General features: G+C 41.3%; 9 protein-coding genes across 14 annotated transcripts; 5 read left to right on the plus strand and 4 right to left on the minus strand.

The window, feature by feature from the left end:
* The first annotated feature begins 3,279 nt into the window (after positions 1-3,279).
* atp6v0cb (ATPase H+ transporting V0 subunit cb) lies at positions 3,280-12,658 on the plus strand. The gene is made up of 3 exons (XM_039787650.1): positions 3,280-3,565; positions 10,443-10,626; positions 11,663-12,658. The coding sequence occupies exons 1-3, from the start codon at positions 3,493-3,495 to the stop codon at positions 11,865-11,867; spliced, it is 462 nt and encodes a 153-aa protein (XP_039643584.1). The 5' UTR covers positions 3,280-3,492; the 3' UTR covers positions 11,868-12,658.
* A 430-nt stretch (positions 12,659-13,088) lies between these two features.
* On the minus strand, positions 13,089-17,040 carry nubp2 (nucleotide binding protein 2 (MinD homolog, E. coli)). 2 transcript variants are annotated; one of them, XM_039787649.1, is made up of 7 exons: positions 16,919-17,040; positions 16,270-16,385; positions 15,505-15,703; positions 14,779-14,933; positions 14,383-14,493; positions 14,124-14,193; positions 13,089-13,692 (listed from the first exon to the last, which is right to left on the minus strand). In XM_039787649.1, exons 1-7 carry the CDS (start codon positions 16,932-16,934, stop codon positions 13,553-13,555), a joined length of 807 nt encoding a protein of 268 aa, XP_039643583.1. In that variant the 5' UTR covers positions 16,935-17,040; the 3' UTR covers positions 13,089-13,552. The 2 variants fall into 2 exon arrangements, with proteins under 2 accessions (XP_039643583.1, XP_039643582.1); XM_039787648.1 differs by lacking the exon at positions 16,919-17,040 and adding an exon at positions 16,503-16,751.
* Positions 17,041-17,172: 132 nt separating this feature from the next.
* spsb3b (splA/ryanodine receptor domain and SOCS box containing 3b) lies at positions 17,173-23,508 on the plus strand. Its single transcript, XM_039787646.1, has 7 exons — positions 17,173-17,516; positions 19,156-19,291; positions 20,541-20,721; positions 20,974-21,161; positions 21,289-21,391; positions 21,846-21,971; positions 22,339-23,508. The coding sequence occupies exons 1-7, from the start codon at positions 17,476-17,478 to the stop codon at positions 22,869-22,871; spliced, it is 1,308 nt and encodes a 435-aa protein (XP_039643580.1). The 5' UTR covers positions 17,173-17,475; the 3' UTR covers positions 22,872-23,508.
* On the minus strand, positions 23,507-27,806 carry LOC120550799 (probable crossover junction endonuclease EME2). Of its 3 annotated transcripts, none has more exons than XM_039787645.1 (8): positions 27,095-27,806; positions 26,420-26,541; positions 26,185-26,271; positions 25,894-26,015; positions 25,677-25,755; positions 25,361-25,458; positions 25,097-25,286; positions 23,507-24,010 (listed from the first exon to the last, which is right to left on the minus strand). In XM_039787645.1, exons 1-8 carry the CDS (start codon positions 27,552-27,554, stop codon positions 23,855-23,857), a joined length of 1,314 nt encoding a protein of 437 aa, XP_039643579.1. In that variant the 5' UTR covers positions 27,555-27,806; the 3' UTR covers positions 23,507-23,854. The 3 variants fall into 3 exon arrangements, with proteins under 3 accessions (XP_039643579.1, XP_039643577.1, XP_039643578.1); XM_039787643.1 differs by having other exon boundaries at positions 25,361-25,476; positions 27,095-27,709; XM_039787644.1 differs by having other exon boundaries at positions 25,361-25,476; positions 26,185-26,268; positions 27,095-27,701.
* Positions 27,807-28,587: 781 nt separating this feature from the next.
* On the plus strand, positions 28,588-35,813 carry mfsd1l (major facilitator superfamily domain containing 1-like). Its single transcript, XM_039787651.1, has 13 exons — positions 28,588-28,788; positions 31,237-31,337; positions 31,496-31,605; positions 31,750-31,805; positions 31,894-32,037; positions 32,129-32,287; positions 32,408-32,523; positions 32,825-32,925; positions 33,120-33,231; positions 33,342-33,479; positions 33,830-33,969; positions 34,074-34,185; positions 34,994-35,813. The coding sequence occupies exons 1-13, from the start codon at positions 28,767-28,769 to the stop codon at positions 35,132-35,134; spliced, it is 1,452 nt and encodes a 483-aa protein (XP_039643585.1). The 5' UTR covers positions 28,588-28,766; the 3' UTR covers positions 35,135-35,813.
* Positions 35,814-37,708: 1,895 nt separating this feature from the next.
* On the plus strand, positions 37,709-52,652 carry LOC120550805 (actin-binding LIM protein 1-like). Its single transcript, XM_039787652.1, has 20 exons — positions 37,709-38,074; positions 42,130-42,273; positions 44,391-44,574; positions 44,673-44,782; positions 45,285-45,411; positions 45,569-45,662; positions 45,829-45,976; positions 46,397-46,437; positions 46,926-47,003; positions 47,773-47,943; positions 48,564-48,593; positions 48,757-48,886; positions 49,043-49,132; positions 50,650-50,697; positions 50,966-51,030; positions 51,205-51,250; positions 51,360-51,367; positions 51,721-51,840; positions 52,018-52,050; positions 52,362-52,652. The coding sequence occupies exons 1-20, from the start codon at positions 37,825-37,827 to the stop codon at positions 52,473-52,475; spliced, it is 2,031 nt and encodes a 676-aa protein (XP_039643586.1). The 5' UTR covers positions 37,709-37,824; the 3' UTR covers positions 52,476-52,652.
* Positions 52,653-56,563: 3,911 nt separating this feature from the next.
* Positions 56,564-110,515, plus strand: si:ch73-103b11.2 (nuclear-pore anchor). Its single transcript, XM_039789139.1, has 27 exons — positions 56,564-57,458; positions 60,236-60,313; positions 61,954-62,019; positions 80,771-80,922; positions 82,665-82,749; positions 86,990-87,209; positions 87,462-88,011; positions 89,332-89,489; positions 90,565-90,697; positions 92,174-92,243; positions 92,720-92,776; positions 92,888-92,956; positions 93,076-93,165; positions 96,248-96,357; positions 96,505-96,543; positions 97,611-98,385; positions 98,484-98,600; positions 99,486-100,754; positions 100,847-103,264; positions 104,369-104,516; positions 104,609-104,714; positions 105,047-105,206; positions 105,289-105,396; positions 105,953-106,039; positions 106,159-106,321; positions 106,775-106,860; positions 109,102-110,515. Exons 1-27 carry the CDS (start codon positions 57,339-57,341, stop codon positions 109,171-109,173), a joined length of 7,506 nt encoding a protein of 2,501 aa, XP_039645073.1. The 5' UTR covers positions 56,564-57,338; the 3' UTR covers positions 109,174-110,515.
* Positions 110,516-111,990: 1,475 nt separating this feature from the next.
* On the minus strand, positions 111,991-117,253 carry LOC120550806 (toll-like receptor 13). Its single transcript, XM_039787653.1, has 7 exons — positions 117,158-117,253; positions 115,346-116,216; positions 114,702-115,264; positions 114,469-114,616; positions 114,011-114,381; positions 113,536-113,629; positions 111,991-113,428 (listed from the first exon to the last, which is right to left on the minus strand). Exons 2-7 carry the CDS (start codon positions 116,165-116,167, stop codon positions 112,679-112,681), a joined length of 2,748 nt encoding a protein of 915 aa, XP_039643587.1. The 5' UTR covers positions 116,168-116,216; positions 117,158-117,253; the 3' UTR covers positions 111,991-112,678.
* A 2,903-nt stretch (positions 117,254-120,156) lies between these two features.
* Positions 120,157-126,102, minus strand: prr35 (proline rich 35). 3 transcript variants are annotated; one of them, XM_039787242.1, is made up of 4 exons: positions 126,019-126,102; positions 125,331-125,363; positions 121,692-123,254; positions 120,157-121,486 (listed from the first exon to the last, which is right to left on the minus strand). In XM_039787242.1, exons 3-4 carry the CDS (start codon positions 123,098-123,100, stop codon positions 120,667-120,669), a joined length of 2,229 nt encoding a protein of 742 aa, XP_039643176.1. In that variant the 5' UTR covers positions 123,101-123,254; positions 125,331-125,363; positions 126,019-126,102; the 3' UTR covers positions 120,157-120,666. The 3 variants fall into 3 exon arrangements, with proteins under 3 accessions (XP_039643176.1, XP_039643177.1, XP_039643178.1); XM_039787243.1 differs by having other exon boundaries at positions 126,023-126,092; XM_039787244.1 differs by lacking the exon at positions 125,331-125,363 and having other exon boundaries at positions 126,019-126,096.
* Between the last annotated feature and the right edge of the window lie 16,114 nt (positions 126,103-142,216).

Raw genomic sequence — 142,216 nt, forward strand, 5'->3', positions numbered from 1 at the left:
TTGTTTGGATGTGTCTGCTTTGTGGAAGCTGACAGTGAGCTGCATGACTGGAAAATATTAAGCAGCCATGAATCAGATATACCTACAAATATATATGTAAAAGCCTTCTTCTTTTACAGTCTTCTGTATTGCAGAATTCAGTTCATTGAACTCATTGTTAAATTCCAATCAAACCCAATAGAGAAATAGGACCCAAAGAGTCACAGGCACTGTATTTGCTATACAGGGTACATATTTAGTGATTTACGGATATCATCCGATCTATGTCAATACTGTACATTAAAGATGTATTAAAATGTATGGCCAATTCATTTGCAGTGGGTGTGACCCAGCCTAATGCATTTGGAGAAATATAGTACATGGCAGAGTGGTGGCGTAATTCCTTTGTTAGAGTAAGTGGCATTGACTCTTGCCAAGGCTGTGCTATTCATTCAGGATTCACACTCTGCTAATCGCACATGCACTTCTATATTTAGCTGCTCCTTTGGGTGTTGGTCTGGCGCATCTCCTGAAAACCACGCTTTCCAGCATCAAGGAGTAAGGTGCTTAAGTATTTAACTCCACACTGAGATAGGTCTCTCCTTGACCAGCCTCCACCCCGCCCCTCAGAAAACAAGAAGCGTCACCAGGGGAGTAAGATGCCGATTTAGGAGGGCTTGACAAATATTGTTTTGATTCAGAGACTGAATATTGCAATGTGGTTATTGGGAGGGAGGTCTTTTCTTACACCCAGTCTTACTGATTACATGTTGCAAATCTGAGTGTACATCTGTCCTTCAATAATATTAATCATTTCAATTCTTTCTTTAAGGCTGTCATATAGGAAAGGAAAATTGTGTTTGTGTGCTAAAGGTGCCATGGCATGAAAATATCACTTTATGAGTTTTTTTTAACACTAATATGAGTTCCCCCAGCCTGCCTATGGTCCCCCAGTGGTTTGAAATGGCGATAGGTGTAAACCGAGCCCTGGGTATCCTGCTCTGCCTTTGAGAAAATGAAAGCTCAGATGGGCCGATCTGGATTCTTGCTCCATATGAGGTCACAAGATTACCTCCCCTTTCTCTGCTTTGCCCGCCCAGAGAATTTGGCCCACCCATGAGAGAGAGAGACATCATGGCTTTCAAACGAGCAAAGTGGCAGTTGGTCAAGGCCACACCCCCACCCTCCACCTTGCCCCCCCCTCTCTCCTCCTCAATAGCTACAGACCCAGAAATGGCACATACTAAGGAAAGCTCATTGTGGGACTGGCTCTAGTGGCTGTAATTCTGCACCAAGGCTGAATTTCAGGAAAGAGACTTCAGATACAGTATTAGGGGACCACTAAGGTCTATATAAAAGCATCCAAAGAGCACCATGCCATGGGACCTTTAATGCAGAATTAAAGTTTTTTTCCCACAGCATTAGCATTTTTAAATGATTGGGAAATGACTGAGTTCTTTATCCCAATGAGAATGAAAGACTGAGTTATGTTTCTGTTCACACACTGAAACCAGCCAATATGGGAAAAATGCCAAACCTGAGAGAAGCTTAGCTCAGTGACTTTCTTTATTTAGATCCTGGGCAAATCTAAGTTGGTCTCTCTGTAGAGTTATATCCTGGTCTGATCATATATTGAAATACCAGAACCACATAAAAAGGAGGATCTAGAATCACAGTATACTGTACAGTATATTAACAATTAGTACCGAATGCTTTATGATGCATCTTAAATTGTATCTTTATTGAATCATGCCCTCGTGAGAATTTCTCAGTTCCCTGTTTCCCTTCCTTAAAACAGCATCTATAAGACTCTCCATCAAAATATGCCATGTTCTTACACTCTCCTCTTACAACCTATTGACCAGTGCCACTGAAGGACAAGAGCATCCACCTTATATTTGTATCCATCCAACCAAAACAACACAACAATGTGTAGGTACATGGGCTATCATATTGCAGGATGTTGTCAAATGAGCTGGTTGCAAATGTCCACTGAGTATGTATCCCAGACAGGAACATCAAAATCCAACCTTAAACGAAAGGCTACATCCCGATCGACCTAAAAGAGTCAGTACTGGATCAATGAGTGTTCAGCCAGTCGGCAGAGAAAGAAAACCAAGTGAAAATCATCTCATTCATTGTGGTCTTTTTGTTATTAATGCATCACTGCACACACACATCACCCATGCCTCAAAATGATCTTTTCTTGTTGCATAACGCAACCTTGCATTTGGCAGATGGAATTAGATGCTGGCTGAGTAAAATATTTGAAAGGAAAAAAGGCCTGTGTGATGCCAGTGTAGAAATTGCATCATGAGTGAAGGAGCTTTGGTGCTGACTAGACAAGGCAATGCAGAGGGAGCAGGATGGAGGGACGGATGGAGGAAGAGGAGGAGGCATGGGGACTGAACAAGCGCTCTATGACTCACACACACACACACACACACACAAACACACACACACACACACACACACACACACACACACACACACACACACACACACACACACACACACACACACACACACACACACACACACACACACACACTTCATCACTCCCATGGTGTCCTAGCTCTCTCGGCTCGACCCCTCCTGTTTCTGGATCTCTGAGCCTGCTCTTGCAATGGCTCTTGCTGGGAGCTATACAGTGGGATGGGGATTCTCAATTCCCTCCCCCCACCACACACTCAACTGTACACACTCAGCCTCAAATTCTCTCACTCTCACGCTCCACGTTGCTGCATATAACAGCTGACTGTAAACCACCCTCTGCTGCATGGTAGAGTCCTGGTGCAAAATGCAGAAATGTGTTTGAACATTAGGAATTGTAGATTTGAAGGGATCCCTCTTGGAGCATGACATTCATATTATAGTCAGATTTATAACATAATGTAACAAGACATTTAAAATAAATGCTGTATTATTTCCTTGATAGCTAGGATAACATTAAAAAAAACCCTTTCTCTAGCAGTGTCTCCACACCCTCTTGCGTATCCCCATCATTTCATCCTCTTGCTTTTGAAGGGTGAATGCCTAGATATCAAAGGGGAAGTCTGCAGCGGAGCACACCAAAGTGATGCCTGATAGGGGTGACCTTTAATTTTTTTTTTTAAATCTAATATAATAAACACTTTATTTCTACGGAATACGTAATTTATCATTTTAAATCCACAGTTTTAGTTTCATAAATTGGTTGTGCCGCACAGTACATCATTAACAAACTTTGTTTTATTGCGCCCCCCACACCCAGTCGATGATAGGTTTTATCCGTATGGCCAAGTCAGGTGATATTTTCCGCTTCGCCATTTTGTACTGCTGCGCCGGGTATTTATCAGAAGAGTCGTGACTATCCCGTTTACACTGCTAGTTAGGTGTTGAGACGGTTCCTGCTATACTCGGTTTCTCATTTCAAGCCTGTGGCCTTCGTTAGGTTTCGCGAAGTGCAATTTTAAGAGTCGACATTCCTAATTAATTTTGTATATTTAGATTATTTTTATATTGTGAGAAAGAATGTCGGCCGAAGCTCCCGAATACTCTCCGTTCTTCGCAGTGATGGGTGCCTCTGCGGCTATGGTGTTTAGCGGTAATATCACACGACCACCTCTTATATTTAAGCTGTTTGTTAATTACACAATGTCGTTTTGTGCGTTTCCTGCTAACCCATTTTGCATTTATATCATTCCTAACAGGGTGCTTTGAATTGTCAACCATGGTGCGTTTCTTGAAGCTTTACTAAAAGCCACCCGCTAGTCTTGCTAACGTTAACGTCGCATTGCTAATCTTGAGCTGTCATTTATTTAGACTTAACTGCTAGCTGGGGCAGCCAGTGATTTTGGTTTATTAACCTGGCAGTATTTAGTTAGTATTAGCTAGTTAGTTAATGCAATTATCGCTGCTAGCCTCTCTGCTTCAAGACCAACTGTAGTCAAGGCTAGCTAGCTAGTTAACTTCGCGAGCTAGCTAGCTGATGACGACTACATTATGTTAGCTTTGACGTTAGCTAGCTTAGTTCGGTTTTGTACGTTAGATGATTTATCTGATTAAAACGGTGAATGTTGCCAACTGATAAGACAATATAACGTTAACGCTCTTATTAAAGATGTCAACATGTATTCCATTTATCCCTCATACAGTTGGCTGCTTGTTAGCTTTCTGCACTTAGCAGAAGGTTTATAGGTTAAGTTAAATCCCACCTTTCTGCCAGATGTCACACTAATGCATGCAGGGTTTAATGGTGTAGCTAACGTTAAATAGCAATAGGTGATGAGTTTTACACGAAAGTAGAGACCATAACCAATGACATTAAATAATCGCATTGACATCGTTCTGCGTAAACTGTGCTACTCGGCAACAATTTACCAGCTGTCAAGTCGGTAGTGTCACATCTAATTTAATGCAAGTTATTCTGAAAATTGCTAATAACCATTGGAAACCAGGATCAGCTGGTTTACTTCCTTATTGCTCGAAGGAATGACACAAGGTCACATGATAATCACATGATGAAACTTCTGACTTGGAATTGCCATCTGGCTACCGATCTTGTGAAATGTTACTATTAAGGCAAAAGTTAACAAGTTGGCGGTGAACCTGTTAAAAGAAAATATGGCTAATTTTGACAAACTATAAAGGGTCTGACACCACTGTTATCAGTGTTTTTGGATAGAAAGTGTGAAGTGACACAGAAAGGGAACTTTGAAACTGGCTTGTTTTAGTATTGGTCATACTTGTTTTTTATGAATCCTTTGCTAGTATTTATCTTCCCTTTAATCTAAGATGAGAGCTACATCATATGCCAGTGATGTATCACAGCAAAGTCCTACATTTTTGACCCAACTAGGGTGACTGGTGGGATGGGTGCAGCTCCAATGGGAAATCAACAAGCTGCTAATTGACCATGTTGCAGAGGGCTTGACCCGCTGTAGCTCGAGGCCTTTTGGCAAAACTGTCTCATTTATGGTACATTCACTGGGGGGGTCATCATTAGGGGACATTACCAGTGAACGGCTTTAGGGTAAGACCTTAAAATCTATTATGAAAGAGCTTTTTTTTTTTCTGCCGGAGTGTCATCTTGGATTCTGTTCCCACCTCTTTTGTCTTATCCCAGATTTATACATCCACATGCCTATTTAATAGTCAGTGAAAGGAATGTTTTAACACGTTGACTAATCACATTGGGCTGCATTGTAATGACAAATCTCAGAAGTCATTTAGCTTGAGTTTTAGAGTATTTCAGAAGTTTCTGAGAAAAATCTGACCTAGTAACTGCTGTTTGAAGCGTAAACTCCGGCCCTACCAGGAAATGAGAACCAGCAGGATGCCAAAGCAGCCCTGATCTCGTCGTAACTCTGTGTAGTGATAGGTAAGGGCAGCATGGTGGTGGTGGACCCTGAGGCTAGCAGTAGTATTAGTCTGCGGTGGTGAAGGACTGACAGCTGGGGAATTAGCTGGTAGGGAGGGGATCATGCCAGCACAAAGAAGGGATGTGGTATGGACAGGGAGACTTGATGATTCAGACTTTGGCATGAAGATCTTTCCATGTGTCGCTGATAGAAATCCATTGTAGCTTGTGCTTCTGTGATGTTGGTCACTTTAGTGTACACAAGCTGAAGGACTTTGGCTGCAATGTATGTCATATTTTGGTGGGTTGATCCATTATTCAGTTTGTAAAATATTGAGAATAATGCCAGATTCACATCACAATTTCTAGGCTCAAAGATTCGCACCCTAAAAGACACTTAATTTGCAGGAATAAGCCATTTTCTGAAACTGGCTGTAAGTTGCTGTGATCTTCTCGTGTGGTGTTGCATTGTTTTAGTAGTCTGGTGATGGTGTCCTGTCGTGATTCCTGCCTCAGAGCAGGTGACACTCACAAGGTGCCATCATACATCGTATAAATTGCAGTGGCTTCCTTTTCCAATTTCCTGTGCAGTTGTTAAAGCATGTACTGTATGTTCTAGGATAGCATCGTAACCCATAATTTCTCACAAAGGAATTTTCTTGCCCCTTTTAATTCATGTTCACATTATCTTTCTTTCTTTCTTTCTTTCTTTTAACTCACACTCTTCAATAAAGAGGTATAATTAGTGACCGTAGCATATATGCTCCACACATCCCTCAGCTTCTGATGCAAGAGATTGGTCTCATCATTTCTGCATGCAGCCTCGTGTTTTTATACAGTGTACGCTACAGCCAGCACTCAACATTTTAAGACAAAAAAAAGTTTTTACAATTTTGACCTTCCTGATTTTAAAATTCGCTCCCTACAACCAGTACTTCCCCATTCACCCACTATTCAGAGCAGACCAATCTGCTGTCTATTGTGTGGGCATATTGCATGCAAGATCATCCCTAGCTGGAGGCACCTCCTGCTATGACATCACAAGACGTCACAAGGGCATCCCATTCATCAAATATTCTGCAGAGAGGAAAAAAGAAAAAGGGAAGGGGGGGCTCTTTACCGAAGCTTCTGAAGGTATTAAGACCCAGAGGTTGTGCCACTACACCACTGCAGAAGCCGCCCTGCCACACATCAAACCTTTATTTGTCAGGACAGAATGGTAATGTTTAAGGGCTTTCCATCAACCCCTCACCTGTCTCACCTCAGTAGGGGTAGGAGGATAACATTACTGACAGTAACATATTTTGTAATATGTTTTGTAAATGGATTGCTGAATGGCTAAAAGTGTCTCCCGTTTAAAGCATGTTTTAGGCATTTCCAGAATATTGTTCTTAAGGAGATTTGCATGGCTAAATTGCAAGGTGTGTTTTGGAAAAAATACAATTGGATCTGCTATCTAGTTTTTATATTGAACTGCTGTTTGTTGGTGCTTGCGAAAAACCAGTGCCCAGTAATACTCAAACAAATCTAAGTTGATGGGCAGGAGTGATTTAACCTTGTATCGATACCATCTGTCTGGTGATAAATCAATATAAGTAGTTGGGGCCACGGCTGGCTGCCATGTGCACATTTGAAGATTGGCCCGTGTCATCTTCCTGTCTGCCTATAGATCCATTTGCCAGAAAGCCTCACAGCTAGTCTTTGAGTTGCCAGAACTATCTCCAGGCTAGCTCAACACAAGAAATGAGAGAACACAGGGCAGGGCACCTCAGGCTGTACGCACAAGGCTCTCTAAGATTATATCTTAAGAGACATTTCACATTTACTCATCAGTATGTTTGCTACGAAGAGGCAAAAAACAACTTTGTCAGGTCCATGTTTGTACACCAATCGTATGACGAGATCAGCACATTAATCAAAGGATGATGCATTTTTCCTAACTATTTTTTAAATTGCCTTGCGAAGCAGCATCTATAAATCTGTGAAAATAAGAAATGTCTTCATCTCTTTGAGAATACATTGCATGTAAATATGTGTTTTAATACTGCTGGATACTGTACATCTATTGTTTGTACATCCTAGAAGAGGGATCTCTCCTCTGTTACTCTTTCTAGGGTTTCTTCTATATATATATATATATATATATATATATAATAATAAATAAATAAATAAATAAATAAATAAATAAATAAATAAATAAATATAAAAATAAATAAATAAATAAATAAAATTAATTCTTTTTTTTGCCTTAGAACCAGTCAAATCTGCAAGCTCATGTTTCATTAGCTCTGGCAGAATCAGGCTGGCCAGTCACAGCCATTTATCTAATATGGGGCGTGTTTCAGACAATGACAACTTGTGGAGCCTTTACGCAAAATACCTAATGGTGTCATTTTTGGCTCGCTTGGAAAATGACCTGAACCTATAGATGGCTGTTAAAGTACAATTTTCAAATTCTGATGGCAAAAACAGCTACTCTGGTTTACAGACGTATTGACGCTACACCAGCACAGCTCATCTCTACGCCCTGTAGTCTTAACATTTGTCCGGTGCTCACATGTTTGGTTGCTCTGATTGGTTGTAGGTCAGAGGCATTTTGGTCTACCAGTGTTGAGAATGCCCCTTGGAAATCGAAAATTATCTTAAAGGGTTCCAGACTAACTGGCATTTGTGATTTGGTCACACAATGTAAGGCTTGTGTCTTTTATTTTTTTTTTATTTATTCAAATTGAGGGTCTAAGGATAGAGGGTTTCATATGCTCTACAGCTCAGAAAGCCCCTTGAGGCAGATTTATGAGATTGGGGTATATATATCTTATCTATCTATCGATCTATATTAAGACTCATCGGTTTGTTTTTGTAAACAAGTGTTTTTGTTTTTGTCTGAAAGTGGGTGTGTGCAATGTAGTTCAGTGATATTTTGGAAATTATTGCAAGGTCAAATTGTAATTTGAAGAAATGTTTTGTATTTAAGTTCGAATTTCGCTGTTGAAAAGCATCGATCGATTGTTTCCGAAGATTCGAATAGTCGCTGTTGGACAGGATCGATCGATGCTTTTCAACAGCGACTATTCGAAGCTTCGGGCATGTGACGTGACATCCTAGTAAAATCTCAAAGTCTCCTATATTTCGCAGTAGATTAATTTAGATTAATAACTGGTAAAAAGAATAATACATTTTGTTTCTATTTTATTTTCCACAATGTCAAAGCAACGCAGCTTAACCCAAAATACAAGCTCAGGCATGCACTTCGGTCCATGCAAACTGCGCTGTTCTGTGCTCTACCCAGAGAATACTCCCGTTGCGGGAACACTTTAGTAGTCCAAGAAGAAGCAAATATATTAAGTATAACGAGGTTGGGTTGTCCATCCTATTAAAATGGCTAGGCTTTATAAGAAAATTGTAAAAGAGTATTATATTTCCAACATTCAAGCGCGAATGAGAACCGTTTGGAGGGGGATGCCAGGTTGTGCAAAAAAGAAAATATTCGAATATCAAACTTTCAAATTAAATACCAACCCACCGAATGAATATTTGGGTCCAGCCAGCTCCTTTAGAACTCATTCTACTTTATTGAAACAATAATTAACCTCAGTCGTCAGCAATCAGCCTAACTGCATACATTCTGCATTCAGGCAGTTACTGTATGTTTCATAGACTATCGCACATTTACACAGGCCTATTAAGTTTACAGCTTTTTTTTTATTTATTTTTTGTCAAGTTTCACATAGGCTTACATTATGAAATAGACCTGGTGATGCAGATTCCAATCATCCTAGTAACTCGCTGTGCTTGCGTGCACAAGGCGAGAGAGAAGAGGGGCTCTGCTCACAGTGACATGTTGGACGATCAAAGCCTTTATATAATGACAATACTTCCAGCTGTTGAAAGTATTCCTCTCCCCGTCATCCTTCGTTTAACTTTTTTGCTAGTAGCCATGGTGACGTGACCTGCCCTGAATTGCCGCACACTAAATTACGACAAGCGTACGCCTCACGTCGTCATAAGAAAGCCTACCTGGGACAAAAACAAATCACGGGTAACTCAGTAAGGCAGCGTTACTGCGATTAGTAACTGTAATATAATTACGGTTTTGGAAATTGTAATTCCTTACACTACTCGTTACTATGGAAAGTAATATTACAGTAATATATTACTAAGTAATGCATTACTGCCCAACACTGCTCACCAGGATGCTATTCTACATTTATATTAGGGGTGTGCAAAAAAATCAATTCACATTCGTATCGCGATTCAAGCTCTTCCGATTTCATAGAATTCCAAAAATCGATTCATATTTTATGTCTACTGCAATCACATGGGAAAAGTAACTACATTTACATACTGTGAAACTTCTTTTTTTTTTTTAAATCAAGAATCATTTTTGAATCTTGAGCCTAAAAATCGATCGAATTGTGACATTTTCTGAATTGTGCCCCCCTATTATATATGGTTTTAGTTTTTCGAGCAGGCTGATTATTGATTTCCTCTTCTACTCTCCTCCTGCAGTCAGACTTGGCTGTGTGTGACGTAGGTTGCACTATGCTTTCTCCTGAGCGTCACAGGCGAGCAGAGCTAATATGCTGATGAAGCTTTTTGTTCTCCTCCTTCCCCGTCATATTACAGTGATGCTAGCCAGAGACTAGTGTGGACTGGAGATCGCACACAGCAGATGTAGCCCCCCCTCCCCCGCTTCTCTTATGATGTCAGCAGTTCCCTGTGTGCTTAAGCCTAATCAGTTCTTTTTCATTCAGAGAGTGGTTTACAACTCTGCAGTGGCCATTCTGAAATTACAAGGGCTGAAGCAGTTTGAGAAGATGAGATACAACATAAAGGTGATTGTTATTTTTTTGTCGCATAGTATCTGCGTCAGTAGAAAAGAGCGGGTCGGTTATTTCCCTTTTGTACACAAGGACAAATTCCCCAGATGGAACCATGTTGGATTTTTAAGGGGAACCGAAACTAACCTATTGTTCCGTGTCTTATTTCACTTCATTATTCAGCTGAGCCCTCTGCTTTCTGCCATCATGTCATGTCTACTAGCTAGTCTATTGTATTGCACTGTATGGTGTGTACACTACTTTATTTAACAAAGTTGTCTTCTCTCTCTCTTCCCTACCAGCCTTGGGAGCAGCCTATGGCACAGCCAAGAGCGGTACAGGGATAGCCGCCATGTCCGTGATGAGGCCGGAGCTCATCATGAAGTCAATCATCCCAGTGGTCATGGCGGGTATCATAGCCATCTACGGCCTGGTAGTAGCAGTGCTGATTGCCAACAACATCTCAGAGAAGGTCACCCTTTACAAGTGAGTTCAGTTGATCACATTTAGTGTTGTCTATATTTCTTTTTATTGCATTTTATTTATTCTGAGACAATCTTGAGTAGTAAAGGCTCATTTAGTCGGCTGTACGCCTGTAGCGATGTAGCCCTGTCACTTGTCAGTCTTCGGCATAAGCCATAACAAAAACCGCTAAACAATTGCGAAGACGCTGCTGTTCCTTTTTGTCATTTTATTATTTTAAAGCCCCCGAAAGGACCAAAACCAACAATGAATTTTATCCTACAAGCAAAATTCATCTGTGTAGCCCACCCCTCCCCCCATTGTACTTCCTGTGTATCCATTAATCATTAACTATTTAACACACAATTGTGACATATACCTTCATTACAATGAACACAGCCAGTGTACTTAAACTACTCTGACTGCAATTTCAATCTTGTCACATCACTGCATGTGCTCAGGACAACACCGGTCTGCAGTCAGTGCATTTTATGCATTTTTTTTTATAAAAAAAAAGATGTACAATAACACAAGCCGTGTTCTTTAAGTCTTAAGGCCGTTTTATAGTCGTGCGTAAAATTGATGGCGTACCCACGCAGACCCGTCTACGTCGGACCCTACGCCGTAGCCTGACATGCACCTCTCACGTACGTCGCTGGGTAGCGTTGCATTTCAACCCGACTCGTTTCCTGGTTCTCCTTCTCCATAAACAACATGAAGTCAAGGAGAGGGTTCACTTTTCCTGCTCCAGATTTCCCAACGTGGTCAGAAAACACAGGGGAGACACTTTGTTTCTCTCACTATGACCCTAGAGTCACCACTTGATCCGAAGACAATTGCTGTCACTCTCTCGCTTTCTTGAGAACACAACTTGCTCTATCACACCCCCCCACCCCCACCTTCACCATGTTGTATGACAAACCATTAGCTCTGTGCATGCCTCACAGTCGCATGAATATAAAAGCTGTTCTGACTTTGGCATGTTTAGTTAAAATGTTCTCAATTGCTTAAATTGTTAACCCCGATCCCTTGTGCTGACAACGTGTTTGTGTGTGTTTAGGAGTTTCCTCCATCTGGGAGCCGGGCTGAGCGTGGGCCTCAGTGGGCTGGCAGCAGGCTTCGCAATTGGCATTGTGGGCGACGCAGGCGTGAGGGGCACAGCTCAACAGCCAAGGCTTTTTGTGGGCATGATCCTCATCTTGATTTTCGCTGAGGTCTTGGGTCTCTACGGGCTTATTGTTGCCCTCATTCTCTCCACGAAATAAACACCCAAACATCTCCATGTCAAGATCTGTCCTTTTATGTTGCTGCTGGAGAAAAAAATGTCTGCCACTCAAGATGAAAGAAGTGAAGGCGGGGGAAAAAAATTATTAAAATGGCTCCATAAATATGGTCTTATCTCAACAATGTGTACAGTTGTCCCAATTTGATAGTCAACTTGTAAATGCGCAATGTAGTGATTTGTTTGTCTCGTGTGCGTGCGTGTGTTTCAAAATTGTATGATGAAGATTCCTTTTTTTTCCCTCCACTTATTTCAGGCCTTGAGGCCAGCTGAGGCAGCTTGGTCTCCGGTCTTAGAGAGCTGACCAAAGGGCCGCACAGCTTTTTCTCCTCCCATATCGACCTGGGAGTTGACACAATTTCTGCATTAATCTTGAGAATCTATTTGTAAAGAGATATGTATATGGACTTACGATTTTTTTTTTTCCACTGATTTTATTTATGAGAAATTGTTCATTGAACTGTTTAATGCAGCAAAAGTCTTTAATTCCCCAGGTTATATTATACATATATACAGACATACATATATATCTACATAGATTGATTTAATGCACTGTGGGTTAATTGTGATAAGTGGTTGGAATTCCTCTGGATGTAATTCTTGGTTTAAAAGTAAGATTGCCTTTAGTATGTTGCTGGTGAAGTGGGAGTTGTGTGTAGCTGTATTCTAATCATTACGCAAACATTCTCAAACTTCAGTGTTTTTCCTGTAGTACTGTTTGCATTAAAGGTGTGTGTGTGCCCCGTATTGGGTCTCACAAGTGTAATTTCCAAATTTCATCTCCATCTTATTCTCTTCCCTCCCCCCTCCCATCTGTGGCTGTACTTCCACATTCCAGTCATTAAGGTCCTGCATGGGTTTCAGTGTTTTGTTGCTGTTGGATATGAAGCTGAAGAGCTGGCTAGTTTCAGAAGACTTAAACCAGATCAAAATGTCAAGTATGTCCTCCAAAAGTTTAAAAGATGAGTTGATTGCTACTGCTTGTAGCATGCAGCAGGAATCCAGTGAGATTAGTGTTTGGCCTAGTTACAAGCAAGGACCGGTCCTATTTGATCTGGGGTTTGTTTTCTGAAAATGGAACTGCTGCTGACGCATTTACTAAAGCGCCAATCTACAATCCTGTATTACCACTGATACTGAAGTTATCCTGATGTGTTGACGTGTGTCACAATCGAATTAAAGAAGATTCCAACTTAGATTTGACTGGCTTTCAAACACAGTACAGTTTATTTTACTGTGACATGCAAGTCTTCTATAGACCGCATGACTTGGCATTTTTCTTTATTACAAAATTATGTCTAGCTGCAAAACAGATTAGTGGAGTTATTTTTTTTTTTACAGCATTCATGTCTTCTGTTTCACTCTGCGGCGAGAGCTGGTAATCTTCACACTGTGGTTAAACCTTCAATAATTAAACCTGCAGCACTGGAAGATAACTGCATACAAAGCCTGCATTGTACTTTTGGCAGATAGTATTATGTTTAAGGTATAAAAACGGTAAATCGGTTAATAGTTTTATATTCAACTGTACATGACAAAAACGCAACATAGAAATCATTACATCTGCACGATGACTAATATGTAGGCATTAAACATTACTTTTTACAGAGCTTATGTGCTAAGATAGTGTGTTAGCAAAATACAGACTTAGCAAATACATTTCATGGCTCAAGCTGTTTGGAGGCTGTCGAGCAGAGTCTGAGAAATGCTGCTGATGGCACTGAAGGTGGCGCTGTTGGGAAATGACTGCATGAAGTCTTTGCCCTCCTCTATACACGTGCTGAGCAGAGGATCCAAGGGCACGCAACCTGAAACAGAATAGACCTAGTTGATTACTGATCTTAACCAGTTAAGAGCACTGCTGTAGTTTCACAGCACTGCTAAAAATGGATTCACAGCTATGTGATGCCTGAAAGTAACATGCAAGTGGCAGCCTTATTAATGAAAATCTATATTGAGAATCAATCATTACTCAAGAGATTGATCTACCGGGGAAAACCATTAAATTATCTATTAATTTAATCAAGAATAAATCGATAAGTATGCATCATGCCTTCGCTGAAGTATTTTAAACCTGCTGCACTGAAATCTGGATCGACCATTTTAGCAGCATGGCAGTGATGCAAAATGCCTCCTAAATCATGAATGGTGAGTGAGGAGTAATGTGCAGTCACAGTGTGTTGTGACACCTTGTGGCTGGAAGCTACCGTTACACGTGATTCAATCCCGCTGATCTCACCTAGGAAAACTGATCCAGTCAGCTTGGCCAACTCTTCACCACCACCTTTTGAGAATATATTGCTGCACTCCTGAAAAGAAAGAATATGTGTTAATGGATATATATTGAACTTTGACAGCACTACAGCGATTGATTTGCAGTTTACCTTTATATTGTTCATAGTGTTCCATACTTGGATGCACATTACTGTAACAACACTTCCATTAGAAAAGTTTTTCACATCTAAATTGTATGAATAAAATTGTATCAGTTTACATACTGAGCAGTGTGGACAAACAAATCCACTCATGTTCTCGATGATGCCCAGGATCCGAACACCTGTCTTCTTACAGAAGGTGATCTCTCTCCTCACATCCCCCGTGGATACGGCCTGTTGACAATACAAGACCAGTAACAACAACTGTCACTGGATGTCATGCAACCGGTTAGGGTCCAGTCTACACTACAGTACATACAGTATTATCTATGGTACAGTAAAAAGGAGCTCACTGCGCTGGTCAATTTCCTTTTTCACCTTGCTTGAAAACACACATGCAGGACCATATACTTATATCGCTGATATGATAAGGTCAACAGCCAGAGCTACATTTGTTAGTGTAAGTTAGTCCTGCTGCTCCTTTTTTTGACAGTAAGGTCTCTCCAGACTAGTGGGTACCTGAGGTGTGGTAACCAAAATGGCTCCATCCACTTTGTGTTTTTTAAGGTTCTCCAGGACAGCCAAATGCTCGTCTGAAGTCCCTGGCGGTGTGTCCACCAGCAGCACATCCAGCTCTCCCCATGCTACATCCGACACAAACTGGGCAATCATAGCTGTGGGACAGGACAGTCAGAGACGGAGAAGATATTGGGCAGAAGAAAGGGAGTCCAAGTATTCACTGGTTTAAGTTGAGACATAGATGTTAAAGCAGACAATAGGGCTGTGCAATTAATCCATTTTTAATTATGATTACGATTTCTACTAACGATCCCAGTCATCGAGAAAAACGATTATTTTGCACATTACGTTTGCAAAGGGGAAATTTCACAGTTCAAGGTGTTTTCACTGTTGATTTGTTTAACTGTTTGACTGTTGTTGTTTTTTAAATTCAATAAACTACGTCTTTCCAAAAGTCAACGAGTAATGGTGTAAAATAATCGCGATTTCAAAATTGACCAAAATAATCGTGATTATGATTCTTTCCATAATGGAGCAGCCCTAGCAGACAACCAGAATATCATGATATTATCATATTTTACTGGTGTGTAATTCCTTCAAAAAAAAAAAAAAAAACAAACAATCATGTTAAAATATACTGGTACAGACCCTTAAAATAAGTTCTGTGCCCACATGATAGGTCTATTAAATAGTGTCACAGACAAGTACAGCTGCAGAGTAGCTTACCCGTTTTCTTTGGCCCCCTCCACACCACTGCTTCATCTGGGTCCTCCAGCAGGAAGCCGATGGACATAAGTGCGAGGCTCTTCTCCGCATCAGTGTAGACCGGCACCCATCCTGAGTCACACTGGTGCACGTCAGGCCGGCCCACACTCAGCATGCGGGGGATACTAGGCCCACACAGGTCAACGTCCAGGATGCCAACCTGATGAACACATCGTTTTATGAATTAGTCAGTTTACTTAATGTTGCTCATTTCTCAACACTTGTGAGAACACAAGTAAGGTATTGTGTACAGAAAGAAACATAACTGATAAATACTAAAAGTAAGAATGACAATGATTGAAATCGTTTAATGATAAGCAACATGTGGACTATTTCATTCATTATATGGACCTTTTTCACAGCAGACATGTTGACTTGTCATAGTAGGAAAAGCACAGCTGAAATTGATAACCTTAACGATGGCTCAATTCCATCAAGTGTCCCAGTAAGCTATTTCAGTGAGTCAGCATGCACAGTACCAGGGCCTCTCCTAAGTGGAATGCAGCCATCATTAATGGTTTTGAATACACCTCTGCTTTTCCTACTATGACATGTCAACATGTCTGTCGTAAAAAAGGTCTATTTAGTAATGTTTTTGTACATGTATCGCAACCACGTCTCTTTAATGGCTCCCCGTGTGTTTTAAATAGAATAATAGCATGTCAGCATATATACTGACACTCTTGTGTTCTGCTGCACATACAAACTGCTGGTCTTTGAACTCACCTTTTTGCCTGCGTGCCTGAGAGCCAGTGCTAACTCTGTGGTGATGGTGCTCTTGCCCACACCACCCTTCCCTGACAGGACCAACACAACATGCCGGACCTGGGCCAAGTTCCCGTCTCATATGAAAAGGAGAAAGAAAACTGTTAAGTTCAGCAGTTCATTTCTAGAGTTTCGTCAGTAACCGTTTATATGTCACGAAAGTAGGTCATCTGAGCTGTTAAAGTAATCCGAACCTACGGTCAGAGAGAAATGTCGCAGCAGGGAAGGCGGCCACGTTTGATCAGCCGAGGTCACACGTTTAACATAACTTGGTAGACCTAGTGCGTTTGGAACATTGTTAAACATTATTATCTATGTAATAGTAACGTTACATTACCCGAGGGTATAAAAACCTCAGCACTGATATTGAAAGCTTTAGCAATAAGTAACGTTAAAACTTGAGCTGATTTCCAATTAGCTTCCGCTAGCCAGCCAAGGCGCCAGTTAAGCTTTAAATTGAATACCTTTTAAAAAAACACGCAGCAGTTTCTGACAGGGGCCATATCTAAACAACGACGAAACAGTTCGTGTAACGTGACGGAGGGACGACCTAAAAATAGGAACGTAGCTTATTATATATTATTATTATATGACCGGTAACTGGACTTACCATTATTTTGTTCCATATTTTGAATCGACGCATGCACACAGCACAGAGCTCAATTACTTCCGTACATCGTCATGCGCCACCTAGCCAATCACACAGCGCATGCTACATTTAAGTCCCGCCTCTTTTCCAACGCCACCAATAATATGCCGCTGCGCACCAAATGACGCATTCAATCGCACAAATAAACCAGTCTATGGTCAAACGGGATTATTGTGTTTAGTGAACCGTTTTACTTGTCTTCGACTTTTAACTAAGATGACGACTTGTGATTTTAAGTACATGATGGGCTCGTTATTTTATCAAGTAAGCAGACCACACATTATTCTATAATTTGCACAAAGGCCACAGTGGTTATTATCCATAGATAGCCAACGACTCTGGGTAAAGGTAACTAAAAAAGAAAACTCCTCCCCCACTTGAGTCTCTTATCCAATCGGCACACGATAAGGGCGTGGAGAAGTAATGTTTACGTCTAGCTTGCTACGAAGTGGGACAGAGTGTAAACTGCACCTGTCACAAGGTCGGACATACAGTAGAAGCACACTGGCATTTTCCAAATGAGCCACTGCAAGACCGTGTATAGGACGACTACTGTAAGGTAAGAGCTTAACTGCTGTTAAAATTTAGATAATGTGGTTCACTGAGTTTACTAACTTAGTTAAGATAAAGATGCAGCAACACAGCAAAACGTCGGCTGTAGTTTAACTGAATATACATGCAGTATGTGCTGAGATTTAAACATGGAGCTGATGCTATTAGTCAACAGGTTTTCTGAAGTGGATCACTAAAGGAAGGGATGAGCTTCTGCTGTATTTTAATACAAAGTCTGGGCAGGACATGGACAGTGGTGCGCTTTTCAGTGAATATCTGAAACATGCAATCATTCACGTCACTGTCACTGTCCTACTGCCAGGCAGAACATTGGCTGACATAGGTAGGCTACTGTAGTTTGTATCGACTGGGTTGCCCAGATGATGCATTTACTGTATGTAGGGTAAGGCCCAATTAAAGTGAGACTATCTACAGTCTAACTAATCTAAATTATTGGCAGTTATCTCCTGCACCTGCTTGCAAAGCAACAGTCATCAGCTGCTGTGTTCAGCGTTGGCATAAACCAAGCAATGCTAACAGGTTTAGTAAATATGTTGTCTCTTGTTGAGGTTGGAAGTGTAAACTATGTTATCATGATATTAAACATCTCTATTAGACTTGTAAAAAACTAATAGTGTTGTACTCATACAAGTGATTAAATTCAAACTTGATGGTTTTGACGTGGAAAACAGTTCAACATAGATAAGATTTCTTTTTAAAGCAAACATATTAGTCAGTTCTGTTATTGGTCAATACATTTGGACCCATGAAGGGTGACGTTACTAAAAAATATCTAACTAAGAATTATGCTTGTGTCATTACATACTGCATGAATACAAACTGGATAGAGGCAGAATGCCAATAATGTTTGGGTCATTGAAATTGCATCAACTTATTTGATTGTTTTCCATGTTTTTTATTATTGTTATTTATACTTTAATTGTTCCCTTTGTGACACTGGATCAAACTTCGACCTAAATTTCCCCTAAAGGTTCCTCAAATGTGGTAGCTATCTCACACATTGTCATTTTTCTTAGAGAAAAGGTTAGTGAACACACTGTTAAACCTGTTTTATACAGTCTTTGTGTTGAACTGAGAAAAGCCCAAAGCAAATGTTTGCACTTTATAATTACCAATTGACCTCATTTCAGTTGTCCAACAAGTTTGTAAGACATTGGAGAAACAAGCTGAGTTGGAATACAAGAAAAAAACTCATTACACTCTGCAATTTATTATTCAAACCATAAGCTACCATCTTTCAATTTTGAAACAATGCAACCAACTTAAGATGATACACTCTCATCATTGGTTTATTTGGATATTTGCTCATTAATTTGAGACCTCATTTTGCAGTTAAACTCCTATTCAGCTGAATCGGTATGTTTTTAATTCCCAGAAAGCCCTCTTCTATCAGAAACAGGCAGTTATTACTGTCTCTCTTCCTGTTAGGTTTTGGAAATGTGTAAGTAGATATGTACGCGTATGTGTCCATTAAAAAAAAAAAAGATCTGACCTCAACAAACAAATAAACTGTGAACAAGGAGTTCAACACCGACCTTACTTGACATAATTAAATAAAAAAGTAGTACATGGCCCACTGTGCACATGGCAGCTGGTTGTACAAGTGTCGGGTCTGCTGTCCACAGAGCTGCCATGCTGAGAAGAGGCAGGAACGGCCGGGCTCGGCATTTGGCCTGGAGCGAAACACGGCAAGAGACAGATGTTATGGCAGTGATCCAGACGAGGGACAGGGAGGAATGGGAAGGCCAAACGACGACACAGGTGAGACTTTAAGGTTTGTGGGGTGGAACAAAAGAAAAGTGGAGCAAAGTGTAGAGTGCGGAAAATGTTGAATTTTAAAGGGAAATATTTAGATGAAGTGTATTTTTTGGATAAAGAGACTCTAACAAGCATCGCTGTTTGATGTTAGAGGATAAAAAAAGTTTTTGACATCAGAACAGGTATGGTGTGATAAGTGGTGTACTGCTATTTGTGTTAAGTACCAGTGTCGTGCTGAGTTTCGCATCCCTGCCAAGAATTGCATCCACTCGGGCAGCAACAATAATTTCATCGCTGCCAAATAAATTGCATCCATCTCACAGGCAGCAAGGAAATGCTACTACTACTGAGTCTAGTTAAACATTGATGACCCTTAATTGTTCTAAATTTTCACACTTCAGCTCATTTATCATCATTGATAAACATGACAGAGAAGTTTATTTAGTTTTTAAGCAGTACTTTGACTTAAAAACCATTATTTTGCCTTGTGAATGCAATTCTCGGCAGGGATGCAGAACTTGACACAACACCGGCAACTTTTAAGGTGAAATGTTTTCTTGCATGTTACTCAATGCAGGGGTTGACATCTATCAACACACCTCAAAAGTCAATACGGCAACTTTGACTTTTTTTATTGTCTCTCTTCATGACATAAGCTTTAGTAATAATTGGATCTTCAAGCACTTAAAAAAAAAGTGAATTTCAACCAATTATGCGAACTAAGAATATTCAATTTCCTCACTTGAACTGCACTACACCCCTGGGTGTGACCACATATGACAGATAATATTTCCTCCTCAAGTACCAGTAGTTTTCCACTGGCACTGTCCCCTGTCTGAAATGGCTGTGTGTAAGACATGGTCTCCAAAGGTAAGGCTAGGAGGCTTAGTATTTTTGGAAGGGGTCTAATTTTACTTACTAGCACACATGACTTCTGTAACCAATAGGTACCATGAACCGCTTTGAAGGAAAAAGACTTGTTGAGGCTTTGAATTATGACTCTCATTTGGCTCTTTGGATCGTCGAGTGCAAGATAGCAAAACTGTGACTTTCAAGTTGCTCTTTCTTACCGCTACCAAAAGGCTCGTCTTTACAAAAAGGGCATCAGGGCTTTCAGTGGAAATTAGAAAACATTGAATACAATTCTCAGGCTCTCTCCACTGGATCTAATACCTTTTCGCGGCTTTCAAGCCAACATCCCTGGACCATGGCCACGTCTACGAACTTACAAGATGCTGTTTGTGTCAAACAGATCAGCAGCGTGGAGTCTGAGGTGGATTACCTGGAGAGTTCTCAGGCCATATCTGAGGCGGTGGCCCTGCCCAGCACAGTACCGGTGATAGGGGAGTCTTTCTGCCAGTGTGACCGACAGAAAGAGCTCGGCCCGGGCTTCTGTGTCACCAGTGACTGCCTCTGTGGGGAGGAGGATGAGGGTGAGTAAAAAGCTGATGAATACAGTAATACACCATATAAACACAGCAGTGTACACTGTGTAAATTGTGTAAAAAAAAGTGTAGTGTTGAAGCTGGCCAGACTAATACAAGGCTTTCACAGAAATATGACAGTATATTACACATTCTATGATTGGCTTTTGTGAGCACATGACTTCATATTCCAATTCATCCAAGAGTTGTTCAGATATTTCAAAGTATGAAATCATAACGTTCATGTGTTTGTGTTCCCAGGTTTTGACTGGGAGTGGGACGAGCACTACAAGTCTTCCGGAGCCTTCCTCAGCTGCAACAAAAGGAAGGTGAGTTTTCACTCTGACTACAGCTGCGGCACAGCTGCCATCCGCGGCACCAAGGAGCTCTCAGACGGCCAACACTTCTGGGAAGTCAAGATGACCTCTCCTGTCTATGGAACCGATATGGTGGGTAGCAGCCTGAAGATGTTTCTAAATCTCTGTTTGGATGTTGAGAATCACTGCAAACTATCATCTAATGAAAAGCTAGAAGTACTTCACCTGTTTTGATCCTGTTTTTTTTACTGTTTTGTAGATGGTGGGAATTGGAACTGCAGAGTTGGACCTGGAGAAGTTCAAATTCAGCTTTGGCAGCCTGCTGGGACACGATGAGAACAGTTGGGGGCTCTCTTACACAGGTTAGAGGGTATACTGGGATTAATATATACCATGAATTATCAGAGTGATCCGTGAAACTGGATGGAGACTTTTGACTAGTTGTGAAAAGTTTTATTTTATTTATTTATTTTATAATAATAATAATAATAATAATTCATATACATTTATATAGCGCTTTATCATAGACACTCAAAGCACTTCGGGTGGGGGGTGGGGGGAGGGACTACTTTCTACCACCACCAATGTGTAGCACCCACCTGGGTGATGCACGGCAGCCTTACGGCGCTAGACGCTCCCCACACATCAGCTTGGTAGACTGGTATTTAAGTACTGAGCTTAAGTACAATTTTGAGTTGCTTGTCCAGGTGGGGGTCTTGTCACATTTCAGATGTTGTTGAAGCAGTTCTACCAAAGAGACATGTCCCCTCTTTAGTGGGGACCCCTAAACTGTTTTTTATCTATATATATTCAAAGGTTTCCTCCAGCACAAAGGGGACAATGTGAAGTTCTCCTCTCGGTTTGGCCAGGGCTCCATCATAGGAGTGCACCTGGACACCTGGCATGGTACCCTGACCTTCTACAAGAATCGACACTGTTTAGGTGCGTGTATATCTGTAATTCAAGCAGGTCTTCTTAGCTACATAAAACACGAGAAAACAGCATTTTAGTTATAACTGCCAAGTGGCTCTTAAGCCCAGTTCAGGCCAAAGATTTGCCACGAGACGAAACGGTTTTAGAACATTGCTGGGAAAAGTCGCAGCGGTCTGAACTGGCCCGTCTCGGAGAGGCAAGCAGCCTGCGACTCAGCTTGTCAAGTCGCCAGTGGAAGGTATCAGAACGTTGGAGACTGGCGCGTCGCAAGCAGTTGCAAGTTTCAACTCTTCTCATCGCGAATCTTTGGTCTGAACTGGGCTTTAATCCTAAATCCCTTCACCTCCGATTCTGTTTTTCTCTCCTGCTACAACAGGTGTTGCTGCCACTAGGCTGCAGAACAAGAAGTTCTTCCCCATGGTGTGCTCCACAGCAGCTAAAAGCAGTATGAAGATTATCCGTGCCTGCTATACACCCACCTCCCTGCAGTACCTTTGCTGTGCCCAGCTCCGCCAAATGTTGCCCTGCTGCCCCGATGTACTAAATGCTATAGAGCTGCCCCCAGGCCTGCGCACCCTCCTTCACTTACAGCTGGGCTGGGTCTTCACCCTCAGCAACAGCCCCGAAGCCTCGGAGCAGCACGAGGAATTGCTTGAGGATTTCTACGAGGAGATGAGCCTGCCTTCCAGCCCCATCCCGGGCCCAGCCTCCACCCTGAGTGCCTGCGCCTCCCCGAGCCCCTGCACCAGCCCGTTTCTCGACACAGTCCCATACCAGTGCCCCTGTCACATGTCACCTCAATCTCAACCCTGCACTTGCCACTGTCCTCCAACTCCTCCCAGCAGCGACTACGACAGCTGCTGCTCTGAGCCGGAGGATTACCGATGTAAAAGAAGCCGCTGGACATGACCTAGCAGTCAAAAGGTATTTGTAAGTGTTTGGCACACAGCTATTCTACCATTGCCATCAACATCTCCTGTTGGAAATCAAGAAGAGCAATCTCATCTTTTAGCCATTTTTTTTTCTTAATCTACATTTGGCGTGGATTGTTTCTTGTTTTTTTATTTAGCAAGTTTGTGACATTCAAACAACTTTGCCATTGAATGGGGAGAAGGGAGTGAGTGTGTAGCGTATGAGACATTTAATGAAGTTGAGATTGTAGAGTGACATCTGGGTCATTCATTTACATTTTAGCCAATTTCTATCATGGGGTTAATGATAACAATAACAATAATAATTATAATGATATGCCAGTCACTGTTTGGAAGGCCTAATGTTTGCCAGATTAGACTTTGACAAAAAAAACACACTGGAAATCTTGTGAAAGTGTACACTTGTTATTCTCAGGGACAGACTCCAGGGGGAAAGGAGTTGCTTTTTTGATACTGTGGAAAAGACTTTTTGTAAATGTGTTTTGTAATCAGCATTTGGCTTGAATATCAACGGTGGTGGTGTTCTTGCTCACAAGAGGATTTGTTTTTCTATTTACAGTTTGTTAACTTTCTTACTCAGGAAATTCTCTAAAATAAAATAAAAATGAAAAGTTCTGCTGCAGCTCATTTTTATAAACCATTTCACGCATAAACAAAAACAATATCACAGAGTTCACGGAGGTCCCTTCGACAATACAGCTTGCATTTACACATAAACAGAATAAAATAATACACATCAAATAATTCCTTATTTTACTAAATATATTCTATTCCTCGAATCTGTTGAAGTTCAGATGGTTATAAATAGTGCTTTACTGGAAGGTAAACATGATACCTAAGGCATAGTTTTAGGTTGTAAACATCATCATTAACACATTAGAAACCAAGTGGTGACAAAGTGTCATTAGAGACCAGATAATCCTCGCTGACGTCCGTCCATCTGGTCCTCAAGTGGACAGGTCAGTCCAGGACCAGCTGGGCGTTCTGGGCTGTGAAGCAGCGGTAAACTCTGGCTGATATCTCCGGTCCTATACGTCTCTCTTTACCTCCACTTTTCACCAAGAGAGCAGCCAGCAGACCCTTTCTGTCTTCCTCTGACCCTAAACTCTGGTACGCCTAAAATAAAAATAGAAAGATATTTTTGTTTTTGTGAATGTTCTTTCAGGACACAAAAATGTGGCAATGTTTTATGTCTTGAACACATTGTGTGTTTTATGTATTAACATATATTATTTGAATACCATTCTTTAACTTTTTGGGCTTAAAGCTCTAGTGTGACGTTTTTTGCCGCCCCCATGAGGAATTTGGCGCCACATGATACAAGCCTTCTGTGATCGCACACAGTCTCCTCTCCCTGAGAAATACTGAGAGAGTTGTGTGGAGCTGATAGTCTTAATTAGCTTTGTAGCAACTCATTTGACAATGGCTTGAATGTAACAGACGTTCATTAATATCAAAAAAGTTACACACTAAAGCTTTAAATCCTTTCAAAAACCCACCAGTTAAAGGTCCCATGTCATGCTCATTTGCAGGTTCATAATTGTATTTTGGGTTTCTACTAGAACATGTTTACATGCTTAAATGTTCCAAAAACACATTATTGTTCTCATAATGTCTGTCTGAATATAGCTGTATTCACCCTCTTTTTGAAACGCTCTGTTTAGCGCCTGTCTCTTTAAGCCCCCCTCCCAAAAAAGCCTAGTCTGCGCTGATTGGTCAGCGTTTTTGGGTCTTCCACATCTGCATCTCTGCAGCATCATTGCAGCCAGGAATGACTGTAATGTCACTGTAGCGGCACTTTCTACCTATTATGTAGTATTGTTGTGACATCACAACCGTACAGAAGTCCTGACAGCTTGTTTAAAAGAACCGTGTCTGAATACAGGCTGTGTGCATTTCTCAGTGGATTGAGTGTTTTCTATACTCACAATATTTATATAGCACCTCGACCTGCTTTATAATAGGAGAATACATTGAAATCTCACTTTTTATATGGGACCATTAATGTAAAATATACTGTATATTGTCAAGGTTGATTTGTATACCTCCTAAAAGTAATAAAAAGCAATGTAGTTCCTGTGATTTATCCAAAATGCCTCAGCTGCCTCACAGTGGGCATCCAGGCCACAACCCTGCTAGTGGTGGCACCATCGTCCATGCACTGAGCTCTACAAGACCATACTGAAGCGCACTCGGGTGTACCTGCAGCAGCAGCTGAGGAGACGGGTAGGCAGCAGTCACAGTGGAGGCCACAGCAGGGCTGACTCTGTTCAGCTGCTGAATCTGCCTGCTCCAGACCTGGATCAGCCCCAAGCCGTCCCTCTCCACGCGAACTCCGCTGGCCCATGAACCGTCCACACAGAAGGGCAGCTCTGCCTGCTCTGTCAGCAGTCTGGAAGGACATCTTATAAGTGACATACATTTTCCTTGTCTATTAATGTGACAATGACTGGAGTGGCTGCGTACTTAAAAGGGCGTTTTGATAAGGCCTTGGTGACGGCACACACGTGGTTAGTGACCTCCTGCCAGCCCTCCAGGAAGACCAGTGAGATATTCTTGCAGAGCTGCAGAAACACAAGAACCTGGAGAGAAATGGAGACCGTACCAAAGAAACCCCTCATCTTCTGTACTTGATTCAAAACTCATCGTGAACATGTACTGTATGTATGTCAAGTATGTACAGTTTTTAGCAGTTTTCTTCTGAAACATACAATTAAGTGGCAAAACATCTACAAAAAGAGCATGCAAGATAAACTAAGTATCAGATTCAAAGTAAACTGACCTCCTCCACATCCAAGTTCTCCATCCCCAATTTGGATTGCAGCGTCTCATCTAGTAAATGCACACCATAAGCATCGGTCCTGTTGGTAAGTAAACCCAAAGTAAGGTCAGAGTGTGTACATGAAAGCCAATGTGTCAGTGTCATCTCACCAAATCAATAGGAAAGTAACTGAGATATTTGTCTATCGGAAGACACATTTACGGACACATACACTAACCTGTTATCTGTCTGAGAGTCTGACACTAAGAGAGTGACCTTCTTGGCTTCCCGGTTGAGACACTCCAAAATTGGACTGAGGAAAGACCCCATCCTTGTCTCCTCTCCTTCACTGTCTAGCATCTGCAGTGGCAACAAAGTAACATAGAGGAGGGCACCAGGGTGCAGCATGGACACTGAAAACATGCAACAAAGCCTGAGGCCTACCTGAGGTCACAATCACAACAACAAAGAATTCATTGTGTAGACTGCCATCATAGTTAATTTATTACAACTTTAAAAGGTTGCTTACTTTCTTCCCAGAGATCACCATGTCCATGAAGTCCGTCAGACCCAGCACCAAAACCACTTGCTCCTCCTCCACCGAGTCAACTCCCTGCTAAAGACAAAACAGTAATGATCCCACTGGAGAAAGTAGAAAAAGTAAGACTATGTAAGTAAAAATACAGCAAATGAATGCAGCCAAAATATCACAATCAAGTCAAATGTTTATGTTTATTATGTTAGGAGAGGCGTGAGGTGCCTACCTGAATTAAGTCTCTGGTCCAGGTGATGCTGTGTGGGAGCTGCTGGCTCTCAATGCTAAACCTCCACTCAAATGTAGTCAGGGTGTCCAGCAAGATGTCTGAGCCATCCTGTTGCAGAAGAGCTGGAGAAAAGCACACAGTCTTCCAGATGTATGCATATGCAGCCTTTTAGCCTATTGTCCTCTTTATGGAAGTCATAACCTGGTTGACACAGACTTTAAAACTTGTGAATACAAATTGGCATGCATGCAATTGTCATTACCTAAAGTTTTAATTGATATATTAGCCAGTAGGTGTGTATATTTATTATTTAAATAAAAATATCACAGATGTCATCCAAAACTAAGACTCTAAACTAATATAAACTAAATGCACTTAATTGGGATACAAAAACAACACCAGAAACCCCAATAATAAAGCACATTTCCCCCAATACATTTATATACTAAAAACGGACTGCCTTCCAGCTAATTCTTTTTACTTTGTCAACGTTGTTAACATTAAATAATCAATGGAAAAATAATAGCATTTAATATTTCTTACATTAAAATATCTATATCAAAATATTATGATTTTAACTGCAATTAACTGCTATGTGTATTTGTAGCATATATTAAAAGCTGTAGGCGATGGGAAGAAAAGTTTCCGACAGCACCTGAAGGCAGCATGGTGTACCTGGATCTATGCAGACAGTCAGACACCTGAGGCAGTTCTCTGGCCGGAGACTCTTGAGGTTCTCCGCTGCCTCTCTCCTCCTCTGCTGCTCCTGTCTCCTGTCCTCTTTCTCCCGGGCTCTGGCTGCTCTCTGCCTGTCTCTCGCCTCCTTCCTCTCCCTGGCAGCCTGTCTGTCCGCCTCTATCTCCTCCTTGGTGCGGCGTTTTCTTGCAGGGCTTGGTGTGCCACATCCATCCGGTCGCGGGGGAGACAAAGCAGAAGTTTGACTGGATTCCGTTTTTGTGGGTGACGATGGGAGGGTTTTGGACTTGTGGTCTGAAGACTGATCATCTCTTACGTCTGTGCTGACTGTTACTAATATTTGACCGCTCTCATCGCGGTTTAAGTCGGGGATTGTCTCAGCGTCGCTTTCCTCAGATTCAGATATTTCCCATGTTTTTGCTCTACGCAACGCAGACATTTCATATGTTTAACGACTCCTTGAATGCATTATTTACACAACACATGAAACAGCAATGTTGTATCACCTCGATGGTGTCTGCTGAGGGACAAAAGATACAAAAAAAACGCGCTACATAGGCTATTACATTTATACAGTAGATGGCTATTAGCAATTATACCACCCTGGAAACAGAGGGGACTTTTTCTCGAATAAACCCGACCACAGGGTAGATTAGATGTCTTTCATTAGTAACTGCAGACGGCAGACAGACACCACAGTTTATGGCCGACACATATTGGTTTTATTGGATTAAATCTCAGGACTCGCTGATTAAACACTGCCTGAATGGGTGGGATGGATAGTAAAAATCCTAAAACTAAAGTTGTTGCTGTAGCCTACTTTGTGTCATTACACATTACGCAGTAGAATATATTAGAAACACATAAGGCGAGAGAGATATGAAAAAAAAGAAAATTTGAGTATGCAGATATTGAGGTAACAGGCCTGCAGATGGTGTTTAAACAGTTAGACTACAGTAGCCTATAATAGCCAATTTGATGACGATTAGCTGGGGGTGGGGGGATCAAAAGGTAAGCAAATGCTATATCACGGATGTTAATGTTGCATCCAAAATGAATTTGATAAAACATATGCTTACATACAAGCTTGCATTAATATAATTTGCACTTTGTAAATCTGATCTTATAATGTATTTTGACTATTTTGAAACAACTGATTTATTCTATTATACATGTTATGACTTCATTGGAAATTCACAAATATGTCGATGTATTGAAAGAACAATTATATTTACATTTTCCTTCCAGATTTTTTCTTTCTCTCTACAGTTACATTCTTGAAAATTATTATATAATTATTATAATAATATTTAGACATTTATTTTATTATTCAACTTTTACTTTTTCTTCAATGTTTACTAAAGAAAATAATCGAATATGTTTCTCAATAAAGTCTCCGGGATAAAAAAAAAAAAAAAAAAAAAAAAAGTCTGCAATGTCGCTGCGTGCGCAGATTTCAAAACAATCCGCTGCGTCCTATGGCTGCGTCCAGTGTATGAGAAGAGACCGATCCATGTAGCTTATAGAGCTGCGGACACCAGCAGGAGAGTTGTAGCGGACCTCAACGTAGCCTGCTAACGTGCCTGTTCATGTAACAGTGAAGAATGTGATTTGGAAGTTTTCTTTTATAGCAAGTGTCCTTTTGCTCACCATGACGCAGCCGGCGGAGAAAGGTACGACTGACTATAGTTTTAATTTTTCCTTAACGTCACCATAGACTGTTAATAATATACAGTTTATGAAAGTCACCAACCTTAGCATAGCCAAATTACCAAAACCTCTGTCTCGAAACCCTGCGAATACTTCCCTGAAAAAACTGGGCCACTGAAAGACCAACTCAGCAGTTTGCTTCAAGTGTCGTTAGAAGAGTTCATGGGACTAAATGGGAAGTTGTCAAAACCTTGACGTTAGCAGTAACGGGTTGCTAGTTTGTGAATGACATGAAAAAGCTTAGTTTAGCTAAGCTAATGCTACAAATCTTTTTTTATTACACAGTTTGTTTACCAATAAGGGGTAAACACGAAATTTCCCATTGGGCTGAGTTAAAGGAAATGTACAAAACCAGGGGTGAACATCAGCTGGCAGGTCCCCCTCCACTCAAAAATGTGCTTTTTTAAAATGATTACTTTATGAAGGTTTACTTTCACTGTGCAGAATGAGAAGATTTTAGCTACGGTGACTGCACTTTCTTTGGTGGAAAATCCATAACACTAATTATTATTCAGAGCATCATATTTAATATCTTAAAGCTTTATATTGGATTACATCTTTTCTAAAAGTACCACACACACACAGACACACGATTTTGCAGGTTTTCCCACTTACAAAGCACGTAGAAGTATGTCATTTTTATCATAGGTACTCTTCAACTGTGAGTGACAGAATCTAAAACAAAAATCCAGAAAATCACATTGTATGATTTTTAAGTAATTAATTTGCGTTTTATCGCATGACAAGTATTTGATACATCAGAAAAGCAGAACTTAATATTTGGTAAAGAAACCTTTTGTTTGCAATTACAGAGATCATATGTTTCCTGTAGTTCTTGACCAGGTTTGCACACGCTGCAGCAGGGATTTTGGCCCACTCCTCCATACAGACCTTCTCCAGATCCTTCAGGTTTCGGGGCTGTCACTGGGCAATATGGACTTTCAGCTCCCTCCAAAGATTTTCTATTGGGTTCAGGTCTGGAGACTGGCTAGGCCACTCCAGGACCTTGAGATGCTTCATACGGAGCCACTCCTTAGTTGCCCTGGCTCTGTGTTTCGGGTCGTTGTCATGCTGGAAGACCCAGTCACGACCCATCTTCAATGCTCTTACTGAGGGAAGGAGGTCGTTGACCAAGATCTCGCGATACTTGGCCCCATCCATCCTCCTCAATACGGTGCAGTCGTCCTGTCCCCTTTGCAGAAAAGCATCCCCAAAGAATGATGTTTCCACCTCCATGCTTCACGGTTGGGATGGTGTTCTTGGGGTTGTACTCATCCTTCTTCCTCCAAACACGGCGAGTGGAGTTTAGACCAAAAAGCTCTATTTTTGTCTCATCAGTACACATGACCTTCTTCCATTCCTCCTCTGGATCATCCACATGGTCATTGGCAAACTTCAGACGGGCCTGGACATGCGCTGGCTTGAGCAGGGGGACCTTGCGTGCGCTGCAGGATTTTAATCCATGACGGCGTAGTGTGTTACTAATGGTTTTCTTTGAGACTGTGGTCCCAGCTCTCTTCAGGTCATTGACCGGGTCCTGCCGTGTAGTTCTGGGCTGATCCCTCACCTTCCTCATGATCATTGATGCCCCACGAGGTGAGATCTTGCATGGAGCCCCAGACCGAGGGAGATTGACCGTTATCTTGAACTTCTTCCATTTTCTAATAAATGCGCCAACAGTTGTTGCCTTCTCACAAAGCTGCTTGCCTATTGTCCTGTAGCCCATCCCGGCCTTGTGCAGGTCTACAATTTGATCCCTGATGTCCTTACACAGCTCTCTGGTCTTGGCCATTGTGGAGAGGTTGGAGTCAGTTTGATTGAGTGTGTGGACAGGTGTCTTTTAGCAGATGCAGTTAATACAGGTAATGAGTGGAGAACAGGAGTGCTTCTTAAAGAAAAACTAACCGGTCTGTGAGAGCCGGGATTCTTACTAGTTGGTAGGTGATCAAATACTTATGTCATGCAATAAAATGCAAATTAATTATTTAAAAATTATACATTGTGATTTTCTGGATTTTTGTTTTAGATTCCATCTCTTACAGTTGAAGAGTACCTATGATAAAAATTACAGACTTCTACGTGCTTTGAAAGTAGGAAAACCTGCTAAATCGGCAGTGTATCAAATACTTGTTCTCCCCACTGTATTTTATTTTTTTGTCCATTTGCCTTGGACAATTCTTTTTTTAATGAAGTTATTTTGTCTTCTAATGGGTTTTATTTGCATGTAAAAAAAAAAAAGAAGAAAAAATATATATAAACCAACATGCTGTTGTTATTGTATGTGAAATACTGAAGTGTCCGGTGGTGTTGGTATCTCTTCCTGTCCATGTTTTAGACTGACTTTCATAGTGAAGTTAGACTCCAGAAGAAACCATTGATCCGGTCTTTATGTTATTTTATTTCTTTTACAGTCTATTACCGCTTTGTGGTGCTGTTCTTCAACTGCCTGCTCACATTTGGCTCTTATTTCTGCTTCGACATCCCCAGTGTTTTGCAGGATCAGTTCCAAGGGGTAAGTAAGCGGTAGCAGTGCAGGCCAATGGAAAGAAACCATCAGCATTGAATGATCTCTCCACATTAACTCAACAGCATCATTGTAGTTTGGTGTCCAAAGTCTGTCCTCAGTTTGTGGCTAGTTAGATGATAATTTAGCTTCCCCTCATCTGACAGAACCTGACATGTCCCAACGCAACAGTGATCAATGGGACAGTGGATTGTGTGGTGGGATTAGGGATGACCCCTCAGCAGTACAATCTTCTTTATGCAATCTATGCTTGGACGTAAGTACACACACACACACAGACACACACACACACACGCACACGCACACACACAGACACACACACACAGACTCTACTGTAATCTATTGAAACGTGGCTTATCAGAAAACAGCTACAGTTGGTGAACTTCTCTCCTATCAACAGGAATGCAGTAGTGGTGATCATGGCTGGGTTCCTGATTGATAAATTAGGAAACCGCTGTAAGTTTACAAATATCTTCTCTGCAAATCAAACAACTGATTTACAGTAACTCATGGTAAATGGATTCCCATTTCCTCCTCTCTGCAGTTGGAGTATTTCTGTTCTCATTTCTGTGTGTTTTGGGCTCGTCCCTGTTTGCACTGGGTTCCCACTTCAAAGGATCTCCCTATCTGCTGCCACTTATGCTCACAGGCCGACTACTGTTTGGATCAGGCAATGGATCTCTTACCAGTAAGGCCACCTTCCAAAAAAGTCCCACTCTTTGCGTTGTCCACTCAGAGGAATGTTCCTAAACCACTCTTCTCATTTACTTCCTTACCAGTTGTTCAGAACCGCATCACAGCGTTCTGGTTCAAAGGGAAGGAACTGGCCTTGGCTTTCGGTCTGACCCTGGCTTTCTCTCGCCTGGGTTCAGTCCTGAACTTCTTCCTCACGCAGAGGTTTGAAGAACAGTATGGCATACAGTGGACACTCTGGGGTGGTAGGTAATAAATGAAGGGGATAGAAACATCAAGGTTCATGGCATGATTGACTAATAGCAAAATGTTAAAAAAAAAAAAGAAGGTTTAAGTAAGAGTATTTTTCACATGATGCTTTCCAGGTACACTACTGTGTGTGCTGGGCTTTGTATCTGCCGTTGTAGTCAGTGCCCTGGACAAGATCGGAATGAGGCAGCTGGGTCTTGATGGCGCCATCCGAGAGGAGTCCCGCAAAGTGGTACCAAGATTATCTTTTTGAGAAAACCTGTTTCAAACATCATTATAAAGTGCAAGGATACTGCAGACGGAGCATCTGACCTCAGTTCTTTTGTTTAACGTTGATTGTAACAACTATGTTTGTTTCTCTGTGTGTGTGTGTGTGTGTGTGTGTGTGTGTGTGTGTGTGTGTGTGTGTGTGTGTGTGTGTGTGTGTGTGTGTGTGTGTGTGTGTGTGTGTGTGTGTGTGTGTGTGTGTGTGTGTGTGTGTGTGTGTGTGTGTGTGTGTGTGTGTGTGTGTGTGTGTGTGTGTGTGTGTGTAGAGGATTCAGGATGTGAAGCTCCTGTCGCTAAGATACTGGCTGCTTGTTCTCACCATCATGTTCTTCTACAATGGCATCTTCCCGTTCATCGCAGATGCCAGGTAGAGCAATCGACACACCACACGTTCATATTTCTCAGGGTTTTGAAGGCCAGTAAACAGTCTGACAGACTTTTAGGGAAAGAATTCATTCGGGATGTGTATATGTCATAAAACCACTGTATCGATATGAACCTAGTGCTGTCAAAAGAATAATTTAGTAGTTTTAACATACTGCTGTTTTTCCTCTTGTCCAGTAAGTTCATTCAGGATAAGTACAATGGCTACAGTCAGAAGGAGGCGGCCTATATCGCCGGGGCGGTTTATGACAGCTCACTGGTCCTCTCAGCCAGCGTGGGCATTCTCATAGTAAGTATCTATAACCTAAACCTGTTTCTCAACTGTTCAAAAATCTGGCGTATGAAGCAATATGAAATAAATAGGTGCGTTGGTGACATTCTCTTGTGTTTTTGTTCCAGGATTTTGTGGGTCTGCGGGGCGTTTTTGCATTGGCCTGTGCCATCCTCACGCTGCCTGTATTTGGGCTCCTGGCCTTCACCTTTGTCCCTCCTCTCGTCTCCACCATATGGCTGGGAGTCACCTACTCCTTCGCTGCTGTGAGTCAAAGTCAAAGCCATTGTTTTAACATTTTAATTTCTAACACCTACTTTTTCTCAGGCAGATCATTTTTTTTGTATTGGTTTTAGTCCTGAAGAAGTTATCAAGGACTCTAGGTGTATATATTGTTGTCACATTACGGTGACCCCCAGTTTATAAGGGTTTATGAGGACCCCCTTGAAAATGAGATGGTGCATCTCGAGGGCTTTATCCTCTAATTACAATTTTAAATAAATAAGTAATTGACATGTCTTATTCTTTCTCAGTTCTAATGCGTTGGGGTGGGGATTTTAATTGTGAAACGTGTGTGTGTTGTATCTTAATTTAAACTATCTGTGCTGTATTCCAGGCAAGCATGTGGCCGTCTATTCCCCTTGTGGTGCCTCAGGCGACTCTGGGAACAGCCATGGGTCTGGCTACCTCCATACAGATGGTTGGGATTGGGGTGTCCAATCTGGTTGTTGGGCAGATTTTGGGCACCAAGTCTAGGTAGGAAATACTTCAGATCAGGCTCTCATTGCAGTGCACTTTATGGTCCATGCTGCATGTTAGATCTTTACTTACCTTCCCTGTTTTCTCCATTTCCTGGCCAGTGAAACTAAAATTCCGTTGTGGCGTTGGCAGAGGATGATGATCTTTATGTTGGCCAACACCATCGCCTGCATCGTCACCTCGGTGCTGCTCAACATGGTCGACCACAGACAGGTCAGACATCTCACAGCCTGTATAGCATTATTTATATATATATATATATATATATATACACACACACACACACACACACACTAGAGATGCACCGATAGACCGGCCGGTGACCGGAATTGGCCGGTTTTCACGTGTTCGGCCATGACCGGCGACCAGCAGGTCAGTTTGACATATGCTGATTTCATGCCGGTCAATGCAACAATTAACTGGCAACATAAGTTATACGAACGCGACAGCACAGTCTCTTTTTCTTTTCTCTCAACTTTTCCGCCGTGTGTCGCGCGTACCCGCTCGCGGTGTGAAGCGTGTGTCCGCGCTGTTCTCTCACATGTAGGGAACCTCGTGAATTAACCTGCAAAATGTCAGCTGTTTGGAAATTCTTCAGAGTGTGTGCAGAAGATAACAAGTTTGCAATATGCAAGACCTGCAAGGAAAAAGTAGGGCGTGGAGGGACGACACCAAAAACCCAAATCACATTTTTTTTGTTGGATATTGGATGTGAAAAGAAGGAAATGGTTCTAACATTGCACTTTAGATGTGTGTGAATTTCCCACAAAAAATGTTCTATTAAAGAAAAGATGGAAAATGCATATTTGTGTGTGCTGTAAAGTGGTTAGAAAAAATGAAATCTGAATTGGCTAAAATCAGTATCGGCTGGCCTTACTCAAAGAAAATCTGAAATCGGAATCGGCCTAGAAAGTTGTAATCGGTGCATCTCAAATATATACTGTATGTGCTGCGTGTGTCTATTGTCAGCTGGCTTCAGCACAGGATGCAGCGTGTTCAGTTCATATTTGTTTCTCTGCAGGGCGGGATCCTGAACAAGACAACCAAGAGGTCGGGGCAGGCAGAGAGAGACTCCGACAGAGAGCCGCTCAACCCGGGAGAGGAAGAGCAAAATGAGGATGAGGAGGACGAGGCAGTCAGATCTCGTTCTCTAAACTCTTAAGTTTGGTTTATACTTTACTCAAGTTTGAACGTTTCTCTCTCTCTTTTTATTTAAAGAGAGAGAGATACATGTTATATATTGTTGTGTGTGTGTGTGTGTGTGTGTGTGTATGTATATATATATATATATATACTGTATTTGTTTTTATATTGTATATTTTCAAATTGAACTTGGTTTATTGCACACCTCACTGAAACCACCTTGCTTCTCCATACTGTATCTGCTGTTGCTATTACAACAGATAATTTAAACAACCGAATGGTATTGTTGTATTATATAACATGTGAACCAGGTATTGCAGATTTTTCAGTAATAAATAAAAAAATAAAAATACAATTACGCAAAAAACATCAAAACTATATCTTTAACTTTGAACTTTTTTTCCAGTTCATTTGAGATGAAACACATTCTATCAGTCATATCATCCAATATCAGCTGTACTGCCATAACTGACAGTGAGGTCACTAAATCATTTTAACATCACGTCAACATGCATGTCTCAAAAAAATTCAGTGTCTGTGTTTTTTACAATTTTCTAATGAAACTATTTGTACATCCTATCTGTTTGTTCGTGGTTAGAGATTTCACTATGTACTTAAAGAAGGGAATTTGATCTTTTTCACATTGCCAAAATGGCAAAAAATATGTGTCTGTGCTACATGGTTTTAAAAAAAAAAAAGCTTGATACCTACAAGCTTGCTTGGTACATGTTAGTCTATTTCCTTCATGTTCCACTTCCGGGATTGCTCCGGTGCCGCAGGAAATTCCGCCGGATGCGTTTATTTTCGCCGATTTCAGTTTCCTTCCACTCTCTTTTTTGTTGGAATTTTAAACTCCGGTGAATGTAGGAGGAGTATGGTTGACTGCTCCTCAGATCTCTGCAGGGTTAATCCAGACAGCTAGCTGGACTATCTGTCCAATCTGAGTTTTCTCTCACACAACTATTTAGCAGTGTCTCCGTCAGGTGCTTAGCGCCGCCCAAGACGATTGTGACCCTCCTCCAGGGCACTTTGGATGAGGGTCTGCCAAAGCGAGACTAGGTACAGGTTGACCAACATAACCAGTGAAATGTTTTTCGAAATACTCAGCACAGCATTTTTAGCACTAGGTGGAGCTCTTTACACATTTGTTTGAAGTGGATAGACTACAGCTCATGTAGTATTAGGGGGGTATTGTAAAGATTTGAGTGTTTGTCTCAATGGCCTTTACTTAAACTCTTCAGGTCCCATAGCCAAACTTCTATTTTAGTTACCTGAATTCTTAGTACCTGGTTAGTGTGGGGATTTTGGGGGAGCTAGTCGTGATAACAGCGCTTCATATCACATCCATCATGTTGTCAACAACTGCAAGAATGTAGGCTACATTTAAATAGCTACAGGGAAATATGGCAGCACCACAAGTAAGTGTAACATGTTTTCCTTGTTTACACTAATGTTCCTCCTATTCTTTTGAGCCTGTACACATTCCTTGCAGAATAATTTGTGCCAACTTATGTTGCTGTTTTAGTAGTTTTACCACTTTAGTTAGTCAAGGTTTTTTTTATGGTTTTTTATGTTTACCATTTGTATTTGAATTTGTTGTATTACATTTTATTGTGAAGCACTTTGTGATTTTTATCTGTGAAAGGTGCTATACAAATAAACTTTACTTACTTACCACTACCATTCATTTATAGCTATCGTTCATTATTTCTGAAAATGTAATATTTCAAGCTGAAGTAAAATGCAGGAGAACATCCTCATTCTCTAAAATCATACAGACAGGCACCATTTATTGTTAGTGAGTCTACTTAAAAAAAAAAAGGGTCACATCCTACAGGTGAAAATGTGTATTAATTAGCGCAAGAAAGGTGTATTTCAGTATTTTTACAGTAAAATGTTACCTGTTAAAGCTTGTGCTTTCAATCAACTTCCGTCTGTTTTCCCATGTAATCAACATACTGTTAAACATCGGAGCTGTTTTTAGCATTGGCGTTTGTTTAAATGCAGATTAGAGAGTGCCTAAACTGACCTAGACAGACTTGTCTTTCCTTGAATAATGCTGTAGTCCTCAAATACTTAAAGATCCAGCCAGGTTCAGGGTGACAAACCTCCTGACGCTAAATCTGTGCCAGGTTAAATGTGGAGAATTCTCCGCTCTAAAGCTAAGCGTTCAGAAGACTGCAGTCCGTGTCGAATGACAGATTACTGAGAGAGAGAAAAAAAGCAATCACATGTTCAATATTTGCAGTCAGAGGGTTATGAAAGGTTTTTTTTGTGTCCAGCTGGTTCTTGTATTTGGCCATAATCCAACCAAAGATCAGACAGACATTTACTGAAGATTTTTTTTTTTAACTGGATGATATAATACAGCTCATAATCCTCTCAAAAGCGTGCCCCAATCATCAGATTATTAGAATGATGCATCTCATGTGATGACCAGTCAAAGTCACTGGAATGGAGGGAAGACAGTTATGTCATTAGACACTTCCTTGAACTCAGATCTTCTGTTTACCATGAAGATAAACCCTAAAAATATACCTTACTTAATCTTCTTAAGGGGCGTGTGGTAGGAGTTAGTCATGGATTGCCTGATAGACAACACACTCACACGCTGAGTCAGTCACAAAGTCAGAGAGAGCAACAGAGGGCTTTAACATCTTGAAAGCTGCTTTATGCTTTCTCGTGGCCGAAAGCCTTGACAGCATAAGCATGTCCGGCCTCCTCACCCTCAGCAGCCTGGGCAGGATCTGCGGCTCCAGCCACAGCAATGAAATGGTAGTTTTGGACCGGGTCAAGAGGAAGAACTCGGTCAGGCGCATGTCAATTATTGAAGATGGTGAAATTGCCGAGGTTCTCTACCTTATTCCTAAACAGTCCATGATGGAGCAGCTGCCTTTCATCAACCCCAACGACTACCTCCTGTGTGAGAAGTTGGACGGTATTCCTGCAGAGATGTCTGGTAATGAATAGTTTCCTTACTTCCTTATGTGGTTGCCATGTGATAAGTTATTCTACTAATGACTTGTCATTACGATCTATAATTTAACCAGAAAAATGTTTTGTACATACACCATATTATATTGAAATACAAGCTTGTATTTGTTAGGAGACAGCTCATATATTTAGATTGCTACTTCCAAAAAAAGAGGAGTAACTAAATGCTCGAGAGTGAGTTTTTGAAAGCCATGAATATCAACAGCAGGTAATGTAATCACTGAATTAGCTGAACTGGTGGCTGGGTTGGCTCAGTGGGTAGAGCAGGCGCACACATACTGAGAGGTTTATGCCTCGACGCAGAGGTCCAGGGTTAGAATTTCTTGCATGTCTTCTCCCCCTCTCTCCCCTTTCTCACCTAGCTGTCCTATCAAATAAAGGTGGAAAAGCCCAAAATCCCAAAATAATCTTTAAAAAAACAACAACTGAACAACAGTCCCTTCATAGATACACAAATATTATGGCAATTCCCTGCAAATAAACAGAGAAAACATGTATCCAGTATAAAACATTTAAATTATTTCAAAACAATATGTCTGGGATTCAAATACTCTTTTGTTCAGCATGGTGGAGGTAATGGCTCTTTACACTTCTCCTGCTGTTCCCTTTGAGAACACACACACACACACACACACACACACACACTCCTGCCCTCTGCGTTTTGGACCACCCCCTTCCCCATGGGCCAGCAGTCCAGTTAGTTCCTCTCCTCACTCTGATCCGCTGCAGTGAGCAGACGTGTGGAAACCAACTGTCATGAAAGAGAAAGGTAGACATTTTTTTTTAGCGTGTGTGTGGTGTAGAGGATGAGAAAGAGAGGACATGTGTGCCTGCTTGTGCTTTATGTTTGTCTTTACATAGTTATGATTTGTTTGCAACTTGTGATTGGGATATTTGATTGTTTTAAAGGTCAAAACAAATATTGCTTATGTTATGACTTTGTCTTACCTGCTCCTGCCAATAGTGTTATACTATTCTTGTGTTATACTGTACAGAGTCGTTATTACAAATCTTGTCTAAACCACATTTCATGTGTAATCTGTAATCTCTTAGCAAACAGTAATGATTCTCAAACCTTTCCCAAATCTAGAAACTGAATTTGGAGATACGTGCAAGCACAGCTGTTTCAGCTAATCGTAGAGCATTGTGGGGGCTTAAGACCAGCATGTGATTTTAGCAATAGGTCTGAATTAATCAGTTCTTCGCTCTGATTATTCTATTTTACTGCAAAGGAATTCAGTCACAGTTAGAGTAAAGTACCCCCCACTCATTTCACTAAATGAGTGTCTGTTGAGATTAAAGCCTCCTTAGTTTGCTGTCCTCATGAAACTCCTGAAGTTGCTCCACTGAATTGAAATATTTTTTACATCTCACTAATTGAGCTGAGCGAACTTTTTTTTTTATTCTGAGTCAAAGCATGTACACATGACAGGTGCTATTCCACAATATCTAAAATCAGTCAAGTGCTTTCTAAATGGGATATGTGACTGAAAGAGACCCTGACATTCCATTATATTTCTGGCAAACTACGGGGTGTTCCTGCAGGTGCATAATTGTAGTGAAATTCAATTAAATCTTTGTACCCGAAAAAGCATTTAAGACCGTTGAAAGCTCTAAAGACAATTTTTTTATTAACGATTATTAACACACATAGCATGACCAAATACAGCTTGTAGTCCATATAACACACACATGAATTATATGACCTCATTGTATGGCTAAATGTATAGTCCTATTGTATATTAAGCATAGTTTACATTGTATTACTTTGTGAGGTATATTTAAACATATGAAACATTCTGAAGACTTAAAATAGACCCTACCTCACTCCTTAAACACACAGATGCAGGTTTTCATAGCTGTACATAGTGGGTTATGTGATTAGCTGTCCGTCTCAGGTTTCTCTCCATTTGCTGTCTTTCTAAATCTACCATTTGCTAATACTTGACACCATATCAGCTTCACATTCTGGGAGAGATCAAGAAAGAGCGGGAAGACATTTTGGAGTCTTGAAATATTTCAACAGGAGGACTCCACACATGAGTTTTACCATTTACACAAGAGCACACATTACCCTGTATACTTTATATACAGGATAATACCATACACATATTGTATATTGGATTGCTGTATACACGCAATAAAATGTAGTGTAGCGGGTCCTTCTCCATCAGTCAATCTGCAACAAAACCATTTCTAAACAGTAGGAGTCTGTGATGTTGTTGTGTTGGCATCACAGCTCTGTCATTAACAGATATCTGAGGCGTTCTAGGACAAAGGCCAGTTTGGCAGTGTTTTCAGTCAAAGTTGGAGTGAGATGGATGAAGGAACGGATTACAACATTCCCACCAGGATTTTGTCAAGTTTGGCAGAAATAACACTTATTTTTCACAAGGTTTTGTTTTAGATCAGATTGTATGCGACTAGTATCACACAATGTTCGACTACTGCTCTTCTATTGGCAGGAATATTCTCAATATTTCAACAATGAAATTGCCAAGAATGACCGTAATCAAAGCCTTTCTCCTCTTTCTGTAAGACCAAAACTGCTTTTTTGCTTTCGTGAAAAGTAGTTTGTTGCTTGCAAAAATCATAAGCCTGCTCTAAAGCTGAAATATTTCTTTCTTTATTACTTCCCCTGCACTTTTGTTTTTGTTCTGTAAGTGTGAGGAAATCTTTCTGTTTTGGTTAAAGAAGACACAACTCATACATGTTAGTGTTGTTGAGATATATATATCCAGTGAAGCTGTTAGGGTTAATATGTGATTTTTTTTACGACTTTGCATGTGGCAAAACTGTATATCAAAAAAAAGAAAAGATGAAGCCTGTGTGTTTGTTCATCTATTTGTGTGCTGGATGTCCAGCGCACTTGAGTCTCAACGTGCCACATTCTTTCCCCTCTCTCCTCTGCTAATCACATTCAAGACCTCTCAAGTGGGCTGTGATTAGATTCTACAGGCATCTACTTCTGCTGCCATATAAACATGAACGAGACAGAAGGAGAAGGAATGAGGTTTTTGCTACAGTATGAGATTAGGTTTGGCATACAAGCTGCTACAACACTCATGTAGAATACTGTTACTGATGTTGTAAGATTTAATGTGAGAAATAAGGGCTTCCTCGTGAGCTACTGTCTGTCTTTGTGAGACACAGATTACTGTGTGTGTGTGTGTGTGTGTGTGTGTGTGTGTGTGTGTGTGTGTGTGTGTGTGTGTGTGTGAGGACAATTCTGAGGGACTATTGTATTGTAATGCTCAGGCAGAAAATAATACACCTTTTAGTAGTATTGGAAAATGTGTACTTTGTGACCAAAAAGGCCTACCTGTAATGACATTAACCTAGGCTGTACTTTTTGTTTATTCCTAATTAATACATGTTAGCATGCTAACACACAAGTAATAACGTGGTAAGTAATGTTTAAGTAATGTTTGCCATGTTTAACACAGTAAACAGTATAGATGCTAAACAGCAGCATGTTAGCATTGTCATTGTAAGCAGGTGAATGCTTGCATTTAGTGTTAGCTAAAAGCACTGCTGTGCCTAAATACAACCTCACAGAGCTGCTAGCATGGCTGTAGACTACTTTTTCACATTTATTGTAACAGGCCGCTTTGCTAAATCGACCAGAACGTTTAACTCTTCAACTTTCCTTGCATGATAAAACAACAACCAGCAGCGATGTAGCCTACTTTCTGAGATTGTAGAAGTTACTAACATGGGGTTACATTTCTGTTGCTTCATTAAAGCCTTATATGAGTGGCAGTTTTTTTAAAAGAAGTAGGCAAAAAAGATAGTTTATGAAGACTTGGCATTTTCAGGTATTGTAAGATGACATTTAAATATGACATGCAGATAGGCAGACTGAACTGATTAATGCACAATATTTATTTGACAGGGACAGCATCTTAGCTGCACCTGAGTTAGCTATAAGCTAATTTACATCTGTAGTCCCTGGGCAGGAAACAGAGAATAACAATATCTGTTAAAATAATTCACACTGTATTCCTCGCTCTCCTATAGTGCTACATGCTCAGAATGGCTGCCACCCATGCTCTCCACGGGGGAAGCGGGTCATCCAGTGCTTCCGGTGTGGGGAGCCGTGCAAGGGAGAGGTGCTGCGAGTCCAGACCAGCTACTTCCACATGAAGTGCTTTACCTGCAAAGGTGGGTACCATCAATACACGCACTTTTAAACTATCCTGCAATCATACCTCAGTCAGAATAGACTTATGTTGGTAGGCTCCCTATAGGTGTCTAAATTTGGACATTTGGGAAGCTTGAGAGCAATCCAATCAACAGAATTCTCCATGTGCAGTGGAGATGAATTGGTGGCTGCCTTGAACACATGTTGTGACTGAATTCCTGACTTTTGCTCCAAATCACTTCTTGAAATAAGGCTGCTCTGTAACATGAATATCATCACAGGCCTAATAATACAGTTGTCTAATTTGTCTGGCACTGTTCATTGGGAGTAGCGTACTGTGGTGGGGTTTTGATAATAAATTAGGAGCTTAAACTTATTGTTAATTTCTAGTTAAATTGAAACATGTATTAACAATTTTACATGCAAGCAGTAATACAAGTAACATTTGACCCTTTAGGTTGCATTAAAACACATTGTTTTCAGTAGGTTAGTTTTAAATTGAGCAGAATTTGCTGGCCATTCATTAGTTAGCCTGCTGATGCCATCAGATTCAATTTATTACAAAATATTCTGCATCTACAATGGGCTGTTGTGAAAACCTCCTTGGGTTGTCAGATTCACCGGAGTTACTTTGTTTCGGCAAAAACATATTTACTCATCAGGCTATTGTTCCAGACTAATCGAAACCGACAAGCTTCTCGTGTTGTTGCCCTTTCATCGCATTGTGACTGTGTTTACAGCGCAGAGGAAACAAAGAGACTTTCAGAGCAGAGAAGCCTGCAGTATTTTGACAGTGGGAGGACATGGGGATCGAAGGGCTCTGTGGGCTTCACTGAATCAGAATTTGCCTCAAAATGTTTCACTTTGAATGTGAAAAAAATGGTAATTCAAATAATCCTTTTTTTGTTTTAGTGATCCATGTTATTCACCTTTGGTTTATTTTCTTCCAAAGTAAATAAAACATAATGGTACAGACAGAAGGGGAATAACAATTGTCTGAGTGATAACACTCACTTTATGTATTTATTACCATCAGAAGATAAGTAAAGATACATGATCAAAGTTATTTCTCACATCACAGAGGAATGTAGACATGTTTGTGTGTTTTAGTCTAGTAGACTTAATAATAGTCATTTTAAAGTATTTTAAATAAAACACGTATGTTGCAAGTGAGTCGCAGTAGGACAGGAATAGAGCAGCATAAATCTGTCCTTGGCATCTCTGTGTATTCTGTCGTGGGAGGTTCAGAAGGACAGTGTCGTAAACGGGTTGTGTGGTGTATCGAATGACTCCAAACAAGCTGGGAGAAAACACTGCCTCCCTGTCAGTAACTTGTCAAACACATAAACACTTCAGAAACCCTGGCAGAATCATGAGGTCGGAAAGCCCAAATAGCAATTATCTCATCTCTTTGATGGATTACTGTATGACAACAGCCTGAAAAAAGGTGACGATTTAAACTGTAAATTCATAGTTATTGACCCAAATAACAAAACACAAATTAAAATCAAATGTATTCAGACCAGATGTATCATAGAGGAAGTTACAAATACCTTGTACCAAGAACACAACAAATTCAGGGAAAAGGTAACGCAAGCAAACCAATACACATATAGAGAACGAAAACTCGAAAAGATTAAATTGTAGAATGAGTTCTGGCTATTATAGGGTCAAAAGGTTAGTTAATACAAATGTAAGGTAGCTAAGATAGGAGAGCAGTTTAACCAAACGTGGTCTAGTCTAGTCTAACTGTATTAGCTCACCAGCTAGTCGCCAACTTAAAAGTGCCCATATTATGAAAAAAATCACATTTTCTGGGTTTTGGTTTATTTTTTGTCTCTGGTGCTTCCACACACATACAAACTTGGAGAAAAAAAACATCCATGCTGTTTTGAGTGAGATAAGGGTTTCTGAATGTCTTCTGCCTTCAGTCTCGGGTGAGCTGTTCAAAATCTTCAGGTCTTTCTATGTCAGTAGCCGAGATGAGGTGGTGCAGCAATGTGCAGTACAACAAAAATATGGTGTTTTTTGAAAATTAAACCATATAAATATATTCTGGTACAACATCAAAATACAATTATGAACCTGAAATAAGCATAATATGGGCACTTTAATGTTTTATGTTGTCTGTGTGCAGTGTGTGGCTGTGACCTGGCTCATAGTGGCTTCTTCGTGAAGAACAGTGACTACCTCTGCCCGCTGGACTTCCAGAGGCTTCACGGCACGCTCTGCAACAACTGTGGGGAATTTGTGGAGGGACAGGTGGTCACAGTTTTGGGGAAGACTTACCACCCAGTCTGCTTTGTGTGCACCTTTTGCAAGTAATTGTGAAAAAAAAAAACATTTTGGGAGTTTGGAGGCAGAATAACTATTTTTTTCTAAGTTGTATGGTTAACCTCTGTCTCTTTCTGTTTCTCAGACAGCCCTTTCCTGCTGGGGATTGTGTCACCTTCAGCGGAAAGAACTGCCTCTGTCAGCGCTGTATCCAACCTGTGTCTCCTACTCCTAACGGCATCAGCTGTTCCAGTAGTAAGTGCACTCTTGTATGATTTTGTCTCTCAGCAAGGATCCAGTTTTCACATCAAAAATATTTATTATTGAAGCTTTAAAATAGACCCAAGACTTTGATCCCAAGCAGAAACAATCAGACAGTGGATTGCACTGAATATAATAACACTGAGTTGACATTAAAAATCTGGTAATCCTCGTGGGATCCTGCCAGGTCAATGACTCAGTACGGACTCAGTAAGAGATACAATAGAACTCGATGCTCCATCTCAACTTGACCTTATCCACCTGACAACTATACATAGGAAAGGGATAAATAGAGGATCCAGACTAATAAAGCCTCTGGATTAAGAGGATCTCTCTTTAGGACCGTACAGAAAGGTACTAATTTAAAAGCAAATCCACAGGAAACAGCACAGCTACTCAAATAGTTCAGTTTATACATGTATATCCAGTAATAATTGTGTGTGTGTGTGTGTGTGTGTGTGTGTGTGTGTGTGTGTGTGTGTGTGTGTGTTCTCAGACTGCTCTGGTTGTGGTAGAGACATCAAGAATGGCCAGGCTCTGTTAGCGCTGGGCAGCCAGTGGCACCTCGGCTGCTTCAAGTGTAAAACCTGCAGGAAAGTGCTGAGCGGAGAATATATCAGCAAGTAAATACAAATCTCTCATTCATAATTCTTTCTCTTCCTCCCCTCAATTGAGTTGATGTTTCTTAATAACAAATGCTAGAATTAGAAACAATGTTAGCACACACCACAGAAAAGAAAATGTTTATTTATTTTTTATTTTTAACGTTTTATCTTTCAGGGATGGGGTTCCCTATTGTGAGAGAGACTACCAGATTCAGTTTGGTGTACAATGTGAAGCATGTCAGAAGTTTATTACTGGAAAGGTCCTAGAGGTAAGAAATCTTTACTTTCAGTGAGGAGTAAGCTCCTGATTGTATTTATATTTGAATATCTTGTAATTTAGATTGAGATTTTTTTACATGGCTTTTCTCAAAATTAATATGAATATGACTGGACGGTTGGTGGTTCTGACACATTTATCATGATCTTCTGCTACAGGCAGGGGAGAAACATTATCACCCCAGCTGCGCGAGATGCAGCCGATGTGAGAAAATGTTCACAGAAGGTGAAGAAATGTATCTGCAAGGTCAGTGTGAGAAAGTACCTGATGGTGAGGATATACATTTAGGCTTGGATGAATATCTTAATGTTCAGTGTGCAAACTGTTTTCTGTTCAGTGTGCAAACATTTTTTTTTTTCTGTTTTAACTTTCTTTTTTTTTTGATGTTGTTTTTTTTTTTTTGCTATTTTGCTCTTCTTTTTCCCGAAAAAAATTTACCCCCCCCCACCACCAAAAAAAAAAAAAAAAAAAAGAACATATGATATGCTCTCTTCTTTCTTTTTTAATACTTATCCTTTTTTTTTTTTTTTTTTTGTGTTTTTAAAGGCATTTTTTTTTTTTTTTTTTTCTTGGCCATACACAAATATATATATATATATTTATTTATATATTTTTATATAAAAAATATTTTTTTTTATTATTATTATTTTTTTTTTTTTATAAGGGGTGGGCATGTGTGTTTTTTTTCTTTTCTTTCCCCCCCCCCCCCCCCCCCCCCCACCACACCACCCTCCCTTTCTTTTTTCTTCCCTTCACCCCCCCTGATTGTTTTTTTGTTGTGCCCTTTTGTTTTTTTTTTTTTTTTTTTCTTTTTTTTTTTTTTTTTTCTTTTTTTCCCTTTTCCCTTTTTTCCCCCCCTTCCTTTCCCTCCTTTTCCCCCCTTTGCCCCCCCCTTTGCTCCTTTGTTTTTTTTTTAAATTCCAAATATATATAAAAATAACATTTATAATAATTATTATTTTTTTATTTTTTTTTTTTTTTTTTTTTTTTTTATTTTTTATTTTTTTTTTTTTTTTTTTTTTTTTTTTATTTTTTTTTTTTTTTTTATTTTTTTTTTTTTTTTTTTATTTTTTTTTTATTTTTTTTTTTTTATTTTTTTATTTTTTTTTTTCTTCTATTTTCTTTCTTCTTTACCTTTACTCCTACAAAACCAACAACAACACACACCCACTGCCAGCCCCGCACTGTCCACTGCTGCAGAAAGTTTCTCAGCATCCTATGACTCAAACTAACCGCTGTTTTTAACCCCCTTTAGCCCACTAGATCCTCATCCGAAAGCTCCTGTTCCAGGCCGGGATCATGCACTCCGGGGAGTCCTGGTCGAACGATCTGTGTAAGTTCTTGCTCGACAACATCTGCTGTACACCTTCCATGGTGCACAATTTACCGTGGCTTGATTTACATTTTATTTATCCTTTATTTATACAGGGGAGTCGCATGGACAAAGTGTCTCTCTTACAAGATGTTTCTTTTTGTAAATGAAGACAAACATTTAGGACAATAGCCAATGTGGAAGAACATTCAAATCAATCACATTTAACATATTTCTCTAACCTTACCTTGACTGATCGGAACTAGTTTTTATCTCGTGAGAAAAAAATGGGATTTCAATTGTGGTTGAATGTTGAAGAGCCTTCAAATTGTCTTAAATCAACCACATATTGAACAGGAATTTAGATTTATTTGCTAAATCAATTTGAATTCATTGGCAATTCAGATTGAATTTGATTATAAAAACAACCTGCTGCTTTCGGTGTCCTTTTGTTTCCTCCTTCCAGTTTATTATGATTCATAGACTATTGGTTTGGAATAGACTTTACCAAAACACCTCAAAATATGAGCCAAAAATGTACCTTATATATACTTAAAAGCCTGAGAAACAATGAATACAGTGAAACAGAAACCGGCCACAGATTATAATGTTAATCAGTCCACTTCATGTGCCAAAATCAGATGGCTTGAGGTGTTGTGGGATTCAAGTTTTATTCCTCCCTGAAGTCATGTAATAAGCAACCTTTGACCTTTGACCTGACGTAACCCATACTGTGTCTTCCACCCTCTGTCTCCCTCCATCCTCCCCTCTCCTCCTGTCCTGGTCCCAGGCAAAACTAGATAATGAGATCATTGATTACCGAGACTTAGCAGCCATTCCCAGAGTCAAGGCTATATATGATATAGAGCATCCTGAAATGATATCTTATAAGTCTGTGAACTACAACTCATCTACTTTGGACAACAAAGGCAACAGACAGGAAAAGCAAAGCCCTTCAGAGGTAACTCCATTCAATGCTCCAAGTTGTATCCGGTGACATGTTTGTGTGTCATTGTTTTGGGGGTGTTTTTCTTGGTTTGATTTATGAGTCAAACCAAGTGAGGTCTTGTTTGTTCTCATATTGGACTGTGTTTGGCCCCGAAATGCAAAGATATTTATTGTGAAAAATAGACAAATGTATCTTTAAGTTTGTTTTGGAGCAATATCACTTCTACATTCACAAAACACTTTAAATATCTAGATCTAGGGTACCTGCCTGAATCTAGATACATATTCTCTACTTACATTTATAAGAATTTGGCTGATTCTTTTATGTAGGGCAACTTTTACAACACAATCACAGAATGTTGTCATACTTAATATGGATTAAACTGATAAAAACAAACGTGGCTCGTTGCTATTTACTGTGCCATTGAGCATTCATTTAATGATCTGTGTTAGGGTAATTAGAATAATTGGCTAAAAGTATCCAATAATATAATCATTTTGTTTCCTAGTGCATACATGTCCTAGTGTTAGGACGAGGTTGTTTTTCTTTTTTGTTTTGTTGATACAAGGGGATAGCAGTGTATGCTGTGTTTCTTTCTGGTTCATTCATTTATTTTTCTTTCCCTGATTTAGTCACCAGGAAACGTAAATGAAACCCCAGAGGTAAATATTTCTTTTATTAACTTTACTTAGTTAAGGTAGAGCAGAGGTACTACAGGTATACATACAGTATGTGCCAGACCCCCATTAAAATCATACATATTACACTCATTCTTTTTTATTTGTTGTGCATTTCACACTGCTTTTATGTCTTTCTTCTTTCAAGGAGAGTTTTGAAGTCAGAAAGTGCATACCAACATCTACAAGCCACAGATCTTTCGGAGTTCATGTGACATACAATCGTCACAGCTACACTCCAACTCTGTCCAGATCACCACAACACTTCCACCGGCCAGGTGAGAGGAGTGCACAAAAGTAAAATCACCTATCTTATCACCTTTAGTAAAGATATTAGCCTCCCTCTGCTCACTTGTTCTCTCCTTTACCACCCTCCCTTATCTCCTCTACCTCCACAACTCCTCCTTCCACTTCTTTTGTGGAATAACAAACAGGATTGATGCTTTCTCCCTCTTTATTCTCTGGCAACAATGACACATGCCCCACTTCCCCTTTATGTCACCACTTTCTCCCTCCCACCAAAGGTAAGAACCCCCGCTCTTCTGCCAGCCTTTTCTGCATCCCTTATCCCCTCCTGGTACTGCCTTAGCCTTTGTTATTTACTACTGCTAAAAACCACCTAGTTTAAGGGTCAGTGTTGGAATTTATAGGAAGGCTGGCACAGAGATGTGATTCACTTTACTGTTAGAAACACTGAGCCATCTAGTGGTCAAAGTTCTAAGACTGTCAGTCACCCACTTTTCTTTTCACATCTTACTGTAAGAGACAGCACAGGAGTTTGTGCCCCAGCAAAAAAACAAACACACAGTGTATGTCAGCTAGCAGCTTCCTTCAGAGAATCCATTGATCTCCTTTCTTTTCCCATTTTGCAATTTTTTCTTGACAGTACTTTTCTTTTCTCTTTTGTTGCCACCTCACCCACTGTTCACTAAATTCTTGCACTGAAAAATGAATCCTTTATATAAATTTAGATCTGAGCAGTCATTTCTAAAACTCTACAGCCGTGCTGTGATTCTTCTAAAGCCTGTTTTATCGTGTGTGTGTGTGTTTGTGTGTGTGTGTGTGTGTGTGTGTGTGTGTGTGTGTGTGTGTGTGTGTGTGTGTGAGATGTGACAAGCTCTGACCAGTAATCGCTGGCATGTGTTTTTGGTGGGAAACCAAACCCACACAGCCTTGATTTGTGTATAGTGAACCGTGCCTTGCTTTATTTAGTCAGAGCCTTTATGTCCAATTGTTTCGAGATTCTTTAAAATTCTCTTGATGATCCTTTCTGACACTCCACAATTACATGAAATTAAACTGTATTTAGAAAACCGTTTACTACACTCTTTTTTTTTTTTTGTAAATGTGTTGTGCGCTCATTGTGGCATCCCCTTTTTGCAGTGCTGGCTTTTTTTTCGATAAGCGATGTACTACAATAATTGTACACGTGATGAACCTTTACTGCACTTTGTGCTTTTTGAGTAAGTAAATTATATGTACAGATGTTCTATAATACTGATTGTGTTCCCAGTCTTTTTTCAGAGAAAATGTCCTCTAAACAAAATCTGTAAAAAATATAATTTGAATGCATTTATTGATGTAAAGTGCAACAGTTAAAGGAACACGCCGACTTATTGGGACTTTAGCTTATTCACCGTAACCCCCAGAGTTAGACAAGTCGATACATACCCTTCTCATCTCCGTGCGTGCTGTAACGCTGTCTGATGGCTCCAGCATTAGCTTAGCCTAGCACAGATCCTGCAGGTGAATGGTTCCAGTAATCCTACTGCTCCAAATTGTGACAAAAGTGACAAAATAACGCCAACATGTTCCTATTTACATGTTGTGATTTGTAGAGTCCCAGCATGTACACAAAACAACGTAACATGAGACACAGCCATCTTCTAACCCTAAACAAACCGGGAACTATATTCTCAGACAGACTTGCTTGTATTTTTATATGATTTCATGTGACAAATAAATTGATTGATTGATTGATTGATTGATTGATTTTTTAGAATGAATAATCTGCTGACGCTGCATTCTTTTTTATCCGCAGATGAAGGCTTCAACATGTACAGGAGGCCTCCAATTTATAAACAGCAAGGTATAATATGACCTTTTAAAAAGTTAATTTTAACGCAGCTTGAAGCAGTTAAATATTACTATTAAAGCTGCTGATTCTTATCTCAATTGTGTTCTCACTGAACTATACTTGTGCAATTTTTGTTGTAAATATAAAAATAGAACATAATCAGTTACAAAAAAAAAAAAAAAAAAAAATACTCATCTAATTTGGGCAAAGAGCCGAGTCTGTCTGTGAGTCGCCTCCTGATGATGAACTACTCTGTCTGCTGTTTCACCTTTACATACAGATCCAAATTCCTTCACATCCCAAACGTCCTCTCTGCCTGGATATGGTCGCAGTGGCCTCAATCCGGTGAGAGCAACAACACTGATACCTTATGACAAAACTCATGACACACAGTCACATTCTTTGTGGTTTTTTATGGTAGCTCTAGAAACACACTTAAGAATCTATATGAGATTTGTCCAACTTTATGAATAGAATAAATGTTAATTTCCTCCATTTTCCTTTCCTCTTCTCATTCAGCCACATTCAGCTGATTTCTCCCATTACAGCAGTGACAGATTCAGAGGTAACTATGTAGACATCTTTGTTATTCATCTAAATGTTGTTGATTACTACATTATTTAGAAATGAAATTGTGTTGCTTGTTCTTTACCTTCTCCCTCCTTTCCTTTCAGACTTTAAGGTATGTGAGAAGAACTTTATGTGATCTTGAATCCCACCCCCCCGCTCTTCTTCCTTTCCCTGTTTGGTTTACTGCATTTCCAAAGGACTGGCCTCACCTCACTCTCTGCATAAGCATGTTTTAAGAAGTATTCATTCAACTCAGTTTCAACTCAAAGTTGTACAAACAGTACAGCTTGCATACAATACCTCTTCACCAATACATATGTTGCACATATTACACAATTGACTCTTTAACCCCACCTTTTATAAATACACTTTACTTGCAGTAATTTGGCCATTTGGCTTTTAGCTTTGAAGTGATTAATCCCACCATGACATTTTCCCATTGCACGTGTTTGCTTCATTCTGTAGCTCATCCATGACGGTCAACATCCATTAGCACCAATGGAAAGAGGAGTGTCTATGCCTAATTTGTTGGAACCAAAAGCAAGTATTGTTTGTATATTTATGTGTACTAGATCATTTGTCAAAGGCTAATAGAAGCAGAATCTTATATTTTCCCCTGAAGGCGGAAGCACTAGTACTATAGATAGACTTCTATCCATGATAACTGTATAGTCGTTATACAATATGCATGGTATTTTCATGGAACATGATGTTTCTAACTCCATCTCATATCTCAATAGCTAAAAAATTTAAAAAAATTTTTTAAAAAAAAATGAAACAAGAACAAGACTGGAGGTACAGTAGCATGTGAGAAAGTTTACCAAAAGTTCAAGTGCAAACATTTTTTCAATATTTTCCATTTCATTTTTTAAATAAATGCCAGACCTGGTGTAACACACTACACATACCATGACTAAAACTTACTAGGATGTTGATAAATTCCTTGACAGTGGCATCATCAGCTGAAAGCTTTTCCTTCAAAACAAGTATTTAGTTTCAGTCAAACTTACAGTATGAGTTTTATTTTAGTATAAGAAATGCACCAAACAGATTAACTGTGCAGCTTTTCCATGGTCCATTTCATTCTTTTATTATTTCCTTTGCAGCGACACCTATCCCCGGACTCATTCTATGAGATCTTTGGCATGGATAGTCAAGAATTCAACATACTTCCACTGTGGAAACGTAATGACATGAAGAAGAGGGCAAATCTCTTCTAAATGCTGCCTAATGCACTCATTGTTGATATGCAGTGCATGTCAAGTTCTGATGACCCCTTATGTTTATTTATTTGCATTTGACACAAAAATTTGATTTATTTTTTTTTTGCCCAAGAACTGGACACAATATTGTGTTTCCCAGTTAGTTTCTGTAGGCTAATGTTTAAATGTGTAATACCTCAAAACAAATATGAACATGAGTTTCATAATCTTGGCTTTGCAAGAAAGAAACATTAAAGATGCTGTAGGTAGGATTGTGAAGATCCAGGATTTAGCCAAAGAATTTGAACATCGACAACTTCTCAGTCCCTCCCCCCCTTTCTGCAAAAGCCCAAACGGTCTCCTAAGCCCCTCCCCCCACAAGGGAGAATGAATGTGTGTGCATGAGCAGTGATTGACACGCAGTTAGAGACCCCCCCCCCCCCTGGCCCTGATTGGAGGATCTGAACAGGGAGCTGTGGATTTTTGCAAATCGCACAACAGGCTGTAGGTGGTGCCAGAGGAGATGAATTTTGTATTTTTATTTACCTGCCTAATGTAGTTCTACTCGAACATAGGGTCAGTTTCAGCAAATATGATAGAAAGTTAGTTTTATAAGTCTCACCTACTGCACCTTTAATCTTTGAGGCCGGATACCAGACTGTTTCAAACCAACAATCGATGTTGACTTTTGTGACATTTACCAATGCAGAAAATCTTTCCGTTACTTAAGCTTAACCTTTAAGAACTTAATTGGCTAAACTTTAAACAATGTACTGTTGTTGGGTTTTCACTCGACTCAGGGCGGCACCAGATCAGCCAAATGCTCATATATCATTAATTTAATATTTTATTACGTATATATTATTATGATTAAGAAGAGAAGAATGATATTTCTTAAATATCTCCACATGGGAACTACAAGATGGATCAGGATTGACACATTAAGGATCATGTGTCAACATGTAGTTTAATGCATTAGAAAATGTATTTTTCCACTTGCCTTCTGAAAATTAAGGAATTACTGATTTTAGAACACAGTTTGAGAGTGGTTAGGGTATTTATGGTGTTTGAAGTCAGATACATTGATGTCTAAAATGGTTGTGAAGCTAGTTAAAGTTAGTTTGTCCTAATTAAAAGCCTTTGTAGATAATAAGTATTACCCTTTCTGAATAATACGTCATGATACCTGATGTATGGTGCGGTGATTGGGTATATGAAGTGTACATAACCTGTTATCAGACACGTCATTCTGATACAACATATGAAATGACTCCCTCGATGTTGTCATTATTACTTGTATATCATATTATATTTTTGTTATTCAGTTGATTCACACTTTGTTGTCTTATGGTTACACAAATGTTTAAACACAAACTGAAAAGAGGATTTTTTATGTGGCTAATGGTCACTGAAATGTGCTTATTTGGACTATAGGAATATTTAAGATTTGACACTTTTAACAGTTTTTGTTTTTTTTTCCCTCCAACTTATCACTGTATATGTTACATTCACACTGCTGTCCGAGCACACCACCTCAAGCGCCCTGAATAAAATCTTGCACTTCTTGTCATGTCTCGTCCCTGTGTCAACTTTGTATTTCCATTTCCTGTTTTATTTTGAAGGTTCTCTGTTCTCCCTTGTGTTGTCTTGTTTTACATCCTGTTGTATATTGGCCCACCTTTGTGATTACCTGTCCCCGCCCTAATGTGTTGCACCTGTGTCTCGTTGTCTCCCATCTTGTGTATTTAAGTTCAGTCTTCCCCTGCCCTTAGTTCGCCATCGTCTGCTTCCCTGTGTTCAGCTTTCAAGCGGTTTTCCCTGTGTCCTGTTATCCTGAGTTCCTGTTTCCCTTGGATTTTGACCATTGCCAGTTTTCCTGGCTTTCCCTTTGCCTGCTGATTATTGGACACTGTTGCCTTGCTTTATTAGCTTGCTAAATAAATCATTGGATTCTACATACCTGAGTCGTGTATCTGAGGGTCCATTTTCCTGTGTGCGTGATACTTCTTACAAGTTAAATAAATTAATGCGTCTTTATTCACAGGATTAATGAGGTTGTGTATATATGATGGGGTGTCCGTTTTGAGGAGCATCATTTCTGTTTTTTTTGGTGCATCTCCCTGGAGAATATCACAGTCGGGATCAACGTGGAGGGGAAAAAAAAGGCTTAAATGAATCTGTACAGAATGTGTTTCTTTATCATGCACATATTAGTCAGAAGCAGTAATAAATACATTGTTAGAAAAATCATCTTGACTATGAAGTAGCTGAAATTCTAATTACTACCCCACTTTACTACCTGTCAAAATTAAGAGACAGAAGGCTAAGATAAACTGCTTCATGGAAGAACTCAAGCAAAGGACAACCAAAGTACAACAGTGTTTCCACACTCACGTGTGATAAGATAAGACGCCTATTGTTTTGAAATGAATGTAGTTATTTGATTTTCTAGTGTGACTCGATGAGGTTAGTTTTGATAAGACAGGGTGTGTACCAGTACGCTGCAAAGCATGACAACATTTTCATAACATCACATCATATTTTCACTCATAAAACCAGCCACATGGTGGAAGAATTACAAAATGTCCTGATTTAACTTCACCTGCTATCTATCACTCATACATTCCTATTTAGTTTGGCTTTGACATTTTTGTTAAATGTGTTTTTTCCTTTTTCCATCTCAAAACGTTGGACCTAACCATTGGAAATGTAAGACCAACAGATGGTGCTCTGGAGCCTGGAATCAGAACACCACTTAAAGATTGCATTCCATGTTTGAAATGAACATTTGCCTTGTTTTGTTTAAGCTTGTATTTGAGCCGTATATTTTAGACATTTTTTTCTTTACTTGCATCTATCAAAATGTCATGCAGTAGTAGTAGGCCTTCCAGTAGTGTAAAAATAGCCTCCATCACAGTCCCTCTTTGTAACTTCATGGGATCATGTAAACAAATCAAATCATCATAACGTTTATTGCATTAATGCTTTGCTTCTATTATTCTCCTAACCCTAATCCATACTCATCTGTAGTTATCAAATCTATTAAATGTATCAATCCTATTAAAGTATAATTTCCAAGAGTATAATGTTACAACATTTCGTGTCATATTATGTGTAATACATAACATTTGAGATGTAAGAGGGCATTTATGTAGTGGGCTTGTGTCAGCCCACTCTCATTTGTTTGGTCAAGGAGGAACATTTCTGTGTAGTACTCAGTGCATTTTATTGGCTTTAGACTTTTGCATGCACACACTCCATGAAAGGTAAAATAATTAAGGCGTTATCATGTAAGTAGTAAAGCCTCACTTTAGCATGTATTAATGGTACACTGAGGTATAGGGCTGTTCCCTCTTAGTCAATTAGTCAACTAATCGGTCGTTTTGGTCTTAGTCAACTTAGATTTCTTTAGTTGATTAGTCATGTTTTGTGCTTTTTTCATCCTGAATGACTTATTTCCAAGAAACGTACAAGCACATCTCTGGTAAACACAAGAATTAAAGTGGTGCTTTTGCATGACTCTTTGCGGAGAAACTCAGATTTACAGATCTGTCGATTAAATCAACTAATCGATTAGTCGATACAATTGAATGAGTGTTAGTCGATTTAGAATTTCTTCAATCGAGCACAGCCCTACTGAGGTAACCCTTTTTGAGAGTTTGGCAACTGTTTAGCAACCCAATGTTGGAAAAAATGAAAGAAATTGTTTTCACAATGTTTTGAATTGTTACCTTTTCTTTTTTGCCTTCTTGTCCTGTTGTTGTGGATTTTAAAGATTAGCACACCACACAAAAAAAGAGAAAAGAAATAACTCTACCAATAACAACGAGGGTAAGCTGAATAAATATAGCTCATAATCTGTCTTTTTAGTTTGGAATAAAAAAAATATTAGCTCAGGCTCATATTAATACCATCACAGGTTAACATAGAAGTTGTTTTTGTTATCATGGGCTCTTTAAAGCCCACCGAGCTTGAGCGAAAGTATTGGAGTATTTTCGAGGCTTTCTATTGGACAGTTAAAGACACGGCCTCGTTTGCAGACGAGTCTATGTATGTGATTGGTCGAGGTTGCTGTCACTCACTACTCCACTCTCTCCTGACCACCTCCCCGTCTCTCCACAGACTGTACGGCCCAAGCGAGGATTTTCACGAAAACATCAACCGCAGGCTGCGTACCAGTGCCAGCGGGAACGGTACTACGACGAACGGAACCCGACGCTATGGATCCAACGGCATGACAGCCGAGTCGATGGCGTTTTTAAAGTGGGATAACGGTGTTTGGTCTTAAAGAGAGACGTCAGAAGCGTAAAACAGATTTTACGGCAATGAATACGGTATCACTTGTTAGATAGAAAGACAGACAGAGAGAGAGAGAGAGAGAGAGAGAGAGAGAGAGCGAGCGAGCGAGGGGCCAAAGTGGACTCCCTCCCTCGGTTGAGTTGTTCCGCCCGATGGAGGCTGACGGGACCTTTGCAGTGAGCTCGAGGCCCGGAATGTTACCTGTAAAACGTCGACACCTCGACGGAGGACGTAATTAAGGAAAATACCGCACACACCTGTCTGCGCTTTCGAAGAATTGACAACTTCTTAGTTATCTTGCATACAAAAACAAAAGTTATCAGGGCAACGTTAGCTGCGGGTGGCGTCCCCTCGCGCAAGATGACTATCATAGATATCACTTAACGAGGGTTCTTCGCCGCCTCAGGTAACCTAGCACAGGTGAACAGCGCACTAAGGCTGTTTCATGGACTGATGGCTTTGTTTTAAAAAGTTGACTCCAACTCATTTGGCTTGCGAGAATTGAGCAGTTTTTGTTTTTCAAAACAAGAACTTCCTGGAATTGTTTTTTCTTCTCATCAAGTGTCACCTTTTCCGTCAACCATGTCATTCAAAGACAATCCCTGTCGGAAATTTCAAGCCAACATTTTCAACAAAAGCAAATGCCAGAACTGCTTCAAGCCCAGAGAATCACATTTGCTTAACGACGAAGACTTAAACCAGGTGAACTATGTTATTATTGTTTTTAAACCGTGGGTATTTCATGTGTGATATTTCTATGCGACCTATAGCTATAAGTGATGCAGTGACAGGCTGTTTTTAGCTCTCTGTTTGATGTGCACATTTCAAACGGTTTGCCATGATTGTGCCAATAGATCGAGAAGTGCAAAGGTTAGGTTAATTGGACATAATTAGTTCCCAGCCCAAGGGCGCACATTGACCCCAATTCCTGCAGACATAGGCCTCCACCCAGCTCCATGCCTTCCAGCACAGTAGCCTACTATCAGCTGCTTTTGTTGAGTCATTTGGGTTACCGTTATTTCTTTGAAACTTTTTTTTTTTAAGTTGCTATAATGTCCTATGCTATAAACGCTTCCTTTTTGCATTTTGCCTTCGTCATATTCTTTTCCACACTGTTGGAAAGTTCACTCCTAAAAGAATTAGAGACTGGGTGTCGGTTACCATATAATCATAAATGAAGATATCCTAATTATGCTTCCTACTGGACTGCATTGTTGTATTGGCAGGTTGTGAATGTTGTCATCAGGGCTCACTAAACTCTGTTGGCCTATATCGTGATCATTTCGTTTGGTAAGCTGTTTACCAGGACAGGTTAAGAGTACCCAGCGTCCAGGCTGTTTGTCACACCTCTGTGACTGATACTTCTACAGTTGATAATGTCTTCATCATGGCTGGGTGAGGACTGACATCGGGCTAACATTGTACACATTTCTCTGTCATTTCCTCCATCATGACCAATGGCTTCTCTGTTGTAATGGAAACAGTCCTGAGGTTTATTTGTCCTTCTCAGTGGAATTTCTGACCCACTGGCTGTCAACCTTGTCCTGTGATGACTTCACTCAGTGAAAGGTTATCATCAGTGGTCAGAGGCTGAAGACCCGGGACAGGCCGGTCACGTTGTCATTGTTTGAGTCCTGCTACAAAAAGATACTGAATGCCTGTGGATCTCATCCTGTGCATCTTTTCATCCAGAACTTTTGCCATTCCTTTTGCAGCCCAACTAATTCACTACTCACGCTATTCGTGCAATATTTCATAGTTATTTATGATGTGGGATAATAAGACGTTGGGGGGGAGGAGTAGGGGTTCATTGCAAAATGAACACACGCTAACACGCTCAAATAGCTCAATTTAAACACTAAACCATTGAAGGGTAAAAATGACCTAGATTCATCTTGTCTATTTCTCTCTTGGGACTACTTGCCATTCAGGCTGCTGTCAGGTCATGTGAGGAGAGATGGGACATTTTTCTAAACAGTGCTGCTGAGTCTAAGGCAAGAAGGAAGCTTCTGCCCCAGTATTAGTGGGATTCCCACTCAACCCTTACTATTCTTTCCCGCAGTTCAGTTATTCATTATCTATTAGGTGCTATTCCTATATGTGTCACCTCTAGGGTTGGGCGGTAATACGGTATACCGCGGGGTCTTAAAAATGGCAACGGTATCTGTTTCAATACCGTCATTAAAAAAAATGTAATGCACTTATATAGGAGACAAAGATTAAATATTAAATGTAATTATGTGGGTTTTTTTGTAAGTTGTTATGTTATTATTGTTTCAGTATTGGTGTTTGGTGTTCAGTTTCTGAACAGTGCACAAGCCAACAGTTTGGTGACGCCGTCTGAGCCTTATGTCATAATTTTTAATTAGTCACGGTAATACCGTATACCGCGGTAAAATAGGGAGGAGGTTTGACGGTATCAAAATTTGGATACCGCCCAACCCTAGTCACCTCTCTGTTTGTCTTTCAAAATGTGGTTGTTGTTTCTCTTGCAACTCTGCACAAAATCTTTGTCTGTCCAGTGTCCAAGATTACAGTTAGGACTTCTGATTCTGAAAATTCCTTTTATGTCATGTTGTTTACAAAGTCACTGAGCTGAGAAATGTGCTCTACCTCCTATAATCAAAGCGAACAAGGATTTTATGGTGGATTATACTTGGCTTTACATGGGATGAAGTTTTGTAATCAAAACCCCTGATAAAGGGGACATGGAGGTGCCAGACGTCTGTAAATGTCAGAGCTTTTCGACTTGATTTGTAGCCTGTTGTTCCACAGACTTGGGAGTGCAGTTAGCTTACGTAATGTACCTAATTTGCTAAGCTCTTTAGGTGTAGGTAAGAGTTGAGTGTAGACATTTTAGTCGAATTTGTGCTTGTGTACACACAAACCCGCAGTGGTTATGCAGGGCTTTTTTGGCTTAGTAAACAAATGCTGACTACTAGTAGTTCAAGTATGTACCCATCTGAACGATTTAAGAAAGACAGCCAGGCCAACTTGGATTTCTCTGTGCAAGTTTGAATTGCAAATCTGTAGCCACAAAAGCTCTCAGACTCTGTACTGCTTCTCTCGCCTGTTACTCATCCACTGTTTTTCTTGCAACTTCTGCCTCTCGCTGCCTCCTCCACCCACCAGTCCACCCACTTAGAGGATCAGAGGGAAAATCATGTGTGTTAGCCTTTCCTTTTTTTTTTCTCCCACGGCAGCATGGTTCTCTGGAATACAGCCAGCTGGTGAAAGTAGCCTGCAGTCAACTCAAGCTAGTGACAAATACACACTTCCCCGGTGTTGAACTAAAATATTTGTGTGTCCGTGTAATCCTGTCTGATATTAAGAGACAATTTGAAGTCTAAACTAGGGACTAGCCTCCAGTTATATCTACAGTGAATTCAAATGTGCACAATTGAACTGTTAATCAATATGTTAATGTGCTTGTTTTAGTGTTTGCTTTCAAGACTGTAATTGTGTTTTCCCCTTACCAGGCAAAACCCATTTATGGTGGATGGTTGCTGCTGGCACCAGAGGGAACAAATTTCGACAATCCATTACATAGATCTCGGGTAAGTGGTTCCTTTTGTTGGACTTGAAACTGATTATGTTTGGAACGTAGCATAGTTTTGGCTCTTCACCTCTTTTTGACTTCCTTTTAATAAACATTTGATGGAGCTTCATGAAAACAAAGGGCTAACATTGACCCATTGCAGCTTCTGCTCATGAGAATGAGATGTGTAAAGTGTATTAAATCAGGGCAGCTCCAAGGGCCAGGTTAGTTGAAAAAGGCAATTGGCTTGCCTAGCCCTTCCTTTTAATTTTGTTATCCATTCTACCACTCATTTTGACATCTGACAAACAGGACATCTGGCTATTGTGGCTTCTGTAGCCATTTCCTGGATTCAACAGCTTCCTGTGGGAGGCTTGGCCCTCTATCAGAAAATGCTTCATTCTCTGGCAATAATGAGCCTAATATTGACTTTATTTCACAAATCCTGCTCCCCTAGCATCATGCAATGGGAGACTTGCTCTGTTGCGCCGCTTCCTTTATCAGCTCCCAGATTATACTGTGGTGGTGGTGCATCCCAAAGAGCAGTAGAGAGAATGTGGGGGAGGAGAAGGAAAAGTCCCAGTTCTCACAGCCACACTGATGGCTTCCATATGGGTTTTGGGAAAAGCACCTCTGAATCCTTCAACCCAACTACTGTCAACAGGCTGCTGCTGCTTTGACATAATCACTGATGTGTTCTGCCTATTATTACAATCTGCTTTTTCCCGCCGGTCTATAATTGGTGGCCTGTAGTGCTGAGGTAAGCAGGTTGGTCAGGTTTTTGACTGACCAACAAACAAATAACAGAGAAAATGTTGGATGAGTCATGTTTTAGGACCACTTTAGTCCGACAGGTTGCGGGTCTGTGGCTGTATTTTGTCTATCGACAACACTGTAAGCCACATATTTATCACTTTTTAATGGATATGACTGCAGTGTCCTTTTAACACCACCTGTGAAACTTATCAGCACCCCTTTTGAGACCACTGTATTTTAGGTTACAAAGCACCTCTCAATATTTCATGGATTGGCCCCAGTTGGAATCGGAGCCCAGGATATTTAACACGGAGACAAAACGGTGCATTAAGATAAGAGGAGGGCATCTCATCAAGCCAGTGAGCAAGGAGATCAATGGGAACTGTCACCATATCATTTGCACAAATATCGACAGAATTACCATTCCAACCAAGAGATCAAATGACTCCCTTGTTTGTGTTGACCTTGTAGTTAAAAAAAAAAAAAAAACACAGGCTGGGATCCATTAACATTGTGCACTTAATGTGTTTTGGAAAAAACAAAACATGATAGATAGATGTCAGATACCAGGTCATGGTTTGTGCATTTAACATGTAAGACAGATCTGGATATGGTTAATGTTATCAGATGTAATGTGTAATTGTAATGTGTACTGCCGTGTAGCGCTGTCAGTCTTCCTCTATAATAACATTTGAATTTAATTTATTTTTTTGAATATTGGAATAATATTCTATTTAATAATAATAATAATAATAATAATAATAATAATAATAATAATAATAATAATAATAATAATAATAATAATAATAATCATCATCATCATCTACTTACAGTTGGGATTGTTATGGCATCTATGATGTGACCATGTCAGTAATTCAAGAATTCTTCTATTTGTTTCAACAGAAATGGCAGAGGAGGTTCTTCATCCTTTACGAGCACGGCTTACTTCGCTATGCTCTGGACGAAATGGTGAGTGAAAGCCTTCCTCCCGTCCGCTGCAGAGTTTTGTTTGCTTTGACACCAGCGCTTTCTCTCATACAGCAGAGTACAACAGAGTATTTTGTGAATGTGTTGAACACTAAGCTAACTAGCATAGCGGTGTCAAAAGGAATGAAGTGACACCACATGGTGTTGATACTAAAAGTCATGTGCCGAGCTGTGTGTGTTTGTTTTAAGTGGCTAACGCACTTATTGTGCAAGAGCCCCATGGCAACTTCCTGTTCTGAAAGAAAAACTGGAAAAACTACTCCGTGCTAAGGAGAGGAGACTGTCTGTCAGTTTTTAGATTAGAAAGATGAGTAATCTTTATTGGGGCCAGAAGTCTAATATCTATCAATAATTACAAAATGAATATGTAGACTGACTGATATTTGTCATGGTCACTCGTTTGAATACTCTATAGTTTGTGGGTTCTATTTACACTGCAGCATGTGGGCACGCTGAATATTGATTGACCTAGAGCAGCGCTCACCAGTTTTTTTTTCTATGTGGATGTGCTTTGAAATGAGGTGAAAGCAGCAGTAGTTGAAACAGCACTTGCTTTGTTGCTATTGACCCTTTCATACTGTATGTGGCATTCTCTGGCAGAGGAGAGCGAGGCTGAGAGGGTTTATGTAATACAAACGGCAGGAGCTAGGATGCTGTGTAGATTTGTTTGTGCCCTTCAGGGTCATTTCATTCCCACTATAGAAATCCGCTAACAGTTTAATGGCTACTATTTGCATAGTGCATCCAATATGCAGTTAAACCAAGGATTTTATTTTACCAAACATGGCCTTAATGTCTTCTTTAAACTGGAGCCGATAAATTAGATTTCTGAGGCACTGGTGGAGAATGATGACACCAGAAAAAGGATGGATGATGTGTTTACTGGAAGAGTCAAAGGAAAGAGGCGGATGTCTTCCTTCCATTCATCGTTCTCTCTGGATGTCACTCTTCATCTTTTCATCTGCACTCTGAATGCAGGATCTAAAGGAGAAGGGGGGTGGTGGCAAGGGTCTGAAGCTGGAAATATCAAGTGACACTAAATATAGAACCTCACTTGTCACAAACACATTAGAATAATTGTTTTGTGTTGAATGAACAGCTGCACTCACTTGGCTAATTTTCTGTGGACAAAGAGGTAAAATGAATATTTCAACTGTTTGATGTTGAACATTGGGTAGGGTTGGAATCTGTGAGTGAGGTCGTAGGATTTCATAAACCTTTTACTTTAATAGACAGTATAGATAACGACGTAAAATACATTTAGTGCCAAAACATTGTGTGAAGCTACGATAAATATTAATAACACCGGAGCAGTTTGAGTGTGTGAAGAATTTTCTTTTATACCAGTGATCAATCCAAGTGGTTGGTTTCGTAGCTTGTATTGTTTTGCAGTGATCTTAGCTTTGCCGTTATTGCAACATTTCATTTGTGCAGTGATACTGAAACTTAATCCCACCATTGATGCACAGTAGGCTGTTTGCCCACACTGGATGATGGGTATGGTTTTGAAATTTGATACACAGCTATCTAGTATGCAGTAGGGGTGGTACGGTTCATGAAAAAACATCCGAACCGCTCGGTCCGCTTGTCTCGGTTTGGAGCTTGTGTGTGCTGCACGGTTCGACGTATGCGCAATGTAGCCTCATGCCCGTATGTGACCTCAGACAGCTGTGTTTCTCTTTCGCGCGAAAGAAGAGATGTGGAAGTTACCAACAAAACGTACAGCAAAAGACCGTGCAAAAATTTCAGACCGTCCTGCCAACCTGTATACTTTTTAACATCAATGTACTGTAATGTTTTTTCACTCTAAAGTCACTGAAGCGGCTGCAGTTTAGATCCTGTCGGGTCTCTGCAGCGGGCGGGGCTGCTCAGTTCTCCCAGCGACTGACACGCGCGCACACACACAAACGCACACGGTGGATGCAGGAAAAATCGGAGATGAGACGTACAGGAGAACCAATGATAAGTCCAATAAGTACTTTATCAAACCGTATGTGTAGCCCAGGCCAGGATTGGACATTAACTAACAATGTAAATTAAAATGTTTTTATGTTTAACGTATTCTGACTTATTCAAAAGATGGAGCTTTAATAGTTCCTCTCTTTTTCTTTTAAAGGATACATTTTTGTAAGAGCTACACTGAAGTTAGCATTTTGATAAATAAAGTTATTTCAATTGATATTCTATAATATTTAAATCTTCATGTGCTAAAAAGGCACATAAGTTCCTGTAGATGGCAATACACATTCTCCTTTTTTTTCCAAATAAATGCTGCCTCTTGCTGTATCAAAATCTCACCTAGCTTTCCTCAGAGATGGTCCCAATAATGTGCTTAAAGTCAAGTCAAATTCAGTTTGTGCATGATAACATGATATAACTATATAATTATTTAATACTGTATCCTACATTGTGGATAATTAAGCTATATATCATATACTGAAGTATATTTCTGGAGTGTTAAAGATTAAAAGAAAAAATAACAAGAACCGTACAAAACCGAAAACCGTGATACGAACCGAACAGTGGGTTTTGTGAACCGTATCAACCCTAGTATGCAGTAGTATGCTTTTAACATAGGGTTAAAATGTTGAGTGAAAAATGCTTCAGATTGCTACAATCAACATTAAATACAAGAAAGAGGCCGACATAAAGATCAGTTTAAATGCTGTATTGTAATGACATCAGGTCATATCTAAAGACTGCCAGCTTTCGCCAGTATAACGTTGCTCCAGACCACATCAGAGCCCCCATCTGAGAGAAATGGTTGGGGTTGTAGATGAAGAGGTGCCCCTCTGTTTTCCTCTCGGCCTAGTTTTATGGCTCTTGTGTCTTGGCTCTAACCAAACCCAGATGGACTGCGGTCCCAACCTGCAGGATGTGGCACGGCTCTGGAGGAAAGGAATGTGTTAGCAGAGGCATGGGAGATTTTGAAGCCATCGATTTGGGGTTGCCCACCTATGGTGAACACCCAACACGACGCACCACCGCCATCATTTTATGCTAAGAGCAGCTGTGGCTTTGAAGAGTCGTTATGTGCAAGAGACAAGTGGTAAAACGAAGACAATGTAGCTTCAGTAAGAGCTAGATAAAGAGAAAATGTGTTCCGATTGGAAGGATGGAGAGAGTGTGAATAGCTGAAAATGTTGGCCTGCATAGAACATGTGCTGCCATGCAAGGCTAATGTGTTAGTGCGGCTTCTCCGAAGAAGGGAGTTGAAATGTGTTGGTTCCGAAATGGTAAACAGAATTTTTTTGTAATTAGCTGTAAACATGGAAATGAGAAAATTGTACTGCAAAAGTCCACTGTCAATTCAGTCTCCATTATTTGCTAAATGTACAAGCTAGACTTTCCTAGAGCAACCCAACGCAGTTATTTCAGGGGAGCGTTGCCAGGGCAACATGTTTTGTTCCTTTGTCCAGCAACCGTTGACCATGGCATGTGTAACATGGGACAGAGTTATTCTCCGTTTTGTGGAGAGCTCTGGCTGTCTCTGTCCTGACTGTAGTGATACAGGACAGAACACTCTGGAAGCAAAGCATGAGTGTGTGGGCTGAGGTTGTCTCAGTCATATAGTGAGCAAGCCTTGCTCCAGTAGCTGTAGAAAGGAAAAACCTCAGACACAGCATCAAAACTAATGTGCAAGGCTGGACGGGACAGAGTTATAGTTTGTGCTGAGCTGTGTGTTTGTGTGTGACTGAATGCACCTGGGACAGAGGGTGCTTGACTGCAGAAGCCGTGTCAGGAACAGGTGTTTGCAAGGTTTGACAAACCCCTCAGCTTTTAGTCGTTTTGAGTTAACACTGTTGAGAGAAAGTGTTCTTCTGATCATTTAGAGTTTAGGTAATGAAAAATGAACCTCATGAACAGAGGCAGCCCCAACACAACTGTATGAAGGCTGTTCAAGTTGTTTAAGTGATGTGAGAAACACACATACACACACAAAATCCATTATCACCTTGAGGTGAGGGCAGGTATGTGGGTGTAAAGAACTTTCCAGCTCCACAAAGCCACTTTTATGACATAAGTGTAAGTTTAAATGATCAACACCCACGCTCTAATAACTGCTTAGCTATGCAGTACTAAATACTGCACAAAACAACTAGCTGCCGTTGACCTTAATTGTAACCTGTTCTTACTGACACACTTGCACACGTACACACTGCCGTCATATGATCTAGGCTTAAATATTTCAATCTCTGTTTTGGTCTCTGAGCTCACACTGAATCACAGCCTCAGTCTTTACACTGAAGTTCTTATATTACTGTGCATTGTGTACATTTGTTGTGTTTATTTGGAGGCCATTGGAAAATATGGTGCACACTGTTTTTTCTAATGCTTGTCAGTTACTGTATTTCAATCCTGATTGAACAAACTCAGAATACCTGCAAATAAAATGAGGCTACCTATTGAGTTGCACTGCACAAAAGGCCTATTCAGAGATGTTTTAATTGCATTTGCCTTTCGACTGTATTGACTGCAGTTGACTGTCTGTACCACAGCCATATCCCTTGTTATTCCAAGAAGAACATGATGTTTTTATGACGTTTCAACTGTTGAAGTCATTCTCATTTCATCTTAGCTCAATTAATTTCCTGTGTTTACTGGAATTGGAATGGTAGACCCCTGCCCCATAGTGCAGCCCAAGAACTGAGCGTTTTGACAAACTTCCCTCCATTTCCCACACATTTGTGCATTCTTTTAATTTGAGAGACACACTATTCTGTTGCTTCTCTCCTGAATCTTCCAGACATGAGCATATACAACCTCAGCCTGTGTTTGCCCTTAGACCTTTTGACATGCTGAAACATGCTTAAACTCTCTCCATTCTCTCTTTGAAACATGAAATTCAGGGCTATTTTAACCAATTTTTAGAGGCTTTTGTCTTGTGTTGGTTTGGGAATGAGGAGAGGTTTCTAGGGAATGGATGAGTGGGCAGGGCCTCTGAGCTGCGTTGTTGCCTTCAGGCACTCTATGCAGGGAATAAGTGGAGGCTGACCACCCCACCCCAAATTAGGGATACTTATAGGGGAGCTCCAGTCTTCCACTCACAGCAAGCCATGGGAAACAGAGTGTAGAGGGAAGTAAAGACTGAAGAGTGTTAAAGTACAAGGTGGAGAGATGGATAATTTAGGATTAAAAGGCGGATTAAAGGAAGCAGCTGATTTAGAAGGTGAAGAATAAGTGAGATATCAGTCACAGCTCGTGTTGATAAAACGGTGTAAGCCCTCTGTATTGGATCATTGTGGATTGTTTACTAAGTGTGGGTCCTGGGTGAGGCGTGTGTTGGTTTTGTAGAGATATGGTGCGTGAGAGTCTTCTTTAACCCCTGCCCTTCCTTCCCCATGGTTCCAGTAGGAACTGATCTGCTGGAATGTAAACAGCCATGGATTACAGTGGGGTCACTGTTCCCATTGCACAAAGCCAACAAAACCATGGGAACAGCCATTCATACAACTTGTAATCGTCAGAGTCTACAGCACTGTAACTGCCACTCAACCCCACATCCCAAAGCTGTTGCCCAGTTTCCTATATTTATAAAATGTGTTTTGTTTTCATTTACAGAAAAGTGGAATCTTTGTTAATTTTTGTCACTGTTTTATCCCAGGAATTCCCAAGCTGTTGGCTGGGGAAGACTGACCGCAATGAGGGTGCAAAACTCCGGGCATTATTCTCTCCAGTTGTAGCAATCACTGTGCAGGTATCATGGCCAACAAGTAGGAGTCGAGAGCGCAGGGACAAATAACGATAACCCTCACCAGCTTTCCCACCCAAAAATGCAGTTGTTGTAAAACAAAATTCTTGTAAATGTTTCTGACAGACAAACGTAACCAGTTCTAATTGACTGTAATTCCATAACTTAATTATTTGCGAAATTATGCCAGCATGCATTGAAACTATATTAGATCACAAAATTGGAAGAGGTAGCAACAGTGAACACATTGCATGTTGTGCCTTATCACTGACTACCTGGGTGGCAGTCTACACCTTCCACCAGTGTTTCCTCTGTGTTGATTTTGTAGTGGCGGCCCACCATGGCAAAATTTCTGCCACCATGGTATCAGAAATAGGGCTGTACAAAAAATTTAGTCGCAGTTGCCTTTTTAAATGATCCTGCCAACATAATGCACGTTGGCTGCTGCTCACATTGCAATTTAACAACAAGTATAACTATTCAGAGGTTATTGGGCCCATCCAGTTTAACTTGTGTTGATGTAGTTTATTGTCAAAACGTTGGCTTTCTTCCGGGTCGATTATTAAACGAATAGCTCCACCAAAAACGTCATCGCGTTGGGTCCGTTCTAAGTGTAGACCTGTTGTAGATGTTAAGTGCCCTATAGTTCCTCAAAAAATACAGTTCAATCACAACTGAAAATATGCCTCATTGTGTGTGAATAGAGGTGAACAAATATATTTGTTTGTGTTGCAGCGAAGTGTCAGTTCCGTTTCATACATAAAACATTTGGCGGCGGCTGGGCGTGCGGGAGGGGGGATGGTTGTTCAGACAGACCTGCCCCCACTGCCCTTCACCCTCCAGGATTGATCTCATGAGAGATGATTGACCTAAAACGGCACACAAACAGACTTGACTACAGCTTCTAGAAAAGACAGACCATAAGAAATTTGGTAGTCTGTTAAGGGATCGTACATCCCTAATTAGGCAGAGGTTCTTATCCACCAGCTCGCATCGCTAATCAAGGGCCTTGCTGTCCTCCAAGTGACCCAATATGCGTGTCCATTTTCCAACGGAGTGCTTTGCTTTCTAAAGAGACATGAGTTTACCATTGCTAGGAGAGTATTATTAAGCTGAATACAGTGAAAGGTCTCATGTAAGGTGGGCTAGGTTGTATTTTCACTGGATAAATGACCAATCTGGCTCTCTGTTGGACTTTTGGTCTTACTTTCCAGTGTCCTCTTATCTGTGCTCTTTAGTTTTTGCCCTGGTTTTAGTCACTACATCATTCCGGATGTGGCTAAGATCAAATCTTATCTCTACTTGTTCACTGTTTGAATACTTTAACTTAAGTCATTAAGTACAGTAACCCTGTCTGGCTCAGGACCAAGTCTGCTCTCTAAACATTACGAGTTTGGCCTGGGTGTGAGCAACTATTCTAAATTGCACTGCTTTGGTCACTTTTATTTTCTTTATCTTTAAAAGTGTCAAAGCTGTTACTGTCATCAGTGTACTGAAACACATGGAGAGATGCCCAGAAAAAAGATCCCAGCAGCAGATTTGAAACTAAACTTTATTGTTTTGTTCTTGTTCTAATGTTCTAAACTCTTAAGGATCACATTTGAAAGACAGGGAGACATTTTCATGCTTTCCAACTGACCTCCCCCTTACCCACTCCTATTCTACATTTGTTTGTGTGTGTTCCATAGCCAAAAAGGCCTAATGAGTCTAAAAATAATGGCTTCAAATTACAGTCAATAAAACAGCATTGTTTTACACACACACACACACACACACACACACACACACACACACACACACACACACACACACACACACACACACACACACAGAAAAAGCTGCCCCCCCCCCTTTTGATTGGATGAGCAGAAAGTGCTCCTATTGAAAATGGGACTGAATTCCTTGACATGTATTGACCTGGAAATGCATAGACAAATTGGTGCAGACCACATCAATAAGTAAGTTTTTGTCTTCTCTTAACGTATCAAACGTTAAAACTATATATATATAAACGTATCAAAACTCCCACAACAACTGCTTATAAGGTTCTACTTTAAACTTTGAGCTTCAACTAATTTAGGTTGTAAGAAAGTGGAGACGGTCCTTGTGTTCAACCCTGTGGTCTATTATTATATTGGTGTTCACTGTTGCGTGACCTGTGGACAGAATCATATAACACAGGGCACTAGGTCTATCAGCACCGGAGTAAAATATTACTATATTGCTCATAGCAAATGGTTTCTCATAAGGTATCAGTTTTCTATTCATGCAGGATTCCAGTTGATGGTGAACTTGTACTCTCTTTTAACTTTTTCATGGTGAATATGATTGCCATGTTAGGTTGAGCCAAAGTGTTGATGGTGGTCCACTGTTGCGCCATGGTGAGAAGGCTCTTTTTATTTCTTTTCTTTTTTTTAAAGGATTCCTTTTTTTACCATCCTTCTGTTCGTTGTACCCTCCTTCATTTTCTTGTTCTTTTTAATGATTTCCAGCTATTCATTATCCAGAGAGAGGCTGGCTCCAGGAGGCTTTGGCTAAACCAGTGTCCATTCTCACTTGCATGGACCCCACTTTTACTTTCCCATTACTCAGTCCAATTCACTTTCCCTTTCTTTTACCTCCTCATTTTCTGCCACTCTCTCGCATCTCCTCTGTCTTTCATTCCAGTTCTCTCTGGCCAATAAATCATTTGTGTTGGGAGAGAGCAGCCAGCAGTATTGTGTAACTTCTCTCCCCCAAACCCTCCCCTTGTCTATAAAGCCAAACATGGCCTGACTGACTGCTCGCTCAGTTTGTTCTAAACACTAGTCCGAACACTCACAAAAGGTTTCATTTAAAGCATCAGGGTGAGAGGTTAGCCAGCTCTAAGACGGGCACTAATAAAACAGTGGGGTAGATGGGTAGGTGTCTGCATGTGCGATAGTGGTGGGGTAGGGACGCTGAGACTAAAATGAATATACTACGATTTAGAATTACCTACAGATGCGCACTGCAGCCCACTAGTATAATGAGGTCATATTTGTGATTTAAATTAACATTCGGTTACACAATTTCTGCTCATTGGCTCATCTGTGTGTTGTTAACTGGTTGTGAGGACGGATGATGATTTGATTAGTTACATCACTGCAGTACGACGTCTCAGTTGGACGAAGTCCAGTTGTACAGTAACCCGGCCTGAGACTAAATGTCTAATAGGCTGTTGCCTTATGATGGCCTGCAGTAGCCAAGCTGCAGTTGAAGGTCTTTCCAAGTTGCAACAGGGGCAGGTGTATTGGATAACCTTTAACCTTTCACCTCAGCTTGGTGACCTGCCAATCCAACCAACTGTTAAGGTCAGAGCTTTGCAGTGAAGATATATTTGATAGATAGAAAGTGCAGCCTTTGAGTTGGGTCTGTTGATGTTTTGTGTGAACACAATAGCAAGGGTAAAACATACATGTCATTAGTAGACCTATCTAGATAAAAAATATTTGATATACAGGTGAGAATATTTCCCAGTAGAAGCTCTTTCTACCATTTATCTGCCCTAATTTGATCTGTATTAAGTCCTTATTGTAAATTCCACATAACCTCCAATTAGGGCTGGGCGATATGGCCTAAAAATAAAATCCCCGATTTTTTTCCAAAAAAATCCGATTTAATATTTAAATCGATTTTTTTTCTCCCTCTACTTAAAATCAATCTGCAGATGACAAAGAAAATGTTCAAAACAAGTTTTATTTTGTTTTGACTCATACACACACGCACACACATGGGGCATGTATACCAATTTTGTGGAAATATAAATTGGTTTGAGGTTGTTGTTTTTTTTTTTTTTGGGGGGGGCTATATATTCAACAACAACAACAAAACGGATGCGTGAGATAAAGCTGTTTTCACACATACAGGTAATTCACTTCTCGTTCTCGCTAAAAGTTCAAATCATTTTAACTTTATTGCGCAACCTTGCCCCTATTTTCACCTGTTGCTGAGTAACGTACGTTAACATCCCATGGTCTCTTGAATGTAGCATACCTGTAGCAAGCTCCTTCGTAGCGATGAAAACAAACGTCGAAGCGGAGCGCCGTACTACAGAGCGGTGATTACAAGTTGTTTAAGCCGCTACAGACCTCCGTCGCACCTCGGTTGTATCAGCGGCATTTATTAGATGTGTTGAGCCGCAAAAGAGTTCCTCAACACCGCCTCTGGTGCCCCGCATGGTGCTCCTTCAGGTCAGCTGTAGCTGGTGGTTCAGTTACCCAGAATAGGTGACTCTCAGCCGGGGACAGTGCACCGCGAGCGGACGGTCATTTTGGCGGAGATTACAGATAAGTAAGTAATGAAACGAGTAGTTAAGAAAATAATTAATGTTAGTCCCTGCCGCTGCCATGTTGTTGGTGTATCTCTATGGCAAACGCGCGGGGGAAGGGATGAGCCCGTTTGGAGCTACGGGAGCCCAGAGGGGAGCGTCGGCGGATGTTAAGGAGAAAATCGATTTTTCATTTAAACAAATCCACGTTAACTACACATTCGAGTTAATCGATAAAATCGATTTATCGCCCAGCCCTACCTCCAATGTAAGTATCTTGGCTTGTTGCTAATTGTTGTTGGGTGAGCCACTTGCTTGCTCTTTAATAACAACCCACTCCAGCTTCCTCAGGACCTGGCTCAAAATTCCCGTTTCAAGCAGCCATGGACTGGCCTACTTCCAGCCTCAGCACCTAATCAGCTTAGTGCTCTCTCCTCTGGACTTTCTCTCGGCTTTAAAGATAAAGAAACAAAAAATGCCGCCTTCTATATAAATAGACTGCTTTTGCGATATTAACTAATAATTTAAAAAGAAAATAAAAGAAGCGAAAAACTGATTTATAATAAAATAAAAAAAATAAAAAGCACTCTAACAATACTCTAACAATACTGCCATTAACCAATGCTTGGTCATATTCTTAGTGTTGCTAAATTATAGTTTGATAATATATTGTCTGGTTTAACCGTAAGCGTGTCAATTACATACAGAATTATATTTTAAAAAATCATTTTTTTTTTGTTAAGACGCGATGCATTCAATACAAAGTTCAAAGTGTTTATTTTTGCCATTTGCTCAAGTACAATGTACAGGTGCATTGGAATACTTGTGCAGATCACTCAGCCAGTAAAAAAAACACTCATAATTAAAAAAAGACAAAGCAGATAAAAAAAGTCCACATACTAATAAATAACAATAAGTACAATAAATACAGAAGTGCAAACTTGTGCCTGTGATGATTGCACAGAAAGATGAGGTAGTTGTAAAGGTACTTTATTGTCACATACATGTAGCGTAATTCATTCTCTGCATTTAACCCATCCCTCAAGGGAGCAGTGGGCAGCCAATCCCGGGGACCAACTCCAGATCTGAGCCAGTGCCTTGATCAAGGGCGCTGACTGGAGAACCTAGTACATGTTTTTGATGGTGGGGGAAACCGGAGCACCCGGAGGAAACCCACGCAAACATGGGGAGAACATGCAAACTACTACTACTACTACTACTACAACTAAACTACTCCACACAGAAAGGCCCGGAACGACCTGGATTCGAACCCAGAACCTTCTTGCTATGAGGCCACAGTACTAACCATTTGGCCACCATGCACAGAAAGATGAGGTAGTTGTTGCGTGTGTGTGTGCACGAGCATGTGTGCACATGTGTGGTCTCAATGTGTCAGTATGAGGTGGGACAGGGTACTTCAAACCAGATAGAATGTCCTTAGCCAGCAGTCTAATGGCTGCTGGGTAGAAACTGTTTTGAAAGCGCTTTCTATTCGCTCTTATGCTCTCTGGTCGATGGTGTCTCAGCACACGACCAGAGCTTCTCCACCTAAACAGAGAGTGACTGGGGTGATGTGGATCCTGGAGAATGGATTTGATTTTGTTCCTGCAGCGATCTGTGTACAGGGTGTCTATGGAGGGGAGCTTTGTCCCTATGATCCTCATTGCTGTTTTTAATAATCCTTTGGAGGGCCTTCTTCTCCTTCACTACGTTTATTTATTATTAATTTATTATTTTGAGAAACGATTAAACTCTTTTGTAGAAAACCATTTCTCCTCAGGAAAGTTAGGAATCATAGGATGTATTTTTGGGGGTTTTGGTAGAGAAACTCGAGGACTGTACAGAGTACATTTTGAATTTTGAGTGGTAACCAGTCTTAGAACACATAAAGCCATCTGGAAATGAATTCTATCACTTGGTTAATCTTCTCTTAGCGTCTAAAGTTATCTGCTGTGCTGTCACCAGGGTTTTGGGCAGGTTAACTGCTAACCACCAGACCTGGGCCTGTAGGAAGCTTCAGCACTGTGGAAAAACAGCTAGCTCGAAAACCGAGGTATTAGCTGAATTCCCAAAGGAACATTTTCCATCCCTCCCCCATTTTCCCTTCCCTTCTGCCTGATGGGCTAATTTGCGTTGACTTAGCAAGGCTTTGGCAGATTTGCAGTCATTATCAGGGATGTATTTGAAGTAGTTGACTGCAGGTCTTACGTAATTTCTTCACATAGCGTAGACTGAGTTGCAGAAACTAGCTTCTTGTTAATTGTGTTAAAGGAGTGAAATATATTCCTGTGCCTCTTGTATTTTGATAGTATAATAGTTTTTCATTGGGACCCTGCGACTTTGCTAAGGCAACAGCATATAGTGGGTGCCTAGTCACCTTGGCATACTTTCCAAAGTGCTGTGTCAGAGCAGTATGGGACGCTGCAGTAATCCAGACACTGCTGTTATGGAGCACGCTGTGATCTAGGAACAGCTGATGCAACTCTAGGATTTACTGCTCTATAAGTCAGTGAGTGTTTGGCACTCTATTGGACTTAAAGAACAGCACTGGTTAATAGTGGTGTTGTAAATAAAAACCAGTCCAATGTGCAGGTTTTTCCAGTTGTAATCATTATTGGCCTTTGTCGAGTAACAGTTGCAATCAGCTAATATTGGTGCGTGCTGTTTTATTTTATGCTGTTTTTATTATTTTTGGGGGCTTGTCCCTTTTTATTATAGTGACAGTGGATAGACATGAAAGGGGGAGAGAGATGGGGGATGACATGCAGCAAAGGGCCACAGGTCTGATTCGAACACGGGCCGCTGCAGGACCAACATGGGGCGAAAGCTCTTACTGGGTGAGCTAGAGGCCGCCCCGCTGTTAGGCGTTTTATTTAGGACCTATTTCTGTTATCAGTGTGACATGCATTTGTGCGTTCTGTGCTAAGGCAAGAGATTTAGATAAGCCTCCCTTTCCTGCCTCCGTGGTCCACTACACTGACTGTGATGTGTGACAAAACTAAAATGTTTCACAAAACGTAATTTAAAGATGGCAAATAGCAAGAAACATGAGACCGAACTGTTGTGACTTAAGACAGCTTATGTAGCCATCTGTCGTGTACGGTACTTTTTGACTAAAAGTAACCTTTTTGTATAAATTGAAATAACTCGTTGACGATTTAAAAGTTTAACATATCATGCAAAAACAAAAATGTCAATTTATCAAATTTATTTAATATATACTGCTCAGCCGTAGTTAGCACTGATAGTGGAGGGTAAACTGGATAAGTGGCACGAGCTGACCTAACATATCATTCTTCACAGATGAGGAGTGACGAAAACAATTATAAGACAAATTTTGAAACCGTAATTGAAGTAAGGACAGTTAATATTACTAGGCATACATGTAAGTGTGCAGAGAGTTGGATAAGAAAATGTTATCCATCTGGAAAACCACACGCACCCACAATAATTTTACTTAGTCTGAGTCTAAACAGCCAACGCAACATGACACAACTCGATCATAGCACCTGTTTCTCCAGCCAGCCCATCTACTCTTTCACCACCGAGACATACGCCAACTGATTTCTCACACTCTGTGTTTTGCAATTATTAATTTGTTATATACATTACATACACGTGATCGATAACGCTTCAATTACAATGTTGTAGAAGTAGTAGAATAAGAAAATAATGTACCATAGTTTTATTTATTTATTTATTTCTAGCCTCTATCTGAAAAGAATCCTGCTGTACTAGCAGAGAAAATAGTCTTCATCCTCCAACTCTCCCTCGTCTTCCTCCTCCTCTGCATTTGTCGACTGCTGGGCTCCTAACACAGCATCAAACCACCCACATCCTCTCACCATTCTCCATAAGAGGAGCAGCACTGCTACCTCCCACAGTCCTCTCTGAAATACCTGGTACAAATATGTGTGAAATGCCTGGTGTTTGAATTGCTTTCTCCGAATATTGGGTCGATACAATGCTCTCGCAGTTAGCCTTTACTGCGGTGCTGTTGCTGTGTAACCAGGCATTCATCTGCACGTCTTGAATGCATACCAGTGGAGTGAGGTGTATCTGAGAATGCCTGGAGGACTGTACTTGGCCCTGCAACTGAGATGTCATATATCCCCCTTATGGTTTAGTCAGATTTTATAGCGCTATATGTTTGTCTGCAGTACAGGCAGGGGTTAGGGTTGGTATTATAGCTGAGGCTAAGGTAAATACCACGTGTGATTGTACTGGCTTATTGAGGACTATGGGAGAGTGATGATTGTAATCTTGTCCATGACCAGTCTGTCAGCTCTAGTTCCTGGCCTGATTGCAATGTATATCTGTGTTTGTATGATTATTTTGGACTTGGGAAGAGGAGAGAGAGACCGTAGCTTCATATGCCTTTGTAGCAAGACTAGAGGTGACTCCATCCGTCTGGTACCTGAGGACATTTCCCCGCAGATGGTTGCTGGCATGCTCACTGGTATCAAAAATGTGTTTACCGCTGTTATCCTAAGTTGCTAAGGAAAGATATATTGCATAATTGCTGTTAGTGTTAACGAGCAGAGGATGCTGGACCCTGAAAAGACCTGATCCTAGGCCAGGTTCATGAGTCAGGATGACTCGTGCCAGTTCAACAGCTTTCCTTTTGGCTTCCATGTCTTTAATGATCAAAGTCAAATGGCTTTGGATGCAGGGTGACGAACTCGAGGATCCTGCTGTTGCATGTCTAAAAGAAGAGTAATGTTAACTTAACGAGTGATGATGCAGCTTTTGAATTTGTCACCACCAACATTGGCAGACAAACTGGCACCTAATACCAAATAACAGATGTTTCTGATCAACTCACAGGTGTTCATAACTAACATGGACATTGAGCAACATTTTAGGTGAATTCATACTATTATGTGTATGTATGTATGTATTAATGAGAAAAAATGAGGTTAATATGTGACTCAATCACATGGCTAAATGCTATTTCATTCCCTCATGCTCCTCACTGAGTCAGTTTAACGGCACTTTTGCTTTCCATGACTAGAAATGAGTCTGTCAAACCCAAAAATGTTGATGGCAGAGGAAGAGAATTTGCTTCTCAACCAAAATTGAGAGTAGACCATCAGCCAGCTGCCAAAAGAAGCAAATATTTTTCCCGCTGTGTCATAAGGGGAGAATGGGATGTTTTGCTAAGCTGCGGAATGGCCAAGAGTGAAGGAAGCCAAGGGCGCAAAGGCATGCTAATTACCATTTTCTAAACAGAGAGTTGGTTCCTAATGAACAATGTTGCAATGATACATGCCATCTGGACAGAGATCACAAGACGAATGAATTCTATATGGTAAGGAAAGAAGAGATGCAGTGGATCAATTGTACCTCCTAAGTGGGTAAACTGGGAATAGTGTCTGCATTCACTCATATTGCATGGCAAAAGAGATTTTAACTTTTTAAAATAAATTTGTATTATTATATGTGAAGCACCTCATGGAGCTGTCTTGTAGTGTTAAAGCTGCTGTTTCTTTTTTTTGTAAAGATTTCACAGTTTTACACTACTAATCTGAAGGCTAAAATGAAATAAGAATGTTAAATGAATTAATAAACACGTATATATGTTTGATTGACAATATTAAAATGTTATGTTTTCCTTTGAAGCACACTATTCTGGTAAAAAAAACAACTGTATGACAGTTAAAAAAATCTGGCTGCTGCTTTCACTTAATCTTTTCAGATAGATATCCCAATAAATATTAGTGCTGATGCAAAATGCCCTCATGCCCCTCCAGTCTTCACAGACTGGCCTAGAGAAACCAAATCTCTTTCTGATTTGTCCTTGTCGCCCCTTGAGACTCCATGTCTCCCATTTAGACAGTATGCATATTATTGTCTGAACAACTTCAGAGACTAGAATAAGTTTATGCTGGCTTCATAATTTCCATGCTCTGATCACAAAAGGACACTTGTCTGGGCCTCTTGTCTCTCGGTCATTTCCTTGTTGAGGGTTAAGGGGAGGAGTGGCTCTGTGGACTGTGGCGGCTGACAATCCCACATTGTGTGAAGTGCTGCTGCTTCACAAAGGGCCTATTGTGGAGAGCGGTGGCCCGGGAAGAGGGGACTGGGTCTAGGCTAGGCGACGGAGAGGTGTGTGTTCGTGGGGCCTGGGTCTGGGGGTTTGAGCCACGGTGGCTGGCCCAAAGTAGGGGCGTGTGTTTGCGCTCAGCTGACACAGTGCTGTGTGTGTGTGTGTGTGTGTGTGTGTGTGTGTGTGTGTGTGTGTGTGTGTGTGTGTGTGTGTGTGTGTGTGTGTGTGTGTGTGTGTGTGTGTGTGTGTGTGTGTGTGTGTGTGTGTGTGGAGTCCTGTGGTGTTTATATACATATACTGTACTCCTACACAACTACCTACTTTATATTCTCTCTCTCTCTCTCTCTCTCTCTCTCTCTGAGAAGCTTTATGAAAATAGGTTTTTAATCAGAGCTGTTGTCAATCTCTGATTTATTTTCTGTGTCCAAGAGAATCCAATGCTGTGATTATGAAACTGGGGGCTTAAGCTGCTTGTACAACTGTTCCCAGAATTTGAAATATTTTGCTGTTTATCCTCATCTGATTTCAACTCAAGGACAAGCCCACATGTGTGGTGTACTTTATATTTGTTTACTCAGACAGATGGCCGAGCAGTCCAAAGTCAGAGTCCACAAAACCCCTTATTTACTGCGGCACTGCTGTTCTCCTTGACCACCAGATTGAGACTTAATCTCCAATTTTCTCACCCTCTGTCCCCAAACCTCCATGTCTGAGAGTGACAGGGCTCTCAGGTCAAGCTGACGCCAGTCTCTCTGTCCAGTCTGAAGCAGACCTAGGCCCTCGCCCAGCTGTCCCAAGGTCTATTTGTCCGTCTGTCTGTCAAGCCCGGCTGCTGCCCCGGCCTCTCACCATAGTTTCAAGAGCCCTTCGGTGATGGACCATTTTAAAGCCATGGGCATAAGAAGTTGAACCAAAACATAATGGCCAACTGCCTCTGTGGCACTCTTGTTTTACCATGGTATTTACTTGTTGCTCCATGCTGTCTCAGATTTTTCTTTTACTCTCATCCCTAGTTGGACCAACCTATTATCCTTGTTCCAAATTGCTGTGCCAAATTTTGAGCGTGCTGTCTGGTACAATACAGACGGTGGTAAAAGAGTTGAGAATGAAAGTGACATTTAACAGTAACGAAGTAAACTGGGCCTCTCATCTTCCCTCAGGGTTGGATTACCACAAACTGTTAACTATTGACTTCTTTGTCCACATTAGAGGCTTCAGTTGCTCTTTTGCTGACAGGCTATGGTTACGCTGCACAGATTGGGTCATGAGTTAGATTTATTTGGTCACCAGCAAACATGAGCGTGATACCTTTTAATTTTGTTTCCAGCTCTATCTCCTAATATAATCCGATTTGCTGAGGGCTGTAATTTATCATCTGTGGCTACCTGGTACTTATAGCTTGGAACCACTGTGGTATTTTGGTGTCTGTAATTCTGCCTGTATGTTTAGTGCAGTGAAGGTAGGGCCCAAAAGCTGTTCAAACAGCCACCCATGCCCAGTGAGCTTAGTTATGCAGTACTCATTTATTTCATTGAACAAATATAAATCCTTCAGAGTCAGTCAACATAAGATTATCAAGGCTTCTCCCATTGCTCGCGCAAGTCATTTGGAGGTCAGACTAATCAAAAGTCGGTTTTCTGAGCTAGTAATATTTGTGTGAAACTATTTGCCTTCTGTAAGTCTTTCTAAGTACTTTTACAAAAACTGCATGACCATCACAACAGGTTCACTTGGAGCGATGCAGTGCAATGGACTAAAAATAGATTAGCTTATCTGGTCCAAGTTGAGCTAGCATGTCTCCGTTCATTGTAAATGAGCCGTGCCTACATACAAAGCCACTGTGTGCTTACATAAACCTGCATGTGAAAACCTTAAGTCATTGTACACAAAGTAGTATTGTTGTAGAAGTCCTGCGGTCGCGTTATTCATGGCTGACAGATGGCATCCATGTCAGTGTGTATAGTTAGGTTTACACCTCACAGCTAGGCATCAGACGGATTAAAACTCAAAACCCATGAACTTACACGGTTTATAAATGGAACAGACAGTCCTCCGTAGAAAGGGCCTTTCAGGCTCTTTATGTAGTGGTGCAATATACAACATGGTGAAATATACAACATGACTGTGTAGATTTGGCCTGAGCGGCTATATTCACATTGGAAGGGATGCAGTGTGAATAATCTTGAAGGAAATCAGTCTAGTTCAATTGATAAATAATGTAAATAAGTATGAGTTTTTGTATGCACCTGATTCTAGATACCATCCTTTTTTTTAAATAAATGTGTTCATTTCTTTAACAGCTTCTAAAAGTGCATCATTATTACTGTGTTGATTATAGATTATGGAGCCTGGATTAAGTGGCAACTATTAAAATCACCCTAATTATTGCCAGAGTGATAATTGCTTTTACAAATGGAGCTAGTGAAGTAAAAAGCTGCATATATCATGTAATTATGTACATTATTCTCTTTTAAATGCTGCAATATGTATCACAAGAAACAAAAATATTACAGCAAGCCCTAACAAGAACATTTGCCTGTTAGCAGACTGCGATTATATCAATGTGAGGTTTGCCAAACTTGGCAGGAAGATTTATGCTGGGGAGGACTGTGTGAAAAGACGGACCATGGGGAGGGATATGTGGGCACGTCTGTTCACTTCCCCACTTAACATTTTATCTATGCATCTCTGTTGTGTCCTCCAGCCCAGCACTCTACCCCAGGGTACAATCAACATGAACCAGTGCTCCGACGTCATCGATGGAGAGTCCAGGACGGGTCAGAAGAACTCGCTGTGCATCCTGACACCTGAGAAAGAGCACTTCATACGGGCTGAGTGTAAAGAAATTATCAACGGGTAAGATATAAAGTAATAACCAGGATTGTGATCCGTTAATGTCTGCATAACAAATAGATATCTGCCATTATATCTTTGTATTTAATATAACCCAGGTAACCCTAACCCAGGTGGGCAGTATGGTTTGTGTTGCTTTCTACTTTGGCTTGAGTGGATAGGGATGACAGAGACTTGGACAAGGGAGAATAGTTGTGCGCAGCTGCCTTTGATGCCAGAACTGCTCTGCTCCTTGCTGCCTCCTTTGGGCTGTGCTTTTTCAGAGACTTGCAATCCACACACTGCAGTGACAGTGCACATTTTTGAACTGTTCCCTCTCCTTGCCTCTCTAGCCGTCTCCCTGTGTTCACAGACCCCCCCACATACTGTACCTGGACACAGATCACAACACACAAGCTTTAAGCCTCATAATTGGGTTGTGCCTCTTCTCCACTGCTGCACAATCAAAGTGTATTTCTGCACTGCACTCTCCCTCCCTGGCTGTAGCATACATAATATGGCTATTCTTGGGGATCTGTGACTCACAACACCCATCTCCGTTATGCTACCTGCTCTTTCACTGTACGCCTCCCTCTCGCCTATCATCTGGCTCCCATGTGTTGGTTCTGGGCCATCACCTGATCATATTAGCCCTCGCAGAGGTTGCCTTTAGCTGACAGTGGTGTACCAACCACGATTTACATTTATTTATTATTTTTGTATGTTAAGCTCCTTACAAATGACATTGATTCATTACGTTACAGTATAATAACAGAGCCGCATCGGCACTTATTCATTTATAAATGTGTCACGTGTTTGTTTCTACACTATGACAGGTTAGTGTGACACTCCACACCAAAGGTTTTCACTCTTGACAAAGTGGGTGGAGCAGATAAATGACTGACTTTATTATTCTAATCATCAAAGAGCCTGTATTGCATAAAGTCCTATATTTTACAATTACATGAGGATTAGTGTTCATCTTGATGGCTATTTTTAGAACATTAAAGTCCAGATGAGCTTTAGTTATATTTTGTCCACTTAATCATTCTTATTTTTAGTCATTTAAGTAGACTAAATCTCTGGACTCTGAACATTTTACTCTAGTTTTAGAAGACTATGAATGAGCATTTTAGTAAAACTTAAGCAAACTACATCTGGGTTAGAATTCATCCAGATGATTTGGATTGAGGATTCACATGCATTACCTTGTGTGGAGTGAAAGTAGAATGATGGTGCTACAGCGGCATTGAAAAGCTATGAGTGTGGGAGTATTATTTGTGCTGTGTAGTAAATACTGTATTTGTGCTTTTCAAGCACAAAGCTAAATCCACCCCAGCTAATTGGATAATAATGTCCTCATGAATTGCTTATTTTTATTTATTTTTTTGTCAAGAGCACACACAGAGAGCAAAAAAGCCTACGAAAATGATCAAGGAAAGTCAAATGTAACCACACCAGACTTTAAAATGATCTGTGTTGCCACCTAGAGGATTAGATGGTGACTAAATGTTCTCTGTCGCTGCATTACCTTACTGTCTAGATAGTAGAGGAGGTTTAATTTATAATACACTGTAGTTGTATCTGTTCTTTGAATCAGTTAGTGGTATTGGGTCATGCACATGCTTGTCCTGGCAAGTATAATGGTTTATACGTTGCTCCAGAGAACGTTGTCCCAGTCATATATTGATCCACCATGGGTGCAGGGTTTGTGTCTTCATTTAGTGCCCCAAGAACAACACTGTTGACTGTTTCACTATTCATAGGTGGCAGGAGGCTCTGACTGTATACCCCAGGACCAACAAGCAGAACCAGAAGAAAAAACGCAAGGTTGATGCACCCACTCAGCAGGTAATGCACCTATTCACACACTCCATAGCAGAGTGCTTTTACATCGCTCACACTGAGCTATTGTGTACGGCTCTTGAATGCTGCCTAATCCTGGCAAACCTAAACCTGTGTACAGGTGTGTAGCAGAGAATAAGGAGAGGAGGATGCTATAGCTTTAGTGAAATTACAGATGAACAGTATTTTGGGATTATAAGGTTTAGGTGATTTTAAAAGAATTTGGTCATTCCGGTAGCAAGTGCAGCAACAATTCTGATGCAACTCTCGTTTAGTAACTGTGCTTGTTTGCGTTATAACTGAAGTATTTCTAAAATGACCGCTAATGTGTCATTTTTAGCTCCTAGAATGATTTCATGCTCACACTTTGAATTTTTATAAGACTTTATATCAACACTATTTAAAATAAGATGAGCATTATAAATGATCTGCATGTGTTAAAGGTGCCATTGCTATAGCAAAGAAAGAACATACCGTATATTTAAGGACAACATATGCTGTGGAAGTATGCAGTATGAAGGCTTTTCATTCCACTCAAACTACACCAGCTGTTTTCCCCCGCAGAGAGCGAGAGATGTATTGTTTTTCTGCCAGCAACATGATGAACAGTTTATGCTATCCATATTTGCATTTTTTAAGTCCCATGACATGGCAGTCTCAATTGACAAATATACTGCATGCCACATACTCCTAAATTAAGTAATACATCTACAATAATTGATGGTCATTGGTAAACAGTGTGAATTACAAGTTTACACATAGTCAGCTGTTTTTCTGAAAGAAATACTTGCATTATGTTTCCAACAAAATGGCTCAACATCTTCATGAAGGATCCTACAAACGTTTTCTCATTATACAACGTGACAGCTCTGAGCCTTGCAGACTTATTGAGAATGCACGTCAAAGTCTGTGAGTCTGTAAAGGTGGACTTTAGGGCTTGAATCCCCCGTAGTGCTCTTCACTAGCTGACTTTCCACATTGACCACCCTGTAGAGAGACTCAGAAAGATTTCCCCTTGGAGAGAAATGTCTTTAGAAGGACTCAAAATTAGGGATGCACCAAAATGAAAATTCTTGGCCGAAACCGAAAAAGAGGAAACCAAGACCGAAAACCGAAACACCGAAAGATATTGATATTGGCTATGACTGTGTACTAACACTACTAAAATCAAGGCATTGCAATTATATAAATTAATATTAAAGTTTAATTAAAAAAATATCTAGCAGAAATATGGCTACAATCTGATAGTCACATACATAGTAGCCTAAGAACAGAATAGCTTACTTATTATTATTATTATTATTATTATTATTATTATTATTATTATTTGAGGCACTTTCTTGCAGGATTTCACTGAACCTATCAGACAACGAGGGTGCATGCCCCTCATCTGGTGCAGAGAGACGAGTCTCTTTTTCTGCGCTCTGATCTCCTCCTGCGCGCTGCCGCTCTGCGTCGCTCTCCTTCTCCGTCTCCACGCGGGTTCTCCGCGCATCCATCGCGGCCTGGATCATTTCTCGTGCGCCCTGCTTTATTTCCGCATCCAAGTAATGGTCTTTATAACGCGGATCAAGTACAGTCGCGATGAAGTGCAGAGGATCCGAATAGATCTCACTGAAACGTGTGCTGACAGACTCTAAGAGCGTACTTTTCATTGTTTTCACTCCGCGGTCCGTCTCAACCTCTTTGCGACGCTTTGCAGGTGGAACGGATCGGGTACTGACAGACGTGCAGGTCGCGGTTTCTGTTTGCGTCATCACAACCTTTTCGGCCGTATTGTTTCGGTGATAAAAGTATTTCGGCCGAAAACCGAAAATTCCCTTTTGGGCCATTTTCGGCCGAAAATTTTCGGTGGCCGAATATTCGGTGCATCCCTACTCAAAATAAATAAAATAAAATTTGTATATCCACACAAAGTTTAGCAACTATAAAACAATACACAGTTGTGTTCAACAGTCTGAGAGCAAGGTGAGCAGCGTCATTGCAGCGGTGTGTGTGACATCCATCAGAAAAGTAATGCTTATAGAGAATAAGAATGCACTTTTCATGTCAGTGCAGTCAGATTTCTCCCTGGTAGGTAGAAATAACATATTAGGACTAGGTCAAGCTTTATTATTATAGTAATGGTTTCAATAAAAAGAGGAAATCTATTAGATTGTATAATATTTTACCACCCATACAGCTTTCCCCCTTCCCTACCTACTTTTTTGATGTGAGGTCAAATTTGTGGATAGTGCCAACAAAGTTCTCTCTGAAGTTCATTGTCTGGCTCCTCTAATGACGGTGCCCTGAATCAGACAGGCTGACCCCAATAGGCTCATTTGCAGAGGGACAGCGGTGACACAGTGATGACCTCGACTGTTTCTTAAGTGTTGCTGTGTTCATCAACAATACTTTCCCGTCTAGATGAGTGTACCTTCTATAAACTTTTTATCTCAATAGGTTGTTGATTTCTGCGTTAAATAACAATACTAGCTCAAAAATCTGGCTGATGCTGTACAACAGGAGTTCTTATTTTTTTATTTTTTTTGCATGTGTGTGAAGTGAGCATCGCTTGAAAGAACAGTCAAGCGGTTAAGGCCGAGCCATATAATTAGGGTTGATAATGTGTGAGTGTGATTATGCTTTCACTGCTTGTCTAATGTCAGTTTCTATCATTGTCTTCAGGGCTGTTCAGTTGTTTTGGGTTGGAAATGTGATATTGATTGTCACAGATAAAAACCCACAGTTGTGTTAAGGCTTGCATTTCCACCTGAAAGCTCTCCTCCCACTTTGACTTAAGTTACTAGTGACATATGCTCAAACTATTGTAAATACTTAAGCACTGTAACATGTTTGCTATCTGGGTAGTGCCCCTAAATTGAAGCACCTGACCTTAAGTACAAAACAATTATATGACTGGGAACATATGTGTGTCTCATATTGTAACTGAAAGAAGTTTTTACTTTCAGATTCTTGTGTTGGCTATTAAGCAACAAAACTCTTTAACATCTTGTAATAGTATATTCCTTATATTTGCATGAATTTGGTCTAAATAAGAACCAAGCTAAACACCGAAGTGCAAAAAAAGAAAAATGAAATCATTGAGACAGATTTTGGGGTCTATCTGTATTGTTTATAAATCAACACTACATAGCTAAAATTAACATCTAAGGTTTTTTGTGACTGGCAGGGTGGAGAAACTACAAGCCAGTGTTTTTCCACTGAAGACATGAATGGACACCCAGTGAGTTCAGCTTGGCCAAACGTCTTGTCCTGCTTCACCCTTAGTGGCTTTGAACTCCCAGCCCAATAAATAGTGTTTATTATAATCCCAATCAATCCAGGTGGAGGGTAGATAAAAATGGCATGCTTTCTGCTTCTCTCTCCGATACTGAAAGAGTGATTATTAGCACAATAGCATGTTTGTGGAGATTCAAGTAGGCTGATTGATTGCACTTTGCTTTGGTAATCTTTCTTTCTCCTCTGATGAACTCAAGTGATCTCGCAAGTCTGCCAAACACCGACAGGCCCTTTTTTTATATGCTGACTTTGAACACAACAGCAATGAGTGATTGATTTCACTTTTTGTATTCATCTTTCAGATGAAGATAATCTATATGGTTTTTATCCTAGAAATTCTATTCCAATATATTCCTCCTCTGCAGAATGTCTGTTTTTTTTAGTTCAGTTTCCCTCAATTTGACAGGTGTTTTTGCCATGAATTAGCTCTTTGTTCTTTGTCAAGCTGTTAATCTCTTTCTCCTTTCCACGCATCCTTCTTCTCTTTCCCCAGAATTAGTAATTTTACCTATGATGAAAGCAATTTTTCTTTGCTTTGTCACTTTAAGTATTGGATTTACCTGACACATACACATGAAAAACCCAAGAAGTAAAAAAAGCAAAACCACTGAGCTGTGCCACTGAACACCAATTGCCTCTTCAAACTAAAGCCATAGATTACTATGCTGTGCACTGAATAGCGCAACATTGAACGAACTGGAAGTAATAAGTGAGATAATCTGTTATAATGATACAGTGGTGTTGTGATTGGCTTTGAAGCACATACAGTATACATCAATAAGTCAGGATTTAAAGAAAAGATATATCCTTTTTATTGGAGTTTTTCACATTTACTTTTTAGTATATAATTGTTCTTCAATCTTTTTCCTTCTGTTATTCCTTTTTGTAGTCTCTCTGTGACCTTACCTCCCATTATGTAATTTCCTCTTCCCATCCACTCCTTCCAACACAAACCTGCACCCAGGAGCCTGGCCCTGCCAAGGTGACGGTGACCAGCAGTGGAGGAAGCATCCCTTGCCTGCCCAGCAGCATTGCCAGTGCTGAGCGAGTCCCATTGAGCCGTGCCACTCTGTGGCAGGAGGAGAGCCGCTGGAGCAGGGCCACCATCCCCTGCAGCCGCAGTGCCTCCTGCCTGAGCCAGCTGAGCCAGAGCCAGCCAGACTCCAATATCACTACTCAAGATGGTGAGGACTATGCTTCAGCTATTGTTTCACTGTTGGATAAGGAAAAACTATACGTTTGCTATTCACAACTAACATAAAGGCACTCTCACATGGCACATGGCTCACTTTTAGTTTACTTCCTAGTCACTAACTTTTTAATCACTATTTTGCAGAATACAATACAGTAGATATGTAATGTATGTTCACACATTTAGCATTATATACAGACGGTTTTGGGTGCTTCATATTGGTGGCACTGTGTCCTTGCTTCAGATGGCGGCACCGTTAGCACCGGACGCAAGGTACGAGTGGAGAGTGGTTACTTTTCGCTGGAGAAGACAAAGTCAGAGCCTTCTCCACAGTACTCTCAGCCACCCCAGCCACCCCAGCATCTGCCCCTGTCCTCTTCAGCATCCTCCTCCTCTTTAGGAGCTCTCAGTCCCAGGTACAACTCTGAGTCTGAATCCCAACCTTCCCCTTATCAACCCTCCCAAGATTCTCTCCCTTCTCCAGGTGCGCTTGTCTCTCCCAGCTACTCCACCATCAGCTCCTCCCAGAGCTCGCTGGACTCCGAACCCAGTGGGACTACACCCACCTGGGAGGGACGCAGTGGTGGTGGAGGAAGCACCGGTAGTGTCAGTGGTGGAGACGGCAGACTGGGCCGGTCTGGCAGGGAGTATACTGCGCTGTCCGATGTGCCAAGGGCGCGCAGACTGAGTTACCGTGAAGCCTTCCGCTCAGAAAAAAAGCGGCAAGAGCTGAGGGCACGGACACGGAGTCCTGGCAGAGAGGAGGTGGCTCGGCTGTTCGGACAGGAGCGCAGGTAAAAGGTTATGGATAAGTGTCATGCTCGGCACACAAAATATTCTGCAGAGACATTTTAAGTTGCATATCTCATAGCAGAAAAATACATGCAGATTCACTTGATAATCATTAATGAGATACTGGTTGTTAGCGCTTGATTTAGCCTTAAAACATATAGATAGCATGCCAAGTAAAATATTATGTGAAGCTCATGCATTGCCTTAAGCATTCAGCATTTTAGTTTTTTTAGCACCACCCCGTGGCTGCTGTCCTTAAGCCACTCATATATCTTGAGCATCTTTTGCTATTGCTGCCTCCCCTAGCTTTACCAGTGGTTTTCCATTAATAATTTGAGGATTGAAATGCATGTTTTACTTTACTTACTATTGATCTCTTACCTTCTGCTCTTGCTACTTTGCTAGTTTTTGTTGTTTCAATCTTTTCCAGGGGCTACTGAACAGAGCTTCTCAGCGCTAATGCTCAACCAACCCTTCCACCCCTGTCCCAATGCTGTTCCCTGCTGGTCACCGCTGATTCCTGCTTTCTTTCATTTCATCTCTGCACTGTCTGGGAACAAATGAACACAAACACTAACAAACACACACACACACACACACACACACACACACACACACACACACACACACACACACACACACACACACACACATACACACACAGGTGGTTGGTGCTGATGGTTGGTTTACGTACAGTTTGATCTCTCCTCCTTTCTTGTGCTCTCACACACAAAACTCCTACACATTCACAACTGCAAAGCCTTAAGGTAACGCCGACTGTGTTGCCATTGCTGCTACTTCTGCAAGTCGTTTAATCCACCATCCTAGTCATTTTCCTTTTCTTCTAAAGTTTAATCTCTCATCATATAACCCCTAATCTTTATTATTTGATGTATCTCTGGATTGGTCTCTTTAGGGATATTACCTCTACCTTGCACATTGTCTATAAAAGGGACTTTGAGTCTAGAATGATGTTCAAAGTCAAACTTCCTACATATTGTATGGAAATGTTGTGCAGTAATATCAGTGTTGCATTCTGCACGCAATAAACTGAAACTACTTGTGTTCATCATGGACATTGATTTTGGCTCAAATTCACTTTCATATCATGCTTTGATCTTGTTTTTATGCTGATTCTGCCACCATTTGAGGATGATGTGCTGCTGTTTTTGAGAACAGTTTATTTTTTATTTATTTTTATTTTTTTAATGCTGCACAATGATTTAGATATTCAACTCATTGTCAGACAAGATGTTTATGTTGAGTGAAATGCTGTGTTTTGAATACATCTTTGAAAAGAATGGTCCTTTTGTGTCTCTTAGGCGTTCTCAAGTCATTGGCCGATTCGAGGAGGGTCAGCCTGTAGAGCGCATGGACACAAGCAGCTCCCATGAGCCCTCCGCTAACCCCACGCTAATCCAGAGACAAGGCCGCAGTGAGAGGCGCTATCTGGCTAACAAACATGTATGCCATTCTTTTTGTTAATCCTGAACAACTAAATCTAAAAAGGTGTAAAATACTAAAATAATTCACTGAATGACTGAATATTATACATACACATATATACACACACACAACGCATGTACGTCCAGGTGGTAGAAAACAAACACACACACAAAAACACATTACACACACACACACACACACACAACACACAACACACACACACACACACACACACACACATAAAACACAACACACACACACAGACAAGAGAGAGAGACAGAGAAGAAAGACAGAGACAGAGACAGACAAGAACACACAGACAAAAAAAAAAGACAGAAGAGACAGAGAGAGAGAGAGAGAGAGAGACCACACACACAACACACACACACAAAAGCACACACAGGCAGACACACACACACACACACACACACAAAGACAGCCAAACACACACACAGAGACAGAGACACACACAGAGAGAGAGACAGAGAAGGAAAAGACAAAACACACAGGAACAGACAGGGAGAAGAGGAAAAACAAAAGAGCCCCAAAAAAAAAAAACACAAAAAACACCCCCACAACCACCCCCCAGAAGTACGAATGAAATCTTGAATGGATCCAATGTTGAAAAACAAAAGATGATAATAGAATAGCAGTGAAGGAATGAAGTGACTGAAAATGCACGTGTGATAGAGAGGAAGGGTACGGAAAGTGCAGGAGAGTACTTAAGTGGAAGAATAAGGGATACACACCAGGCACCGGGATACGGGAGAAGTTAAAGTGGAATGGATACAAGGAAAGATCTTGGTGCAAGCTTAAACACCTAAGGAGCACCGTGCAAGCATAAAGAAAGGAAGGGAGACAGACCACTACAAACAAGGAAGACCGTCACCTCTAAACTCAGCCATACAATGAGAGCACAAGAGATGGAGCAAGGAAGGACACATGATCACACTATGAACTCGCAGGATGTACAGATGAGAGACGTGTAGGAGAGCATAGGAAGCAAGCAGTCGACATACCGCAATAAATGTGGAGGAAGAGGGCAAGGAAGAAAGCCATTCTTTAAAGCATACCATAAAAAGTGTGTTAAAGCCTGCCAAAGCCACCAGATACCACCAAACAGGAAGAAGGTGTAGTGGAGGAGAAGAAAAATGGAACTTTGGAAGCAATGCAAAACGCTATGCTTGGCGAAAAGCAACAGCAAACCACCACCAAACACACCACCCCCACTGGCCAAACATGGTGGTGGCAGCATCATGGTTTGGGGCCTCGTTTTTCTCTCAGCAGGGACAGGGAAGATGGTTAATAATTGAGGGAAGAAATGGAATATAGATTGAGCAAATATAGGACATGAAGAATGAACGGATGGAGTGCAAAAGATAAGACTGGAGAGATTGGCCAACAAGACAATGGATGGAAAACATAAAGCAAAAATACAAGGAATGGTCACAAAGAAACAGATCCATAGATGTAAGAATGGCAAGCAAAGTAGAACGGAATCAACGAGAATTGGGAAAGAATTGAAAACTGAAACAGAATGCTTCATCCAACTCACTGAGTCGAGCGTTTTGAAAGGAGGAATGGCAAACAAGAGCCGATGGCAAACTGGATAGAGAGATACCCCAAGCTATGGATGGAAGCAGGAATGGAAGCAAAGGTGGCTACAAAGTATAACCTATACATTAGAATAAGCACCTACATTTCAGTTTATTGTTAAAGGTGGAACACAATAAAGCTCCACTCATGAGGCCACTGTTGTTGACCACAAAAATTACAGTATACTAGGAGCCCAAAACAGTAAAAGGCAAAAAGAAGGGGCAATATCTAAGGCACTGGAGTGTATGTATAGGTATGGTAGAAATAGGTGGAGGAGGTTAAATATGTGGTGGATATGAAGGGTGGAGAGGAAGGAGGAGGAAAAGATGGTAGGAGGAGCACCACCTGCTAAATGAAGAGCAAGACGAGCAGAGCACAGAGAAGAGGAGAAGGGACAGCAAGGAAGGGGCCAAACCCGTGACAAACATGGAAGTCCTCTTAAAGGATAGTGACAGAATGAGATGCAGATGGAAGGAATGGATGCATCCCCTCACCACCCCCCACCCATGAAAACGGCCAATTGTGTTCAGTGGAGCACTTTCAGAAGCGCTGCAGCAGAGATCGAACCTATTATGTTGCAGTGGTGGTTTGTTAGTTATTCTACTTCTGCACCAAATAAACAACTTTTTTTGTAATGTGCACTGCTCAGGAGAATGACAGTATGCACTGGTCAGTGCACATAATTGAACTTCAATTATGCATGCACCCAAACAGCACTGCGACTTCTGCATATACAATATTAAATCAACACTTGTCTCTTCAGTCATCCCAAGTGAAATTAAAGTATGCCTATAGTTGCTTAAGTTTGCACTGGTATCTTTCTTACGTCTGACTCCTACCAAACTGACCTACTACTGATCCGAGGTCTGTTCAGTGCTGCAGGGGTGATCCAGTCAGTGTGTGGTTGGTCTCTCTGGCCGAGATTCAGCTGCCAGAACCCCCGCCCACACACACACACACACACACACACACACACACACACACACACACACACACTCATGTACACACCACTGCTGCCACCGCTACTGATGATTATAAATAGCCATCACAGATGTAGCCGCAGTCGTGTGTATGTCCCTGGGACAGACAGACAGAAGCAGATTGTCAACATTTGAAGTGAAGGCAGTTAGGCATCAGAATGACTCTCTGCCAGGCGGTGACACCACACCTGATGAAGCTCAACAAAAACAAGGTATTGTTGAGTGAGGAGAGGACAGGTTTTGGACGAATGCTTTACTTTAAAGTCTATAAACAGACTTGAGCTTGGTTTCAGTGTGCAGCAGTTTGTGTTTCACAGGGAAAGTCCAGCTCCCGCCAGTCAGTCTCTTTAGCTGAAGCTACGTATCTGTACTTATACTGCTTGAGCTGAGGTAGTAACCTAATGTAATGTGTACATACGTATACATATGCAGTAGTGTTTAGGGAGATGTCAACTATATATACTGATTACTCAGTGATGAATGCTCACTTAGTGACGACTTCCAATATAGTGACAAATTAGCACAAAATGTTAAATTGTATTTGTTTTGGCCTCCTTTTTTTTTTGATGATGTGGTTGATGTTTAATCAAAAGTCACTTCTAAGTGGTAGCTGTCCTTTTTTTTTTTTTATGAGTTAATCTAGTTGTATCATGTAATATCACATTACTTTAATCTGTTTTAATTGCAGCCAGATCTGCTGAACTTCAAAAAAGGATGGATGACAAAGCTGTACGAAGACGGAATGGTAATTTTCTTTCATTAATGGGATTAAATGACATCTCATCTACTGGAAAAAAAATCATATTATACCCATAGAGGATCGGTGAAACAATTAATGGTTGCTATTGTCCCTTAGTGGAAGAAACACTGGTTTGTCCTGACAGATCAGAGTTTGAGGTACTACAAGGACTCAATAGCCGAGGAGGTAAAATTATCTTCAAGAGACTGTGTGGTTTTGACAGTTATTAAGAATGAATAGGCAATTACCTAGGACCTTTTTGTTTGTTCTGTTTTGGGTTTTTGTTTAAAACTTTTTTTCCTTAGGCTTCAGAACTGGATGGGGAGATTGACCTCTCCACATGTCATGATGTCAAAGAGTTCCCGGTCCAGAGGAATTATGGCTTCCAAATCCTGGTGAGTGGGGATTCTTCATGTCATCGATTGTCTTGCGTCATTAATCACGAGTAAAGATGTAACTCATTGTCTACACACTTGAGCTCTGCTGTCTCCTGCCAGTCTATATCCAGCCATGTGATGCAGCTTTAGGTATCAGGTTTTGTCTTTCTGAAACGATTCTTTGTCCGTCATGATGGATGTCACTTGACTTGTCATCTCTCTGTGAGAGGCTGACATCATAGTGGTCTAAATCTGCTGCAGCCGTCGTCAGCCCTGCTTGTCTCTCTGAACCCTTGTACCCCTCATCCTTCACAATATGTTTACCTAACCTCTTGCATTCAAAAGTCCCGTCCTTGTCCACATTTACTCACCACTCCCCTTTCAAAAACAATAATGTTTACAGTAATTTAGCTCTGACCTATAATTGCATAATAGTTCTGCAGTTCTATGGATGCTGCTGTGAACACCATGACAGAATACTTTTGTCATATAATCCTTTGGCCATTAAACATTTTTAGCACTTGTTGCTGGCAAAATACTTACTGGACGCATATAGTTGCAATGCAGTTCAATCGTTTAAATGGGTGGGTTTAAATTTGCCATAATAATCCTACATGAGGAGAACGGTTGCTACAAAGTTATTTATTTTGTTAACATTTGCTTGATGCAACTTCCCCAGCTGTTTTCTCTGGGGGAAGTCAGAAATAGAGAATTAAAGGGGATCGTTGTCTGTTTGGCTAAGAACAACATGGGTTTGGTGTCGAGAAATTAATAACTCCAGTATTTATGTCTACTCCCTCTGCTCCATGGCTGCACTTGGCGGGGCTGCTGTTCTGCCATTGCAGTTAAAGCAGTGGAATAAAGTACCTGGTTTATTAAATCACATTACTGTGTTCTCAGAAGCTTTAATAAGTAACTGTGTCCACTTGTGTGTTCTTGTATCACTTAAATTCCACTAGAGGTCCCTGTTTAAAAGGTTTAAGTTAAATGTATTGCACACAAAGTAAAGCTAAGGCCGTTGAGTGTAGGATTTAAAGGGATATTTTTAATGCTAGAACGGTTTTCTTGCCAATCTTTGGCAGTCAAAGGCATTACGAAGACAGATGGCAACGAAATGTAATGTTGTGTAATTGTATATGTAAAAGTGTTGCATCTGCCTCAACTCATTTGTAAAACTAGAGACTATTAACATTAAGGGCCCTATCTTGCACTCAGCGCAATTGCCTTTGTACATCGACGCATGTATCATTCCTATTTTGCACCCCACGCACTGCGGACTTTTCCCTCCACAGACGCACGTCGGTAAATTAGGGAATGTATTTGCGCTCCTGGGGGCGGTTCAGCGAAAAGAGGAGGCGTGTTCCGGCGCAAACGTCCCCTGGCGCTATTTTGCAGTTTCAGAAAACAATTCCGCCCCTGACCTGGTCTAAAGTCAGTGGCGCGTTATTCAGATGCTATTTTAGAGATGAATGCTTGGCCATAATGTAGCGTGTGCACAATGCGCATACACTTCTCTCATCTACAGCAGTTCACATTTTTGAAAACCATATATAATTACAAAGAAAAATATTACTGAAAATGCGCTTCATGTGTTTGGATAGGTCAGGAGGCATTTTACAGTACAATCCTCAAAAAGTCGCAGCATTCTTTGTGGCTTGTTGTGTTTTACACATTTCAATGAATCATGGATGTGTTGATGACATAAATGAGGAAATATTAGAGGACTTAAGGAGACGTGATGTTGAACTACGGTGGGATTGGACACTCCGGTGGAATCTGGTCCGGGAGTGGCGATGCGCTCCTGATGGAGCGGGTGGACGGAGATGGAGTTGGGGGAGGAGGAAGGGGCAGGTGATGCGTTTGGAGGCCCACGCTCCATGGCTGCAGCAATCCTCTCCAGACTTGAGGAGACGCGCCCGAGAGGCCGCAGCAACATCGCCACCCGGCCAAGACGGGCATTTATTACTTTGCCGCATCCCGGACAGCTCCCGCTGGCGTGCGCCAGGCAAATCTGCCGTCATAATAGCAATCCGGCACGGAACAATACACCTGCTCTTAAAGGGAATGTGAGATGACGCTCTGATTGGTTATTTTCACGTTACGCCCAAACCACACCTAGCTACTTCAGACCAACCCATTTAAGATTTGCGTCAGGCGCAAAGGTCATTTATCCCGCCGGTATAATAGCAACAGCGCTTCCCACAAGAGATCCGCCCACAAAGCTACTTGCGTTTTGCGTTTCACACTTGCGTTTCAGATCGGTTTCACATTCATTCTAAACTGCACTTAAGCTTCCCTAAATTTGTGACAAAGCAACAGCCCTGAGGGGTCCAGTGCGCTGGGTGTTCAACAACAGCAACACATTGTTTTCCTCCACATTAAATAAATAGTTTTAGATGAGGTTTATGTAAATGGTTGCCTCTCTTGGACTATAAAACTCTGCATTTTGCTATTATGTTGTGGCAAAAGGAGAGCAGCAATCCTAGAGGACAAAATCTAGCAAATCACCCCTAGCAGAAAGGTTTGTAGATTCTATTGCACATAAAACAGAAGCATTCTCGGTTACTTGTAGTCTAGATGGTGAAGTGATAGTCGAAAAAAAAAAGCTTTCAAAACATGAGCTCAGTGAAGTTTAACAGAGTAGAGCAAAGGAGATGTTTTCCTCATTTCAGTTTTTTTAACCGTTTAGTCTTCTGCTGATAAGTGGGGTGCAGCTACCGGACTATGGAGAGAATGTAGATTGTAACTAAGTAGAAGTTTTTAATTTTTCACTCACAATGTTAAAAAAAATTCTGCATTAAAGCTAATTTTACAAATACATTTATTTTAAAGAAGTTACTGAAGGAAATCTTAAGCCGTAAATATAAATTGTCTACCCACCACCTCTGGTTACGGTCAGTGAAAGAAGAGCAACAAATGAGTCTGTCCTCTGAAACAGGAAAGGGCTTGCATTGTCTAGGCAATTCAACTGCTGCCAGTCTTAATTCTATTTTAGACTTGTACAAAAACGTGCTTTGTTTTTTCAGTGTCAAAAAGGTATTTTAATCCATGTTGTCGCATCCCTGTCAGTCATTTCAATGAAATGCCTTTCTGCTTTCAGTGTAAAGAGGGAGTGTGCACCCTGTCAGCCATGACCTCTGGAATCCGTCGCAACTGGATTCAGGCTATTATGAAGAATGTGCGACCAACTATTGCCCCCGATGTCACCCGGTAAAACCCAAAGAGGATTAACACTTCAATCACTGGCAGATACAACTGCTGCTTTTTTCACTTGTTTTATTTGAATCCCTCTCTCTTCCTCACCCTCTTTCCTTCTTTCTCTTCCTCCCTCAACCGGTATTTTCAACCTGCTTCCAGGAAAAACATCACTCTGAAACTGTCCGTTCTGAAGCCCAGGTTGGAGTGCTTGTGTGTTGAATATCTTCCCCCTCCTCGAAACAGTGATGTAATTGCTCAGCAATGTCAGCACCAGCGTGTTTGTTGTCCCACCCTATGTCATGTGATTGTTGAGTAATGTCTCCCTGTCAGTTGTGCCACTATAGAGACACACGCTGCAATCACATCAACATACTAGAATAACCTACTGAAACTCCTGCTGATCAACAGCAGAGAGTGATTTGAATGGGTAACTCTAACTTTTGGAAATGATCACAGAACAATAACAAAATCACAACTGTAGCACAGATGGAAAAAGCCTTGAGTGAATGATAAGAGCTGGCATATACAGTTCTATTTTTTGTTCCAAAACCACAGTTCACCTGAGGGTTTTTGTAAGTACCTAACCTTTCTTTTGTTTTTAAAAGCTGAGTATTGCCACATGATGCTGTATACACGCTCTGACCGGCATTTACGGAGTCATAAAGTCTGCCAGTGGGTCTCTGAGGCAGCTCTCTTCAAGGGGAGAATGTGTGATATTTTTGGTCTTTCTGCAAAGACGCCTCACAGACACCTCTTTCTCATTCTTGAGCTCTGTGCCTTCTCATTTTCCCCTTACTCATACCTCCTGAAATGTCCACACACAACGTGGTGAAAATAGATTATTCTGTCAGGACAATTTTTTTTATTTTATTTTAAATGCTTTGCCCCTCAACACCATGAGTGCCAATCAAACACATTTTTCACCTTAAGCTACTACTGTATACAAATAGCAGCTAAAGGCAGGCGTCTGCCATCAGGCTTACCTCAGATTATGACTGTTAACACCAAAGCTGCTTTCAGCTTAATGCAGCGTGCCCTTTAAGCATTTTGATGTTGATGCTTTGACTTTGATGCATTTCACTGATTATCATGCTTTTAATGCGCAATTAAATGATGCTGCACTGCCACAAATGTATGCATTGTTGTTTGTCCAGCAAAGCTTCATGTAATAGTATTGTAGCTCGAGCTGATATAAATGTAAAGATTGATCCTGTTCTGTTAAAGCCATCTTACATTTCTTTTTTTTTGTGTTGTTGTCTATTCAGATCCTTCCCCGAGGAGAAGACAAAGGCCCACGTGATGTTGGAGCCGTGTTTACAGGCCACCTCTGAGCCAAGCCCCAGTCCTGTGACTCCCAAGTCTGATGTCCACAGACAGCTAGCTTGCAACAATGCCTCTGCCACTCCCTCTGAGCCCCTTAAAAGCCGAGTTCGTGAGCGCAGACGAGAGGGCCGCTCCAAGACTTTTGACTGGTCTGAGTTCAAAATGGAACAGACCGAAAAGCCTGCGAAGGAACGAGCAGACACAGTCGACCTCAGCTCATCATTCTCCACAACGTCCTCATATTGCTCTCCCTCCTCTTCCCCTTCCTCTATAGCGTCCTCTCCTGTCTCTACCTCCTCCATCCAAACCTCGTCTGTTTCAGGTGCTCGGCCACCTTCTATGACTGTAGAAGCAGAAAAGGAGAGTGTTATGAGGAGTGAGGGTGTCCCTCTACATAGCACAACCAGTGCAACCCACAAGCCAAATACTGTCACTGTTACCATGATGTCCACACTAAACACTACATCACCGGTACAGCCGTCGATACCTGAATGTCAAGAGCAAGGAAAGATGGAAGTAGACCACCCTACGGCCATGTGTCCTGCCAGTGAAGATAAGGACAGCAGAACTTCAGGTGTCCGAGAAGAGATTGAGCAACGATGGCATCAGGTGGAGACAACACCGTTAAGAGAAGAGAAGCAAGTGCCCATCAACACAACTTCAGGAAACTCTGACAGATTGCCCGCACATGAGCTTGCTGCGCTGCTAGACAAAGAGGTGCATTTCCTCATTGCATTCATATACATACATAATCATAGTATGGGAGCATGTTGTGCCATTCATTCATTATTTCTGTTCTTTCTTTCTTTGTTCAGTTGGGACAGAAGCAGCAAGAGCTGGACCGACTACAGAAGCAAAACAACGTTTTAAAAGAGCAGTTGGAAGATGCTCTAGGGAGAGAACAAAGTGCCAGAGCCGGCTATGTGCTACAGGTACTACACTCACCATTCATCGTGCAGGATTTGTATGCGTTTTAAAACGGACAACATGTATGAATCGCATTCCAACATGAATTTTGATGAAGAAATCTTAAACATTAAAATGTTTATAATGGTTTTAAAGTTTGCAAGATAGTATAAATGTATTGGTCAAACGTGGTGCAGTAAATGTTATCAACTGTCAGCTGTCAATTGTGTAGATTGCATTTCTGTTATACAGTCTACTTGCTCATGATAGATCCAATTTATGTGTGTCTACTGTAACTTGTATAAAATTCTACTAACAGGTGTGGGTGTTTATTCTCTGAAACTGATATGCATGGTTGTGGTGTTCTTAGCATGAGTTTTCACTAACTGTTTTTGCGGAGTTGCACATCTCCTGGGAAAATAGTTGATTTGATCTGATATGCCCAAGGTAAGAAACTTGATCATGAAGCCTTGCACTGTGCTTTTTCTCTCTGCTCATCTGTGCTTTGTCTGTGTGCCCTTTTCAAGCTTGATTTCTGCATGCTTTTCAGTGTTTCAGAATTGCTTACTTTAACTAATTGCTTTTTTAAATTGTGCCGTTTTCACAACCAGAATGTTTTTTTGTATTGCATCATATTTACTTTGCGAAAGTGAATTAGTTGGTCTGTTTTAGATTTTATTTTATTTATTTATTTTTTTAATCACTATTGACCCACCCTAATTTTCAATTTCCAAGTCACCTCTGAAAAAGCACAGTGGAAGCTTGGGGAAATAAACTGATCAAAAGAGAGATTGATATCAAGAAAGGAAAAAAATGTTTTTCCTAATTACCCCCGAGATGTGGTACTCCGTTTATGGAAGAGGAAGTAAGGTGATGTCATTAATTAAATTATCTCATCAATCTTTTTCAAGAGTGCAACACCCTCTTCCTCCATGGTACCATGGCAACACCTGCACAAGCTTAATGAAGATTTGCAGGGCGAGTTGGAGACCCAAAAGCGCAAGCAGGACCTTGCTCAGCAGCAGATTCGGACACTAAAGAGAAGCTACACAGAAGCCCAGCATGCTGTAGACCACCATGAGTCTGGTATTCAGGCTCTGCAGGCTAAACTAGCATCTGCAATGGCTGAAATCTTGGCCAGTGAACAGGCTGTGGCCAGAATGCGCAATGAGCTCAAGCTTGAGCAGGAGCGTTCAAAAGAACAAGAAGAGGAATATGGCCGTGGTGAGGCCACCCTACGGGCCCAGCTTAAGGACAGTGAAGAAAGACTCCGTGAAGTAGAAGCCAGCCTCTTGGAGAGAAGCCAGGCCCTTAGGCACCTGGAGCGCCAGCAGGCCCTGCAACGAGACCACACGAGAGAGATACAGAGGCTGCAAGAGATGCTGCAAGAGGTGACCGCTCGGCAAAGTGCTACTGAAAAGGGTCAGGCACTGAAAGAGGAGCGCCTGAGGAAGGAGCAGCATAGCATGCAAGAGAGTCATGAGAGGGAAAGACAGAATCTGTGTAGAAGATTAGCTGAGGCTGAAACTGCACAGAAAGAGATGGAGAACCGACTGCTTGAGGCTAAGCAGCAGGTGGAGGCCCTGTTAAGAGGGAGGCAGGCCTCTGGAGGAACGGAATGCAGGGAGGAAATATTGAAGTTGCAAGAGGAGCTGGCCCAGAAGACCGACATGGTAGAGTCACTAAGGGAGAGTGTGCGTAGGCTAGAAGAAGAGAAAAGCCATCTCACTTGTCGCTGTCAGGAGCTTCTTAACCAGATTGCAGAAGCAGACCGTGAGGTGAATAAGCTCCGAAATCGTCTAGAAACGGAAGAAGCTGATTACTACACCCTGGAGCACTCGTATGAGAGGGCTACTCAAGAGTTTCAGAAAATAAGCCAGTTCCTTAGAGAGAAAGAGGAAGAGATCCGCCAGACTAAGGAGATGTATGAGAGGCTTGTGGAACGCAAGGAAGAGGACTTGAAAGAGGCCCTTGTTAAAATGGCTGCACTTGGCAACAGCTTGGAGGAAACCGAGCAAAAGTTGCAAGCTAAGGAGGAGCTTCTTTGTCAAATGAGTCAAAGCATCTTAGATAAGGCTGAGCCCTGTAGTGCTGAAAAGGATCTGCAAGCTAAGCTTGTGGTTGCGGAGGACCGCATAGCGGAGTTAGAGCAACATCTCAATGCCCTGCAGCTGGGCTATGCTGAAAAAAAAAAAAAAAAAAAAAAAAAAAAAAAAAAAAAACCAAACAAGAAAAACAAAAAAAACCCCCCCCCCCCAAAAAACCCCTCCAAACATCTGCCTCCTTATCAGCAAACGCAGAACTCTTACTTTCCTTTGACAATACATCCAACACAGAGAACTCCCCAGATGATAAGGAGTCTCAAGCTAAGAGACCAAGGATACGTTTTTCCAGTATTCATTGCCAAAAATATATAAATCTAGAGGGCCTGGACACTAGCCATGTGAGCACTGCCTTTGCAGACACAAGACAAACCGTGAACCAGGATGTAGATGAAGAAATCCATCTAAGTGAAGGAAACCTCTCATCTGATATTCCCTTCTCTCACAGTAGTGACCCAGAGAAGTTTATCTCCATTGTACATGCTCTAGAGACCAAACTGCTAGCCACAGAGGATAAACTAAGACACCTCACACAGAATCTAGAAGAGCAACGATCCATCCAAGCAGAAGACATGTCCAAGATTGATCTAACAATGACCGAAACAACAAAGCCTAACGCTAATAAGGATTTCAGTTGTGGAAGTGGGATACAGAGTAGTTCTGCCAATAAGCATTATGCCAAGGCACTGGTGTGTGTAGAAAATAGTAGAGAGAAAGTCAGAACTATTCTCAGTGGCTCTCATGATACCACTGGTTCACAGCTGCACTCGTTGTCAGAGATAGAGAACGATTTGTTCAATGCATCACTGTACATCCGACAAGGACAAAAGACGTTGGAAGAACAATCACCAGTTGTCCATCAAAATCAAGTCCCAGAGACTCTAGATAAAGAAGCCCTGCACCTCTTTGCTAAAACGTTATCGTTTGAAGCAATCGTTTTGAACAAGATGGCTTTGTTAATACAGACTTCAAAGTCTGACCTCCTACAATCCCTTGCGGAGATATGGGAAGACATGGAGAACATTAAAGGGGGTGACAAAGATTGCTTGGCTATAGTTTACGCTGATGTCTTGACCAGGAAGTTGATGTTAGAAAGTGCATTCTGGAAAGAATTGGAGAAAGCTGAGACGGATGTTGCTAAATCCAAAGAGGGCAGCGTTTCAGCTGATGTAGATGTTGATACCACAGTTATCTTTAACACCTTCATTAAAGCAGAGCTGGCCTACTCTATTCAAAACCTTAAACTTTGCTATGAAGAGAAATTCCAAATACTGAAAAGGGAGTTGACTGATGCCCATGATAACCTGCATCAAAGGGAAATGGCTCTGAAAGCAATTATTGAAGCTTCCAAAAGGCCTGATTTGAAAAATGTAATAAAAGAAGTCAAAAATAACTTTGGGTTTAGTAAACAAAAGTTAGCTGACATTCACCCCCCTGAACTTGCTCCCTACATGGAGCAGATTGAAATGGAAGAGGCTAGAGGCTTGGCCGAGGAAATTGTAGACAGACACTTGGCTGGAGAAATGCCCTCTTGTGGTGTTGACTCTATAGAATCGCTGCAAAATGCACATGACAACCTGGCTAATGAGCTTCAAAGACAAGCATTAATCCTCCATAAGTATGCCCAAGAGATAGAAAGTGGTGGAAACCATCCTGGACTGGCTAAAATGATCCATGCTCTTCTTGGCCACCAAACTTCACATCATTTCACAAGTACCTCTCTCTGTATGCGCGAAGCCCTAATCCAGGCTCAAGTGGCTTATGTGGCATGCAGGTTACAGGCCATGCACGAACAAGACTTGGGCTGGTGTAAACAGACTGGTCAGAACATGGATGATCTCGTCCAGCAGCATGCCCGCAATGTCAGCGCAATCCAAGAGAAATATGAATTATCCTTACAGGATGAGCACCTCAACTTCACACAAACCGTTTCCACTCTCCAGAAGGAGAACCATACACTGAAGAGTGAGATCAGTAAGCGTGTGAACCAGCTATCCCAGCAGCAGGAGCAACTGGCTCTCCTGGAGGAGCATTTTCAGAGAGAGACAGAAGAGCTGAAGCAGAGGCACAAGCAAGAGCTAAGCCAAGCAGAGAAAGGGCGCGTCTCAACTGATCTGGCCCTCATGGAGACGACAGCTGACAGTCAACGAAAGCTAGAAGTTCTGCTGGTGGACATGGACACCATGGAGGAGCGCCATGAGGGTCATGTGAGGAAACTGGAGGAGCAGTTTGAGCAGCGGATCTATGAGCTCCAGCATATCCACAAACAGGAGATTGAAAAGTTACATTCAGAGTATATGGAAAACATTCAGTGTATCCAAAAGCACCAACAGGATGAAAAAGGTCCTGGGGTTTCCGACTCGCCTTCTTGTGATGAGGTCGCCACGCCAATGGAAGAGGAAGAACAGGGGAAGGGGGAGGATGCACAAATCATGTCAGAGGTGGACTCCATGGTGGTCCTGAAGGACCGCATCCAGGAGCTGGAGGCTCAGATGAGCACCATGAAGGACGAACTGGAGAGCAAGCACCTAGAAGGAGATGTGGCCAGCCTGAGAGAGAAATACCAGAGAGACTTTGAAAGTCTTAAGGTTTTTGCTCTTTCATTTTACCTTAGTGATTCTTTTTAATAAGTGAGAGTACTAGATAAATAGTTAGGTAGCTAAATAACCTGCTGCTTTTGTTCATCGGTCTACTACTATGCACAGAGGGTTTGGAATTGGGAAATGGTGTGATTTGAGATTATTTCAAAAATTTTGAAACTTGCAACATAGATGATGTTTGCTTTCATCCCTAGAGCTCTGCTACTGTAGCAGTGTAGTTCTAGGGATGGCAAGGTCAATCTGTTGATCCATCATTTCGGTTCTGAAATATCTCAACTACTACTGGATGATTGCCTTCTGTCCCAAGTCCCAACTTTGTATTTGCAGCCAATTGCGATTCAAATGGACCATCATTATCGAAATATATCTACATCTACTAGATGGATTGGCACAAAATTTGGCCCAGAGATTCATGCCTCCCAGAATTATACTCTAGTCTTAATCACTATTGGATGGATTGCTGTGGCACTTGGTACAGACATTCATGTTCCCCACAGAGTGAATTGTAGTGTTGTTGGTGACTTTTTATCTAAACTTTTTTATTTAATTTATCTACTTCATTTTATGTCTAAATATCTGTAAAAATGCTGCAACTTGGAACTGCACGCTGCTGTGCGTACTCAGAGCAAACGCAAGATCGAAAGTTAATCAGAAATTATAAAATCAATACAGATGCACAGGGAAAAATTGCTGATCAGGTTGGGACATCCCTCGTAGTTTAACATAAAGCAAAGCAATCCGTTGCAGGTTGTCACCACTTAAGGTCATCTACCAACGTTGCTTCTTCATTGGGCCATCAATAGATGTACCATTTCCCACATTCAATAATAGAAGGAAGTGCAGTCTATTGATGACAAAAATGCAGCTCAGCTAGAATAGAATTTCACTGCTTTAACTCGCTCTCTACTAATATAGCTGGGCTTAAAATCATAAAAAAGCTTGCATGTCTTCTATCACTGATTTTGCATGACACACCATGTAGCCTAGTGAACTACTAATAGATATTGCATTGAATCTATAGTCATTAATTAGAACATAGGTGGTAAGTGCAAAATTTCGTGATAACAGATTGTTGATCCTTTCTTCCCCTAGGCCACGTGTGAACGTGGCTTTGCAGCAATGGAAGACACACACCAGAAGCTAATTCATGACCTCCAGAGGCAACATCAGAGGGAGATTTCCAAACTTATGGAAGAGCGAGAGAGACTTTTGGCTGAGGAGACTGCTGCCACAATTGCTGGTAAAGACAATTGTATTTCCACCCATAATAGCTATACTTTATACAAGGCCGACATAGCGTTATTAAATGTGTGTGATCCATCTTACATGTAGCTATTGAAGCGATGAAGAATGCCCACAAGGAGGAGCTGGAGAAGACCCATCGTTCCCAACTGAGTGGACTGAACTCTGACATTGATGAACTTCGCTTACAATACGAGTATGTTTTTTAAGGATGAGAAGCACATTATTTCCTGTAAAAGAGCTTACATGTTCATTTGACTTTTTCTTTGATTTAAAAAAAAATGCAAAAGATTGGAGAATGCAGTCAAACCCTGAAAACACTATTCATCATTCATGGTCTTGTCAGCTTGTCTACGGCTGATAAACTGGAGCCACTATTCAAAAGGCTTTTGGGAATATCACATCATGAAAGGATCCACTCACTGCTAGGCTGGTTTGGTAAACGCCAGATGAGAATCCCTGTTGATATTGATAAAAGCGTCAGCTAGATGACATGTAATGTAATATTGTGATGATCTGACTGTCCAGGGAGGAGCTGCAGTCCATCCACAGAGAACTGGAGGTGTTGTCAGAGCAGTACTCTCAGAAATGTCTGGAGAACGCTCACCTGGCCCAGGCACTGGAGGCCGAGAGGCAGGCCCTCCGGCAGTGTCAGAGAGAGAACCAGGAGCTAAACGCTCACAACCAGGTTAGAATGCACATACATGCACATGTACGTACAAGAACTTCTCTGTCCACAGGTTAAAACATAACGTTATTCTGTCCAACAGGAATTAAATAACCGACTGACTACAGAGATCACTCGGATGCGCTCCTGTTTCAGTGGTGAAACAGCGCTGTCACCACTTACCCAGGGCAAAGATGTCTATGAACTGGAGGTGTGTAAAAACACACACACACACACACACACAAAGCGATTTTATCTTAAAGGTGCTGTAGGTAGGATTGTGAAGATCCAGGACTTAGCCAAAAAATTTGAATATTGACAACTTCTCAGTCCCTGCCTCCTTTCTGCTAAAGCCCAAACGGTCTCTTAAGCCCCTCCCCCCCACAAGGGAGAGCTGTGCACAATAGAGCACGTGTGAAGAGGGGGGAAGGGGAGGAAACCTATCTGCAGCTTGTGCACGGGGAAAGGGGAGGGGAGGACGCTATGATATGCATGTTCCTGAGCAGTGATTGACACACAGTTAGACCTCCCCCACCCCGGCCGTGATTGGAGCGTCTGAACAGGGAGCAGTGGATTTTTGCAAATCGCACTACAGGCGCAGATGTAGGTGGTGCCAGAGGAGCCATTCTTTTTTTTTTAAATGACCTTCTTCATGTAGTTCTACTCAAACATAGGGTCAGTTTCAGCAAATATGACAGAAAGTTAGTTTTATAAGGCTACTACTACTGCATCTTTAAATCTTATGAGTGTTTCTCTGCATGTGGTAGGTGTTGCTACGAATTAAGGAGTCTGAGATCCAGTATCTTAAACAAGAAATCCACTCTTTGAAAGATGAACTGCAGTCTGCTTTAAGGGTAAGCAAAACCAATCTGCATGTATTGCAAACAATTTATTGAAGCTATGTACCAATATTTCTTCAAAACAACATTTGCAAAAACTCTGAGAGGCAGAATCATTGATTTCAATTCAACAGGACAAGAAATATGCCACAGACAAATATAAGGACATCTATACAGAGCTCAGCATTGTGAAAGCAAAGGCTGACTGCGACATCTGCAAATTGAAGGAGAAGCTGCTCATTGCCACAGAAGCTTTAGGCGAGAGGACTGTCGATGGAACGGTCACATCTGGATACGGTAAATAGAAAATGCATACATCCCCAAAGTTTTGGAAGTACTGAAGCCAGTCGGCACTAAAACACTGTAATGACAACCCGGTTTGTCAATGTAAAACATCTTTTTTTTTAAATGGTATGCACATACAGTATATTTGCATTTTGGCCCCGTTTGTGCTCTATGTAATTTTGATAAAAGCACAATGTTGAATTGATATATATTTCTTAAATTGACTTGACATGTGGATGAAGTGTTAATAAAAATAGAGCAACAACCATTTTTGACCCGTAAATGCATGGGTGTTTTTCAAACCTTTCTTTAAACAGTAGCTCAGGACTTATAGTGACCCGGCACTTGCATAAGGCAGATTAAAACGCATATTAAATTCATATCGCTTGTTAACTTTACTACTAATAAACTAAACTATTATGCTACTTTAGGTAAATGATAATATAGGCTTCATTGTGTTTTTAGATATCATGAAATCAAAAAGTAATCCCGATTTCCTGAAAAAGGAACAATCAACAACCTCCAAGCAATCAAGAGGCATAAGGTCAAAGGTGAGTGTCAAGTTTAATAAAATATTTTTCTCAAATTCAAACATGGAGTAAAAACTAAGCACTCTAAAGCTACCATTTCAGGTTGCTGTGTGATTTGATGTTAAAGCTTTTGGCATGCAGACTTTATCGCTGTTAATCGTTGTAACCTTAGCCGCCACATACTGCAGAAATGTGTACCACAGTTGGCTGGTCAGGACGTGGTTACTGAAAGTCTATTGTCCTGTAAGTTTGTCAACTGTTGTTGTTTTGTCTGTCAGTCTGTCACTGAACAGGTCTCATGGGATAGCTGACACTCCCATTGTGGGGTGATTCCCCCCAACCCCCGCCCCAAGATGTGCTGTAGGTATAGCATGATGTAGTGCAAAGCATGCCCTTACTGCCCTCGCATGATCTCCCCTCCCCCCAACCTGCACCACCAAAGCCGATTGTACTGTCCACCCCTCAGTTGGATATCACAGGCGTGAGCATTAGCAGTTCTCAGAAGCAAAGGTTTGCAAACTTTGTCCGAAAACCTTTCCGGTTACATCGTCTCCCATACGTTTGTCACCTTTAAATAAATATACTTATTTACATCTTTGCTGAGTGTTGGATATGAAAATCAATGCCACTCTCGCATCTGTACGGGGAAGATGAAGCTACAGCCATTTAGCATAGCATAACGAAACCGCTGTAGCTAGGCTAGGTTGAAAAATCTGCCTAGCATCCCTTCTTAAGCTCACCAATAACACATTTATATCTCATTCTCTTTGATTGGTATATACTAGAGATACACCGATAGACCGGCCGGTGACTGGAATTGGCCAGTTTTCACGTGCTCTGCTGTGACCGGCGACCGGCAGGTCTGTCTAACATATGCCGATTTCATGCCGGTCAATGTTACAATTAACTGGCAACATAAGTTATATGAGTTACAGTTCTCAAGGACACACGGACGCGACAGCACAGTCTCTTTTTTTCTTTTTTCTTTTCTCTTCTCTCAACTTTTCCGCCGTGTGTCGCACGTACCCGCTCGCGGTGTGAAGCGTGTGTCCGCGCTATTCTCTCACATGTAGGGAACCTCGTGAATTAACCTGCAACATGTCAGCTGTTTGGAAATTCTTCAGAGTGTGTGCAGAAGATAACACGTTTGCAATATGCAAGACCTGCAAGGAAAAAGTAGGGCGTGGGGGACGACACCAAAAACCCAAATCACATTTTTTTAGTTGGATATTGGATGTGAAAAGAAGGAAATGGTTCTAACATTGCACTTTAGATGTGTGTGAATTTCCCACACCAGGAGTAATTTATATAGTTCTATTTTATAGTGATCCATTATCTGTTAAAAAATGTTCTATGTTCTGTGCAAAATGTTCTATTAAAGAAAAGATAGAAAATAAATATTTGTGCGTGCTGTAAAGTGGTTAGAAAAAATGAAATTGGAATCGGCTAAAATCGGTATCGGCTGGCCTAACTCAAAGAAAATCTGAATCGGCCTAGAAAGTTGTAATCGGTGCATCTCTAGTATATATGCCAAAGTGTAAAAAACAAACTGTGGTTTTACAGCAGGTTAAACAAACCTGTTGATTAGTGAGCTTTAGAGCTGCAGGCAGACATATTTTCTTTTCTTTGGAAAAGCTCGGCTAGCTGTTTCTTTAACGATCCAACACCTAATGATATAGTGTTTCAGCTTAGTCGTATTTAATATTTAACAATGTCACGCGTGTATTGCCCCCCAAATTTACAGTAAGCTGACAGGCAGAACTGTGTGTTGTTTGAGTCTGCAATAGTAGCCTGTGAATATCATTGTTGCTCATGAGCTAATGAACTATCTCAGATCATTATATAGAGAAATGAGAGTGCTCTTCAATATTGTTCACCCCTTTTTTGTAATTGTTGGTTTTTGTTTGTTTGTGAGTTTTGAATGTATTTGTGCATTGTGCACACCAGTAGATATGCTTATGTGGCATGGCCATATTCTAGTTTAACAAACTTTTTCCTTTAGATCTTACATTGAGATTAAAATATGTCGTCCAGAGCAGAAAAATGTCTGAGATTGACAGCCGGATGGTTTAAAACCGAACCGTTTTGTGACGTCTGTGTTTTTGTTTTTCTAACACTCTTCTCTGCTCACATGCACCCTTATCATTTATTGTTCAAATTTGTTTATTAGGATAAACCCCTTGAGATGTATCCTCTTGTTTTCGAGGTGGTCCCAACAAGTCTATGAACAAGTCATGACTTCCTTTTTTCTTTCATTAACAGAGCCTGAAAGAGGGACTAACTGTGCAGGAGCGTATGAAGCTTTTTGAGGCAAAAGATTCCAAAAAGATTTGAATATCAAGGATCTGAAGTTTTGTTTCTCTTTCCTGACCTCGGCTTTTGGTCAGATTGCTACGGCCGTGCCAGCATCAGCTGAAGACTCTTATAGGAAATATGAAAAAAACAAATATCTATCAAGGTCAGTTCAAAACCTGGACCTGCTGCTTCCATGCAAGTTGTCATATTTTTGTTTGATTTTTTTTCTTTCTTTTAATTAATGAAAACAAGTTTTACTGAATCAATCCTGTGTAGGGTTTCTTTTAAAAAACATCCATAGATGTTTAATCTGTCCAACATGGAGATCATATAAGTGTCAAATAAGCTGTGAGAGGGATACAAGACAGCATTTTTATTGATCCTCCAAAATGCCAAAACAGACAGCAATACACAGTATGAATAATATATATTTCCCAATATGAATTAAGTATCTGCTGTATTTTATTATTGTTACAGTTTCTATATCTAATCATTTTTAATGTTTTTAATGTTGCACCAGTTCTGTTGTACATAACTACTGGATATATGTAAGAGTATGGTTTGCTATTGAGTGTTGGGGCATCTGCTGTACTATAACTATGGTTTGATTGATAGTGGAGAACAATGTGATGCTTAACTTGCTTATGTATGAAAGAGTTTTATAAAAGGAGTGTCTGTGTGTGAAGGGGGGAAAGAGGGGTGGGATTGCACTTATCACTTGACTACTTGAGGAAGCTTCTTTTTTTTTTGTCTCAAATTGGTGTAGTGATTTTAATTCAATTATTGCAGTGCAACCAAACATCCTGACTTTTGTCAAATTTAGTGAACAACCGTGACTTGTTAGTGATACTGGATTTTTTTTTTTTTTTTTAAACCTGGAGTTGTGTTTGCTCAGTTTTGACTTTGGTGTGAGAATATCATCTCGGAAATACCGGAATTATTTAGGACTTTGCATGCCTGTACAGTATCAAATTGAATTTCAGAATGATCATGTTGCCTCATCTTCCTACTTTATGCTTCAGTGTGGAACTCTTAACACTAATAAGCTTTGCTTTGCAAGTCCTACTGTTTAGGTGTTGAGATTTTAATGTTTTACTGTAAGCGGCAGTCTTGAAGCACTTGGCCCAATCCCTGACCTCTCAATGAAATCTAGTCGTGCCTCAACTGAGTGAAGAATATAAACATCCACGAAACCAGTGCAGCTATGGATACACACTGTATAGTATTCAAACCACGCCTTGTACATATATATGCCACATGGAAGACTTCTGTGTTTTTGTTTTAAACTTATACCTTGCTCACTAGCTCTATATGAAATATATATGAATATTTTTTATTTTCATTTGAATGTATGATGTCAAATAAATGAAGTGTTTGGAAATATTGTAGTATTATTTTTTATTTGTTTAAACATTCATGCATTAGCAAACAGTGTTGTCCTAAAACAATGGAAGTCCACATTATAATGGACCAATTTAGTGTTGGTGAATATGGTTTATGCTTTTCTTTCTATTGGAGCTCGTAAAGTTTGACACAAAGTACCCTTAAGGTTTCCAACATCTCCCACTTTATCACAGAATTAATTGATGTTAAATACAATTGAGTTCCATTGTTACAATCTACCCCACTACCGGGTTAAGTTGAAACACAACCTGGGGTAAGTTGTAACAATAAGAATCAAGAATTAAAAATGGGATGATAGGCTACTACACCACAACTTCACCAAATGGTTAAAAAAGATCAAACTAGTGGATTTTAAATCCCTTTAAGAATAAATAATCCACAATAATGATACTTTTAAAACCTTAAATGACCTATATTTGTCTATATATCTATATGTATTTAGGGGCTAGTTGTAACATTTTAAAAGGTTACAACAATTGAAATGCTTAACATTTTACCTAAGAGACTACGCTCTAAATGTATTTACCAGTTACAGAATTCAAATTTCAACAGTATCCGTACTAATTAAAATATAGACGTCCCAAAAAATGTCATACCTGAAGATCAGTGTGTTGGCTGTAAAATCTCTATACCTCTTCACATAGCTATGAAATTGCACATGAAAGGTCAGGTAGGAAGTGTTCATACATGTACCTGATCTCATGACTCTTTGGTCAGTTGTGAAAGCTGTGCTGTTACAACCATCCCGGTCTCCCATACTCAACAAACTATCAGGTGAGGTAAGTCCTACATTTTCAATAGTCACAGTTCTTTTTCATCAGTGCAGTTATATGAAAGCAACAGAACAAATAAGTAGAGTAGGAGTCATTTTCTTTGCCAGCTTGTATTAGTATGAAATAACCTTTCATCCTTATCTAAAAACAGTTGAGTCTAGTCTACAGTAAGACTGCACTCTGGACAGGTAGGTAAAAGCTTTAATTAATGCAATATCCACAAGCTATAGAAATCAATTTTCTTTTATTTATTAACCACCAACAACTTTAAAAGAAACTGCATTGGCTAGACTTAACAGGCCAAATAAAGCTAATTTCAATGAATTTTCATGGTGGGCTACCTACTTTGTCTCCAATTATTAATGGGAAAATACTTCAAAGAAAACACAGTTCAAAGCACACATGGAAACCAACTGCATACAGAATTGATGCCCACTACTATTAACAGACTGGAAAGGTCCTCAGGAAAAGTAGTAAGTTATTATCATTAAGACTACAAAGTTATTACCAGCCTGTAAATTAAAGCTTTTGTGCGTAACTTTTTGATTTTAAAATTAAAGTCTGTTACATTCAAGCCATTGCCAAATGAGTTTCTTCAAAGCTAATTAAGACCATCAGCTCCACACAACTCTCTCTGTATTTTGCAGTATGGCTATGTTCAGAAGATTGTGTCGTCCGGTGACTTTCCCACGCAGAAGCTTGAATGAAGATAATGACCTCTTCTGAAGAGTCAATCATGTTTTTTTTTATCCTCCGTGTTCTCCTTGACTAGCAACTGTGTGGAGGAGGGGTGGTGAATCGTACGCAATCACATAAGGGGGGACTGCCCATTTCTTTGACGCTCCATTGTTTCTACCTCTCAATAACCCGAAAAATTCCCTTTGGTCCTACAGCCCCCTTTGGTGGCGAAATTACGAATCCTACTATGGCCACGCCAAGACCCGCCCTGCTCGATTGGTTAGAGTTAGGCATTTTACCTCAAGTGGTTAAGGTTAGGATAGCCGATTGGTCAGCGGATAGGACCTGTACAAATGGGGTTACGTTACCTTGTGTAAGCATGGACGCCTGGCCAATAAATGCTATTGAAGGGCGGGTCTTGGTGTGGCCATAGTGGGACGTCGGACTAGTGGGCTGTAGGGAATTGTTCTGGTTATTGAGAGGTGGGAACAATGGAGTGTCGGAGAAATGACATGGCACCCACATAAGGTTTGTATCATGGGAACACGCCGACCGTTTTGTTACTTAGAATTTCTCATGGGGGCGACAGAAACTACGCACTATAGCTTTAAAATGTTAATGAAACAATACACAATATACACTTTAAAGACCAGGAACAGATAATTATGTTGAAACAGTTAGCATTTGGTCTAGCCAATTAGCCGTGCCAACTCTTGTTCTCCCCCTCCTTCTCCCTCCTCTTCCTCCTCACTGTCCTTTAAAGCATCGATCAGTCTGACCCAGAAAGCGTCCTGCTCCTGTGGGTTCTCCGGCCACAGCAGGTAGGTCTTCTTGTGTACGATCTTGCGTAAACGTGTGTAGGGGGACAGGCAGTGCTCAGGTATCTCCTCCAGGAACACCAGCAGCAGGACATCACTGCCATCACATAAAAGCCTCAGACTGGCCATCTGAAACTCCAAGGAGCACCACTCGCTGCGCAGGAAGTGACGTGTCACCACACAGATGGTGTGGCGAGAGCTGTAAATGGCCGCCTCGATGTTCTCCATAACGGCAGCGCCGGGGCGGAAGTCTCTGTGGTGGAGGCACAGTCTGAGCCTCGGTGCACCAGCAGCAGGCCGCTCTAGATTGGGCACCAGCTGTCCCATCACCCAGGCCTCGTCATTAGAGCTGTAAGAGATGAAGGCATCATACTGGAATTTGGCCCCTGCTGCCCCTCTACGGCCACGTAGTTTTGCTCTGAGGATGAGCAGCAGGTAGCGCAGAGTGGGGCCCTGTTTATGCCAGGCCAGACACACGCATACAAACAACATGTCCACCACAGAGCAGGCGATGAAGAGAGTGAAGGAAACCTGTTCATAGGAGCAGGCCTTATCATCAAACTGCCACAGGTAGGGAGATCTCCTGTCGTTGTCACACTTCAGGTTGTACAGGTAGGACACCTGGAGGGGGGGGGGGGGACAAGAAAATCAAATAATAAAAAACAGCTGCTTTTAGCTGGTTTGTAGCATATGTGTATACTTGTCACAGTGTCTACAGCTTAGATTACCTGTGTGTGTGTGTTGTGGATGGCCCAGGTCTTGAACCACGCGTTATCACAGGTACAGGTAAGTGGGTTGTCTGTAATGTCTAAAAAATGCAATCTGGAAACACAGATATACATCAAGGTTGATGTTTTTATTTTTATTTAAATGATCATCAAATATCTGTATGCCAGTACAGTAAAGCGGACACAGAAGCAGAACCTAAACTCCAATTTGTTGCTTATTCAAATGCATGGTTAAACCTTTTACTGTATGTCTGTTTTTGAGTGGTTGTCATTCTATCTTTATTTGACAAGTAGGATATGTGGTAGTAATTAGATAGGTGCATTTTGCTAGCTGCTTACCCCCGTTTCAAAGCTACTAGCGGAAGCTTCATAGTTAGTACAGACATGGGAGTGGTGTCTTCTCATCTAACTCTTGGCAAGAAAGCGAAAAAGGGTATTTCCCAAAATGTTACACTATTCCTTGTAGCTCCTCTACCTTGACAGAGCATCCAGCATGGCTTTGTCCACAGTGTGCAGGTGGTTTGACTGGACTTTGAGAATCTCCAGTGTGTTATCTGGAGGCAGAAGATTAGCAGGCAGAGCATCAAGGTCTGCCCTGTAAATAGTCAACCTCTTCAGCCCTTTCAGAGGGGACAACACTGCACTCAGGTTGGTCGTTTTCATAACCACTCCAGCTATGTACAGGTATTTCAAATTGACCAGAGGAATAAAGGCTTCGGGATGGAAGTCGAGCAGGATGCTGTGGCCTATTTCGAATGAGGTAAGTCGACGTTGATCTTGGAAGAAATGTGGTCCAATGGTACCAATGCCTTGACCTCCGGGCCCCTGGTAGGTCATCTGCAGATACTTCAAATTGGACATGGAAGACAGATAAATAGATTTATACACAGTTCATTACTTTTGTTAATAACTGACTCTAAAAATATGTCATACCTCCAGAGAAGTAAGGTTGATGAAAGGAGTTTCATAGGATTCAAAATGGAGGCGGTTGTTATACAGAATAAATGTCCTCAAATTGATCAGGCCGGACAGAATATAAGGTGTCAGCCTCTTGATGCGGTTTCCACTTAAGTCCAGGTATCTAATGGACAAATGCATGTGTTAAATAAATAGACAGTGAGGGAAATGAGAAAAAGATAAACGCAGAAGCAGAGAATACTCCATACGTGAGATTTGTCAGGTCTTGAAAGGTGTCTTCTTCAATGAAATCAATGATGTTTAAGCTGAGGTTGAGCTTCGTTAGCCTCCGCAGCTTACTGAAGGGCTTCTTGGTGATGTATTTCAGCAGGTTGAACTGCAGGTAGAGCTGCTCAAGTTGAGTAAGGGTGCTGAATACCTTTGGCTTCAACTCAGTGATTGCATTTTTCGTAAGAGAAAGGATAGTCAGCTTCTTCAGAGGGTTGAACCAGTTGGGGTCAATATCTGCAACTTTGCTTTTGTCAAAGCTTAAAAACGTGAGGTGGGTCAGGCCTTTGAATGTGTCCAACTGAATGTCCAGCTTATTTTGATTCAGCTGCAGCATTTTCAGTCCTCGGTAACCGTCAAATGTAGTGCGAGATATCTGCTTCAACCCACAGTTGATGAGATGAAGTTGGCTCGTATTCCCCCTGCCCAATGACAACTGGGCAACATTGCCGAGGTTTGCATCCACAATGATGACCACAGGTGGAGTGGCACAGTCCAGCAGGCTGGAGTTAGTCTGAGGTAACCTGGATCCTTTCAAGTCAACCTGTGTCAAATTAAATGCACGTCATATTTCTATAAAATACATTGGAAAAAAAGATTTTGCATAAGCATCAAGTGCACGTACCTCTACTATCTTAAGCTGGTCCATTCCTTTTAGCAATCCACAGATAGTCAGTGGCGATTTCTCCACAAACAGAGAAAATGCCACCCAAGAGAGATTCTTCTTTGTCACTGCCGAGAGTCCAACCAGTACTTCTCCTTTGACTCCCTGACAAAGTAGAGTTTTCAGTCCGGGGTTGGAGGCAAAAACATCAGCCTGCAGCTCCAGCTTTGAGTTGTTGGACAGCCTGATGTGCTCTAGGGCAGGGAAACAGCTCACGTTTAACTTCTGGATATTGTTTGCAAAAAGATCGAGCCGTCGAAGAGTGGACGATCCACCAGAGTCTCCACAGCTGAAAACCTCAAGCATGTTCAGGGACAGATCGACTTCTTGAATTGCTGGGAGGGAGTTAAAGATACCCGGAGAAATTGTTGCAAGTAAGTTTCGGATCAGAAGCAGAGTTTGTACCCGGGTAAGCCCATCAAAGGCATTGGAGTGGATGTGTGAGATGTTGTTGCAGGTGAGGTTGAGCAATTCCAGGCCACCCAGGCCTCTGAATTCTCCTCCTTTTAGAGAGACCAGCTTGTTCTGGCTCAGATCCAGGCGTTTGAGCCCGAGCATCTGACTGAATGATCCAGGTGGGATGACTCTGATCTTGTTCCTGGACAGGTTGATTGTTGTTATGTTTTCTGGGATCATGCTAACGACTTCAGAGAGGTTAGCGATGTTCTGGTTGAAGCACCACATGACGTCTGTCTTGGGGAAGTTCTGAGAGCAGCCTTTAAAGCCGAAACCCCAGCAGGCCGAGGTGTTAAGCAGAAGAAGGAACAGGACACTTGGCACCATCTTTACGTGACAGTTCCTCCTCACTGCACGGAAGTGAGATCAAATAAATCTAAAAATATGTTAAGACAGAGAAGCAAACAGGGAAGTTAAAACATGATCTCACAAGATAGCTGCTAACCTTTTCTTGAAAAGACAATGCATATAAAACTTAAGGTGTGTGGAAGTTGCACTTATGTTATATCCTCCACTTTATTCACCAGCAAGTCTCTGAATGCGTCAGTCTGGCTTTTAGTGCTGAACAGCCAGCATACAGTGGGTTTTTAGAGCTTTTAGCTGATAACAGCTGCCTGTGGCCTAAAACAACGCTATGAGAGCAGCGAGAGAGTGAACTAAAACAGTAAGAGCTGTGGAAAAGATGAGGACATTGCTATAAAGCACCTTAAAAGGTGCGGGTAGCTGCAGATTCAGATGATCATTGTAAAACTGTAAGATCTAATACTCTCGCTTTTTTACAGTTCTTTTTGTTTTGATAAATCACCCATTTTGTATGCAGTTGCAAGTTCTTGAATTGTGTTTTTAGCTGTTTTTTTTTATGAAAAAGAAATTTCAGTTCCAAGCATGGTTTGATTAAACTACATTACTACATTTTAAATAACATCCACTCATACACACTGCTTCAATCATAACTTAGCTGCATGAGGAGCCTGAGTTGCAGTGAATGGTCAGTGAAACAACAAAGAAAATGGCCTGGCTTTGTAACCAAACGTTATTTCATTTTGTTTCTGCCCTTAGTAATTGCAAAAATGAAGAAAAGAAATCACATTTTACCATAATAAATTAATGTTATACCTTTTACATAGCTAAATGTAAAATATATTTAAATATATTAATATATATTTATATATATTTCTTACTTACTTACAGTACTGTTACTTTTTCCACCCTGGCTGCGTAACATTATGTATCAAATGTAAATGAACTTTGATTTAGTCTAAATTTGAGTATATTTACAGGATGTTCCAACCCTAACAATTATATGATAGGACTTACCCTTTGATGCTCCTCTTATGCTGCTTCAGTTTCAGCAACTGCACTTCTGTATCATATCTAGATACACTGTCTTTTTGAGGAAGGATGTTGTCTAGGGCCGTGTGTCACTCTATTCACACGCCTGAAGGTAATTCTTGTACTGGCTGGTAATCTGTGGTCATATTTAAAGACCGATTTTGTCTTGGTGTCAGATGACTGAGAAGACGTGGCTTTAAATCATTTGTCCACACGAGGGAGCTATCTACTTGGACCCTGAATTTAGTGAAGCAACAGAGTCATGTCCATATTGACATCAGCAGAAACACTCAAACCAGTCAGAGACATTGTGCCAACATTTAGATTTGTTTCTTTTTTTAGGAACCCTCACCATTAAGAGTCCCCAGCTGATACTAAACAGTTCTGTTGTTGCCTTTTCAACCAGCTACTGTAAGACTTTAGATGCAAACTGCCACAAATGTATTCATTTTAAAGCCAATGGAGTTTTGACTTGAAAAACAAGAAAGTTGGATAATTTTGGATCACCAAAACCCCAACAGGCCGAGGTGTTAAGCAAAAGAAGGAACAGGACAGTTCGCACCATCTTTACGTGACAGTTCCTTTTGCACAGACTACACATAGGTGAGACCAAAGAAATCTAAAAATATGTTAGGACAGAGAAGCAAACAGGGAAGTGAAAACATGATCTCACAAGGTAGCTGCACCAACATTTTCTTAAGAAAAGACAAAACATTTAAACCTAAAATAGCTAAAAAGAAAAATGAAATTTCCACTTCTTTTAAATACTTAACTTTGTTCACCAGCTAGTCTCTAAATGTGTCAGTCTGTCTTTTAGTGCTGAGCAGCCAGCATACAGTGGGTCTTTAGACCTTTTAAATAACATCCACTCATAAATACCGCATCAGTCATAACTTTTCCATATGAGGAGCCAGAGTTGCAGTGAATGGTCAGTCAGACAACAAAGGAAATCTGGCCTTTCTTTGTAACATCCTTATTTTTATCCAGTTAAATTTTTTTTTTTTACCTCTCTGCCCTTCATAAATGTAAAAAAAAAAAGGATTCACATTTTACAATATTAAATTAATTTGACAGCTTTTTCAGAGTTCAATGTAAGTACTTACTTACTTACGTACAGTACTGTTAAGGCTGATTTATGCTTCTGCTTCGAATCGCCGGCGTATCCCCACTGTAGCTCGACGTGCACCTCCAAAAATGTGTAACTTGTAAAGGCGACGCAGACCGCAAGGACTGTGATTGGTCAACTCGTCCTGTGTGTTGATAGTCGGGTTTCGAGCAGCCTGCTGTGGGGAGTAGTAACATGCTAGTTCACTGATATAAGCTTTGCAAATAAACTCAGACATATTTTGGTTACAATGACGGGGTTATCTGTTTGTAAAGTGTCTATATGTCAGTAACGTTTTGAAATTAGCACTTCACCAGCAAGCAGTACTTTGTGGGCAGTTGTTCTAAAGTTTGCTTGCTAACATAACATAAACTGGCTGGCAGACAGCTCGCAAATAACCTCAGACTTATCACCCCGTAGCGTTATGGCGGTGAAATGCAACCCCGACGCAGGATTCAGAAAGGGTCACGATGGCATAGGAGCGACGGCGTAGCTACGGCGTGGAGTTGACGCAGAAGCATTAAACAGCCTTTACTTCTTTTACCCCAACTCTGTAACATTATGTATCTACAGTAAATCAAAATTAAGTTTGATGTAGTCTATATCAGATTATTGTACAGCCCCTATCTCTAACCCTAACAATGAGAAGATGTAAGAACTTACTCTTTTATGCTCCTCATATGCTGCTTTAATTTCCGCAACTGCACTTCCTATTTTAACCATAAACTGTAAAAAAATAAATAAAAAAAATAAAAAGAAGAAGGAAAAAAAAGATGTTGTTAGGGCTGTGCGTCACAGTATTCACACTACTGAAGGTAGTTCTTGAACTGGCCAATAATCTGTGGTCATATTTAGTCTTAGTGTCAGATGACTGGGAGACGTGGCTTTAAATCATTTGTCCACATGAGGGAGCTATCTAATTGATACGTTTCATTTCTAAACCATCCATATTGACATCAGCAGAAACACTTAAACCAGTCAGAGACATTGTGCCAACATTTAAGTTTGTTTCTTTTTTAGGGAGACTCACCTTTAAGAGTCCCCAGCTGATGCTAAACTATTCTGTTATTGCCTTTTCAAACAACTATTGTAAAACTTTAAATGCAAACTGCCACACATCATTTTAAAGCCAATGGAAATTTGACTTTCGTAAGAAAATCAAGTGCCTAAAGATTAAATTTTTCTGAGCAAACACAAAGAATGCTTAAGTAATTTCTTGCAAATATTTGCTTGAATAACAGCTTTGCTTTGATAAAATATAGTGAGTCAAATCACGAATGTGATTTTTGTACTCAAGACATTTAATTCAATATCAATTGTTTATTTAAAAAGATCAGACATTTTGACCTCTCCAGGCTGAACATCCACTGTGGGCTCTTCTGCTCATGGCATCTGACCTTTGCCGCTGTGTCTTTAGTGTGAGGGTGGTGAAGGGGCCAGCAGACGTGGGGCTACCCAGTGCTCGAAGCCCGTCCTGGGGGCGACAGGTAGTCCTCCATTTAGTCTACGTGGCGCTAAGCCCCGGGGGACCCTGACCTTTACAGGGTGGGTCCTTGATCCACCAGCAGAGGCACAGGTGACCCCGCTGATGGCGTTGTAGCTTAAGGAGCTGCTTCACCTTTAGCACAGCCACCCGACTGTGTCAGGGCGGATAGAGGAGATTCAGGTGGTGCTGCCACTATCAATCTGTTTGTCTCTTATTTAGACTTTAAATGATAGCGATGATGACATTTAGCCTCATGGTCTTTCCCAACGAGACTTGACAGCAAACTGATGAATTTATGTTCAAATAATATAAATGTTATTACCTTTATACAATGTAGTCTATTCCCATTTTTCCTTTTATTGTTCCACTTTCATAAAAAATAATGAAACTTTGTTTTTTTACTCAGTTTATTCAAAGAAATACAGTGTGTATAATACAATGTATTATCATCAAGTGAAATGATGCCGTTCAACATGACATTATCCATATAAAACCATTTACCCTTTAAAACATTTTACTTACATTTATTGAAATTACAATATTTACAAATCCATTCAAAGGATTGTCTCTCAGCATGATTTTAATGGACTTAATTGTTCAAATGATCCTGATGGAAGTTATTGTTAAGTGCTGATGTCACATTTTCAAATAATTTTAAGGAGAATCGTATTGTAACAATCAATGTCCGTAGTGCATTTGTAAGATTCTTTTTCAAATTTTGTCACTCATTCCCTGTTTGTCTCATAAGGTGCAAAATGTTTGAGGTTTTTTAGAAGTAAAACTGAGGATAAGAGTGACAGTTCTCCTCCAGCCAGTGAAAATCAAAGACATGCCAGTAATAATGAAGACAACTGCATTTGAACAACTGCATGGAGTCAGTTCTATTACACTCCGAAGAATAGATTAGTTGTCAGTCGCTGTCAACGGGCTCAGAGGACACTGGGCTTCTAGTCGCTGTATGGATGGAGGTCTCTTTGGGGTTTTGGCAGAGGAGGGGATGTCGGTAAACACCACTGATCGGCCATCGGGGCAGAGCAGGACACTGGAGTCCGCCTCACACTTGGTGGTCCTGCTCTGCCATAAGGCCTCAGCAGAACTGGGCCTCATGCCGAGACCCCCAGGAGAGAGAACCTCTGTGTTCACCATCGATGCCTGGCTCATCTTGATCAGCATGTCCAATGACTGCTTACGACTCTCCAACGACGCCTTCATCGCCTTCCTCTCGCTCTCATGCTCCTCTTCCTCTTTCTTCTCATCCAGCTCCTCGTCCTCCTCCTCTGTCTCTGTCCTGTTGTCTTTAAGGCTGCCGTCCTCCCTCATGCCGTGGTCACCAACCAAATCTGTCGAGTCCCTCTTGACCGACAGGTCTAGAGGCCCGTCGCTCTGGCGAGCTGTCCGCTCCAGCGCCTGGTGGATGTGGGAGAGCTCGCTGCGGATTTTGCTCAGGTGTTCCCAGAGGTGGCGCTGGGCAGGAAGGTCCTCCTTCTCCAGGTGGGAGATTTTGCGTTCAGCCTCCTGGTACTCCTGCAAGGCCTTAGAGAGGTCACTGAGGAGAGCAGCCACTGACTCTGAGGCTCCCTCCCCCAGTGTCCGGGCCGCAGTCGGGTCCTGGCTGTTGGTTCCCCCACAGGTAGAAAGAGAGGATGTCGTTTTGTTGGGACTGGTGAGATGATCGTTATACCACAGTTCAGTGGGCCGGGTCGGTAGCTGAGCATCCTGTAAACTGAGGATGGGAGAAATTTAGGGCTTTTCCATTTGTACAGTATATATAACATTTGAGACTACTATAAAACAAATTGAAATAACCCTACAGTTGTAATATTCCCTCTTGCTAATGATGAAAAAGGGCTGATCGTTTTCCTTCTGCTACTTGTTTTACTACTAACAATCATTTTAACAAAATAAGGAAATGTTATGGAAATCTTTACCTTCCATAGAAGTGAAGTTTGTCCGCTGCCATATTAAGAGTTGATGCAGTCTGAATATTCTTCAGCAGGTCCAAAGTGAAACCCCCCATGGCCGGCTTCTTCTCAACAGGTACCTCATGGTTCCCCAGTGGGGCCCCTGTCCTCTTAAGGCCCAAGCTTGCTTTGCCTTCCTTAGCTGTAGCCTGCAGTTTATCCCCCAACCTGTAGCCCTGGTCGGGTGAGTCTCTCTGTGGTGACACCCAGCCAGGATGGGAGACTGCGGCAGCCCCTGGTCGTAAAGCAGGCACTTTCCAAAGATTGACTTTAGGCTGGAAGCCAGACAGGGGATTCGCTTCTAGACTATTTGTGGACGTCTTGAGCGCTTTGCTGGCATCGCTTTGAATGGAGGCCGGTCCGAATGTGTGCTCACACAGGAAGGGGTAGTAGAGACGAGGGGGGATAAGAGCTCTGTCTGCATGGGTGCTGGAGGCTGGGTGCATCAGCTGAGCGGCTGATGCCAGGAAGGGAAGCTGGGCGAGCTGCGCATGGGTCTGGGTGGTGACGCCCGTGGCAGCAGCGGGAATAGCTGAGTTCATGTAGGAGAAGAGGCTGGGGCTGATGGGGTAGCCCACCCCGAGCACTGACAGGTTGAGTCCAGTAGGATCCTGGTAATCCACCAGGTTTGGCGGAGGAGGGTAACAGGGGATTGAAGTACTCACTCGAGGCTGAGCACCTTCAGCTTTGGCCTTAGTGTGGCTGGACGCTAACAGCCGCCACTGTTCCGACAGCAGGCTAGGAGCCGTCAGATATGTCTTGGATAGCTTGTAGTGTTTTAGCTGGGCCTCTACCTCTACTGAGCGTGCTTGTAAAAGCTGATCTTCCAGGGAGAGCATGTCCGCCATCAGAAGCTCTGACTCTGGCTGTTTGATTTTCTTGGCAGCGCACTCTGCAGCGTCTGCTCTGTTGCGGTCACTGGGGCTCTCTTTCGTCAGCCTAGTGACCTGTGGTCCCTCTCCTCGTCCTCCCTCTTCTTCATCTTCTGGTCCATGGCTTTCCCTGTCCTCACCTTCGTCCTCCACGGCCCTTTGTTGCGTTTGACCCTCCTCAATCCCTGCCACCTTCTCTAGCCCATCTTTCCCGGTAGCGTGGTGGCCATGTGCCTGCTGAAAGGGTCGTAGCTGTTCTGGGTGCAGGATGTTGCCCTTTTTATACGGCCAGTCTGACTCTATGAGCAGAGAAAGGGAGTTCTTGCACAGGCTGTACTTCATATGGTTGTACAGGTGGGACTTCTCCATGCAGGTGAATGGGCACTGGAAGCATTTGTAGTTGTAGGGTTTGCCCCATGGCCGGGGAATATAGTGAGGCTTCTTAGGCTTGCGCTCCTTGTGTTTGCTGGCAGACATCACTTTACAAGCATCGTCCTTGGACATGATTGAGTCTTAATATTTATAAAGATTGTGCGATTGTATTAAAATTATGATAATTCAAGATAGACTTTTAGATTGTATATGTTTTGTGCCAGGGTTCATTTCATTGTTTTTTCCTCAGTTTGGTAAGGAAGATGAAAAAGAGCATTTCTTGAACCTGTGAACACACAAGACATTTTTGTATGAATAAAAGCGATAATTTTGAAAACAACAAAGTGACAGATTTTATTTTTTACCTATGTTTTTTTTATTTCACTTCCTCATTTGTTCTGAAAAAAGTAGACAGCTTGCAGAAATGCAGCTCTGTAAGAAATCTAAATATCTGTGCACTGAAGGGTGGTTTATATCATTATGCACATATGTGTATTAGGAAAACACATTTGTTGTCTGCCTGAGCTGAGAGTTGCCACTAACCTAACTGCAGGGAGGCCCACGCTGCTCTGTTCTCACTGTACCTGCCACTACTCATTAGTTCCAGTGCAGCACCAGGCGCTAGCAGGGTCCAGGGCTGGGGGGCAAACGGGGCCGTCACAGGGGACTCTGCACCTGTGCAGGGGGCCCTGCAATACTAACAGGCCTGCTTAAGCTTAGGGCCGGACCCTTGCAGGCGGGCTACAGGCGCAGCGCGGCCAGGCTTAGGGTTGCAGGTATAGAAGGGAGAGGAGTTGGGGGTTTGAGGCCTGGTTCCTAATAAGAGCCTGGCGTCATGCCTATAGGGCGTCATTAGTGCCAGGACTGGGATCTGGGTCAGGACATGGTGCATAAGTTTAACTGCTCTCCTGTCCCATCTTACTACCTCTGCATTTAGAGTTGGGTCATACTTTATTACTCAATAAGCAATAAAATAATGTATAATGAGGGGTCACATTGTAAAGATATATTGTAAAATATTAAAATAAATTATTTTATTAAAAATTATTATATAATATAAATTATTTATACTTTAATTATTATGATGGATGATTATTTTGTAACTTGATGTGTCTTATAAGAAAGCATAAAAACCTCTTGGCTCCAGCAAATAATAATGATGAACATTTTGATTAATTCATTTTTTTTCTCCATTATTTTGTTTTGTCTTTTCTTTTCTGTTTATGAATGTGTAGCAAACAGAAAGAGAGCTATGATTTGCACCTTACGATTTACTCATGTAAACTGTTTACTGTTTACTGCCAATTTCTTTTTTCTCTATAATTTTTTTTTTATTTCTATCCATCGCATATAACTTAATATCTCTCATTATTAAACTTAATATTCTCTATCTCTCTAAATACATATAATTAACACCAATATGTTTTATAATAAATTATAATAATATAATAATGTTTTTCATCTGTTAAATTACAGAAACTTTGTGATCTTTTTATACTTCAAACCAGGCCGTTGGGTGAACCCTGCGGTGAAAGAAGATGTGAGGAGGAGTGTGCTCCTCAATTTAAAACACTCTGCTTTGAGGCTTTTATTTTGTCTTTTTTTTTTTTCCCCCAGGTCATTCAAAGATGAAAGTCTGTGGGATGTTCAGTGTCCAAGCTGAAGTAAAGATAAACTTCACTAACCAATCTTTTTCTGGCTTACTCAGACGGCTCATGACAAAGTTTTGATATAAAGGCCAGTGAAGCAAACACAGGTGATGGATGGCCCGTTATGTTAAGAGACAGCAGACAACCTCATCTATCAAACCCACAGCACGAAGGGCGATGATGAAAGACACAGTGAGTCTAACACAGGATGGCAGGCTGTTGCCAACTGCTCTCCCAATTGGACCTAAGAATTGGCCCGTTTTGTGGCTGACCATTTGATTGGCTCACTTGTCCGCCCCGGGGCTCTGACCTGAGCTTTAAAGTCATAATGGAGCCTAACAGCTGCTGCTACAATCCAATCAATAAAAATCATTTTTACAGTAGATTTTTTTCCTCTTCTGGCCACTGCTATCCGCCCGCCTCTCCACTGACTGTGCACTTTGGCCCCCCGCCTCCCCATATCCAAACCCTGCGGTCTTGTTTCAAGCTTTTAGGGCTGATGATCAAACAAGCCTTACCGCTTGAACATCTATTGTTCCAATTAAAGGAGGTTCACCACACTAAAAGCTTTGACAAGTTACATGCAACAGCAACCACACCACGGACAGCCTGTGGGACGGGCTGTTTGTACAGTACGTAAATGCACATAACAACTGTAACAACAAAATATTGTTAAGCTTTTATAAATTCATACTTTAAGTTTAACACTTTACCTAAGATAGTTGTCAGGATGATGAGTTGGCTGTCTAGAAAAGAATAAAAAGAGACCATAAATGTATTGCCATTAGTCATCTTAATGTCTGTTTTATTTTCAATATAATAACACATGTCCTTCTAACTCAATTTGATATTGCAACCAAACAACTTTTTAAAAACAATACACTTTACTACAAACAAAATACATTTATTGTAAAAGACACAATATTTACTGGCATTTAAATTTGACAGCCAAATATCAGATGATGCTGCAGCTAAGGTTTGATTTTTTTGTTTTTGGTTACAAGAAATGCATTAGAATCACATCATAATGCTATATTGCATATGTAAAATTAGTGGCAATGCAGTGTATATTTTCTACTTCAAAAGTGCATATATGGAAATAAAAACCATTTTATTAAATTGTATGACCACATTCAGTCTTAGAAATTAACAATCAAATTGAATTAAAACTAAAATTGAAAACATATCCTTTTATGTTTCAAAAACAAAGAAATTCCCTTTTTGTACTGACATGCCATAAATTGTATAATAACACCAAAAGCCTTTTCTCAATGCAAAGGCACCATGAACAGCAGGCCTCTCCTTAAGTTACTTTTTAAAATGTCACATAATCTTAACAAACTAACCTGCTTGCATGCCACGAGCTACTTGAAAGTGAAAAATAAATGTATTCATCCGTACCTACAGAGCGTCCCGGTGTGGCTGGCTGTCACTCCTCTGCAGCGGAACTGAGAGGGCAGAGCGTTCCGCTCAAATAGGAGCGCAGGAGCGAGTGTGGAGATATATATTGACTGGGAGCATTGCCCGCAGGCACTACAATACAGCAGCTCCCACCCCTCCCTTCTCCTCCCTGCATCTCCCCCCCCACCACCACCACCCTGCATTATCAAATGTGGTCTCTACCTTACAGCTAGGATGCAATATCAACTTACACAATATTGGCAAAGGTTAGGTTGGTGATGGTTTCTTGTTAAAATGAAGGGTGGAGATGACATTTGTCTGGGTTAATTCCTTCATTATGAGGTCATTGTTATGGTAGTCTTTTGTAATTTTATTTTTTAAACCAAATGCTTTGCACTGAAACAATTACGTTTTTAATTAGTTACATCCTCTGTGTTTGTCTGATTATTAACAGCATCCAGGTGAGGAACAGAGGTAACTGATTATTGAAGCTTTTGTTTGTAACCCTTTAACAGGATATACAGGAATCAGCAGAGGTAAGACCTTAAATATGGCTTAATATGTCAACACAATCATGTACTGAACCACCATCCATCCATCCATCCATCGTCAACCACTTATCCCGCGCACAGGGTCGTGGGGGGGCTGGAGCCAATCCCAGCATACGTCGGGCGAAAGGCGGGGTACACCCTGGACAGGTCGCCAGTCCATCGCAGTGTACTGAACCACAGTTTTAAAAAATAAGTCATGATATTTTTCATGATGAAAATTTGATCAATATGAGAAAAGGCAAGGCAAGGCAAGTTTATTTATATAGCACAATTCACACCCAAAGCAACTCAAAGTGCTTTATAGAGGCATATAAATACATTGTAAATATAAACAATCAAAATACATTCAAGAAACAAAGCACAGTTACAACGAGAGAAGTATAGTTGAATTGTAGAAAAATTATAATAAAATAATTCTAAAATCAATAATAAAATAGTCATAAAAATAGAAGAATAAATAGTTAAGAGAAAATGCTAATAACAGGATGATTTACAGCAGAGATGACTAGAATGAACACATAATAGGCCTTGTTTGAACTGGTTCTCCAAATGCTGCAAGGAAAAATATTTTTTTAAGTTTTTATAATAACACACACTGTTATTCTTTCCTACAAGAGGGCTTGCATCTTCCTCTTCTGCTGCTCTAAAATACGCAGTTAAGCATTTGAATAAAGACTATTGTGCCCTAGTTTAACCATCTATTTTTGCTCACTGTATCTGTCTTTGTCATTTGCACTGCATTCCATTATTGGCTGTCTAGATAGACCTGTGAGTCTCTGTGATAATGTGGTTCTGTGATGTCATAAAGGTGTGTGTCTCTGCGTATCTGCTCTTGCATGCCTCTCTATGACTATCTATCTATGTCTAACACAGTATGGGTGTGTTTTGGGGTGGCTGGGGGTTCTTTCCACTTCAATTCACCTGCATCACCAACAATACGCAGTGCACTGGATGGGTTACTGACATGAGCTGTAAGATCACATCCACAGGCAGTGACTGACATGTGCGTCTTCTGACACTTCAGACTTCTCTTCCTTTACCTGCTTACTTATCCCTTTGTCTCCCACTCATTCTTCATCACCTACCCCCTCCTGCTTTCTTTTCTCTTCTGCTTCTTCTAAATCGAACCCCAACCTCTGAAACTTTCTTTATCCATCTGCTCTCTTAGCCTGTGGCGGGCTTTGGGTCAACTCCAGGTTCTTAATTTCTCTCCTCTGGCTGGGTGGGAAGCGCACATGCGAGCCCCTTTGAGAAATGTCAGTGTCCGTGTGCTGGGAAAGTCGGGGGCCCTTCACGAGCCATCAGACCCGCTGTCACACCAAGGCGACCAAATGGAGACTGACAGGCCACTCCATAGAGCCTAACCATCTGTACAAAATGTGACAGCAGGGGAAAGAGGATGTCTGGTAAATCAGGAGGAACAACAAGAGCGAACTGTGACATGGAGGAGGAAGTAGAGAAGGAAGAGAAACAAGATCTTAAGATAAAAGCACATGGGAGATAATGTCAGTTATTTTTCCAAGAGAGTAAAGAGACGTTTTTTTCTCCAGCTACAGAGACACTTGGGAGACCGTGTCAGTGTCTCATGTTATATGTAAATGTGTTAAGTGAGGACTGACTCCTTCAGTGCTGCCACTTCCTTCAGCCTATTTGTTGTTGAATCTACAACAGGGAGTGTTGGTGTGTTGGAGTGTGGTTTGGGGGAAAGATTGTTGGTAATAACGATGCCAAAAATGGCTAAGATTCTTGATTGGACACTATTTCTTGCATTGATTTCTTCAAACTCTTACAAATGAATTCGAAATTCTAGTAAAGATCTAAATGTTTCTATAGGTAACAAATATGTCATGCAGAATTACTGGGAAATAAATGGAAAATAGAATGTGCTTGTGAAAAGAACCTCAGAAATTGTCTGTATAATTATAGAGTTTCCCCCCTGAGTCAAATAAATGAATTATAGCAATGCAATGATAATAAAGCCACGTAGCCATCAAGCAAACTGGATTGTAAGGTAGGCTATATCTTATTTCACTGAATAAGTTGAGCGTTGCTTCCATCACCAGTCTACATTTAGTGACACTAATCGATTAGCATTATTCAAAATAAGAAGACGTATCTCTTAGGGATAAAACATTTTGTCACTTGTTTGATTATGATACGATATATGTTTTTTAGTCCTCCATTGTAGATCATCCTCAACTATGTCATATCTATTGTCATATCCCTATGGTGCTGATGCATTGTGTGGTCTGAGTATCAGACTTCTACTAACAAATTATAATTTTGAACATATTTATCCACAGTTTGATATGAGTCTGTTTAATTTTTAAGATCTATTGGCAGTTCATTAGTTCATTGTGGATAAGACATTTTACTCTTTTGCCAGTCTGTACTAACACAGAAACATTGCTATTGTATTACATTCTCAGTAGTAGTTGTGTATGAAGGGGGATAGGTTTTAATTTGGACAAGCCTGTTTTCTTCATTTTTTTCAGATTTTTTGTTTGCTTGTATTTGCTTGTTTCTATACTCCATGTACAAAAGTGTACTCCAAGTCCAAATGCAATTTTACCTTCAGCAGGAGAAGTAGGACTGTGAAGAAGCTGAAACTTGCAGTCTGAGCACACAACTCTCCTGGCGAGTTAAGAGAGTTGAGGGTCCTTATGGAGCGGCATCTGGGGAGGCTGACAGGAGCACTCTATTACCACTCAGAGAAAGGAACCTGAGGGCTGCAACAACACCGCTACCAGGGAGATCCAGCTGTGCAGATGCCTCCAAACACCACACACACACACACACACACACACACACACACAATCAAACCCATGCAAATTAAGAAAAAAATATATGTGCGCCCACCATCCGACAAGACGGACTATATGGAGCAATAGAAAGATACGTATACAGATAGGAAGATGGATGACTAAACAGCGACCTCTCTAACCCAGGGTGAGTCTTTCCACTGCCTGAGTTCTAGGCCTGAGGTGGAATGGCTAACAGCTCCTCTCTTAGTCTGTGCTGCTGGGCACATTAACTAAACTCATATCGCTCTCAGCCACTATCAATTATTCACCAACCCCCCTCCCTTCGTTCCCCTCTTTCCCTCCTACCCCTCTTTTTCAAAGGAGAACAACTCCAACAGCCATTCCCAGCCACAGTGACAAAACAACCTCATGCGCTTGATGACTTCCTTTGGTTTTCTTTCTAGTGTTTAATGACTTCAAATTATCATTATAACCTAATAATATTCTTTAACATTCTAAGATCTGTCTTACATCATTGTTGTTGTGCAATAATATAGTTCGTACACTGCAGTTGCTCCATGTATAATTGAGCAAATTCTTCATATGTTGGAGCATAAATTGAACTTTTTTGTGTTTTTGCTTTTCCTTTCAGGCACTTAAGCAGTCCCGGAGCAAGTGGAGCTTTGGTGTTTTGCTCAAGGACACTCTAGCAGGATAGAACCTCACCAATAGAGGCTTGGATACAGTCTCTCAAACTGCTCGGCCTCTCTGACTTGAATGATAATGGACTTTTTTTTTGTAAATGATCAGATGGCTATGGTGCAAAATGCACAATACTGTATGTTAAATAATGTACAAACTAAACCAATGTTTTTTTGCTGTGATTGGACTGAGTCTCAGTTCTCTTCCTCCTACGTCTGATACATCGGCACCTGACATTGTAAGGTAATATTGAAGCAGTGCACAAACATATTTAAATGGATTGCTCAAGATTTTGGAAAATACACTTATTGGCTTTCTTGCTGAGAGTTAGATGAGAAGATCATTACCACTCTCATGTTTATGAGTGGTATTGATCTTCTCATCTAACTCTTGGCAAGAAAGTGAATATGTTTTTTTTTCCCAAAAACTATTCATGTCAAACGTTCATGTATGTTTTTAAACTTTCAGACCCACTTCCACATCCAAAAGTACTGAAAAAAACAGACATGTCCTTTTAGGAGGTGAACTGCCCTAACAGTATGTCAGGGAACAGCGCTGGGAGCCCACAATGACACATTTTCATCTTCACACTTAAATGAACACACACAATTATACATACAAGGGCTAGACGAACACTGGCTATTTTCCAAGGTGAAAACACAGCCTTCAATGCAAGCTGGGTTGATATCTGAAAAGGGCAGAGGTCAAGGTTCAGTCATGACTAGACATATGACTCGGAAACATCAGAGAGGATGCAACTTGGCAGCAGAATCAGTAGGTGAGAGGATTCATTTGGAATGAGATGCAGCTGATGCCTAACATGCCCTGTTTATCATTCATATGCTTATATATATATATATATATATATATATATATATATACACAGTACAGGCAAAAAGTTTGGACACACCTTCTCATTCAATGCGTTTTCTTTATTTTCATGACTATTTACATTGTAGATTCTCACTGAAGGCATCAAAACTATGAATGAACACATATGGAATTATGTACTTAACAAAAAAGTGTGAAATAACTGAAAACATGTCTTATATTTTAGATTCCTCAAAGTAGCCACCCTTTGCTTTTTTGATAGCGCTGACAACCCTTGGTGTTCTCTCAATGAGCTTCATGACGTAGTCACCTGAAATGGTTTTCACTTCACAGGTGTGCCTTGTCAGGGTTAATTAGTGAAATTTTTTCCCTTATTAATGGAGTTGGGACCATCAGTTGTGTTGTGCAGAAGTCAGGTTGATACACAGCCGACAGCCTTATTGGACAACTGTTAGAATTCATATTATGGCAAGAACCAATCAGCTAAGGAAAGAGAAACGAGTTTCCATCATTACTTAAACAAATGAAGGTCAGACAGTCCGGAAAAATTGCGAAAACTTTGAATGTGTCCCCAAGTGCAGTCGCAAAAACCATCAAGCTCTACAACGAAACTGGCTCACAGGAAAGGAAGACCAAGAGTCACCTCTGCTGCTGAGCATAAGTTCATCCGAGTCACCAGCCTCAGAAATCACAAGTTAACAGCAGCTCAGATTAGAGACCAGATGAATTCCACACAGAGTTCTAGCAGCAGACACATCTCTAGAACAACTGTTAAGAGGAGACTGTGCGAATCAGGCCTTCATGGTCAAGTAGCTGCTAGGAAACCACTGCTAAGGAGAGGCAACAAGCATAAGAGATTTGTTTGGGCCAAGAAACACAAGGAATGGACATTGGACCAGTGGAAATCTGTGCTTTGGTCTGATGAGTCCAAATTCGAGATCTTTGGTTCCAACTACCATGTCTTGCCCAAAGACACGGTAGTTGGAACCAAAGATCTCAGATTTGGACCATTGGGCATGGTGGCCCAATGGTTAGCACTGTGGCCTCGCAGCAAGAAAGTTCTGGGTTCGAATCCAGATCGTTCCGGGGCCTTGCTGTGTGGAGTTTGCATGTTCTCCCCATGTTTGCGTGGGTTTCCTCCGGGTGCTCCGGTTTCCCCCACCATCAAAAAAAACATGTACTAGGTTCTCCAGTTAGTGCCCTTGATCAAGGCACTGGCTCAGATCTGGAGTTGGTCCCTGGGCACTGTGATTGGCTACCCACTGCTCCCTTGAGGGTGCTTTGCTGGTGACACTGTTGGGGATTTATTCAAAATTGAAGGCACATTGAACCAACATGGCTACCACAGCATCCTGCCATCCCATCCGGTTTGCATTTAGTTGGACCATCATTTATTTTTCAACAGGACAATGACCCCAAACACACCTCCAGACTGTGTAAGGGCTATTTGACCAAGAAGGAGAGTGATGGAGTGCTGATGGAGATGACCTGGCCTCCACAGTCACCGGACCTGAACCCAATCGAGATGGTTTGGGGTGAGCTGGACCGCAGAGTGAAGGCAAAAGGGCCAACAAGTGTTAAGCATCTCTGGGAACTCCTTCAAGACTGTTGGAAAACCATTTCAGGTGACTACCTCTTGAAGCTCATCAAGAGAATGCCAAGAGTGTGCAAAGCAGTAATCAGAGCAAAGGGTGGCTACTTTGAAGAAACTAGAATATAAGACATATTTTCAGTTATTTCACACTTTTTTGTTAAGTACATAATTCCATATGTGTTCATTCATAGAATTTATAATGTAAATAGTCATAAAAATAAAGGAAACACATTGAATGAGAAGGTGTGTCCAAACTTTTGGCCTGTACTGTATATATATATATATATATATATATATATATATATATATATGAGTATAAAAAAAAAAAAAGTACACCCCCCCCCGCGGGGCCCCCAAAAAAAAAAACCGCGCCCCCCCCCCCCCCCCCCCCCCCCTATATATATATATATATATATATAAAAAAAGGAAAAAAAAAAAAAAAAAAAAACCCCCCCCCCCTGCCCCCCCCCCACAAAAAACAACCCCCCCCCCCCCCCCCCCCCTTTCACTCACTCGCGTCTCACTCTCACACTCCCTTTACACCAGCTGCCCCCAAACGCACCCGCAGGAGGCGGGGTCTCTCTCGCCAAGGCACCTGTGGGTGTCACCTGATGGGGGAAAAGCAAGTGAAAATGAAAGGAAGCAGCCGAGTCTGTCAGAGCGCATCAGGACTGCTGTCCATCACGGCACTGACCTTCAGGGTGTGTGCGGATGTGTGCATGTGTAAGTCTATCAACAAATGACCCGGTGTGTGTGTGTGTGTGTGTGTGTGTGTGTGTGTGTGTGTGTGTGTGTGTGTGTGTGTGTGTGTGTGTGTGTGTGTGTGTGTGTGTGTAAGTATGTGCATATTAAGTCACTGACCCACAGGGAGTTTATGTGAGTGTGTGCATATGTTTGTTCATCAATGCAGGGTGTGTGAGACCATGTGTGTACATTAGCGCTTTGATCCCAGTGAGTGAGTGTCCATAAACACATAGACCTTGAGGGTGTGTGTGTGTGTTTGTGTGTAACTGTCTATCTTAGTGCAGTGATCTGTATAAGATAGCTGCAGTAGCTGGTACGTAATTGACAACTCTCCTCTCCTAAAACCAAAGCTCCTGACCTCATTCACTATCCTCACTTTGAGTTCTGACAAATTCCCAGAGAAGAGAGTATCCGTTACCTGACAAACGTGTTCAAAATCTGAACACTAATGCAGAGCAAATGTCCATATGTGTTAGAACCACAGTACCAGCATGTCCTCTTGCCGGGACCAGGGCTTTTATTCCCTCAGCAACAGGGCTCACACTCTTGGGACCAGGGACAAGATGATGGTGTCAGTCAGCTTCCCAGCTGCAGCCAGTGGCCCCTCACCACCCACTCTTCACAATCTCTGGGTTTGACTGAGGATGAGTATGGGGGTGTGGGCAGCAGCAGGGAGAGAGAGGGAGAGCGAGAGGCTGCTAACTCCTGGAGGACGGCTGTTTGGCTCTGGCTGTCCAAGCGGGAGGAATTGAGGGAGACAGGGACCAAAGCCCGTCAGCTCCATCCCTTAGGGTGCCTCGGCCTCCCAACTACAAGTCCATGTTTTAGCAAACCATATGTTCACCCTCTCTCCAACCCAACCCCCCACCCAGTTAGCAAATAAACAAGTCAGGAAGCCATAGCTAGAGGGAAGTCTTGTTTCCCTTTCACTGGCTGTCATTCTCGCATATTCTCACTGCCACTTCCAGACTCTCTCCTATCACATCTAACAATTTGGAGCTGTGATACACTGTGGATGGGTGATGGAGAACCTGTGATATCTTTTTGTGTCTTTGGGAAGTGTCTTCTATTTTTATTCCCTTCTTTTTGATAGATTTTTTGTGTGTTTTTCACTAAGAAAGAAGGACTTAGCCTTCATTTTTTTTTAAAATGTTTTTTAAATTCAATACATTTTTATGCCCAGTCGCCCTAGGTATTTTGTCCATATTGGACAGTTCTGCATCTCCAATGTCAATGCATCAAGTAGTGTGTGGTGATGGTTGTGTAGTGTGTCCTTTTTATTAACCGTAACCCTTACCTTTCCCTAACCTTATACGAAGTGTGTTTTAATCACTTTCATCATCACCCTTACCTTAACCATAGTTTATTTGCCTAACCACAATCTTTAAGTTTTGTTGAAAGCAAGAATTGTCCAAAACTGACATTCTTGTGTTGCAAAGGGATTCACTTTTTTGGTACCAACCAAAGTGTTACTGTAACATATTTTACTAACCAAGACTAAGAGTCTACAGCCATGAGCTAACAAGTAGCTAGTTTAGTCTTCTCATCTTGCCGCCATAATTCAACCTTCGTCAAACGTTGTGCCAAGTTGAACACTATTTAATTTCCCGGAATTAGCTACATGAGATATGTCAGCATGCTAACATGCTCACAATGGTCATTTTTAGCAGGTATAATGTTTACTATTATCACTATCTTAGTTTACTGTGTCAACATGCTAACATTTGCTAATTAGCACTAAACACAAAGTGTAGCTGAAGCTGATGAGAATGTCATTAATTTTTGAGGGTAAATAATGCCGTTTTAAGAAGGGAGCCATTGCTATCTCCAGTTACACTAAATCTCAATGACAGTGTCAGTATTTCTAATTCAAAATGAACCAAGTTGTCGGGTTCTGTTTTCCAGGGGGTGAATGAAAGACAGTCCCAAACAGATGGGCAGCCTGTGTACAAGGTCCACGGAGCCAGTCAGTCCTCCCTTTGGGCAGAGAAATTGTCCAGAGACGGACAGCTGTGCCCAGGGCAGGGCATATAGGAAGTGAAATCACACACAGTATTTATGGCTCCCTCGGGGTCTAGCGACTCACTGACCTGGCCATCCAGCAGCAGACAGTTGGCTGTCCAAAGTTTTTCACAAGGTCAGCCACCATCCATCACAGTTTTATGTTACAAGATAAGATTGGACTAAAAGCATTGTTTTGTTTAACAGAACTGTGCTTCTCATTTCTCACTTCCTGCTGAACATACAGTAGTGACTTTTGTTGTATCATGTCTATGCCTGGGAATAGTTCGAGTTTATTTTCATAGCACCATTTCTCTTTTGGGGGGCATTTACCTTTACTGGATGTCACAGGACAGAGATACAGACAGGAAAAACAGGGAAAGAAAGGGAATGAAGGTCCCCAGTCAGAATCAAACCAGGGACGTTGCTGTTATGTGTTACACATCTACCAGGACTCCCCATGTATAGCCCCATTTCATTCATTATATATGTTAAAATATTAAAACAGAATAAGCAAAGTGGAAAAGAAAGATGAGCACAAGCACTGAACACAAGCTATGAATTGCTTTTGTTCAGTACAGTAAAATAGCACATCTCTATGTGATGTAGGCTTACATGAGATCACCTGATCTACAGTAAGTCAAGAATGATTTTGAATTAAAACAAGCCTGGAAGATCTTGTGGAATTTCTGACATCGTCACATCTTTATAGATTTTGTCCTCATTGATTTTGTCGGGGGCTTGGTAACTTGTATACACACACACACACATACACACAAACATCGACACACACGTAGTGACATGACAGCCTGCCTCACTGACTGGTCCATTGAGTCATCAGTGACCTTCCGTGGGATTGGAGTTGCCAGGCCAATTGACCAAATCACTGATCTTTAAAAGCAGCTCTGCAGGCAGGAGGGGGGTTGAGTAGCACCCCCTCCTTCTCCACTAAACACACACACACACACACACACACACACACACACACACATACATACACACACTCCATCCACCTCACTCACTAATCAAGGAGCAGAGAGGCAGGACTCTGGGTCGCCACAGCGACACTAACGAGAGGCGACAGCTCCTCAGCGCTCGGGGCAATGACCAGCTCGGCTGTCGAGACCGCGGAGAGAGTCCGCCAGGCACGCACTGAGGCAAGGTTTGCTGTTTTGGGAGGAGGAGAGATGGCGGAGGGGAGGGGGTGGGGGTGGGGGGAGACAGGGAGCGAGCTGGTGGTGTAGATGTGTGTGCAGTTAATGAGAAAGCATAGATCTGAGAAATGATACACGCTGACTTCATCTTTTGATCCAGTCACTCACTCACTGTCTTTATGTGTGCATTTATACTTCATTTTTTAGATACACAAACACAAGCAGTGGCAGAAACACACACACACACACACACACACACACACACACACACACACACACACACACACACACACACACACACACACACACACACACACACACACACACACACACACACACACACACACACACACACACACACACACACACACAAGGCACACAATCTGAACTGACACAGTCCCTCACCAAGCCCTCCAGCCCTGGGGCCTACTTGCAGAGTGCTATTGCCCCCTAAACTCCACACCCACCCCTCACCCCCTACCCCACACCCACCCCTCACCCCCCATCTCCTCTGGAACACAGTTTAACTTCTGTCATTTAGATGAAGCAAGTGAGTCAGTCTAGGAGTGGCGAGAGGATGTGACAGGCCGGTAATGGACAGGACAAAGAGGAGATTTATGAAGTATTAGTAAACCTTAATAATTCACTACACGAAAGACCCAGGGAGTCCCCCAGCCGACCCCCTGTCTCTGGCTCTCATCCCAGCCCTGACGTCCTCTGGATCTCTTCTCTCTCTATCACAGCACCTGTCAAAGACAAGAAGAATCCAGAATGATCTTCACTGACTGACAATATCATTGAGGACATTTTGTCTTTAATCTTTTGACCCTGCAATTGACAGCAACCCCCAGGAAGTCTAAAATAATACATACTCTTCAAAATTGACATTTAAAATGTCATTAATCATATTGTTCTGATATGTACTGAATTATGCCTCTCAATGAGAACTGAATGAGTTCTGACAGTAGTGGAGAAAACAATCTCACTCATCAGTAGATATAGAGTTTGCTCAGTTGTCTGGGATTTGTAGTGCTGTACAAATTTCACATTTTCTTAAGCACTTCTGCAGAATGGTTTCCATTGATCTTATGTTTGTTCCTCCTAAATATTGTGATGTGCCCAGAAAATCCAACCTCCCATCCCTCTGCAGACACCACCAACTGACAGCAGCACAATAATGATAAAGACTCTAAACATCCTTGATGAGAGTCATAAAACAAAACAGCAGAAAGCCTCATTCATTTTTGCAGATTAGGAATAAAAGGTCTACAGCTTCACTAGCGGCTCTGCAGGGACATAAATGTCTGAACCAAATTTGACAGCAATTCATCCAATAGTTGTCGAGGCATTTCACTCCAAAGCAGAAATATCAATCTTGTGGTGGCATTAATGGAAAAGCTATGGGACCTCCAAAATATGAGGTTTCATCTTCTGGGCACCAGGAATGTCTGTATCAAATTTTATTGAAATCCATTCAAACAAGAGATATTTTACTAAAAACTAAAACCTCACAGCGGCAATAGAGTTGAGGTCAGGGGATCAGCATGGATTCATCCTCTGGGCTCCATTAATGTGTGTACAGATATTGATGGCAATCTTTCCGATAGTTTTTGAGATAATTCAGTCTGGACCAAAGTGGTGGAGCGCCAGACCAACATTGCCATCGGTGCCGCTTAGCATCAGTGTCTGTTTCGGACTCGGACTCCTCCTTCACCTATCTTGGAAGCAAACAAAAGAAGAACATTAGCCACTGTCTCAAAATTTAGGGTACCTCCTTCCACCACCAACGGCCACCAATTAACTATGATCAGAGTTTAGCAGGTCACAATCAGTCAGACAGGTGACCTAGAGGAAAACACACACACACAGACAGATAAGCTTCCTCCGTCACAGCTGCTCCACCATGGGTCCATCATCAAACAAACAGCGTGGACTTAATTCCCTCTCTCAGCAGCCATCTCTGTAACGACTGCAGTCATTGCTGTGAGTGGCAGGCGCAGTCATTAGATCCCTCGATACCCCCACTGGCTGCTCTTTTTACCCTCTTTTGTGTGTGTGTGTGTGTATGCTGAGTGGTGGTGTGTGTGTGTGTGTGTGTGTGTGTGTGTGTGTGTGTGTGTGTGTGTGTGTGTGTGTGTGTGTGTGTGTGTGTGACAGAGGAGCAGTGACGGGTGTCAGTACTGAGGCCTGGTCCAGTCTGCTGTGGCCTGGTGTGACAGCACTGCTGCCTGACCACGCCACCCCTGACCCCCTCTCTCCTGCCTGCATCGCCCCGAGAGACGTGGAGGGTGATGGGGACTGGCACCGCAGGGGCCTCCCTGGCTGGTGCCTTTGCTGGTGGTCTCCGTGGCCTATTAGTGTCTTGCTATGGGCCTGTCAGAGTGACAAAACAGGGGCCTGTCAAATTAAGTAGGGGCTGAATATCGGAGATATGTATTCAAACGCACCAAGGGGAGATGGTGACAGGGAGGGGTGAAGAGAACCAGGATGAGGAAACCACCGGTGCTAATGCCGACGCTAAGTGAGAGTGACAGGTTGAGAGCTGATCGGAGGGAGAGGACGGAGAGAGAGAAAGAGAGAGAGAGAGAGAGAGAGAGAGAGAGAGAGAGAGAGAGAGAGAGAGAAACAGTAACAGTAGTTGATAATGGTGGTGTGGTTGTCCTGAGGAGACTTGTTAAGGGCCAGTCCAGAAAGAGCAGACACCATTCCCAAGGATCTGAACGCAGGTAAACTGCTCCAAGTTTGGCCCAAACAGCTTGGAGTTACAGCACTTCCACCTAATGAGATCAGACTGATGAGCCCTGTGTGCAGGTGTGTGTATATGTGTCTGTGTCTATACAGTATATGCTCCAATGAAGCGTCACAAACCACAAAAGTATTTACTGGAACAATAACTATTTCCTCTGTTGGCAAGCACATGTACCCAAGGCTCTGCAGACTTTTTGTGTAAGACATTCACGTGAAAAAAACTAAGCATTTATCTGGGCACCGAAGGCATCTTGCTCAATCTTTTCTCATCATTGCATCCTAACTTTTTCTCTCATCACTGTCTGTGTTACTTTACCTCTGGAGACACATTGCTTACTCGTGCTTCAGGCCAGGCCATTATGAAGCCACACACAGCGTACCTGCACTAAATCTCAACAATGTTGTCTGATTGTAACGCGACAGCTCAGCTCACTCGCTGCACTGGAGTTATCGAACTTTGCTGAGAATTACCGTGTTGGGATGCTTCAGCTCTGAGCCTCATCCTATGTTCAGCTCTCAGAAGAAGACACTGAAACACAGGACCAAGGGAAAGTTCGGCAGCAGGAATAAGTGTTTTGGCAGTTGTATGACAAAGCCTTGTGTGAGCATACATGTGTGTACGTGAACCCTGGCAGTGACTGTGTGTTTTGGAGAGGGCTGCGACTCTCCCTCTCATGTCGCTGCACGTTTGCTGAGACTGAGAAGCTGATGCACAGTGGCAGCTCCCCCCTCGCAGCCACAGGCCTGCCCAGAGCCACTGCAGATGATAGTTTTAATTGCTTTCAATCTTTCAGGCTAGTCCCTGCCCAGTGGCGCAGAGTGCTTGTGTGTGTGTGTGTGTGTGTGTGTGTGTGTGTGTGTGTGTGTGTGTGTGTGTGTGTGTGTGTGTGTGTGTGTGTGTGTGTGTGTGTGTGTTTGTGCGTGTTTTGCTGTTTGTGTGCCCATGTGGTGTGTTTGTGTTGAACAGTCATTGTCTGCGGATGCTGTACACATATGTGGTGTGTGTTTGATGGATGTGTCTGTCCATTATGAGAGGAAAATTAACAGAGAATTAAGGCCCTGCAGTGATACATCTGATGCACACTTCTGCAGAGAAGACCGAGAAAAACACATGTTAATCAGACAGCCACCATCGTCAGGTCCAACATAAAAGCACGCTCAATAAAGGTGAAAAAATAGAGTACATGATTAAATACACCCTCCCCCCCCCCTTTCCATAAAGGTTACGTGTGTTTATAAATAATAAAGTTTAGGGTTTTCATGCAAAGACCTCAAAACACGCACTCACGTCCTTAAAAGCATTTTCAACGCGGTGAACTACAAAACCAACCAATCAATAATGCAGAGCCAATGTCAAGATGGCATAACACAACACAGAAAACAGCCTGCAATTAAGATGACAATTTTTTCCATATGTGTGAATTCAATATTTTTTTCACTCCAGCTAACACCTACGGTCAAACAGAACGGATGTGGAGCAACACTTTGTTTTCATGGAGTCTGTGGTGGAGGTAGGTCGCCTGAAATGAGGCAAACAGAAAAAATGAACTGCAGAAGAGAAATCTTTGAAAAAAACATATTATTCAGATTTAAAGTGGCTATATGTAACTTTCAGTTTGTGGTGATTCTAGTGGCCGCTTTGGACAAAAGTGGTAGTGTTTTTGCCATACCTGATGTCATAAAGGTCTTTTCTATACCGTGCTGTATTGCCCACTGTATTACCGAGTTTGCGTTATGGGGAGGTCATACAGTTGCGATGAATTTTTTGCTCAGACAGAAAATCATTCATTTACAATAAGAGAATAAGCGAATACAGATGCATCGTTGCATTTCAAGTGTTGCATAAAAAAAATGGAAAGCTCACAGCTGACATACAGTATAATACAGTGTTTGCATGACTGAACAGGACTGATCCTGTTAACAGGACTGATCCTGTTAACCTGCTCACACCTCTGAACTGCTGCAGAACATTCACCCCCTGAAACCACAGTAGCCTACATCCTCTACTGACCTACTCCCGGAAACATGCAATCCATTTACACTGGGGTACATGTACGACAGCCCTTTCCCTCCCTTCTTTCCCTTTCATATCTACACACACACACACACACACACACACATCTTGGCCGGGGGGCAAATTAAGCCCTAACATTCCCACAGAGGCTAATCTCCATCCATTTAGAGGGCTGTAATATTTAATCAGGAGGCCCTGGACCATCTCCCAGCGCCTCACGCTGTGGCATGGTTCGTATGTTCACAAGAGAGGCCAGCCCAGAGGCGATGGAGGGGGATTCACTGCTAAAAGCCACAATGACTCAACCACAGAGCCTCCTACTCTTATCTACTATCTGATGCCACTTTTTGGGGGGGGTTGGGGAGACAGGAAAGCACCAAGATGGATTGGTATTGAAAGCGTGTGAAGAGTTTGGAATTTGTTTTGTAGCGTTTTTGTGAAATATACTGCTGTTAGTTTACTGTTTTGTCAGACAATCATCTTCCAATCCACTGCTCATTGTGTTGTTGTCTTTATAATTTAACATGGAGAATGTCACCATAAATTAATAAAAATATACATCATACTGCATCACATCCAAAATAAGAAGTTCCTACAGGCAGGGGCATACCACAATATTCTGGACCCTGTACACAGGCATCCTCTATGGGCCCTCCCCGCATCCATAGCTATTCATTCTAGTTTCTTTGTTGGCCCCCTTCTCACAGGAGGGCCCTATATACTCAGTCATAAACATTTCATATAAATGTCATAGTATAGTATGTCATAATTCTGTCATGGTTGTATGTTTCTGTTTCCTGTTTTATTTTGAAGTCTCTGTTTTCCTCCCTAGTCTTGTCTTGTGTTTTCCCACCTGTTTGATTATTCTGCCCCGCCCCGATGTGTTTTCACCTGTTGTATCACCTGGGGCCTGTTTCACAAATCAAGATAAGGGATTAAGCCGGGATTTCCCAGTTATCCTGGATGAATTTAGCCTTGACTCGGTTTCACGAAAGCGGAGGCACATAAATCACCATGGAGATTTATTCTGTGCAGCTAGCCTGCTCCCGACCAGGCTAACAGCCAGGATTTATTTAATCCTGGAGCCTTTTCTGATCACCCAGCAGAGGTTTTAC

This window comes from Perca fluviatilis, chromosome 21 (genome assembly GCF_010015445.1).
Source record: "Perca fluviatilis chromosome 21, GENO_Pfluv_1.0, whole genome shotgun sequence".
Taxonomy (NCBI): domain Eukaryota; kingdom Metazoa; phylum Chordata; class Actinopteri; order Perciformes; family Percidae; genus Perca; species Perca fluviatilis.

Excerpts from the sequence above, each read along its gene's own strand:
- nubp2 (XM_039787648.1), bottom strand. The coding sequence starts at position 16,614 with ATGTTTAACAATGTTCCAAACGCACTAGGTCTACCAAGTTATGTTAAA. Across the intron at positions 14,934-15,504 it reads GAGGGGGCCAAAGAAAACGG|CTATGATTGCCCAGTTTGTG; the intron begins GTAAGCTACTCT and ends CCTGTCCCACAG. Across the intron at positions 14,494-14,778 it reads TTTTGGTTACCACACCTCAG|GCCGTATCCACGGGGGATGT; the intron begins GTACCCACTAGT and ends TATTGTCAACAG.
- LOC120550799 (XM_039787643.1), bottom strand. The coding sequence starts at position 27,554 with ATGTCTGCGTTGCGTAGAGCAAAAACATGGGAAATATCTGAATCTGAG. Across the intron at positions 25,756-25,893 it reads GACTCTCAGACAGATAACAG|GACCGATGCTTATGGTGTGC; the intron begins GTTAGTGTATGT and ends ACTTACCAACAG. Across the intron at positions 25,477-25,676 it reads AGAACTTGGATGTGGAGGAG|GTTCTTGTGTTTCTGCAGCT; the intron begins GTCAGTTTACTT and ends ATTTCTCTCCAG.
- si:ch73-103b11.2 (XM_039789139.1), top strand. The coding sequence starts at position 57,339 with ATGTCATTCAAAGACAATCCCTGTCGGAAATTTCAAGCCAACATTTTC. Across the intron at positions 92,957-93,075 it reads AGGACTCAATAGCCGAGGAG|GCTTCAGAACTGGATGGGGA; the intron begins GTAAAATTATCT and ends TTTTTTCCTTAG. Across the intron at positions 106,861-109,101 it reads CAAGAGGCATAAGGTCAAAG|AGCCTGAAAGAGGGACTAAC; the intron begins GTGAGTGTCAAG and ends TTTCATTAACAG.
- spsb3b (XM_039787646.1), top strand. The coding sequence starts at position 17,476 with ATGAGCCACTGCAAGACCGTGTATAGGACGACTACTGTAAG. Across the intron at positions 17,517-19,155 it reads TATAGGACGACTACTGTAAG|AGCTGCCATGCTGAGAAGAG; the intron begins GTAAGAGCTTAA and ends TGCTGTCCACAG. Across the intron at positions 19,292-20,540 it reads AAGGCCAAACGACGACACAG|ATCAGCAGCGTGGAGTCTGA; the intron begins GTGAGACTTTAA and ends TGTGTCAAACAG.
- LOC120550805 (XM_039787652.1), top strand. The coding sequence starts at position 37,825 with ATGTCCGGCCTCCTCACCCTCAGCAGCCTGGGCAGGATCTGCGGCTCC. Across the intron at positions 42,274-44,390 it reads GAAGTGCTTTACCTGCAAAG|TGTGTGGCTGTGACCTGGCT; the intron begins GTGGGTACCATC and ends GTCTGTGTGCAG. Across the intron at positions 50,698-50,965 it reads TCCAATTTATAAACAGCAAG|ATCCAAATTCCTTCACATCC; the intron begins GTATAATATGAC and ends CTTTACATACAG.
- LOC120550806 (XM_039787653.1), bottom strand. The coding sequence starts at position 116,167 with ATGGTGCCAAGTGTCCTGTTCCTTCTTCTGCTTAACACCTCGGCCTGC. Across the intron at positions 113,630-114,010 it reads ATGCTGGATGCTCTGTCAAG|ATTGCATTTTTTAGACATTA; the intron begins GTAGAGGAGCTA and ends CTGTGTTTCCAG. Across the intron at positions 113,429-113,535 it reads TCCACAACACACACACACAG|GTGTCCTACCTGTACAACCT; the intron begins GTAATCTAAGCT and ends CCCCCCCTCCAG.
- atp6v0cb (XM_039787650.1), top strand. The coding sequence starts at position 3,493 with ATGTCGGCCGAAGCTCCCGAATACTCTCCGTTCTTCGCAGTGATGGGT. Across the intron at positions 3,566-10,442 it reads TGCGGCTATGGTGTTTAGCG|CCTTGGGAGCAGCCTATGGC; the intron begins GTAATATCACAC and ends CTTCCCTACCAG. Across the intron at positions 10,627-11,662 it reads GAGAAGGTCACCCTTTACAA|GAGTTTCCTCCATCTGGGAG; the intron begins GTGAGTTCAGTT and ends GTGTGTGTTTAG.
- prr35 (XM_039787242.1), bottom strand. The coding sequence starts at position 123,100 with ATGTCCAAGGACGATGCTTGTAAAGTGATGTCTGCCAGCAAACACAAG. Across the intron at positions 121,487-121,691 it reads AAACTTCACTTCTATGGAAG|TTTACAGGATGCTCAGCTAC; the intron begins GTAAAGATTTCC and ends TCCCATCCTCAG.
- mfsd1l (XM_039787651.1), top strand. The coding sequence starts at position 28,767 with ATGACGCAGCCGGCGGAGAAAG. Across the intron at positions 32,038-32,128 it reads AGGCAATGGATCTCTTACCA|TTGTTCAGAACCGCATCACA; the intron begins GTAAGGCCACCT and ends CTTCCTTACCAG. Across the intron at positions 32,926-33,119 it reads CCGTTCATCGCAGATGCCAG|TAAGTTCATTCAGGATAAGT; the intron begins GTAGAGCAATCG and ends CCTCTTGTCCAG.